Below are 137,209 nucleotides of genomic sequence, written 5' to 3'. Positions count from 1 at the left end.
AAAATAAAAACTATATTATTATATAAAAATGAATAAAACATAAGGAGTTATGAATGAATTTTTTCTAGACCAGACAAAGGGACATTGTCCTTACTTTTCTATAGCCGTTGAATTTAATAAAGGCAAATTAGTATATTTATATGCTATAATTAACTTAAATTACAATAAGTCACACGTGCAACAGTTGAAAAATAGAGAATAATGAGATAAAATTTAACTGAATCTATTAGGCTTCAAACTTTATACAATTGCGATAAGTTTTTGAGTAGCATTCTTTTCAAGTGTAGATATATGCTCAATTAGCCTGCATATATTCCACTTTATTATTTATTTTGTTAACTAGCATGGTATTCCCCTTATATTCAGTTAAGATTTTTTTGGGTATAAATTCTAATGAGTGCCGCATTATAAAATTGTGATGAATATTAAGCAGAATCCATCAATCAAATTATATCCTAATTGGTTGAAAAACATGGGATGATACGAATCAGACAATTTGTTAATGCTGCCATTATCATGGCTTGGACATTGTAACATTAATCTACCTTATTGGCATAACGTTGGGAGTCAATTCTTTGAAAAAAAATATGAGGATATATAATTAAACAATTAACTGACTGGTGTAATCCAGATTCTGACTACTGCATCTTCTGATTTACAAAAATCTTGCCAATGAGAATGAATTCTTAAACAATTATGAAAAAGAGGAGCCGTTTCAAGCTCAAATTAGATTGTGTGGGTATCAATTAAAGTGTATATTCCACTAGGCATGCACCATGAATCTTGTCTTAGTTTGTTATGAATTAATTTGATGATATATATAACTATTTCTATGCACTAACTGAGATTAATGCAATCCGTCTCATACTTCATAAGCTCATTTCAAGGTCAATGGGATGATTAGCTTTAAATTAATTTGCTATATAACGCTAAAGCTGGCATTACGAGCCTAAACTCAATCGTCAATATCGGACTCACCACTATCTTATAGTAATATAATTACTAATCCTGAGTCCTGCTGCCGATTGTTAATTAAGCACAAAAAAAGGGCAAATTCTTGGAATATATATACATATTTTTTGGTAGTTCTTTATCCAATATCTGTGACAATGTTCTTAATTAATTAAATCTTCATGCCATTTCGGGAACTCTCTCCCCTATTAACTAACTTTCTCTATAACGTCATCAATAACTCATTATACAAAGAATCCTTGTGAATCATCCGCACCAAATAAGAACGTTTTTTTTTATATACGTTCTTAAATGTTAAATTAATTATAATATACATATGGATAAGAGAAACAACTCAATCCACTAGCTTAAGTTTATAGATAAAAGCTCAACATAAGTACATATTAAAAGCAAATATTAACAGGCTCCGACATGTGTTTAAAAATGGGTCAACATCTTTGAAAAAAAAAAAGAAAAAGGAAAGGAGTTTACACACGAAGGCTCTGATGGAAACACAAAATATTGACTCGTGACTCATAAATCATTTAAACCGAAAAAGAATTTAAACTAGTCTAAATTAACAACATTAGTATTAAAGATAGTCTCAACGATATGCACGAGATAAAAGTTGTATGAAAGGAATAGAATTTAAGAATATTGGTATTGAAGCTGGATGCAATTATGTTATTATATATATATATAGATTATTTGAGTGTTGTCCAAGTTAAAAGAAGACTCCATGCCATAAAGACCTCATCTCTAGCAACGGAATCATGCTTTCGAGCAAGAAATACGTTAAAGGGGATGCTTGAAAAAAGGCACTTAACTGCACGCATTGCTTTTCTTGCTAAAAACGAAATGCATGTCCGTTAAAGTTCATTCCAGCTCTCTACAGAAACAGATGGTAAGAATGAACAAAATGAAAGCATGCAAATCAATCGATTATATTATTTTATATATCTTAACAATTTGAAGATAAAACGAGAGGACAATGTCCATGGGCAATGTGGAGCTATGTTCTATGTACAACACACGCTCCCCGGCCCAAAAAGAATTCCAAGAAATTAAAGGACTGCTTGAAATTTTACCCGATTTGTACATTTTACGTGTAGGCCCCTATTGTTTATATATTTTTGTTATAACCTATGCACTGTACTGTTTCTTCAGTACCGAATATCGTCCAAGTAATAAATGCCCAAGTTTCTTTTGGATCCCAATTCCAATAAGACTCTCATGTCTGGTTAGCCAATACTGTTCCAAGAAAGAGTACTTATGGTTAGAAGATAAATCTTAAACTGATAATATAACTCTTCCAAAATTCTTATTGTTGAATCACTTGATATTTATATTAATTTCTGAAAAAAAATACTTAGAAAAACTTTTTTTTTCATTTATTTATTGGATTTCACAGAAATAAAATGACCCGTTTACATTTTAAATTTTTTTCTTAAAAATCCTTATTAATTTTTTAAAATGTAATGACTAGAAGAGCCGTGGATAATAATGATCCACATAAAAGAGCTGCATAGCCCAATACCATCATACTTACGTGCATCATTAACCACTGGACTTGGAGAGCGGGTACTAATATTCTGGATTGATGCATTTTGGTTAAAAAACCCGAAGTCAGAGACTCAATGCCTTGGGTGGCCTCCACAATTTAAAGGTTTTTAATTATTGCTCTCTTTTTTTTAATGCTGTATTATTGCTCTTGGTTAAGACAAAGTTAGAATTGTAAAACTTTCTTTTTTCTGTTATTGTGCATTCTTAAGTAATTAATAATATTATAATAAGTAAACAACTACTATCTTGTTTAGGATTGAGGTTGGAAACTATAACTTAAAAAGTTTTAGCACTACAATATTTAGTGAATACTACTTGTTGTAACTTGGAAGATAAATTGATTTGATTTTTTATTTATATGATGAAAAATCTATATGTCTTTACTAATTTTGTCAAAATTATTATTTAAAAATTATATTTATTACATACTATTAATTTTTATTTTATAATTATATCCTTTTTTATAACAACTATTGTTTAAAAGTTACAGCACCTCCTCAATATCACGTAGAGTCTACATCTCTACTTCAATATAGAAGTATAATTGTACTTGTAATATAGATGCCGTTCGAGCATTGATAACTGGCAGACGCAAAAATTACAGAAACCTCAACGTGAGGAACTCAAAATTTTGTAATGCTCGTTGAAGATATCCCTCTCCACGGAATTAGAACCTTGTTTTATAAGTACATAACTTGTGGAGGGATACTTTCTCATCATTTTGTTGCTTCCTTATTTATACATCTTTCTTTCTCAAGAAATAATTGAAAGACAAATTTGAAACTTCCTTCCTTTGTTAATCTAATCTATAAATCATATACTAAGAAACTACTTTTTTTTAAAGAAAATAAATAAATATAAGCAAAGTCTAAATTAATTATTTTTAGTCCCTACCTCAAAAGAAATCGAACATAGGTTATTAAACTTAACCAAAAAAAAAATCTTGAAAGCAAATAAAAATAAAGTAATTACAAACAAACAAGCAAATAAACAATTTAAGGGTTCACAAAATTTTTTAGACTTCAGTGTTCACATAGCGCAGTATAAAAGCATGAATAATAGAGAATGCAAGATATAAACCAATATTTTTATGTTCAATTCTTATTTGGGACAATGACATTTTGGTCCATAATATTTCTCATATTTATTACTCGGACTAGGAAATAGAATTGTGCTTCGCGCAGCTTTAAAAAAAGAATTTTGTATTATCATTTTGTTCCTATTATACTTTTAACTATTTATTCGATTTGATTAAGAGGCAAGACTTCCAAAAAAAACATGAAAAAAATAAAGCAAAGCTAAAATAAAATAATTTTTTTTAATTATTTAAAATTGCATTAACTAAATTAACACTAAGGAAATAGAAGTGTTATAGATGCACATTGTTTGAGACAAAACCTTGGAAACCTGAGGCTGATATATTACCGCGAGGCCACCTGGAGAAGGAGCAGAAGATACATCACAGTAGCCTCTCAGTATGTTCCCTTCTTCGGCAGTAAATCCGATAGAGGTGAGCATTGCAGGCCAGCAATTATATGTGATGATATCAAAAGCGCGGCAACAGTCAGGGCCAATATCAACCTGGCTATTAAGGAAGAATATAACAATCTCATTTGAGCATGATTTTAGTTCCATTAACGCGTTCTAGTACTTCATTAGGCCTCCACTAACTTCAAGTCTTGTTGTAAGATTATAGCCTGATTTCATATTGTTGTTGAGGCGATCATTCATGCTAGTTGCATTTGCAATATTTGCCATGATAGGCAAGTGAGGGCCAAATGAAAAGCACATGTTTTAGAGCCATTGCTATTTTTTGTTCTTTTATGTTGTGTTTATGTTTACGTGAGATATTAGTTTATTTTGTTGCTATTTATAAATTAAGGTAAGGCAGAGGAGAAGAGTGATTAAAAATGTTTATAAATTATTGCTTAATTGTTTAATTTATGATCAAGAATGTTTCAAATAGAGAAGATAGTGGGCATTTTGATGAATTGTTACATATTAATTGTGTAATAACAGTCAAATTAATTATGAGAAGATGGAAAGTCAAATCTGAAAGAAAAATTCTCTATTTATTAGATAATAGAGAATATACAAAAATAAGAAATGGTGATACTATATCACCTCTTGTAGTCTCAACTTTATATAAATATATTAATATTAATATTAAGGGTCTATTTATGGTACCACAGTCGTACCATACCACAGCTGCAGCTAGATCCAGCCCATAGTGGTCACTAGAGCAGGATCTAATGGTTAGATCCAACTGTAGTATGGTACCACTGTGGTACCATAGTTTTGCCCTAATATTAATATTAGGGTAAAAGCTCGTTTAGTCCCTATATTTTTAAAAATACCTCAAATCATCCATACCATTAAATTATTGACACTTTTGCCATTATCTTTTGTTCCTTTTAACTTATTTTTATAATATTGTCCTTTTATAATAATTTTTTAGACATTATTAAAAAGAAAAAAATAAATTACCAGTTTAACACCAAAAAATAAAATAAAATAAAATAAAATAAAATATATATATTAATTTTTGTGGAACACACTCTTGAGTTAAAATATTAATTTTTTAAAAACAATTGATAATGTAATTTTTTACAATATTAATTTTTTAAACATACGTGAGCTTCCACAAAAATTAATATATAACTTTTTTGTTTTTATTTTATTTTTGAGTTTAATTTGATAATTTAATTTTTTATTAATATCCAAAAAAGAAACATTATTGTAAAAGTGTAATATTGTAAAAATAAGTTAAAAATAATAAAAAATAATGGCATGAGTGTCAATATTTAGTAGCAGTGACGTTTTGAGGTGTTTTTAAAAATACAGGGACTAAATGGACACTAACATCATAATATAGGGACTAAAGAAGCTTTTACCCTTAATATTAATTATGAGAAGATGAAAAGTCAAATCTAAAAGAAAATTTCTCTATTTATTAGATAATAGAGAATATACAAAAATGAGAAATGGTGATACTACATCACCTCTTATAGTCCCAACTTTATATAAATATATAGATTCTTAATTTTTTTTAAAGTTCTCATTACATCTCAAACATTAAGATAGTACAAGAGAAAAAATATAGTTTTAAGTTCTTTTACTATTTATTCCTTATAGTTAGTCTAATTTGATGGATTTTTCAAAAGTTTTTATCGGTCCGTATGTTAAAATGTTTAGCAACCTAAATAATAAGGTGAATTCGAGACTAACAAAGTGAATTCGAGACTAAGTGTCATTCTCTTTTATTATTTTTTTTTATAACAAATCAATCTGAAAGCTTGTATTTTTTTTAAACAATGATATACAAAAATAAAATTCACTCTTATTGATTATTGATTCATAAGCACAAAGGCTCAGCTTTTGCAAAGATCAAAACATGAAAAAAAATATATATTACAATTATGATTATGGAAATTTGATTTATTTGTAAAGAGTGGTTCAAAATCAATACTAATGTTGATTGAAAATCAATATTTCAATTCATCAGCTAAAATTGTGATAATCACTCCTCTCACCTTTAGTTTGATTCTTATCACAATCATCACCATTTATGTCTTACCAATTTAAGGGGAAAAAGTGAAAGAGAGAGACAGAGAGAGCCACTTCAAATATTAAAAATAGAAAAAAAAACAGTTAAAAATCTTTTACTAAACACATTTTTCGGAAAAGACAAAAAATTGAAAAAAAAAAAAGGGGACCTTCTGTATCTCTACTTTTCTTCAGCAAAGAGCTGCAGATCACCAGTAATAAACAAATAAACATCTCAGATTTTCAGGGCCCCTATAAGCATGCGCATATATCGATAAATTTTACATTCTCCAAATTCTTTGTAAAATCTTTCAGGTCTCATGTTATTGTTATGTTCCTCTAGTTCTTTGGAGAATTAAAAATATAAGATGTAAGCTAAGAAAACTTAAGAAGTGTAGCGAAAAATTTCATAATTGACACGATTTACGGTGACCCCGTACATTTACTGTTTTGTATCGTGACGAAGAAGGGGAGATGATGACTACGGATACAAAACGATGGACAAATTGGCAAAAATGTATTGCAAACATCAAAATAAATGTGCGGAATAAAGGTTTCAAGAAGAATTCAGACTGCACAGCTTGTTTTATCTGGGTGCAGTCAAAAATCTTCTTATACTGGTCTCAAGGGTTTATTAGACTTCAGAAAGGATTACCAATTGGTTCGGGTTGAATGGCTTTCTGCATTAGCTCAGACTGTTCTTTAACGTGAACCTGATAGAAGCCAGTGGCTGAGGCAGCAGATGGAGCACGGCCAACATATTTGATGTCCTCCATGGTTCCTCTATCCACTGCTTTCATGGCAGTGCAAAGGCGAGGTGCAATGTAGGTATACGCACCCATGTTCATTGGCTCTTCCTGGCTCCAAACAACCTCGGCATCTAAAAGAATCAAAGTAGGACATTAGTCAGCCTCATATTTCAATAGAAATTTGCTTAAAATGAGAGACCCATAAACTACCCAGCAGCAAATATGAGGACTTCAAGAAGTTTATCTAAAAACTTTTCTGCCATTTAATCAGCAGCATAAGACAACAGAATCCAAGGCGGAACTTGGAAAAGATTTGCATTAGTTTCTTGGATTTAAATTATTTGGTTAGATAAGCTTTACTCTGGCATTATAAAAAATACAATTCATGTAACTTTTATCTATCAATATCACTGATATGAATAGCTCAACCAGATAATGCTGTAGAATTTATATTTTGATGTGTAATAAAGAAAGCCGAGATTATTTTGCTCCCAAGTCCAACAGAAACATCAAGTAAAGGAAATAGAAGAAAAATGGGGAAAATATAATGGCTTCAATAATGTGAATGATGCACAATCTCCCCTTTTTGAAAGTTTGGAAAACATACTTGGATATCGTTTAAGCTCCCGCTGGACAAGGTCATATGGGAAAGGACAAAGCTGTTCCACCCTACAAATAGCAATGTCACTTGCACTGTGCTTCTTTCGCTCTTCATTAAGCTCATAATAGACCTGCAAGCAAAGAAGGCAAGAATGTTGCGTCAATAGCAATCTCTACAAAAACTTAATCAAGCCGATCTTGTATCAATTTTCATTGGCCATAATCAAGGTGCCTGCATAGGCAACACATCGAATAGTGATGTCCTGAATGTGTTGGAAGATATGAAGTAACATATGTCTACAAGACCTACCAAATGAAACCCAGAATTAACTCACCAAAATTATAGAAAAAATACAGAGCAACACAAACAGCAGAACTCACTTTTCCAGAACAAAGAATCAGACGTCTGATACCCTCCTCAAGATCAGAGTGCTCATTCTGATCCTTTATAAGCCGTTTAAATCTAGTCCCTTGTTTGTCAAAACCTGGGTGACCTTGTACATCATCAAACTCAGAAAGATTTGATTTGCATTCCTTGTGACGAAGCAGATTTTTGGGTGACATCACAACGAGAGGCTTACGAAATTCTCTGTGGATCTGCAAAGACATAACAGGAAACATATAGACATAAGAAAACGTGAAAAGTGATTAATGATTAAACAAGTTGTACTCACCTGACGCCTCAAAACATGGAAGTAGTTAGCAGGAGTTGTAACATTCACAATCTGCCAGTTGCATTCTTGGATTTGAGTCCGAAGAGTTGAATCCATCTCAGGTATAACATATGGATTGTCATCACTCATCTACCACAATAAACATATATGTTAGTAGGGTTGATCATCCCTGTTCCCCTTATAAAAAGATTCAAACATCACAGTCAAATTAGTAAAATGAAGGATGATAAAAATCCTCTGAAGGAAAATACCTGAAGGAACCGCTCCAATCGTGCACTTGAATGTTCAGGGCCTTGACCATCATAACCATGAGGGAGCATCACAACAAGCCCAGATTGGCGCAACCACTTGGACTCCCCACTATTTACAAACTGATCAAAAATTACTTGTGCTCCATTAGCAAAGTCACCAAATTGAGCTTCCCACATTACCAATGAGTTTGGATTTTCCATAGAGTAACCCAATTCAAAGCCAAGAACACCAAACTCTGAGAGAGAACTGTACCAAAAAGGAAAGGTTCAAATGTAAGTAACAACAATGAGCAAATACCATTTGTCAAAAATTATTAGGCGTTTAAGGAAACGTGATCCACTTTTTGACTGCCAGCAAGCAGAAAGAATTTATTCCACAAAAATACTCTACTCCAAAATCAGAAATAAGAATTTTGTTCAATTTAAAGAAAAAATAAAAAGAATTTTTGTTCAATTTATACCATATTCATCCATCAGTATGGACCTAAAAAAATGCAATAAAGCATCTACATAAGTTGAGCAGTTGGCATTAAAGCATATGTAAAACAGATAAGTTTTGCTAACTTTATGTTGAAATAGATCTTATAACAGAGAATTTATAAATGAAAATTTGAGAGCAGAGCGCAAACTAGACAAAAGACAAAACTTGAAAAAGTATGGTGCATTACCTATTGCTCACAGTGAACATTTCCGCATCCTGATTCATCATCACATGGTCTAGTGGGCAATACTGCTCCCCAGTTTCTTGATCATGCAACACAGAATGCCGGTGACTGAATGTACCTCTCTCCACGTCTTGACCACTCAACCGCACATGGTTACCCTCTACCAGCAAAGTAGCAAATGCAAGGGCCTCCCCAAGTGCCCAGTCAATTCCTTCTCCTGTTTCAATCATTTGTGCACGCAGTTCATAAACCTTCTTTACCCCCCTGTGAGGCTTAAAATTTTCTGGAAGAGTCGTGATTGCTTTGCCAACATTCTTCAAGATCTCTGGTTTTACCCTGCAAAACATCGAAACAAACTAAAGAAGCTGGAGACAGCAAAGAAAACCTATATCTAACGGAACCACCAACATACCCAGTGTTTCGAATGCGTGAAAGCTGTTCAGGTGACTTGAACCCAGACCAATATGCTGAAAGCCAGTCCCTTCTGTTTGGAACATAATCTTTGCTGGCCACAAATTCTTCACTAAGGATTCTATTGACCTTTTCTTGTATCTTATTAATGTCTTCTTGAGTCACATGCTGACATTCTAAGAGTTTATTTTGGTAGATCTCAAGAGATGACGGATGACTCCGAATGATCTGTTAGCATCCATTAAATCATAAATATGAGATTGGCTGGCTCATAAGAATTGACCATAATAAGAGAATAGAAAGATATGCTACAATAGCAGTATAAAACAACAAGGCAAAATTAAAATTATGGAATAAAAATTTACAAGAAGTTGAGCAAGATTGAGCCTCAAATTTATAAAAGAACTAACCTTGTACATTTTGGGCTGGGTGAAAGATGGCTCATCAATCTCATTGTGGCCAAATCTACGATAACACACTAAATCAACCACAACATCTGAATGAAATGTCTGCCGCCATTCTGCTGCAAGTTCACAAACATGAGCAACTGCCTCCATGTCATCCCCATTCACATGGAAAATAGGTGCATCCAAAGCCTTGGCAACATCAGTGCAGTACTGAGAGGATCTCCCCGACATTGGATCAGTGGTGAATGCCACTTGGTTGTTCACCACAATATGTATAGTACCACCAATTGAGTAATTTGGAAGTGCACTCAGATGTAGAGTTTCATAAACTACACCTTGACCAGCAAAGCTACCATCCCCATGAATCAAAACAGCCATATTCTTGGTCCTGTCCATATCATTGGAGTAGTATTGCTTTGCTCTAGTTTTCCCTATAACAACTGGGTCCACAGCTTCCAAGTGACTTGGATTGGCAACTAAAGATAAATGAATTCTCTTACCACCTCTAGTTGGCCGATCATAAGAAGTTCCCAGGTGATACTTAACATCACCGGTTCCAGTGTAGAGCCCAACTTCATCTACAGGCCTTGTACCACCACTAAACTCACTAAATATTTGACGAAGTGGTTTTCGAACAACATTACCTAACACATTAAGTCGTCCTCTGTGAGGCATTCCAATAACTATGCTCTCAACCCCAAGATCAGCTGCCCTATCAAACATCTCCTTCATGCCAGGAATCAAAGTCTCCCCACCTTCAAGCCCAAACCTCTTTGCTGTTGTCCACTTAGTGGCCAAGAAGTTCTCAAATTGTGTACTCCATACGAGCCTATCAAGAATAACCTCACGGCGTTGCCTGTTGTATTGCATTGGTGTTGGGGTTTCAATTTTGTCTCTCAACCAGTTACATTTCTCGCGATCTGAAATATGCATGTATTCAAACCCAATACTACCACAATAAGCCTGCTCAAGCCGGGTTAATATGGATCTAAGCGTCTGCACAGGACGATTCTCTGACAAAAATCCAGCCATACTCCACACCCCCAGAAAAAATTCCCTATCCAGATCAGCTTCTGTAAATCCATAAAAAGCTGGGTCCAAGTCATCAGGGATTTCTCTTTCTTCCAACCCCAATGGGTCCAACTTTGCTTTCATATGACCATTAACCTGGTAAGCCCTCACAAGCAACAACAAACGCATACTCTCCTGAATTGTTTGGCCTGAAATTCCAGGAGAAGTAGCAGCCTGACCCACAAAATTTCTAAAGAAATTTTGCCAGGACTCATCAACACTATTCGGGTCAGCTTCCCAGGACCTCTGGAGCTCCTCTAAATAAACACTACTAGTGCCATCCAAGAAGTTATCAGTCAACCTAGATAAAGGTACAGGGCGCGGCACAGGTGCAGACTGTGCCTTTGATTTTAAAACCGTGCTATGAAAACACCGGGATCGTGAAGGAAAGACCTGCGCCCTTGTTGTATAAGAACAACCCTGAGATAGAGTCCTCCTAATGGCAAGCTTTGCCACGCCTGAACTAGCTCTAAACCACCCCATAACTATCAATCCTCACTCTGTAAAATAAATCCAATTCACCAAACAATAAAAACCCTTAATTAACAATATCAAAAACAGATAACTTTACTGCAAATATCATATTAGATAATAATTAGCATCAAGCACATAGCAAGTTAAATTTATAATGATTCTTGTCATATCTGATTCACAAATAATGTAAACAAACCAGCATTAGCAAGTAATCATAAGATCATCCGAATCAAAAGAATGACTCTTTGATCCACAATGCTTGAACATTCGAAGTAGAAATTTTTAGTGTTCATTTTTGCATCTGACAAACAAAATAGACTGAGAGAGGCGAGATTTCAGTTAGGAGAAAACTAAAATTAATTACAAATTAAATAAAATTAATAGTTTTAATCAATGTCAGATAGTTCATAGAACAATAAGAACTAAAATTAATTTATTTTAATCATAATAAAAAAAATCTTATTCATCACGAAAAAAAAAAAACCGAAGCCATACGAAACAAGTAGCAAGCACAGTAAGTGACAGAGGGGATGACATGACGTACCTGAATGACGTGAAGTGTAAGAGAGAAGACAGAGGCTGCAATACCGGCGACGGCGTCTCAACGAACGATCAACGACGGCACGTCAGTTTAGCTGTAATTTGGACCGAGTGTGGGCTGTGAGAAGAATTTTAACATTGAGCTAATTTTTTCATCCACGTGTTCGAATTTTTTCGTAGTTTTTGAAGTGGTCAAATTTTGAAGTGTTCAAAAGTAATAATTTAATGATTATTTGGAAAAAAAATCATTATTTTGATTTAATTGAAGTTTATAAAGAATCCATTTTTTCAATTACTTTTAAGTCACTAAACGATATATTCTTAGAATTTTTAAAGCCATTTTGAATGATTTACATGAAAAAAAAAATTATTCTAAGTTACAACTTGTAACATACAGCCTCTTCAAAAATATGTAGGTTCCAGTACTTTAAAAAAATTTTACATTATTTTTTAGCCAAAAAAATTATTTTGCTAAGAAAGATGCTAATTACTACTGATTTGTTAAATAAAAAATTATTTAGCTTAATTAAGCTCTTTTTTTTATTTTTAAAATTAAAAAATATCTTTAAGAGCTATTGAGGCGTCAAACCAAAAGTCATTTTTTTAATTCAAAAAGTCTTTGGGGGAGAAGTTAGGAATTTTAACTTTTCCCAAAAAACTTTTTGAGAAACTATTTTCTCATTTATTACACTTTTTATAATTCTTAAATTAACTTTAAATTAACAAAGGAACAAAAAAATATTACATTTATATTCAAACCCTTAAAGCCTATTTCTTAAGTATTTTTCTTGTTTTGCCTCTTCATTGTTCAACAAAAAAAAAAAAAAAGGAGCACAATTGCCACACCAATCTTCTTTCAAATAAGATTTTTTTTTTTCTATCAAAAAAAAAAAAAGATTTGTTTTTGTAATATCATATTTTTATTTACATCTTATTTTTAATTTTTTAATGTGTGTGTACACACATACAGTGGTTCTCCTACACGGACGCCCGCATTAGCTTCAAAATGCGGATATCAATTTAAGGCTATTAGATAAATCTAACGGTTGAAAGCATGTTAGAGGCTATTGATATGGACTCACCTTCAATATTTTTAATTTTTTTTTAAAAAGAGAAAACAAAATCACGTGATAGTACTTTATTTCATTCTCTTTCACTCAATCTCAAACATCCAAGCCAAATCAAATCACTGTATTGAAGCCAAAATGAAAAACTCTAGTGAAGAAAATCAACCAATGCTCCAATAAAGCTCTCAGCCACCTTCCATCTTCTTCGTATATGTCCAAATTTCAATTTTTTTCTTCTTTTCTGCTTATTTGAGCAAAGGCAGCCGCAGCCAATACATTGATGTATTTGAGTGATTTGGTACTCAATTTATTTTTTCTTGTTTGACTCGTCACTGGATTTATTTTTTCTTGTACTTCTCAATCTTGCAAATATGAGAATTTATTTGCAGTTAACAAGTGTATATTCTTATAAAAAAAAAAAAGTGTATATTGATTTTGGAATTATGTTCTTTACAGTTGATATTGACTGAATCCAGAATCTGCAAATGGTCATGATGATCTTAATTTGCACAAACAAAAAAGTGCAACGGTGCACACAAAATTCTGCATCAATTTAGTATCTTTTAAACGTCAACAATCTTCATAATTTGACATCTACTATATAAAGATCCATCATCTTGTAACAATAAGTCAAATAAAAAGATTTAGTTAATCTTATTTTTAACAAGAGACATTAAATTCATACAAATCTAATATAGTAAATTGCAAATTTTAATAAATAGATACTATCTCTGGAAGAATAAGAGTTTCAACAAATTCAAATTTGGTTCCCTATCCACCATATATCTAAATCATATAAAAAAATAACTTATTAGCAAAATGCACAAAGTCAAAAAGAATTATTATCCCAAATAAAAGACATATTTACCTAGTGAGAAGCATTTAACAGTTTCTCTTATGGATTGACCAACTTGTCCACATCCATTGTAACGCCTACCTTTCTCTTTCGCCTTCTCGTTTGCCTTTTCTTTTCTTCCTTTAATTAGTTTGCCACACCCTTTAAACCTGACTTCAAGTGGTTCATTGAATTGTGGTTGTCGAATAAAACTATCGTTTCCTAAAACTTCCCCATTTTTACAACTATTCATTATTGACTTAACTTTTTTTCATAGATTTTCTAAGCTATCAATGAACATTTGACTTGATTCTTCACTTGAAACAACTTGATCAATCACCTCTGAAGCAAAATGAAACAACTTGGTCCTCCGCAAGAGTAACGATTTGTCCTTACAATCTTTTATTTCTTCTCCATCATCATCCACAACCTTCTCTAGTTTGGCTATTTTAGTCCATATCTTCAAAATATAAGCATCAGGTAACAAAGTAACTTGCAATTTCTTCAATAAGGCTATAATGTGTTTACAGGGGATACCTTTATTATTGAAATTCTTGCAAATGCATGAAACAAAATTTATATTTTTGTCGCGAATGACTTTGTGCACGTTATAAACATCTTTTTTTTTCACTCACAACATTATATATCCTATTTTCTTCATCCTCACTCACAACCTCAATCAGATGTGACAAGCTATCCCATAATTCAGATTGAAACTTATAAAAAATATCACGTATATAAATCCCAGCCATTTGCTTCTCCATATTTAGTGGCAATTCCAACAATGGCATTTCATTAATGTCTTTATGGGTAAGTATTAGCTCCTCATGACATTGTCGTGCAAGTGCTCGATTAAATTAAAAAAACAAAGTCAATAAGTGAATTCTTTTTCGAAACATACCTCTTGAAGAATGCATGATTGCTCTCAGCACGTTGGCTACTTGACATTTCAGCTGAAAAATCATGTTTGACATATGCAGGCATCCATTTTGATATGATTTGATACACTCCATGTAGCCAAACATTTTCAATCAAATCTGCTTTCTCAACAACATCCATCCACATTGCATCAAACTCTTTAGTGGTTTTTTATTCCCAAATGCATTTTTGAAAGTGCCGATAATGATCTTGATACACCACTGTATTTAACTTTTCAGAAAACTTTGTTTAAAATGTGCCAACTACAAAATCTATGATAAGTGTTCAGCAAGGCTTGATGAATAGCTTTTGTTATTGCAGGATTTTGATAAGTGATGATCATTTTTGGGTCATCACCTAGCATAGCTTCCTTAAATTGCTCAAATAGCTAAACAAATGACTCTGTAGTCTCATCATTTAGAGATGCACTACCGAAAACAATAGTTTGATCATGGTTATTCACTCCAACTATTGGTGCAAAAATCATACCATAACAATTCATGTTGTACGTGGTATCAAACACAACTACATCTCCGTAAAACTTGTATGCCCGCCGACTTATTGCATCAGCCTAGAAACAATCAGTTATTTGATTATCAGTTCCAAACTTAATTTTGAAAAAAAAATGATGGGTTTTTTTCTTGCTCGGCTAGAAAATGGTCATACAACAAAGATGCATCATGCTCTTTTAATTCATTTCTCTAATTTTTTTTATGACTATAAATATCTTTTTCCATACAACCCATGTTCTGCAAGCCCCCAGCTTGTATTTTAAAAAAACTAATTTGCTGATGTGTTTGAATATTTACTGATGCAAACTGTTGACTCAAGCATTTCTTTACCTCTGAAACAGACCGATGAGACCTCAGTAGATGTCTTCTTTGAGGTGTTGTTAATGAGTGATTATGATTCTCAACAAATACGCTAACCATATATTTACCTGATTTTGACTTCACCACTGCAAGTTTTGCACCGCAACCATCACGTACTATAGGTCGACGCCTTTTCAACCCATTACCCACGCAAGCACTTGATTGCAATGATTTCTTTTTTTTAAAAAAAAGCACACATACTCCTTTAATATTTCGTTACTATCCTTACTTCTTTGACTATAATGAATTCTAATGCTAAAACAACCTCATTGGCATACTTGTTGTAACAAGCAAAAACTTCTTCTGAATTATCAAATTCTTGCCCTTTATGTGACTTATAGTCAGAAGCTACATTAGGTGAGCACAAAGTTTCCCCACCGCTTGATTGATCACCCATATTCTCAGAATCCATTAGCTGAAATAGAAAACAAAAGGCTTCTTATCATTTAAAAAAAATGAAAGAAGAAAAGTAATTAACTTGGTACTGAGTCATCCAAAAACAAATCAACTCATAACAAGAAAACCAAACTCAGCATTAAGTCTACATAAATAACCAAGCCTAACACAACTCGGTACTGAGTTAACCAAAGCAGCTAAAACTCACCACAAGTCAACCAAACAACTCAACTAGGTACCGAGTCAAACAAGAAAAAATAAACTAAGTACTAACTCACCCGAAACAAAAATGTAGTAACTACATTTGCTCAAACAAGCAAAAAAATAAAAAATAAAATGTGGACACCCACGAAGAAGAAATGTGGCTTATAAGAGAAGGAAAATGTTTTAGCTTCGTTCATTAAAACATTTTGTTTTGATGTTTGAGATTGAGTGAAAGAGAAGGAAAAAAAGTAATATCACGTGATTTTTCTTTTCTCTTTTAAAAAAATAATTAAAAATACTGTCAATAACCTCTAAAATGCTTGCAACTGTTAGATTTATCCAACGGCCATAATTTGATATCCGCATTTTAAAGCTAACGCGGCCGTCCATGTAGGAGAACCATTGTGTATATATATACGGAAATATTTTGCTTTGATTCTTTATCCATTCGGTTATGCTTTATTTAAATTTTTTTTAAGTAAATTTATAAAGTTGACTTGGAACGAAAAATAATGTTTTGAGAATTGATGGAATATGGAGTAGAAGTTAAGTTTGCAAATGAAATTTAATTAATTTTGTATTGTTAATTTATAAAGTTTTTGTTTATTTCACATGAGTTTTTATTCATGTCGGCATATAGAAATGTTATTGTTCAGAATGTAAAGTGAGGAATTGCATTTAGTTTGAGTTGTTCAAAATGAAGAATATTGTTTGATCTGCATATTATATGACATGCATGTGCAGTAACAAGTAACTGAAATTAAAATTACAACAATAGATATTTAATATTTTGAAGATATTGGTAGCTGTGGCATTAGTTACTGGAATTATTTTGCCGAATTTTTTTATATTCTTTTGTGTTTATTGATTTTCTATTATTCTTGCTCTGATTTGGTATTGTTGATATGTCTATTGATAAATATCTATTACCTTTAGCTAGAATTATATGACAACTGATGGTGTCTCCCAAGGAAAATCCAAAGCTATTTGGGATCCAAAATCACATGAAATTTGGCTTAATTTGGTTGTGGAGCAAGTGAGAGTTGGTAATAAAAGTGGAACACATTTAAGTAAGCAAAGTTAGAAATATCTTATAGAAAATTTCATAGCGGCAACCAATAAAAATTATGATCGAAAGCAACATAGGAACCGTTGGGATATTGTGAAGAAAGAGTAGCAGATATGGGATGCATTGGTGAGGGGAGAAACATGGCTAGGTTGGAATATGGAGAGACAAACAATAGAAGGTATAAATGAATGGTGGGAGGCAAAGTTACAAGTAGGTTATTTAAATTCAAGTTATTTTAAGTTTAATTCATGTATTAAATTTTTATGTCACTAATTCTAAAATTATAATAACAGAAACACTCAGAAGCTGCAAAATTTGAATTAAGGGACTAGACCATGCTTTTATGTTAGATGAATTATTTCGTGATGTTACAGCAATGGGAGCAAAAGCTTGGGCACCAACTTCTGGTGTAACACCTCGTTTATGCAATCATTCTAGTTTTGAAAATATTATTGAGGATGACATTGCTCCGGTGGATAGTGCAAATTTTGAAGAAGTCAACCATGATAAAATAGGATGTAGTGACCGTTTGGAAAAGATTCCACCTAGAAGAAAGCAATTAAAGAAAGTTAACATGAAAAGATCTATTTCATCTAAGTTGACCAAACAACTTCATGAACTTTGTGAGGCAGTTAAGAATAAGCACGGTTGTAGTGTTTAGGAGGTTCTTGACAAGTTAGCTACACTTCCAGGATGCTAGCCAATGTCTCCTCTATTTAAGTTGGGCATTCGTTTGTTCACAAAAAGGCAAATAGAGAGACTTTTGTTGCTTTGAGTGAGCCGAAGTATCAACTTAAGTGGTTGAGGATCAACAAGATGACATATGAAATTTAGAAACTATTTTGTGCTAGTATTTCTATGTTAGTTCTTTTTTAATTAAGTTTGTACTAGTATTTTTATATTAATTTGGATTAATGTATTATTTCAGGATTTTTTTTTAAATTTGTAACAACTTTTATAAACTCGTCTTTGCTATTATGTTATCATTAGACGATGATTTTTTTTTTTTGTTAGCTCTCTTGTTTTGTCTGATTCAAAGCTAAAGTTGTAAGATTTGTCATTTCCTTTTTAGATTTCATTTTTATGTTTTAAAGAAAAAAAAAGACAAATTAAGTTTGCTATTTTTTCTTTAAATATCAATCATTTTGAAAAGTCTCTTGAGTAAAGCTATTTATCATTTTCTATCTTGTATTTGTTACATAATGTCATCAAGTGATTCAGATGATGACACCAATGAACAATATTTGGAACAAGCAGCTAGAAATGGTAAGATGTTGATGAAATTATCCTAACTGTTACAAGAACAATGGTATACTATCATATTAATTTTTTAGTTAAAGAGTCATGTAGAAATTCTCCTCATACATGATGGAAATTTATTATGGAGGTACTTAATGGCAATGATTGACGTTGCCATGAAATGTTTTGGATGGAAAAGCATGTATTTTGCAAATTATGTAATAGATTAAGAAGTTACGGTTTAACAACTACTAGAGGTGTGAACCTGGAAGAAGTTGTAAGTATGTTTTTTTATGATCTTAGGGCACAATCTTGGAAATCGAATGGTTTAAGAAAAATTTCAACATTCAGGTGAGACTGTGAGCCGTCAATTTGAACATGTTTTAAAAGTAATGATGAAGTTAGCTAGTAAAAAAATTAGAGCACCTGATAATTTTGATGAAACTCCACAATACATTCAACGAAATCCAAAGTATTGGCCATAATTTAAGGTAATTTATACATATTTTTTTAATTCATGACTAATATATTTATAAATCATTTTAGTTTCTTGTATTAATATATTACATTTTAGGATTGTATCGAAGCTATTGATGGGACTCATATTTTTGCCTCGCTTCCGGTGGATGAGCAAATTCCATACATTGGTAGAAAATGTATTCCTACTCACAATATAACGACAACATGTGATTTTGACATGTTATTTACATTTATGTGGCCTAGATGAAAAGGAATTGCACATGATACTCGTATATTTTTGGAGGCATTGAAAAATGATGATGTAAAATGTCCTAAACCACCAAATGGTAAGTTCTTCACTTTGTAAGTGTTATTGTACTTTTTTCTTCTTCTTTTAAAATAAGAATAATTAATTTTTTTTATAATTTGTAGGTAAATATTACTTGGTTGATGGGGGGAATATCCAAATATGAAAAGTTTTCTAACTCCTTTTAAAGGAGATATATATTATCTTCATGAATTTTGCAATAGTGGTCTACCAAGGAATAGTCGAGAGACATTCAATTTTGCACATTCATTATTGCGTAGTGTTATTGAATGTACCTTTGGAGTATGGAAGGCACGGTGGAAAATTTTGCAACATATGCCTAATTTCAAATTTGATAAGCAAGTAGTTGTTGCCACATCAATGACTCTACACAACTTTATAAGGAGAAATACTATTGCAGATTTGGTGTTCGAGTCTTATAAGGGAAAAGAAGATTATATTCCAAATGATAAAGAATCATCAACTAACACTAATGTTGATGAAAATGAAGCAAGTGAAATGGGAGTGGTTCGTGAAAATATTGCTAGGGAACTTATGATTAGATAAACTTAATCTAGTTATTTTTGTTCTTTTTTTATAAAGAAAAACAGCACTTTAATTTGTAAAAGTTTAACTAGATTGATCAAATAATTATTTTGTTTGTCATTGATTTTTAAATTTGATAAATATTTATTAGACTCAAATATTTAAGAGTATTAATGATTTTATAATGATTAAAAAATCTTTTTTAGATGGTCATCCAAACACTTCAAAAAGAGCTTCTCATTAAAAAAAAAGATCTTTTATTATGATCATCCAAACAACAAAAATAAGATAAAACTTTTACTTATCTTTTATTTTTAAGTAGAAGTAAAAACAAAAACTAACACAAACAGACCCTTACATGAAAAAAGAAAAAGAAAAAAAGATTTTGCTAAGTTACAACTTGTAACATACAGCCTCTTCAAAAATATGTGGATTCCACTACTTGAAAAAAAAATTTACATTATTTTTTAGCCAAAACAAAAATATTTTGCAAAGAAAGATGCTAAATTCTAATGATTTATTAAATAAAAAATTATTTTTCATAACCTGATTTACCAGTGTCAACTACTTGTCCGCCACGTTAACAAAACTTATTTATCTAAAACAAAACATTATGGCAATATCAAATCATTTTCCACGTTAACAAAACTTATTTATCATTTTCAATAACAAAACATAGTCAATTGATGAATCAAAACTTCTCAATGACTTTCAAGATTCATACCAGTACAGACACAAGACAGGAGGTATCAATTCTCCATTGTTCTGATAAAACGAAAAACATGGGGCATTTTCTTGCATGAGAAAAGACAGGTTTCAATAATCTATCTACATCAAGAACAGTAATACATAATACGAGATGATTGAGATCAAGCAAGGAAAAAGGATTGTCATATCATAAGTTCCAGAAATTGACTGAAGAAAGTATTGCATTTAACATGCTAATAATGCTGATGATTGCGGAAAAAAATAACAGAGGGATAAATACATGCATCCACCATAATGTCAACAAGATTAGTTCTACGCCCGAATGCTCGCCTCTGGCAGAATCTTCTCCCTCAAGCCACATAATTGGATTTTGTTTATGTACTGCCACAGCAAGCTGACTTCTGGGCAGCTTGAGCGCCACTTGCTCCGGTATCTGGTTGGTTAATTTTAATTGTCTGAGGCTGCAACACCGAGTAAAAACATACGTAAAATATATGTAATGGGATTTGCACTGAAAGGTGGCATGAATCTAATTTTTTGGAAAGAAAGCAGCAGGCGGAAACTAAAAATTCCTCGACAAGTGATCAATACCTCAGATTTAGAATCTGATTCTGCAAGTCTTTGCTTGATATCCTTGGCAATTGAAAAGAAAACCTCCTCCACATTCAAATTAGTTTTTGCACTCTGCATACAAACTTTTTGAATTAGAAAAATAAAAGAAAGGGTGTTTCAACACTCCAAGTAGCCCAAGGGTACATTGATACTTACAGTTTCAAAGAACTTGATACCATACTCATCAGCAAGTGCTTGACCCTTTGAAGTAGGAACAGCCTAAAAGACAAACAAAAAATATCTTTAGTGGTTTAATATCACAAGTGTGCACACATGTAAGAGCTCACTCAAATGCAAAATCACAGAGCATGAAGCCAAATCCAGCATTCTAGTCTCTGATGTAAGCTACGCTAGGTCATAGATCCCTCCACAACTCATCTTTTCCTCACATTTTTAGGGCTATTAAACAGTAGAATTGGACAGCCAGGGTCAGTTATGACTCTCATGAAACTGAAAAGGAGTTGCCCACCAAATTAGTGAATCCACAATGCAACCCAAACTTATCCAACCCATTTGTTGGTATGCAAAGCCTTAAAATAATAGGTGGAGCAAAAATCCTTAGCGGTTTTGCAGTCAAGAATGCCTGGGTAGACAAAAATATACATGTACAATGTCAGTCATAATTACATAAACTATGGAGGCCCAGCCTATAACCTTATCTTTCAGGGGCAAAAACGAGTCATACATCCCTCCACCACTCATCCTCCTTTCACACCTTTAGAATGACCAGATGGACTTGGACAGTGAGAAGTATAGTTTCGTGCAAACAAAAAGGGGCTTCCTGACCAAAAAAAGACTGAGCACCCACCATTACAAAATTATGCATATCCCATGAGTGAATAACTAGAAAAATTACCCTTTTGCTCTCATCCATGTCAGCCTTGTTCCCAACAAGTATCTTGTTGACATTGTCAGAAGCATGCTGTTCAATGTTGCGAATCCAGTTCCTAATATCTGAACAAGATGAAAAGATACTCTATGAGAATTCAAGAGATTTATGGTAAACTGTATAATTATGAAAACAGGCATTGTTATGAAAAATTCAAAGGTGGAAGAACACTTACTGTTGAAAGAAGACTCGTCAGTAACATCATACACCAGCAAAATCCCCATGGCTCCACGGTAGTAAGCTGAGGAAGGATATAAAAGTATATAATAGAACCCCAGTGTATCAAACAACTTGCAAGATATAATTCCATACAAAATGATAATAAGTTGGACCACCTATGCCAGAACATCAACCCAGACCTCTATAAATTTCTAGCAACAAAATACCACTTTGAGCACAGAACCTCCATGATAAAACATCATCTCATGGAATAATCAAAACCATCTAAGCTTCTAAACAATTTGCTTCAAGTTATCTTATGGGGTAAAACCTACATATAATTCCGGTTACAACATTACTAGTAGAGTTAAAAAGTTTTTTTGAGTTTGCATTGGTAAAATATTGAATTTGCACAAAATAGTGATGCAATGTTTCATAACCCTCCCTCTCATGGAAATCTCTCGTGCAGATTAGAGGGCAGCATCAACTGCCACCTACCGATCTTCCAAATAAAAGACCTAACTGCCAGAAGCCCAAACACAAACCTGTTGTGATGGTTCGAAACCGTTCCTGACCAGCTGTATCCCAAATTTGCAATTTAATCCGTTTTCCATCAAGCTCGATGGTTCTTATCTTAAAATCAATGCTGCCAAAAAAGTGCGACAATAAGATTTGGATATACGTTTTACAAAGATTGAAACATTTGCTTTCTTAACTTAATTTCTATCAAAACATGCAAGTTCTTCACCAATATAATAAGTAGAACTAATGGCCAATAATCCACAACCATCCACTGCATGCAGGTCCGTGCAATGGTTACTCTTGATTCCTCTTCTTTATTACAGTATAGAGATAACACCAAAATACATTCAAAATTCAATGTTTGTGAAATACCCTAGGATACAGACCCAATAGTAGTAATAAAACTGGTTGTGAAGGAACCATCTGAAAATCGCAGAAGCAAACAACTCTTCCCCACACCTGCACAAGTTTCAATGACAATTTCAAACAAACAGAAATCAAAACCTAGAGTGTTAGCTACACAATAATGCAGGACTGAAAATGCATTCTCCCAATGTTTTCACCAAAGTTCTGATATAATTTCCTAACACTTAAATTTAAATTAAAAAAAACACACAAAAAGAAACGAGAATTGCTAGCAGCACAAGCTTTTTAAACCAACCAAATGAGCTTAAATGGTTCTGTGGCACACAAGTAAGGTGAATATAAAATAACTGGAGAAACTTTTTAGATTATAGGATACCTTGTCACAACGGAAAAGGAAAAAAGGAAAAGGACTAATTAATAGAGAAGGTTTGCAGTGACAAAGAGAAACATGCCAGATTGCTACAATTTACTTAATTAGGCTTTATAAAATGGAGTCCATGTTTTTAGCAAGCTGACCATGCATATGAAAGTTTCCCAGCCCTTTAGAACATCCCAAACATTCAACGCCTACTTTTGCGTTCAACTATGTAATGCAGCAGTACGAATGCACTTCTCCAAAGACTATTATAAATTTATAAGGACAACTAAACCTACTAACTTCCAAGATTAACCATACAGGCATAACCTGCTCATTCGTGACTCGTCATATCTCACTTTTAATTTGCCGATTTAACTAGAGAACAGGAATTATTGGAAGTTTTCATATTCAGGAAAAGTTATATCTTTCAAACAACCCCACAAAGAGTTAAGCCCCCCAAGAACATTAAGGATTTAAGATCAATAAATGTCCAGAAATCGCTTCCAGGAATTACATAAGATGGAAAATTTGAGAAACAAATGCATCACATCTCGAAAGAATAAGCCACCTAGTTTCATGATACAAACAAATCAAAACTTACACCAACACAAGAATATCAAAACAATCCACACACGCATTCGCTCCCATATCTCAATATCACCGCTCCCATTTCCTAAACAATAACATAAATTTAAAAATAAAAGACTAACCGCTGTCACCGATCAAAAGAAGCTTGATGAGGTAATCATAATCAGCACGTGCCCTCGCTGGTGGTGCAGCCATCTCTTCTCTCTCACAACAAATCAATTACTCTCTTTCTGCATGCCAAAACCATAAACACACACACAAAAACACAAAAAAAGAAAAAAGAACAAGGCAGTATAAAGATCAAAACCCAGAAACGGAAACGGAAATGGAAATGGAAATGGAAATGGAAAGAGAGATTTGCCTGAAACTGTAAGGGTGAGAAGATTTAACAAGTCGCCGGTAACATGGGAGAGATTGCTTGTGAACAGAGAGTCTGTGCGTGCGTGGGGGGGGGGGGGACTCGGTCTCTCTCTCTCTCTTGCTCTCTCTGTCGCCCGCTTTCTTTCGTTCTTTCTGTCTTCCTCGTGTCTCCGTGTATCATTCGTTGGCACGTTTCTCTAGCCGTACCCTATGATTCCATTGGTTAACGGAGGCGTACAACTGTACAAACGGATACAGCTGATAATAGCTCCGTGTTTGGATATTAATTTTATTTTATTAAAATAGTTTATAGAAGAAAAAAAAAATTGATTGTTTATAAGTGAGGTGGTCAGATAAAATCATATGAGCTTTTTAACTTTGTTTTTAAGTTGTAATTAGGATAATACCCAAATCACTTAGAGGGAAGTGGTTCGAGCTCCGCAGATATATTATAGAGATTTAATTTAAATATTTTTTTTTGAAATCATAAAGTTTGAGTGAAAACAGTTTTTCTCTTAAAATAGGAGTTGGGCATCCCTTAAATATTTGAGAGGGTTAAAAATTTGAGCGGTGTCATATCAGAATTGATGTAAGCGTATCTTAGTAATTTGTATAGTATAGGAGTTGGGCGTCCTTTAAATATTTAAGAGTGTTATTTGTATAGTATAAGAGTTGGGCGTCCCTTAAATATTTGAGAGGGTTAAAAATTTGAGCGGTGCCATATCAGAATTAATGTAAACGGGTCTTAATAATTTGTATAGTGTAAATATCATGAGTAATAGTTCTCTTAAAAAAAAAAAAAAAAGAAGAAGAAGATAATACCCCATCGCGCATTTGTATCCAAATTTTGATGGGATAGTTTACTTTTACATTATCCTGACTATCCTTAAAACCAAAAAAAAAAAGTGATTTGCGTAAATTTGTTTTGTACCACTAATAATTTATTAATTAGTTGCCGAACAGTCTTCCGTTAGTTGGACCCTCACAATTCCAAATTTGTGGAGGTAGATTTTCAAATTAGACTCGGATAGATTTAAGGGTTATATTATAAATAAAAATCTCAATAGACATAAAATTATAATATACTCGAAAATTCAAATAGTGTTACATAAATTTAAACATTCATTTAATAAGATAAAAAAGATCTAATGAATATTAGTATCCACGTGACAGAATTATATGACACTGTATAAATATTGTTTAAACTGTGCATTAATTAAATAGTGCCGTGTGACGCTATTACTCACCATGAAGTGGGTATTGTTGCCTACTAAATTGAAAAAATATAGAAAACTGTAATTTCTCAACATTTGATGTGCAGTTTGGGCCTTGACACATAATTGCAATTGGGTTCCACTTCCTCAGCCAACAAGCCCAATCTCTGGCCAGCGGCCTGTCCCGTAAATTTTCTTACTTTTCAACTTCCGAATTCTAATCCAAGTGTCCTACACAACCAAATGTACATCATCATCAACAACGAAAGTGTTTTACACTTACATTATGGTATAGATTAGAATAAGTAAAAGTACTTCTATTTGGGTTAGGGAAGTTTCGTAAGACGACCAATGAAGGAAATTTGATGGGTGTATTATAAGAAGAAGACACTTTAAAAAATATTTCAAAAAACGTTACTTTTGCTATAAACAAAACGGTATTTCCAAAAGCAAATCTTATTTGGCTAATATAGTTACCAGTTATAATCACAGAGTTGATAACAGTGACGATAACAAAACATGTGAAGTGAAAAACCACTAGAGCCAGAATATCTAGGCAGAGTCCACAAGTACCTTAATGTCTTTTGATGAATCATTAAAAAGTCGAGCTTAAAGTGAAAGCAAATGTAAGCATTAAAGCTTGTTGGTTCAAAGCATATGCCAAAGAAGATCCTTCCCCACCATTCGAACAATCCTCCTCAACTCACACTATTTAAGGGCCTCTACATTCTTTATTACATCTCCAAGCTCTGGCTCTTTCAGCTGACCCCGGATCTTCTTCCCATTTTCCGATGGATTCCGAGCTCGACGACGCCGGCCGCGACAATGGGTGGAAAGCCAAGAGCAGCGACGAGGAGGAGTATGAATAAATTTGGTAGGTCATGATGGTTATTGCAGCATTAGGGCAACTATGATCTTTGGCAAATGTACCCTGTGGCTATGATTATGGCTTACAAAATAATTAATCATCTTAAATAATGAATATTACTATGTTTTGTCTAATTCCTCTCTTCTATCTTTACTTGTGTGTTCCGTTCGTTTTTGTTTTTTGTTTTTTTTTTTTTCAAATTCTAGCAATAGTTCAATTGAATGTTATTCTTGCCTATGCTATTTATTTACCTTTATAAGATATCTTTGACCACCAATACTTGTAAAATTTGTGCACTAATAATGGCACGCTAAGGCCTGTTTAAGGCCTAATTGGTATTTGGTAGCCATGCTTTGCTTTGAGAGCACAGGTGTTAAAACTTTGGTGAAAACTTCTATTTAATAGCAGACATCAACATTTGAATAAGTTGATGTCGAAATCTTCAGCGCATTACTTCCACAAAGAGTACTTTTCACCAACATTCCCTTGATAATCTCCAACTCGCAAATAGATAGATTTTAATTTGGACATTAACCTCTCATAAATTAACAAAAAAAAAAAAAAATTGACTGTTACCATCAAGAATAATTTCATTATTTAAAAAAAGTCCAATCATATTTCTTCTTTCAACCAGCAGCATATCTGAAAATTGAATCGAAAATTTGATGAAACGGAGGTGCTGTAAATGGCTTTTGAGTTTTGAAGCAAATTCTATAAATTGGCTGCGATGAATGCAGGTGCTTTTAAATGGCTTAAGCATGAAGAAATTTTTGGAAAATTGGTTGAATTTTTTGTAACGGCCTTTAGCTTCACATAAAATATAAAAAAATCTACCCATATTCCACAATTGTAAAATGACTTATTTCATTAAACAATTTTTTTTTTTTTTTTGGGCTCCAGCCTCCGTTTGCATTACCTTTGCTTGTCGGAAAATAAGCACCAAAAGCTACAACCTGACATTAACATTGATCCGAGAGAAAATTGTGTTTCTTAGCCTTTTTTTTTTTTCCCCCTTTTCTAATTTCATTATATTTCTTAGCTTAGTTTCACAGAAGCATCCTCTATATATATATATATATTGATAAGTCCTCTATATTCATTTTAGGTACTAGGTATTGATCTCTCATTTTTCCTAATTGCTTTCATAATTCGGTGCAGAAAAAACTAGGGTTGTTGAACCGACAATGCAAAGTCATTAGAGAATGGCTCATGCTCAAGACTGTGAGTGAAGTTAAAAGAGTTTTTATGGGCATGTTTTATGTGAAATTTATTCACAATTTTAGCTCTATAACCGTGCCAATTACTGAATGTTTGAAGAAAGGAAAGTTCAATTGAGGAGTCGAGCAAGAGGTTAGCTAGCCTTTATTGTAGGAGAAATTGTCTAATTGTAATTTCCCGACTCCCCAAGGGAGGTCCTGTTATTTTGGATATAAAGTCCATCTCCGTGTGGGTTGAAGATAGTTCAGGGACCTTAGTGAAGATTACATTACTCATCTTATAAAGCACTATTCCTATTCACCACTAAGAAACAAAATAAATAAATAAATAACCAAAAATAAATAAAAATAATAAAACTTATATTCCTCACTTACACAATCAGATGTTAACAGAACTTGGGAAAATTGATCACCAAATCAACTGCTAAGAGATAAATGTGTGTAACACATAATATCATCTTTCTTCAACTAAAAGGTACCAATCCGAGTTTAAAAATGCATAATTAAATCAAGTAAAACAAAGAGAAGCTAATCCATTTGTGAACAAGTTCTTCCAAAGTACACAAACAAAACTCAAGTCCCATTCTCAATATGAACTTTGCCTAGTAGAAAAAACCAAGCACTTTACCACCAACATTCTTCCTTCTCGCCTCTTCGTGGTCCATAATGCCAGCAGAAGTTGTCAGCACAATGTATCCAAACTACAAAATTTTGAAAATTAGTGAAAAAGTGAAGTAGATGTTATATTCTGATTGTACACAATTTTTTCATTACCGTCAAGTATCGGGAAGAAGATTATAATACGGTGCAAAACAAGTTAACGTAGATTGATACTGTCAAGGTCTTGAGCTAACCTGTCTTGAGGGAAGCAACCTAGCAGTCCAACCTTCAATCTCCTTGACGCCAACATCAAAACGGGGACTGATAACCCCACATTTGTTCAATCTTCCGTTCAGTTCAACCACAATCTTACCAGCTCTGTGGTCATCAACATACTCAAACTCACCAATGTACCCTGTAGAGAACAACCAATTGAACAATTATATATTTTTTTTAAAAAGTGCAGCATATAGTATTTTGGTGAGACAATATTGAGTTTCATGCTGGATGCATACCGTGCTTTTGCATCACCAGAAGAAACTTAATGATAACCTTGGAGGATGGTCTGATCATAACCTGACGCTTCCCCCTTTTCTCGGCATTATACATGCTCTTAAGAGCGTCATTCAGAACACTAACTCTCACCATTGTTGCTGCTACACATAATAGAAAACAGCATCAGTGTCTATGCTAAGGTTTAACAAACAACCCAAAAAAAAAAAAAAAAAAAGAAGCTACAAGGTACATTTGCTTCCTGAATGATTCCAATCAACAGGATCTAAAAATTATTATAGAGTTGCATACACAAGCTGAGATCATTACCAAACAACATTTACAATCAATCATTTTTTTGCTTTGAACAAAACAGGAAGGGGATTAACAAGAATCAGTAAACATATAAATTAACAGAGGACTAGTTTTTTCTTCAACACACCCATTATTTGTACCATCACAAGAAATGTGACTACAAAACTATCCCTCACAGTTATTCAAATTAACATTCAGAAACCACAATAGGTGGGAACACAATCATCACAAACTTTTATAAATTATAAGCAAAGAATTACATAGCAAAATGAAACAACGACATAGTCTCAACTTTCAATGGCAGATTGAAGCATATAAGACAATGTTAACGGGTAAGCAAATAATAATTTCATTCACACAACCATCAAACGAAACAAATTAACCAACTCATGTAACCAAGCAAGTCCAAGATTTTCTCAGGCATATTACACGTCAACTACTCAATGCTCATCTATTAACTACAAAAATCAAAATATGTTATACTATTTCGGCTTCCATTAGTCAAAAGAAAATTAACGTTATAATTTAGCAGCCAAAAATCATATTAAATAAGATGAAACCATGAAAAACAAACAGATCATGTGAGAACCTATGAAGATTAGATCCCAAATAAAAAAAAAAATTCAGAAGAAGGCAATACAAGCGAAACCCGTGTTATAAGATGCGAGGTGGAAGCTAGAATCGTACATACCGTAGGCAAATCAAAGCAGGGAGAGGCGCCTCTGAAAGAGTACGTGAGCTGCAAAAGCTAGGGTTTTGGAGAGAGTAAAAGTGAGAGCGAAACCCTCGTCTTTATATATTTCCCTCGCCTACTGTGATATCCATTTACTAAAATACCCTTCAATAGGTTTTCTTTTTTTGTTGTTGGGTTCAATTGTAAAATTGAGCCCAGCCCAGATCCAATCTCACCAATCGTTGCCCGCTTTTTAAGGGCCTTTTTTTTTCTAATAAATGAGTTGATGATTAAGCACATTGCTTTTAGTTTAGAGTTGGACTATTGGCAAACCTCTAAGTTCTTTTTAAACCTCTTTTCTCTACATATTCTTCTCAATTCCTAAAATAACCCTCATTATTATTATTATTATTATTATTATTATTTTATTTGTTGTACTTTCTTAATAAATCCTTGTATTAATACTTAAAAAAAATTATTAGGCGCACTCTCTCGCCCTTCTCTCATTCTAAACCACTTTCAATCTCTTATTAATTATAACATTCATGAATTTATGATTTTTATCTCTATCTGTGTTTATTTTTCCTAGTAGGTAATAACTTTGGTATATACATAAAGACATGTGTGCGAATCTTTAAAAAAAAAAAAGCTTAAGTAAACAAATTTCACACAAAATTATCTTTCCTACAAAAACTTTGTTTATATTTAGATCAAATTCTTATTTTATGACAATTCATTTTTTTTTCAAATTTTATAAATTTAATGAGTTTATAATGGAGAAAAAAAATAAGAAAACATAGGTGGGTTTAATTAGATAAGTTTTATTTTTAATATAATTTAAATATAAAGGGTAAATTTGTAAATAAAGAACAAGAGGGGTTTTATAAGAGATATAGAGGGGTACCAATAGCGTCACTCTTTAGTCTAAAGGATTATTTCATTCCTGATAATTATTTTTTATTTAATTAATTGGTGGATAGCAGCATGCTCTAGATTAGGATTATGATGAGTACTGCTTTATCATTTCTACTGACTTAAAACCCCAATTAATATTCTTTTTATGTTATGCAGAAGGATCCTTTTATATAATTGGCATAATTTGTGTATTTTGATCACATATTTTTAAAAATCTCATTGGTGTTGGATCACGGGTATTACAATTTAGACTCTGTCTTTTATCTTATAATTATTTTTTACATAATTAACTTGTTGCTTTAGATTTTTTATTAATACAGATTATATGAAGTAAAAATTATGAAATAGATAATACGGTTGCCTTATTGTCTCCAACGTACGATGCTGTATTTGAATTTGTTGAATATGATTATTATTGAACAAATTTCCAAATGGCCGTGACTTTGCTCTATTTGCTTAACATAATTAAAATTAATTGTGTCAATGGAACAATTATCTTGTCCCCTTAACTGAAAATAATTCAAGGGTGATATTGCATAAACAACCATGTATTTATATAATCAATAAACTCAACTAGTCAACGCCCAGAGCCCTGCCCTCACAAATGTGAGGACAACGGTTCGAACCCCCGCGGCATATGTGAGAACTTATTTCCTTCTTTAATTATGGTATATAATTAAGTGAATATAGTCCTCTTTTAAGACTCAAATAGTTTTATCTATTAATCAAACCTTATTTTCATATCATAGATAGACAAGAATTAAAGAGAACTAGACATTTTAGTTATTATGCCATACAAATATATGGCCTGCAAATGCATGGTATTTTATGCAAAACAACATCAATATATAGCTAATCATGCAAATTCATATCATTAACTTTAATTGCATGCGCAAGAGTGTATATACATATAATATTCTAATTCAGGATCATAAATTAGTTAAAATCTAAAAATATTATTAAATTATATAATTTAATAGGATAATGATGTAATATTATTAAACTATATGATTTAATAATTTTTTTGAATTTTAATAACTTTTTCGAATTTTAAACCAAATCATTATTCTATGTACATAATCTTAGTATTTGATAATTTTTTGTGCATCATAAGAGCCATCCAATATCAATGATATTAATAAATAAATAAGAATAAAACTTCCTTTCTGAAAAAATAAATAATTAGAATATAAAGAGAATACTCGAGTTTATAAAAGACCTAACTGACAATTCCTTTAACATTAATTTTGACGACAAAGTCTTGAAACACAATTGCTAGATAAAAATTCCCCCTGAATCCCCAACAGCTAATTGCTTGCTTCTTGCTCTGATCACGATTCTCTCTTTTAAATAGTCCAATAACTTATGATTTTGATTCCTAATCAAGTAATCACAATTATATAATCCACGCTAAGAATTAATTTCGTAATCATCGTTGGATCGGTGTAGAATTAACCATTGCTTATTAGCAATTTATCATATGAGCATTTATAATTCATAGAAATCTTGTTTGTATAAAATAAAACATTGGTTGATCATGTATTATTTTCAATAACATATTAAAAAAAGAAAAATAAATAAATGCTTGTTAACAAAATTATATTGCAATTAATTGGTATTTCAATTAATAAAAAAAGAAAAAAAGAAAGGTTAGATTCTACCCGGACTTAAAATAAACTGAATCTACTTCTAATTATTTGAAATATAACCTTTCATAATAAACTTAATTAAAAGAACGATACATTTGGAGTATTTATGATTTCATTTCAACGAGTTTTGCTTAAGTTATATCTACCATGCATGCATCGTTCCCAATGATACATTATACGAGTTTTACTTCACTTGGAACCTCGCGAGTTTAGCTTCGTAACTTTTTTTTTTATCACAAGAACAAAATATTCTAATAAATGGAATATATTCTAATAAATTTCAAATTATTTCTAATGAATGGTTTCAATCAAGAGGAAGAAAACTATTGTACGGATTCCAAATGTCATCACCTCGAACATTGAGTGACTTTTAACCGAATCTAATTAAACACAAGCTGACTTTCAAGATTAGTTCGAGAGGAGATTTAATTAAGAAGATGATTACATAAGAGTTAGGACATGTAGTGCTTTGGAGATAGCAACAGTTCCGATTTTGCTTGGGTTAATTAGACTGATAATTGCAAAGTTACTGGCATTATTACACGTGTTAATCCTTCAATTAATCCTGTATATAAATAAGATGAAGCAAATAATTGGAGAATGCGGATCATAGAAGACAAATAGAAAAACTGGATTGTTGAGTTGACATTTATTTAAGTCACAACTTGGTCAACTCTTTTATATTAATTCATTCAGTTGATCATGACATATATACATATGATCTGAAATAAACTATGATCATTTTATTCCAATTTGATAAATTTAATATTTCAGATCTTGTTCAACATGGTCTAATATGTAATAAGTGGTTACAAATAGGTGATGAAGACAGTTAATATTAAGATTGTGTTAGAGAGTGAATGTATGAGTTATTTATTTAGTTTGTTTCATAGAATTTGTCTCAACAATACTACAGAAATTGTATCATGATTAATTTGAAAAGTTTGCAAGAATCATTATTCTAGCGGCCTCGATTATGGTATCTTAAGAATATTATATCACATTGCTTTAAGCCTATCAAATTATCATAAAGTTAGTAAAAATTTCAATCTTATTTAAGGATAGAGTGATGATACAGTAACAAACTCTTGTATAAACTTATTTTGTACAAATTGATGTGACATTAATTCATTGGTTGAATGAAAATATAAAATAATATAAATAAATCATGTGGGCCAAGAGATTTTTAATTCAACCAATTTTATCGAGTAATGATATAGCCATAAACTCTTGTACAAACTAATGTGGCGTTAATTTATTGGTTGAATTAAATATCTCTTGGCCCACATGATTTATTTCTATTATTTTATATTTTTATTCAACCAATGTATTAATGACACATCAGTTTGTATAAGAGTTTGTGGTTGTATCATCACTCAATTTTATCATGCCGCATCAATTTGTACAAAATAAGTTTGTACAAGAATTTGTGGCTATATCATTACTCTTAAGGAAATGGGTATTTTTTCTTAAATCTTGTACAAGTAATCACTTGTTAAATAAAAAAGAAAATGGGTTAAGTTTTGTTGTGACTACAATACTTTAGATCTTTTCTTCACTTTAGTTGTGGAGTTCTACATTAAATTAAGCTGCTGCTAACAATAACTTATAAAACAGTTGAGAATTCTTTCGAGCTATCAAATGATATTACGACACTGATTTATTTTTTATAGTGTATGGTAAAAATTACAAATTGCATTATTGAATAATAACCATCATCAATCATATGCTTGTATTATCATTATTATTATTTTAAAAAGATTCGTATAATTAATGAGAATCACCATCCCTTATAAAATTTTAAAATGGTTTTCTTTTATAAGAAAAAAATTCAATCATAGTTTATTACTTTTGCATGGATAGAGACGCGGTCGTTATGGAATAGAACTTAGAAGAGGTCAATACATTATACTCAAAAATTAAGCCGTGACACGGGACGGACAAGCAACAACAACAATGGCAAGACAAATTGGAAGAGCTTATTTAACTTATCACTTTGAAATTTTTTTAGAACATATATTAACATAATTCAAAGTCAAAACAGGCATTGGTGGCTGACTTTAGAGATTACTTGTTTTTGAGTTTTGACATTATGAAAAACGTTTCTCAATTCTTGAAAAAATGATATCTTAATTTTATGTACTATTTGGTTATATGTAATCTGACTAGGTGCACGCTGTCATGCACATTATTGCATGCGAGGGGTCACGTGTCACAATTTCATTGCTAGGTCCCACAATCCGGCCAATGAAATCTTGACACATGACCCATCACCCATCGCGTACAATAATATGCACAATGGCGCGTGCCTAATCATAATTTTTTGATTATATATACATAATTTTTATTACCCATCCAATTCTCATTACTATATGATAACCTAAACGAGCTATCCAATTTATACTATTTTTGTATAATTTACAATATCGATCGGGATTCTTTTTTTAATTTAATAAATATAATTTAATTTTTTTAATTTAATTCCTTGTATCATTAAATTTTCAACATTAACTGTGATGATGACTTATAATAAATATCCCTACCCTTTTCTTCTTTGGCCATTTTAATGAAGCTAATTATGCTACATTTAGACATAATTACTATCTCTGCAATTGGGTGTCATTTAAACCATTTTGTTTTGAAGCTAATTATAGTATTTTGTTTTCATATATAGATACATGCAGAAGATGGAAGAAATTCAAAAGAACCAAAACCAAAGAGTTTCTATATTTTATTTTTCTCAATCATGGCTATAAAACTCTATGGTAAACGTGAGTAGGGGGTACTAGTATGGTAGCAGCTATATATCTTGCGGAAAAAAGATTTTCTTCTAAGCAATAAGCCCGAACATCCGAACAAATTACATATTAATGCTATCTACGCAATAGCTAGACAAAATTTGATGATGAATATTAATACATTATTATAATGTAAAGAGGAGAAAAATAAGCCAATACAATTTTGGAATGACGGATGTATATATTCAACTATAATACGCCCTCCTAATTTTAAGCAATATCATTAAAATTGACAACAAACTAGGTCAATTAATGGCATACCAATCATCTCAAATGCCTGGTATATTGTTAGTAAGATTTCTTGGCTTGAGTGTGATTCACTTGTATCTTTGCTTGTTTTCAGCATTCAGCATTCTAGTTACCGTCTTTCCTTGAATCTTTATATCCATTGGTGCTCTCATATATAATTATATGAATGGAGGAGAAAGAGCATTATTTTCTTAAGACTAAGAAGCCTCATTAAAAGGAAATGGAGTGTTCATATAACTAATCAGGAAAATCAAATTTGAAAACCACTTTAAAACCTTAAGTTAATAAGTTAGGGCCCCAAAATTCGTGCGAAAGCAAGGCAAGTCATAGCATTTTCTACTTTGTAACATTTTTATAGTTTCAACACGTTAAGTTTTGACTAGCTAGGTTGGTATTAATTTAATCTCAAGATACAATTTATTACTATACCCAACACTAATTAAAACACAAGTCAAACTTAAATGAAAGTGAAATCAAACAGATAAATTATTAATTAGCTAAATAGCCAAAGAGCCGCCCATAGCTTAGTAATTATATAAAGCAATTGGGTTCCTATCTTTTGATGAGTCACCTGGACGTTTCATATTCATGCAATAAATAGCCACAGTTTCTATAGATGTTAAAAAGCCTTTGCTGCAAGAAACCCCTTCAACTTACAAGTTCCAGTCCCATTATTAACCCTCTTTCCTTTCCTTTTTCCTATAAAAGTTCTTCTCTTTAAAGTTGCTTTTTGCACAAGTGCTTTTTCATTTGCTCTCATCAGAGGTGAGAAACTTTGCTGATGATGCTTCAATGGCTCCAAGTTTCATTATGAAATTATCTCATTTCATTTATTTATTTTCTTTACATTATGTCATCGCAGGCTGCTGGTCGAATAAATTAAAAATGAGAAATTCCTTTTTTTCTTCAGTGCCTTCCCAGCTTTACTACTTTGGCAATGGTACTGTCCATTAGTTTTCTATGAAGCTTGAGTAGAGCCTAACACAAAATATTTTTGCTTGGAGTTAATTTTTTACTGGATTTTTAATTTACTGAACAAACACATTGTGCTTTGTGATGATACTTAATTTTTTTCTTTTTAAATTTTCAGGAAACAATGAAGTTCAGATGCCATATTTGGCCAATTCCATGCAAGTTGATAGCCTAGTGTATGCTTTCTTTCTATCCTTCAAACATTAATACACTATTCTAAGTACTTAAAATGAAGACAAGATATTGAAAGATGCTGCAGAGTGCAGACAAATGGCAAAAGCAAAAAACAAATTTTTTTTTTTTTTGTGGGGGTGATTATGGTGTTTGTTGGAATAATCAAAAGCATTTTTTTTTTAAAAGATCAGAGAAGTACTTGCTCGTTTGATCAAATTCAACCAGCCATTCATCAACGTCAAGACCTAAAAAGAAAAAAAGAAAACTTTTACCGTGCCCTCTACTTTTGTCTTGGCTTTTTATCAACATCACAGCATGTCCTGTTTGCGGGAATCTTGAACTGGTATAAGCATATAAAATCAAGGGTTTAAATTAACAGAACAGAATCAATGAAATTAAATAAAAAATGTGACCCAGTTCTTGAAAACGTTTCTTTTTTTGAACCTTAAAATGAATTTTTATTTCTGTTTTTTTTTTTTTAGTACAAATGTGCACAGAAATGACTTCTTAATGGATTCCAAACTATCCAAAGACGACAACCAGCTCAGAGATGGAGGCTTTGCTATTTCCTATCAGTCCTTAGTTAATTGTCAACAAGGTTTGTAGCTTCCTTTTGTCTGTTTTTTGGCCTAGCTTTATCCATTTTTTGCTTCTGTGTTGCATTTAGCACACAGAAGCTTGATACATATCGGTTTACCTTGTTTGATACATAGCAGGTATCCAATCTATAACCACAAGCTGTGACAATGTTTCTCCGCAGTCATTTTTGCTTAGCCGAATGCGCTCACTGCCGCAATTTGATGTGGTACGTATGCTTTATTCATTCACCCTTCTGGAATTTCTAAGACAATCGAAATAAATTTGATACTAAAGTAATTTGTTCTGCTCAGGATTTCGAATCACAGCAGAATGAAAGGACACATGCAATTGAAGCTACTGACTTATTGCCTCAAGAAGGCGTTTGTGCTAATCTTGCTCTCAACAAGGCAGCTTTAAAAGTGAGCAAGAAGATCAATAATAAGAAGAAGACCAAACTGAACTCATTCTGTGAAGAACAATGGCGCCATCAAGTGAATGACACAACAACACGAATCCAAGAGCATAGAGTATGTGATTCACAAGCTAAATGATATAGCAAATTTCAGCTTTAAATTTGGCAAGTCTTGAAACTTCCTCTGCTTTTTGTTTTTAGGTGCCAGTTAGGAGAAGCCAGAAGCTAAGTGACAAGATCACAGCCCTCCAAAAATTGGTTTCCCCATATGGAAAGGTCAGTGTTTCACTCAATCATTAGACACAAATTTTCTCTTTCGTTAATGATTACTTTAGATCTTTTTCTTTTTATTTTTTTAATGAAAATGCTATAATATATATTGCAGACTGATACTGCTTCAGTTCTTCAAGAGGCCTCTCTGTATATCAAGCTTCTGCAAGAACAAATTCAGGTTCATGAAACTGTAACTAAGCTCACCTAATCAACCAGACTCAAATTAATTTATTATCAACAATTCATATTCTTGAGTGGGTTCCTTAATTTTAATTAACAGAACTTATTTCAGATGCTGAGTGGCTCGTACAACAGTCTTCAAGTTCAAGTTCAAGTTCTTCACTCACTGGTAAATTAAATGTCACAAGACGCAATGCTTCACTTCACATTAACGACTCAATTCTTGCGCCGACTCTATAAATTTTCTTCTGATTAAAATTTGGGATTTGTGAACAGGAAATGGGAGAGGAGCAGCTAGACTTGAGAAGCAGAGGGCTCTGCTTGGTTCCAATATCATTTTCACAGAAAGTAACGCAAGAAGATCTGCTTGAATCTCACTCAACATCAAGAAACACCATGGTGGACACAGAGTTTTAGTACCATTTTATACACATTTTAATACCTTGACACTGAACCCAAAATATCATCTTTCTTCTTCTCTATTATATGTTCTAAACAGTTCATATTATTATTCAATCAGCTAGAAGGAATGACAGTATAGATGGTTAAAGTGTTCATTCACTTCAACTTTGATGGTCTAATTAATATTTTATTCTTTATAATATGGTTGTAATTATCTAATATCTGTTCATGCATTAAGGAAAATTTTGGGTTACTTTGCAATGAGTTGAAAACTTTGGAGGCCTCAAGTCATGCGGCTAGCGACAACCTCACCTTGGAGTGGGCTCATTCATTTGAGTTTAATTTTCCACAAATGAAAAATGTGAGGGGATTTTCCTTTCTTTTTTTTTTGGGTAGATATTGTATTTGTTGGCTTGTTGCGGTAGATAATATAATTAAAAAAAAAATTTGTGTTATCATGAATTATATAGATCAATTATCTTCATTGGGTATGAGATTTAGATTGTTTTCATCAATTTTTTTTTTTTGGAATTTTTAACTAAAATAGCCAAAGTGAAAAATTCAGTCAAAGTATTTTAGAAATTTATTATCTAATAAATTATTCGGGATAAAACTGTGGTGCAACAGTGGTACCGTGCCACAGTTGCACCCAATCGTTAGATTTTCACCCATTCAAGTAGAACCCACTCATTTAAGTGGATTCAACTGCTGGTGCAACTGTGACACGGTACAACAATTATACTGTAGTCTAATATAATTATTCGACGTGCATAATGATTAGGCCTGATAATTGACATGAATGATTGAATGATGCACCCTACGTTTTCAAAAATACCAACAAATGAAAATATAAATCACAATGATCACGTGACCGAGCGGAGCCTACATAAAACGACAGCGTACCGCTTCCAATGTCCCTCATTACGTGACTCACATTCTTTCCTACCTCACCGCCCATGACGTGGCAGTACGCTCGAGTTTGCGTGGCGTAAAGTAATTGGCAACACCTCTTCTCTCAGTCAGATCACCCTTTGGACCGTCACCGTAACATTAACGCGAACACAACACGCACAAAACCAAAAGCGAGAAAAAGCGAAAAAAATAAAAATCTCAAATAAAAATTGAAAAAAAAAAAAAAACTCTATCTTTATCAGCCGCATCTTTCCTCCTCTCTCTTTCTCACTATAGAATCCCTAGATTTTCTCTCAATTTCCCTCATTTTCTCTCCAGAAAATGGTAAGCATTTCCACTAAATTTCTTCACTTTAGTCCACTATTTAATTTTTTATTTCCTATTTTATCTTGTATTTTTTACAATTATTATGAACTATTATTATGTTGTTTTTAGTGTGCGATCTGAGGAACTGATTGGTGATTTGACATAAAAATTTGAGATTTTTTTGTCGTCAAACAATGGTTTGATTATTGATTAGGTTTTAAAATGCTGTTATCTCGTTTGGCTGATCTGGATGATTTTTGATTTGATCATGTGATATTTGTGTTTCATTTCTTGTGTGCTGTTTGTTAGCGTAATCTTTATTTTTGTAGGTATTTTGACAAAAAAAAATTGCATTTGATTTTGTGTTGGTGACAATAAAATAGGCTCTTTTTTTCAGAATTTGTGCCATTTTTTTTTAATTTTTGTTTATATGTGTATATTGTGTATATTGCAGCTAAGTTTGGACTTTACAGTCAGTAATATTTTGAAACTTTTCTTTCATAAATTTTTAATTTTTTTAATTATTAACTTGACGACATGCGTACAACAAATAAAGCAATGACTAAATATATGGTTTGTTAAGAATGGTTTGATATTGGGATTTCTGTGTGTGTTTGAGAAGGTGTTGCATGTTAAGAGGAGAAGAAGTGGAATTAAGAAGTTGTGGCATTTTGTTTCATAGACTTGCTCATTCAGGGAATCTTTTTGGTTTGATTTGTGAAATTGACTAATGATTTGTTGCTTAAGTGGTGGGTTTATGCGGGTGGATTATTTTGATTCAAGCCTGTGTAGTTCTGTGACAATTTCTGTTTTTCGTTTTCTCAATGTAAATGCTCACTTGGCATGGCCTTTTCTAGCAATACATTATACATGTAGGTAAAGAACAACATTAGAATATTTGTTGTAGAAGTTCTAATTTCTTAGGTTAGCTCGGTGATTAATAAATGAGTTATAATGTGGATGAGCATTTGAGTTGCCATTGGTTGGTATTTGATACTGGTCGATGATTTGTCCGATTCACAGGCAAATGCAGCATCTGGAATGGCAGTCGACGATGACTGCAAGCTGAAGTTTTTGGAATTGAAGGCAAAAAGGACTTACCGCTTCATAGTTTTCAAGATTGAAGAGAAGCAGAAGCAGGTTGTTGTGGAGAAGCTTGGTGAACCATCTGATAGTTATGAGAATTTTACTGCTAGCCTCCCAGCGGATGAGTGCCGATACGCTGTCTATGATTTTGACTTTGTGACTGATGAGAACTGCCAGAAGAGCAAGATTATTTTCATTGCATGGTAATTGGTCAATGATAAAGGATTTATTTTCCATTCTTCGATCCTTTTGTTTGTTTCCATCACAATTTTGCCTTAATATATTTCATACTAATAAATTGTTGATTTACATATCAAGGTCCCCCGACACCTCAAAGGTGAGAAGCAAGATGATTTATGCTAGCTCCAAGGACAGGTTCAAGAGAGAATTGGATGGAATTCAGGTAGAGTTGCAGGCTACTGATCCTACTGAGATGGGTCTTGATGTCATGAGAAGCCGTTCGAATTAAATTTTAGACTTGCCTATGGTGCAATGGAAAGCCCATACTATATTGTTCACTTAAATGTAATGTCTATATCTTTTATGACTTATAACTTGCTTTGCTATCGGCTTGTGGTCGGAGTTAAATACTTTTTTAATTTGTCTTCCCATTTGTTATATCTGTGGATTAATAGGGTGAGTATCCCCATATGGTGTGATGATAATTACAGACTAATATATAATGGTTTGTGGGGGGTACATATCTCATTTTAGCTTTGATTGCTTGCAACTGGGTTTTTGGCAGTAGTATCAGTGTAATACATCAGTTACATGATTTGTTATGGATGCAATTTCTTACATGAGTTAGTATTTTTATCTGCCTTCTTGTCCATGTCATCCCAATATCCCATTCCACCCTCACTTTTGCATTCCTAATTCGGAACGAATTCAATTACTAAATACAGTTATATAATGGGTATCAATGGGATATTTTAGTTATCATAATTGATTAGAGAGACATTAGACCGCTAGTAATAAGGGATGGTCGAAAAAAAGAGAGGTTTTAGATGAGAGTACATGGCGGAGAATTGGTTTGATTGAGAAAGGAGGTTTAATAATAACATTCAATCTAAGCCGACTTAAGTGAAAACATTCGATCTAAGCAAACTTACAACACTTTTTGTGTTGCAAAAAACAATTTCATTTGACAGCTTAAGTCAGTTTTGTAATAGCATTGTCTGGATATGCGGCCTAGTGTGGATTCAAAACACTTCTAAATATTTGGAATAAAACTAATTTCTAGTAATGTTCATAGAAGAAGGAACCCATGAGAAGAAAAACGATTTACTATTTATCAATTAGATATTTTGCCAGGTCTTAACTCTTCATTAGTAGTAACTAAGGAGTAAAACTATAGCCCAATATGGAACACGAACCAATCCCACTAATGCTATGGAAGCTAACTCCATATTTGAAACACGGTTCGCTAGGTAGTAAATCACTCAGAATATAATAGCGTTTTTACTGAATTGTATCACCTCTTTAAAAGAAGGGGGTCCGTAGCTCGGTGGTAAGAGCATTTGACTGCAGGTCAAGAGGTCACCGGTTTGAACTCAGTTGGGCCCTTTAACTCATTTTTACAAGCGCGTGCACACACACATATATCGTTTGATCAAATAATATCATTAATACATAGAGTTTGTGGTACTATTTTCATGAAATTATATATTTGAACTGGATTTTTAGTGAGGATGGAAATTTAATCCGGACCCAAACAAACTCGAATAATCCAAGCCGAGTTCAACATGTATCGGATTAAAATAAATTTGGTATCTAAATGTAATTTTATCAACCCTACACATATTTGGTTCAGGTTCAAGTGAACCCGCATATCTGAAACTCGGACCCGAATATTTTTATTTTAATATTATTTTTTAAATTACATTTTAATATAAATAGAAAAAAATAGTCGATGCCCTAAATTGCAATTCACACTTTCATAGCCTTGGCCGCCTAAGTCTTCTTTTCCCTCTCTCTTCAGCTCTTCTCTTCATCAAATCATCGTTGTCATTGCTTCACCAAGTTTGTTGTGCTCATGTTCATCATCATCATCAGCCTCCGTTTGGCCGTCGTTTGTCCACCTTTGCAAATTGTGATCGCGATTATGACGTTGTGTTCATCATCATTATCATATCATCAGCAGTCGCCATTTGTTGCTTCGTTGAACACTGATCCTTTAAGTTCGTGAACTAAATCCATGAATCGTGAGCTTGAGTTGCAGACATAGATTTGTATTTTGTGGATGTTATGTTATGGATTTGTATTTGTGAATGGTTTATTGCTTTGAAACATTGAAATTTGAAACTTGTATTTGTATTTGATTTTTGTAGAATATGATTTGTACTTGATTTTTAAAAATATTTTTTATTTGTATGTGATCCAGGTTTAAAACTCACAATCTAGGAATCCGAATTTTTTCGTGTGTTTAACCCATAATAGACTTGGAGTCATAAAAATCAATTTTAAATCCAGATCCGATACAACATTTTGGTATTCAGGTTCGGAATTATGAAGGCTAGACCTAGACCCAAACTCGAACTCGAATTTTGTCATCCCTAATTCCTACTAATTATTCCATTCTAAACAAACATGAATATCATGTGATTACCTATGAGAGGCATAAAAACAATACCTATGAGTGACATAAATTTGCTTTGTTTGATCAAGCAATATCATTAATACAAGAAGTTTGTGGTACTACTTTCATGAAATTATATATTTGAACTAGATTATTACTAAATTATTCCATTCTAAGCAAACATGAAAATCAAGTGGGGGGAGGGAATTACCATATATAATATCATGTAATTACCCATGAGAGGAATAAAAACAATACAAATTTGCTGCTTAGGCCAGGCATGGTAGGTTTTCAGATGCAGTGCCAATTTCAATTTTCAAGACAAATTAAAAATGTGTACACAGTTGCTAAAAGAAGAAATCATAAAACCTTAGTTAGCGAATTTCTTGTTCCAACTAAGCTACATATAAATCAAGCAGCCAATACAACATCTATATATATATAATCTGCTACTTTGACAGAACCACTCCATGCATCTGGCCATTAAAAAAAAAAAAAACTTTAGTCAGCAAGAGTCATTGCTGCAATGCAAACAACAATGCAATATTGAATTAAGTTGTCAATATGAAACAATTTTGAACAGGTCTAAATCTATCTTTATACAATATGCAAGATGAAAAAGTGGTTTCATACTCAGACGCAAGCTAAGAACTCACACTATGATCATCAACAGAGACAAATGGTTTGCTTCGAAACTGACCATGACTTACGTTCAATAAAGGATTACTCAAACTTACCTCTTAAGGTGAAGGGAATGCTTTAGATCGCCAAGAATAGGCCTCTGAATTTTGGGATTCCCCTTTTATTATTTGTATGTAATGTTCCATATTATGTGCATCTTCATTTACGATATCAATGGACATTGTATCTTTAGTAATAATTATATCAGTGGACATATAATGCTCCATATTATGGTATGGTCTCAAATGCGTTTTTTATGAAGTTTCCATTCCCATCAAATAAGAAAAACTTATTTGTTCTAAATTCACTGATTAAATCAAATTTCTTCAACAACTATTCATGACCTAAACCTTTTAGCTAATTTATCAACTCAACAAAAATACCTATGCATTCACCGCCATATTTATCCACAAAACCTTGCAAATAACAAAATTATAAGGTTATATAATGCTAGTTTATAAGTGCCAATGGGCAGAAAAACAATGAATGTTTTCTAAACACCTATTTAGAGTTACCTTAACGTAACTATTTCTTTTCAAAGCATATAGATTATTCCTTATGCTAGGTAGACTTTTTTTTAAACTGGCAGCCCTCTGATCTAGAGTTAACTATTTCTCCACTTAGAGAGTAGGTATTCTCATTAACATGGACTATAGTTCCTTTATGCCCACGATATGAATGTTCCAAAGCTCTCGCTCTGGCTTCATCTTCTTATTCTCTAACAACAAGCATCTCAGATTCTGGATAATAGCTCTAGGGTTGTATCTAAGAATGAACGTGAAACATCCACCCGTTATTTCTCTACAACCATTAACCAAAACTACTGGTATGATTGGCATGTATCTATAACACAAAGAATTTATTAGTTAAGCTTAATTAGTTTTAAGAAATCCTCAATTAATGGTATGCTAAAAGTTTTTTAGCTAACGTATTTTACATCTAAGCCATAATCATATGCATATAAAAGAAACTCATCATTCGCCATGCAGAAAATAGTTATGGCCATAGGGGAAAGCTTGACTGATATGTATCTGGCTTTATCTTTGTGTTCCTTATGAAGAAATGTAAAACAAATTGAAAGATGAGGTATAAAACAAATCCAGTAGCGAATAAATTAATTCTTTAGCACGCTAGCATGTTATTGCTGGCTCAAAAAAATAATAAAGGGTTAATTATTCCATTAATCTCACCTATCATGACCAGAGCAAAGGAATATTATTTCTAATACAACCTTGAACCATGCCAACTACCGTTTTCATAAGGCTCTATGAATCAGGTAATTTATATGCTCTGAGGCATAACCAGAAAATATATAAACTGGTTGTGATTGGATGAGAGGCTTTTCAAAAGCAACAAACAAAACTTTTTTTTTTTTTTTGGCATCATCTTCAAGCCATCAAACAATGATGGCATGGTCCTTTTAGTAGAAAAAGGAGAATAGCTGGTTTCGATGAAGGCACTGTAAGCGTAAAAAACACCTTTTCTCTATCATGGTCCCTGTAAGCTCCGGGCTGCAAAACATAAAATACGAAAATTTTCAGTAAGTTTTCTACTTGACAAAATTCAAACAAATATTTAATACACTCAATCCTTTGTCTTATAGTAAATGACCCATTGGATATAATCGCACGGCTGAAGATGCGACACAGAGCTTATTTTATTTAATTTTTTTTGGAGAACGGTACAAGTATTATATTTAACTACGCACCAAAGCTCACTTTATTTCTTCTCCCCATTAAAATCTTAACACGCAAAAGCAACTCCCGTCCCGCCCCATTGATCATACATATACTAAAGCTCTTATTTCTCCTCATCCAACAAGAACCACAACTTTTTGAAAAGCAGCTCAGGATTCAAAATCAATCTTCAAAACGAGAAATATAAAAATAATCAATTCTAAGTTTTTTCCCGAGTCTTTAGCTGACTCTTACTAGTAACCAGGAAGTAACTATAATGCAATATGACACATGAACCAAACTCCATATCTGAAATTCTTTAGCGGACAAGTTGAATGACCAATTGGATGCTGAGCGCTAAAGAAAACAATCGAATCCATATCTCGGTAAGGATTTAGTAAATCAGTGAGGAGCTTAATGTAAAGATCAAATTTGTGACTTTTTGAGTCTGGAGCTCCCCGGTAGAGCATTTGACTGCAGGTCAAGAGGTCACCGGTTTAACCCGGCTGGGACTTTAATTAAATTTGTGACTTCTTTTATTATATATATTTTTTTGGTCTAATCTTACGATATCATTAATATGTGAAGTTTGTGGTTACTACTTTTCATGAAATTATACATTTGATACTAAACATTTTTCGGTACGTTATGTGGTTTTCATGAAGGTAAAAAGAGTAATAAAAACTGAATTTCGACTAATTTTTTACATTCTAAATAAACATGAAGATGAAGATCAAGGATTGGAGAGAATGACCGTCTATAATATCGTGTGATTACCTATGAAAGGCATAAAAACGGCACACATTTGCTGCTTAGGCTTTCAAAGACACTGCAATTTTTCAATTTCCAACACAAATGAAAAATTGTGTGCCCACATGTGCTAAAAGAAGTAATCTCAAAACCTTTGTAAGCGAATTTCTTGTTCCAACTAAGCTACATATAAATCAAGCAGCCAATACAAAATCTAATAAATGATATTTTTTTAAAAAAAATTCGAGTTTCAATCTGCTGCTCTGACAGGATCACTCCATGCATCTCGCCATTCAAACAATATCTTCAATCAACAAGAGTCATCACTGCAATGCAAGCAACAGTAACAACAGTGAATTATGTTCTCAATTAAAAACAATTTTGAACAGGTCCAAACCTATCTTTATACAATATGCACAGATGAAAAAGTGGCTTCATACTCTTGACACAAACCAAAACCGAGAACTCACACTACGATCATCAAGAGAGAACAATGGTTTCTTTCAAAACTGACCGTGATTTACATTCAGTAAAGGATTACTCAAACTTACCTCTCAAGGAGAAAGAAATACTTTAGATCGCCAAGAAAAGGCCTCTGAATTTTGGGATTCCAATTTTACTATTTGCACGTAACGCTCCATATTATGTGCATGCTCATTTATGATATCAATAGACATTGTATCTTCAGCTAGTTTGATTGCAGCCATTTGAGACAGCTGAAAAGTCTCTCCTGTGTCTTGCAGCTTCCTTGCAGTATCCACCTCACCAAGCATCACAAGGAAAACCACCAATGATTTAAGCTCTTGCTTTGCTCCAACGGTTAGAGACATGCCCTTCAAATGATCCACCAGAGCCATCTCTTCCCCAGGGCTACAACACCAGTGAACAATTTTACCCTTTAGATTGTGAATGAAATAGTAAAAAACAAGGAAAATTGGACACCGAATGCCTGAATCACCAAAAATACCTGCCAGGACGAATCTTCCCTCTATTTCTCTGGCGCTTCGATTCTCTTGCCTTACTAGCTGCAGTTGACTTGGTGGAAGCAGCAGAACTCTTCCTTGTACTGCTCCTGGAACAATAAAACCACTTGAAGCAACTCAGATTGATACAAAACAAACATTTGAAAAGTGAAAAACTGAAAGGGGATATTTATCATTTGGCAATTTGTCCGGATAGGGCAGTGGAAGACAATTATTTTGAAAGGAAGCCAAAAAGATCTAGATATGGTGGGGCTGTGGTGCGTATTGGAGAGGGAGGAAGAGTAATGGAAATGGCTCCATAAAACACCAGGGAAAAATGGTTCTGAGCAAAAACGAGAAAACGTGGGCACATACACACAACATATTTAGGGCATTCAATTGCATTACAGCTATGTGAGAAGCGTGATAACAGGGTACAAGGAGAAGGGTTGGCATTGGGTGTACAGAGGAGTAGTGTCTAAGCAAATTAGGCTGCAAGAAAGATGAAGGAGAAATCCCCATGACCTATAAAAAATGCTCAAACATGGATTGATATATAGAAACATAAAAGTAAGGATGCGGTTTAAGCAGCTCAACCTGATTGAGAAACAGATGACCGGGATTAGACTAAATAAATAGCTACAACATATCCAGAATAGAATGTTCTTCAATAAAGTTCAAGTCATCATTCACCAAGATATTATTGAAAATATGAATCAGATAAGGAGTTGCAGGTATAAGGACTGATGCAAATAACAGAAAATTTAATGTGTGATGAACGAGGATAATAGCACTATATCACCACTTCTATGATTCCATTAATTATAGAAATCACCACTTATTACTTTATACTCCTGTTATGATATTTATTGTCATGAAAATGCAACAACAGCCTTATTATAGAACCCTAATGTTTGATAATAGTAGATTGACAATATCAAATGCAACTTTCCTAAGAGAGGAAAATCAAGAGATCTAGTAAAGCAAGATGTAACTATGGAAGCTAATGAAAAGAAATAGAGGTGTAATTGACATACCCAGTGGTGTACACACTCATTCCACTGAAAGTACTGCTTGTTTCTGAAACAGTATCATCATCGAGATCATTCATTGACCGATCCTCTGACTGAAGCTTAGCCGCAAGTAGCAATCTTCTTTGTCTAACAGCTAAATAGCGAGTCAAGTACTTCCCTACTTTCTCCAAACCTTCCTTGTATTCACCAATTAGGCTGCTTGCACATTCCAAAGATGCATGCTTCACTTTTGTGATTAAATCTTCTCTCCTGTGCATGAAAGCAACCCTCAAAGCCTCCTCCCAGTCCCTTGCATCAATTAACAAACTTATACCATTGGTAACATCCCCACAATAATCCAGAGCAATTTTGGCAGCTTCCCCTGGTTTACCAAGGGCTTGGAGTTCTTCACAGAGCTCCTGAGCCAGTTTCATAACTTCATCTTTTCCCAATTTAAGAAGTCCAGCAACTGTCAGCACCCCACTCCAATTACCAGAAGCACGGTACGCCTTCATAGCCTTTTCCAAACTGGAACAACAAAAATAGGTAGTAGCAGCATCTTCAAAGCATTTTTCATCACTAAGATGATCTGCCCAAGCCTCAAGGACCTGCTCCATCTTGGCAGGATCAGTTATCAGTTTAAGTCCAAGTGGAAAAAGTTGAGGATATTTCTTCATGAGGTTCAAACAATCTGCAGAGTAGGAATCACCCATGGAAACAATGTGTTTGAGAGCATTCTCAAACCTCTGCAGCCTAAGGTCTATTGTATAGCGCATCAAGAGAGGTGGCATACTTTCCAATTCTTGAAGGTAAGGCAGAAACTCCTTTGGGTCCTGTTGGGAGTTCAATGCCACAATAGCAGCAAGGTTCAAATCATAAAGCCCTAAAGCTGCTTCATAAACAGCCTCTGAATCTGCTAGCCACAAGAGATGCTTCAGTGCTTCTTCAGCAGAAGGGTAAGACATTCTCCTTGGGTCATCAGAACCCAATAATTCAGTTTCACGGATAACTTTTATCCTCTCCAACGCTTCTTCAAGAGCTGGGGGATCACTACGAGCTAGAGTAGTCAAGATGCAAAGTTCCCTGGAAGGACTTTCTGGTACCTTCTCCTCAAGAGCCTTTCTTATGGCCAGCAGGACTGAGGATACCTTGTTACATTCAGAAGCCTTGAAATCTTTGGCCGGCAAATCTTTAAACTCCTCGCAGCAAGGTAGAGAGAGAAATTGAAATTTCTTATATAGAGTTTCTGTTATATTTTCATTATTTATTGCACAAACAAACTCAGTTATGTAGCTCAAATTGTTAACCTGCCTAACAAACTCCGAAGCTGATTGGAGAAATGCTTGCCAGCCACAATGATCAACAATAACATTAAAATTGATCCTATGCCGCCTTACCATTACTAGAGCATCTCTGAAACGACCTTGGATCAAAGCATTGACAATTGAGGTCAGAACCAATTTTCTTGGGTACATGCATTCTAGGTTTCCACGGTTCGTTTGTAATATGACTGCAGCTTCATCTCCATGGAGGACACCAATAACTTTGGCTCCTCTTTCCCAAATATTTATGTAGCTTATGTTTTCTTCTTTCCTTCTATTACCAACATGGGTGAAGTTCTCGTACTTCAATGCTAATTCTCCATGCAATATATCACTAATGTCAACAATAAAGAGCAAATTCTGTTTAGTTGCAAGAATCAAATGAGACATCGCCTGGCCAGCTGACTTAGAGTAGAAAGAGAAACTGCTGCAGTTGTTGCATACTATTTTTCCACTAACATGCAACCTACCACCATCATCAAGTCCAAAAAGTAAAGGCTTCAATGGCCCATTGGTACCAACTGAAACAACACTCATCCAAGGGCAAGATAATGGAAAACTTGCATCATCATGTGTCAAAGCACCTCCAGTCAGTCCCACCCTTGACATGTACTCGGAGATTTTTCCACCATCAAACTGAAGAAACGCTGAATATGTTTTAGCATTATTAGGAGCAATAGCAATTACCAACCCTTCCAGAGGAATTTGAGTGGAAACTTTTGCGTGCCATCCTGCACACGTCAATAAACCTTGGACATGATCCTCAGAGCATGCAAGCTCAATCTCCTGTGCATAAAAACCAAGCAGCCCATCCTCATTTAATGTGGCTCCTCGAAAGTAATTGCTATGACGGGGCCCATGATGAGAAACAGAAAGAAGTAGATGTGAGCCTAACCATATTAGATGTATAACTGATCCAAATGCAGTTTCAGAAATACAAGCTTCAACAACAAATTCTGTGCCTTCTAGATCTTCCAACATATCGGGTGCAGGAAGGTCCACGACACACAAACATCCATCTGATAAAATTGCAGCCAAACAATTCTTAGAACTTTTGCTATAGAAAGCCATCTCCGTGACAGCAGTTGGAAATTTCAGGCTAAATAAATACATAGGAGGTGGCATTAATGATAAAGAAAGGGGGGTCACTAGAATCTTGGAGCCATCAATGACTAAAGCAGTTGAGTTCTCCATAACAGCTGTAGTCCAGATGAAGTCGTATGTTGTAATTTGCCCATCAAGAGTCCAACATATCAACTGCAGCGGCTTTGTGGGATGCCACATGAACCTTATGCCATCCCGCCGCAAGTATCTAATTTCATATTTCAAGTACCAATGGTTGTTGCTGAAAAAACAGATCTTAACAGAATCATACTCTTCAAATCTGACAACAGCTGCAAGAAGATCTGACATACAATTCCACTTCAAAAGTTCTACTGTTGAATCGATTTGTTCATTTATGTCAAAGGAACTCCTTTCTAACCCATTCCTCTCATAGAAGACTATAGAGGGACACTTGTTCTCTGATTTTCTATCATAAACAGCAGCAATGTTTGCTCCACTGGGCATCCATTCCAAAACTGCCCCCATGAATGCCTTTAATTCTGAAGAAGCTTGCAATGTTCCAGAATCTCGTTCCCAAACCTTAAGTCTCTTATGCAATTTGGAAGAATTGCAGAACTCACTTAGTGTGGCAAAGTATTTGCCATCACCGCGCCAAGAAATGGGACTCTTGAAAGAAAATGAGGAAGATAATTCTGGTTCATCTGAAAGGAAAACAAAGTTCAATAAACAAAATTTCAAAATACACTCAAAGTGAAAAAGAAAAAGAAAAAATACACACACACAGAGATATATATAGATATATAGATAAATGCATATATCCTATCGCCATCAACAACAGATTCTAAACCATCTGGTACATGATATGCAGACATTTAATTACACCTCCAATCCCTCAAACGGCCGATATGAACTAGGCAAACAGATATTTCAGCTAAAGAAATTTTCTTGTTAGGACCCAATTGGGCCCCAAATGTCTATATTCGTGCCATGCATCACACACAACAGAATGTGTGCACCCTCCGGTGAGCGTGTAAGAAATTACTTATCTTCACTGGCAAGCAATTAAGGCGAACAAAAAATTTTTGCAAAAGAATCTGTGAAGAACGGAAATAGGTTTAGGTCCTTACGTACGTCAAAACCTTCGGCAAGCTCCTCCAGTGGATTTTCATACAATAAATCCCAATCATGAGTCATCACTAAAATCTGACCAAAACCAGTTGTTACACCCAGCAGATCTCCATCTGGACTAGGGGAGACGCACCTGACACCACCCTCAACCCTACCAACAACTTCTGTTGCATTACCATCCACACTATGCAGCAGTAGAAGCCCACTAGAAGTTCCCACTATCAACGCTTCTTTCTCCATGAGATAATCAAAAGCAGTAATGGAGTCCCCAGGCTCCAAATCGATGTGCTCAATTTCAGCAGATATTGCAGTCTTGATCGATGCCCTCTCATTCTGGCACAAGCATTAGGTTCCATTATTAGTCACAATTTTTTTATGCATATAATCTAACAAACTGCTTATTCAAAAAGCACTTGAAATAAGTTTTCAAATTTCCAAAATAACACTGCAAACTGTTTCCTTCTTAATAGACCAAACAAACGCAGAATAAATGAATTAAGCTTGTCGATAACGAAACACGGGACCAAGAGAGAGCTTGAGCTTACTTGGAAAGAAGAAATTTCAGCAGAGTAAATGTTATTAGCAGAAGAAGCGAAGAACAGACGGTTTTGCTCGATATCGAGAGCCGAGAACAGTAAAATTTCGTCCTTCGATTGTAGCTCGAGATTCAGAGGAACTTCTGCGCACAGTTTTAGATTGTTCATCTTTTAATTCTCGAAAATTAATTTTAAAAAATAAAAATAATAATGGTAAGGGTTTTGAGGGTTTTAGGCCTTAATAGAGGAGGCTTTGTAAACTGTGAGCGGAAGAAGAAAAAGCGTACTTGAAAGTTACTAACCTATATAGACTGTAGCTTATTTTTTCCATCATGGGAGGCGCACGTTAGATGAGCACGTGTGTTTTTGCTATTGCGCGCTGCAGACTATTGGCCTATTTTATACTCTAACCCGTACACTTTTGGAAGTCCAATATGACCCATTATTGAGTTTGGCTTAATAACATTTAGCCCCCTCTCTCTTTGGCTGAACGGGACGAGCCAACTCTCGAATAGCAATAGATTAATATATACTACACCCCTCACGGAAAATTTGTGTTTTATACCCATCAAATACAGTACTCGACGTTTTCACTTTTTTTTTTTTTTTTGGTTGAAAATCAATTTAATTTTTAAATTTATAAGGTATGATTTAACTCAATCTGGCATCACATTAGTACAAAAAATAAAAAAATTTACTTCATAGATCAAGCCTTTTTTTTTTTAATTTTTATTTGTGAAAAGAGTCAAGAAAACACAAATCCTCAATTTTTCTCCCAATTTATCAAACTCCAGTGACTCCTCTGAATTTGGCATACATACAAAATGCCCTTGTCATGTTCATACACATCTTCCTACACCGGAGAGCAAACTCTTGATATTCACTAGAGAAAACTATCTCCTCCATGTTTTGGAAAATACAGTTCAATGCAGCCTCCGACAATCCTCTATGTCTACAACGAAATGCTAACTCCAAAACCTGAAGAGCATTTGATGGGGTCAACGACAAAAGGATATGGCGCGCGCAAAACTCCCACAGGTACAGGATTTCATAGGAATAAGCCAGAGAGAATAGTGTATGTATATGTTTCTCCATCTTCTCCCAAGGCAAGCTCCCAGTGTAAAGAAAATCTAGAAGAGGCTCAAGCTCTTCGTGTCTCAAACCGAGTTCCACAGTCTCACTCTCACATGGCACAGCCTCGCATAGCCTAGCCTTGCGTTCATTCGGCTGGTCCAAGATATTTGATCTTGCGGCCTACATAACACATAATAGCGATATCATTTAAAAAATACATATAGATTTAACACAATTTGTAAATATACGTACAAGTTTGGGAATTTGAAGAGAAAAAAAAGTGTCATTCTCTCCTGCTGGCGTCGTTAAAATTGATGATTGCAAAGTCTAGATTTCCACTGGGATACAGAAATCCATAATGTGGTCTTATAATCATGTTAAGTGTATATATGCCGTGAATATTTGAAAATCAAACCATGAAACTTGAATTAACAAACTAGATTAAAAACGACACCTGGAAAATTGTATCTAGAGCAAGTGAAGCAATTGAGGAAATCGCCGCCGCCTGTCTTTGTGGTGGCGAACAGGACCCATCGTCGCGGTGATTGCTGGCGGCTTGGCGTGGTGAGTCGGTCGATGACGATGGCGTGTGTCTAGGGACGCAATCAGGATTTTAATCGAGCTGGAGCATATTTAAAATCAAACATGAGTCGAATGCGCAATTGCTCATATGGTAAGTCCTCATTTGGGAAATTGTGTTGTGGGCCCCACAAACTCCGAATGGGAGCTTGCCACATGCACAATCGTGCTCTTTATAGAGTGTGTCTACATGCATCTAATTAAAACGCTATTTAAAATATAATACATTTCTAAAAATTTAGATGATAATATATAACATTACAGTTATAATATTCATTGATAATAAATTTACTTATTATAATTGTTCTCAGTGAAAACTCCTCAATGAGATTTTATGAGTTGAAAATAATGCATTATCAATATAAGCAAAAATATATTTTTCAATATATAAGACTAGGTTGTTACTTAATTTGCTCTTAAAATCTATTAATAATAACAAAAATATTTATATATTGCAACTCACAGAACAAACATGAATGCATGGTAAAATTCTAGATTTTAAAACTAGACAAAAGATTAATCAGAAAATTAAAAATTAGAATTAGATAGACTTACAACTTATGATTCAATATCGAAAGACCAACTATTTGATTTTGCTTGAATAGAAAACAAAAAGATTAAAGATTGGTCCATTAACCATTATACTAACATTTTGTTATAATTTTTTTATTTTAATATTTGTTCTTGTGTCTTTAATCGATTTTATGAAATGTTAATAACTAATTAAATTATTTATAATTAGAAATTTAAACTAGGGACGATATGAAATATTTTAAAATTATTAGAGTTCATTTTAAATTTTACAATTCAGCCGGGGCATTGTTCATAAATAACAAATAAAATACAATTTTTTAGTATAATTATAAAAAAAAAATTAAAAGCCAGCAGGGGCCTGTGCCCCAGTTCGTCCCATGCTGGCTCCGTCCATGCGTGCGTCGATGGGATTGGTGGGCGTTTGAGCGTGCGTCCATGGGTTGGCCGTGGACGATAAACAATAGGTTTGTAAGTACAACGTTGTACTTTAGTTGCCTTTTATACGTATTTCTATTTTCTTCTGCCCCATACATTTTTTTTTGTAATCCAATTTGACCCAGGAAGTTTGACTTTGTGACGTTTAGGCCCCCCTCTTTTGATGCGTTAGTAGTTATTTCATAAACCACTTACCGATGCTGCCCTCTAATCACCAGCTGCAGCATCGGTGGCAGTGACTGCCAAATTTCAAGGTCTCGAGTTCAAGCAAGCAAGTGCCTCTTTGACATTGTAGTTAATTGGTTATTTATTAAATTGAATTCAAATCCAAATAACAAATCAAATTATATATTAATAAATAGATATAATAAATATGGAAATTAATAAATAATATCTAAAGAATTAGATAAATAAAAAACTTTAAGAATACTTTACAATATTTGATTGATGACAATTCTGTATATTCCGTTTACTATAGAAGTTCCCAAAGAATTCATTAGAGGAATGTTTCCAATAAAAATAGTTTGTTCCTGCATGTCCCCTCGGCTTTTCCAAATTAATCATGCGGATACATATAATTCAGAAGAATACGTGAATGATTAATATACAGCATCTCTTTCTTTTAGCAAGGGTTCTACCAATTGATTTGTGGAAACATATCAGTGACAAAAGAAACAAAGAAGGCGATACCTGTTCTTTCCTTCATAACATCAGTGACAACAATAGAGGTTTATGTAGAGAAGGGACATATAAAATCACAATCTCTGTATTCATTTCAACTATATGACCAGTACAGGAGACCTGGGTCATTACAAGTACTCAAAATAATTGTGTAAAAGGAGTAGCTGTCATCTGGTATCATCCTAAGTAGGACAAAATAGAAACAACAGCAAAAACAAAAGAACCAACCTAAAGGGAAAAAGAAATGAATGAGCTTCACCTAAGACGGTCACCTATTTGATGGATGCTAAAACCTAATTGACTATATTCCTATGCTTTGTATCTCTCCTATACATTCACAACAACAAAACTTATCAATCTGGTGTCACATCATGCTGTCATCAATTTAATCTGAGGCCTCTTCAATAGGAATCAGCAAATCTAAGTTTTCCTCCACAGAATGTTGTTTCTGCCAAATATCTAAGACTAAATTTTAAGAAAAGTCTTCAATCGAGTTCTATGCCCTTCTCTCTTGCTGCTTTGACAATAGTGTTCGAGTCCCCTTTAGTTTTAGACAGATCGTAATAGCATTTCCATAACTTGATGGAGAATGGATACACAGATAAGGCTCTCTTGAAAAACCTCTCAGAAATTTCTTCAATGCTTGATATATTGCCTAAAATACCTGCAGTTTCTACCCATACATATTCTGGAGCTACTGGGACAGCATGAAAAATTGCACTCACCAAGGATGAGCTTGCCCAGAACAGAACACTTTCCGGAACAGCATCTGTAATGTTGGGATTGTGGTCTTTGTTTAGCAGCTTGAAGACAGAAAATGCCAACTGGTAGTTGGATGGCACAATCTCCATGATGCCTTCGACAAAATCAACTAGATCCTTTAGTTTACTAAAATTTCGGGGTAAGAGAGATGGGCCATAGCATACTTCAAGAACCAAATTCACCAGAGAAAAATCAGATGAAACCGGACTCAGCAGGTTCTCAATTAGCTGCTGCAATCTGGGCCTCTCAATGTTGTTAATGAATTGTCTAGGCAATAGTTTTAGGTAAGGGAGAGACCGGGCTCTATCCAAGTAACTATTCAAAAGCTTCAGCTGCCAGCCGATAGGTGCACCTTCCTTTGGTTCTGACTCATTGATAAGCAAAAACATGGCATGCTCTCTCACACAATGCTTAAAATGCTCAGAAGCTGCAGCTTTCAATGCCGCGTCAATGGCTAAGCGGGCCTCATTACAATCATTCTGCAATAGCCTGTGCAGAGAAAGGTTAAGATATCCAAACATCACATCCATCTGATTCCTGTTAGAAACTGAAAACTCTGGATCTGATGTTGAAGTTGATTCAGGAGAGCTGTGTGACATATCAGCCACTAAAGGGTCTGATATCTCAACTTGATCATACTGAACTTTCCAAACAGAATGAAACCAACGGTCCATGAGTTCTGCTGCAAAATCATGCCTGCCATTTTGAAGGGCATACTCCACATATTGATTCCAGATACATTGAATTCCAGGGACTCCTTTGGGCCACTTAATAAGGGCTTCCTCAAAACCAACAGAACTCAAATCGCCAAAATCATGTTTCTGCAAGCGTGCTTTCATCAAAACAAGTTCTAGGCATGAAGGGTATGACTTTATGTATTTTTCCAACAAGTTCATACTGCATTCTAGCCCATTAAGAACTGCCATACACCTGATATGGTTAACTGCAAAACAATGTGCTGATCTGAGATTGGTCTCCTTCTCAAGTGATTCACCATTACTGTACAGTTCAACAGAATTTACTGCCATTTCTATCAGCTTTATAGCCCTCTGCTTCTCATCATCTTCTAATTGAACAGGAGGCCAATCAATTGCAAAGAGTTCTTTCTCACATTCAAGCAATTGTAATACAGCATCAGGCAGTTTCCTGTAAATAACCAAGTACACACAACATACCCAGAATATAAGTTTGTCAGAAATTGTTAGGCATGTGAGGATATCAGAGAGAAACAAGGAATGACGGTCATTAGAACCGGTTGCCGGAATGAGAAGTCTGGAAATTCTCTGGATGGCCTTCTCAGTATTTCCAGACATGCAAAAACACTGCAGCATCTGCAAAAATAGGTCTAAGATGCATGCACTAGCATGCATTTCATCTCCATCAGAAGCAGAAGCACAGCGGCAAAGCACAGAAAGTGCAGCATCATATGCATCCAACCGATGATTAAGTGGAGTCCTACTGTTGATGTACATCAGCCAAAGTGCATAAGATCCTTCATTGTGTTTCACCTGGAGACCAAGAGAAGTGTTTCCATACAAAAAATTGAACGACTCCTAATTTTGAAAAGGAAACAAATGCTGAAGGGCCACAATTAAAAAACCCCATAGACTAGGATAATTATGTACATTGGAATTATTACATGTCAGGTATAGTGTCAGCAATGCGAACTACATTAGCTTGATGTTTACAAGTTATCTGGTAATTTGTTTAATAAAAGAGCGGCTGCTGATTCTAAACCATTCACACAAAGATGGATACTAAAAGCCATTTCAAAATTTCCCTGTTTTCCAAAGTCAGATCTAGATGTATCTCTCTCCTCAAACCTTAGATTATTTTACTATTATTACTATTTATATGGAAAAAATTATATTTTTCACCAGTATTAGAGAGCCAAGTGTAGAAAGAAAGCTATTGAACACCATTTTAGATTCCCTCCTTCCAAGTTCAAGCAATTTATCTTCTCCCGGGATTCTATATCTGGCCAAAGCTTTTCTAATTTCTAAACAGAAAAATGAAGTCTTAAGACTTCTATTTTCTTTCTCCGCCCTTCAGGATCCACTCGGCATCACGTTATTACACACTCTATACTGAACTGAAACAGTGTTAGTAATTTGATGGCTTTGGGTTCCCATGGACTATTTTTGTTGAGCAACTAGATAGCTACTACATATGGTAATGCAATCGGTTTTCCTAGTGTGTTTATTCGTAAAATAGTGTACCAAGATTGACAAAAAAGGATAGCAAGAAACTTTCAATAGAAAAATTCCATAAATAATTGTCACAACGGCATCACGCAAAGTTTTTCTTTTCCTTTTCGTTATTTCTTTGAGAAATTACTAGCTAGACTTGGTTGTGCAATTCAATTATGGCAAAAACTAAGCATAGGAGCATTTCAGTTGGTGGCACCTACAAATTCACCTTAATAATTACATTGTATCACTAAACTTTTTGCAAGTAATATGTAGACAGCAAGTTCAGTCACCAACAACTACTGTAGTGAATCTCTTTCTCATCACACCTCAAACTAAATCTAATCATAAATGTTATTTGGTTGCTTAAGTATGAGGATGATTGACAAACGGTGCAAAGTGTATCAAGAAGACAGACCTCACAACAACCTGTTTGGATTATAACCAAAATTAGAAGTTTGCAAGACTTAAAATTTAATATCATATTTTTAAAATCTGTTCAATCTGGTTTGACTATCAGGAACACCAAAGAATTGTCAAACTGAAAAAATAATGTACGCATAAGCCACCATGAGGAAACTAACATGCAATTATTAACTATAACTAGCTTGAAAACATAGAGCTGAGCTAAGGAAAATTAGGGAAATTGCTAAAGATGTCTGTTATGCCTCCATATAGAACAACATTCCACATTATGACCATCCCAAAAAAGAAAGTGGCGACTTGAAATCCTGAGTAACCACAAAATCAACTGCAGCTATAGACAGTCACTGACATGCAGAATGTGACTTACTTTCATAACATCAGCCCTCAAAACGTTGGAATTCATAGAATAACGTACCGAGTAAGAGAACATGTCATCCTTCCCAACTGAATTTGTATTGCTATAGAAAATAAGCAGATAAGTGATCCAAAGAATTTCAGATGTTGGATCAGCCTCGAGCGCACGCGAAAGCAAAGAGAGAGCCTGCAAAACTCAATAATTTGAGGAAAACAAACTAAAAAACAATAAACATGATCAGGATACTGCATGTAAAAAATGTTAGCAGATGAAATTACCTTTTTCATACCCTCAAGTTTGTTAGCATCTTGATTCAGTATAAGAAGAGCCATTTCCACACATTGTTCATTACTAAGCTCAACTTGTTTAAGTTTGTTCTAGGTAAATATCATGCACAGAGAAAACCATAAATAAGAGTTTGGATCAAACAACTCAAGAAAACAGCTCTCCTCCACAAATTTCAAAAGGAATACATGCGCAAGCAAAAAGACTCGAAATAAATATATGCTGAAACCAATAGCTAAAAAGAAGTTGGCATAAACAAGTCTTTTTTTTTTTTTTTCCTTATTAATAGTTTAGAGTTTGTTAGTATATGCTTCTGAGGGGAGCGGGAGTTAGGAGAAAGGATGAGCGAAAGAATTATACCATTAAAAAGGTTTGCTGAAGAGCACCCAAACCAATATATAGATAAATAAACATATAAAAATCGGAATTTTCTAGAGCTCTCATTTTCGTTTAAAAGTAAATAAATAAAACAGACAAACACACACACCATGCTTACTTGCATGGTCTACTCCCTAATTAGAAGATCAAAATAAATAATATGTTGATAATAAACTAGTTAGTCATGCCTCAAGGTACTTAATGCTATGGCAGATGAAATGCACCAAAAATATAACGTTTGCAATAAAAAAGAAGAGATATCATAAACAAACCAGCACGCCATTTCTACTCCGAAAAAATGATGACTGTCTATTCCAACTCCCAATGCATTCAATACGACCATCACCGATAAGCGATAAATCTGCGGGTAAATCCTTCGGATAAATACTTGATATAGCTAAGGAAATACTTAAACACTTTTGCCAGCACAGTCCATGTCTCCTAGCTACAACAGATTGGTATTGATATGAATCAGCTTTCAGGATATCTAAGCCAACTATATATGTTGGGGGAGTCAAAATATCGTGACCCTTGGAAAGTTTTGTCCCAACATTACAATGTTCTTGAGGAATTGTTGATCCAATCTGACAACCTGCACAAGCATTATGTTAAGAATGCCACCACAAAAAAAAAAAAAAAAAAAGGCACAGAGAGAGAGAGGAAAGAAAAGCGCAAGAGAAGATAACAGAATATGTTAAAATACCAGCACTATCAGAATCGTCATGCAGATTCTTATTTCTGTCAGCAAAGTACTTAACATGTTGCCAAGGACATTCGTCATTGTTGCATTTTCCTCGAAGCTCATACATACAGAGTGGCCAAAGTGGGTCGATTGCAAGATTGCAGGTGTATGAGCCCATTTCTTTCCCTACATAACCCTTAACAATATCTGGCTTCGAGTTAGCTATCAAATAGCAAGCCTGAGTTTTATCAGAATTGACACAAGCAACCCCTTCAATTTCAAAGTTACGTCCATGATTGTGTTGATTTCCACTCTGGTTTGACAAAGCAATGCATAATTCACTTTTCAGATGACCAAATGCACCCCTCAAAATTGGTGGTGATAATAATACAGATGTTGAATGGTTCATTCTGGTGGGAAATTTGTTTCCCTTAGAATGGTAAGTAGAGTGAAATTCTAATAGACCCTTTTCAACAAGGCACTTATCCTGGATCTGGAAAGGAGCCTCTTGGATTCTTCTTTCAGGCTTATCAGTGCCTAAACCAGGAAAAAAAAATATTAAACATCTTCAAATTGAAAGATAAAAAAAAAATTAAAACAAAAATAAATGGTCTTGAAAAATAAAAAGGTACAATGTTAAATGTATTTAAGTCAACAGTAGCTAGTCGATCCTTATAGTTCACAACAATAAAAAAAATAAAAAACAAAAACTGAATTCTATTCACAAGTCTGAAAAGGAATTTCTGTAAATTATATTATTTTGTGTTGATTAATTGGAGATCTAGTAGTCTGCTACATTAAATTCATGATAATGAACACCAGCTACTATGATGCAAATTATTAGCCGCGGAAACTTTAGATCATTACTAAATGTCAGAGCTATGTTGCACATGACCAATCCAATGCATACAATGAGCACGAAAGCAATTAAGGTGGAGAAAGCACAACTATTATGTTTACAGGAACCAACAAATGAATCATTGACAATGATCATGATAGACTAGCAAATATTTTAACCAGATGACAGCAGCACGATGAATGGAAATATTTTCAAGTAAAAGCTGCAGGATGACACACTTGCTAAATAACAACACCAGAAGGATGAGAAGTTAAGCAACAAGAATAGCAGCAACCAGACACGAAAGAGTATTCTATAGACCAAATTACTCCCTCAAAACAATGTCCTACTCTGACAAAATTACCTCCAATATCATGCTGCTGGCTTTGTTCCCCTGAAGATGGGACACTGCCATTACTCATCTGCATTTTGTCACTTCCAATGTCATTGTCAGCCCTTTGTTCAACTGAAGGCTCGACATTGAAACATGAACCACTATCCTTCGAAAAAGTTCTCATTCCTAACCGTGCAAACAGTTCCGACCTTAGTGTTGCTTCCAGAAGCAAAGGATCTTGAGAGCTAACAGCAGATAATTTGTTGTTGTGCCTGTAATCAGTGCTAATTTGCCTCCCTTCAGCAATTTGATCCTTCTGTTGGTATTCAAAGTTCAGTTGAACAGACTCGAGGTCCAATTGGCATGCCTCTTCATCTTCATCTGCCGAAACCATTAACTCATTGGACTGAGGGCTTATTCTATTCAGAGCATTTTTGCTTTTTCGAGGCAACAGCTCTGATGTACTAGCATCTGGCTCACTGCAAGGTTCAGACCCCAAATTTTGTCCATTTTCATGCTCATGAGAAAAATTCTGCAGATCACCATTGATACATTGCATGCTTGAATCATACCCTCCTTGATTATAACCAACATAACCAGACTGCATCTGATGAGTTGATGTGGGTGCTAAATGCATATTTCCAGATACGTGTTTTGATAAATCAAATTCATTCCCCAGAGTTTCATGTTGTCCGGATGACCACAGTAAGTTGGAATCGTCCATTACAAAAGAACGAAACCGGGCTGAACACAGTTCTCTTTGACGATAAAGTTTAGTGCAACTAGCATTAGCCTCAATCAGAGCTCTCTGCGCTTTCCGATAAGCTTTGAGAGCTTTTCTTTCTTCAATTTCACAAATCCTCCGGTGTTCTTGTGCTTCCTCCAGCTCCTTGTCCAGCAATTCCTCCATGTCAAGTAGTGATTGTATGTCCACATTGCTATTTCTCGAAACATTTCCATTGCCTGAAAAATTCCCTAAGCTGGCAGTATTCACCTGCAACAAATTTTATACATGCTTCGGATTAAAATAGACCCATAATAATATATACAAACAGACAGACATTCTAGAGCTCTGGCCTGCATCTAAACTCTGGAAATATACCTGATGAACGTTATTGAAGGAGGGCCCATCTATCTTATCACCAGATATGGCTTTCGTGTACTCACTGTTTTCCATTACATTCTGTTCTCTTGTAGCATTGCTTAAGAAAGAACTAGGATGACATCCAGCAGCTGTGCTTGCAGGATCTGATTCTATTCGTTCCTGCTAAGTAACAGAATATTAATAATTAAACACAAAGATCAAGCAATTCTGATACATTCAATTGTTTAGAAAATGACACTTGTCAGACTATTTGAACTTTCATTAAAATCCCAGAAAGATGGCTTCATTTTTCTACTTGCAGCCCTGTAACAGAACCTTACAGTTGCCATCCAATTTGTACTACTACTATGCTGGATAATGCCAAGCACAAATGAAGCAAGCCTAACATACAAACCGAGGCTGCAAAATGTAGCTGAAAATGAACATAGAAGAAGTGTAGTGAAAATGATGTGTGTGATAAGATCTCAGTGGGCTGGACAGCAAATGTAATAAGCCCAAACATACCAAAAGAGAATTAAAAAAAAATGCAACTTTAAAACCTTAACTACTGTACATCTTAACACATTAGCTTACAGCATTCTTTGGAAAATTACTGGACGTCATATTTGCTAGTTGTGAAGTGTTGTGTAAAACAGGACCACTATTCACTTGCCTACTATCCCTGTCAGATTGATTACAGCTAGTATTGGGATTGGCAACTGCCAAAAAGAAAAAAACAACAAACATTTTGTTAGGAATCTCAAATGCAGTCTAAATTTGGATTTTAAAACAACAAACAAATAGCTTACCATCCTTCACCACGCTAAGTACATTTTCTGGTGGAACATGAACCTGCTTACCATTCTGCTTGTCCCATTTTACAATTTCAGACTCAATTCTGCTTCTGGGAATGTCTTTCTGGCTTCGATCAACCTTATTTCCATCCTGCAAACTACTTCTCTCTGGTGTTGGCTCTTTCACTGGCACGGTAGATTTTGTAGCAGGTATATCCTGCCGTCCATCTGTAGTTAGCCGATGAGAATAAGATCCACTGACTTTTAAGCGTTTCTTGTCTGGTTCTTTTTGGTCCAGCCGTCCTAAATGATAATTCTCACATGAATCTATAACCAAATCTTTATTCTGCTGGGCAGCTTTAAGCTTAAGTTCACTTTCCCGAAGTGCTATCTGCTGCCGCAAGTCCTGAAGTTTACTGTTTCTAAGACCCACCTGGTCACCACACTCTAGGCTTCCTAATTTTTTTTTAATACTAAAATTTCTCACCTGAGATCGTTGGTCGACTGATGGGGGCCTAGAAACCCAGGAATTTGCTCCCCCATGATTTCGAGTCGTTGTCAATGTTTGACTTGGAGATAATTTTTTGGGAATTGCTTTGCTTACATTTCTGGCAGTTTGTTGTAAATTTTTCACTTTTACTGCCGATGAAGTAGGTGGTCGTCCGCTGCCATCCACCCTAGTTGTATTGGATTTATTTTCAAATGCTGTTTTATGCCTGTGATCTTCAGTGTCACTGCCACTGTCATCATCTGAGAAGCTTATCACAAGGTTATCATTCTTCCCTGAAGAGGGAAACCATCCAGGAGTATTAGATTTAAATGTCACTCGATTCTGCTCAAAACTCTTAAGGCTGTTTGATTGAGTGGTATTTCGGGGCTGAATATCAACAGTGCACGAAAGATTATTGCCTGATGCATTCTTCACTGTAAAGTAGACAGAAATCCATCAATTGAAACTTCTAGGAGAAACAAAATGTTGATATGAAGCTAATAAAGAAAGTAGAAGAAAAATATTATGGCGTGGTCCACATCAACCCCATTATTACTAGGCAATTGACTACATGTCTAGATCTTGATGTCAGAGGAAAAGCGAATTTGCAAAGCAGAAGATAGGACTGCAAATAGAGAGCATGCCAAAGTATGCTTCCATGTATGGAAGAGCAAAAAACTGATTAACTCCATTTAAGGTAACGACACTCTTACCACTTTAGCACATATGTACACACATCGCTCATGCTATATACACGACTACAAGAAAAATGCAACTGACATATTTGCTTGAAGATTGAACTGGAAATAGAAGCCATACTAGCACTTTATATAAGAGATACAAACACTAATTGTAAAAAGAGTATTTTACGAGCACAGATAAATAAAAATTCCAAAGTCTTGTGAGCTAGTTTCTGTGGCTCACCCATTTGAGTGCCTTGGGAGTATTTACTTGCTGGAACAGTCACAGCAGGATGGCCAACAGCAGCAGTGGCATGTGCAGAACAGCTACCAGGATTTTCCTATGAGACAGAAATTACTTATTTAGAAACTAAATCAAAAATATTTAACAATATTTTTCTTATGAGAAAAATAAGGTAGGAAAATAATTAAAAAAATTCCATAAACAGTATGAATATAGACTTTACAACAACAGAATAATTAATACTAAAACTGAATCTTGCATGCTAAATCTGGTTTTAAACTAGCAACGCGAATTCAGAAGATAAAAAAAAAAATCAAGTTGAAAACACAACTGTATAAGCATCTAATGGTACACACACAACAAAGGAAATCCCATATCATGAAATACAACTGACAATAAAAAAAACATACTAATGCTATATAGAAATTCAAAATCACATGACAACATTTTAAGCCCTGAATTTCTCTTCATCAAATAAATGAGAGATTCAAGAACAATTCTGATCCTAGGTCAGAGATTCCGAAAGAGAGTACATATTAACTGATAATTAGCTAACCACAACTAACATCCATGTTCATGAAATCATTACAACACAGAAAAAAGAGATTGAATCGAGCTAGTTCCTATCATTTCCCGTATTTTCTCAGCAACATAAACAGCAACCAAGATAATTTAAAAAAAAAACTAATAAAGATAAACAGTACACACATCACAAAACGGTGTTGTTTAAGATTAAGCTAAAAAAAGATGACAAAATGCAAATCATTTAGGTTTGTGGATGAAGAGCACAATACTTCGTCGTCTGAAGAGGAGACTTCGCCTTCTTCTCTATTCTTGTTTGTTAATTCTTGGTTGGGTATTTGATTCGCTGAACCGGCCTCATTATTATTCATCGTCTTCATTTTGTTTGTTTTGTTTATTGACTTTTTTACTGTTTGTTTTGTTTCTCTCTCTCTGTAGAAAATTGTTTTTTTTTTTTTTTTAATAATATTCGTTCTCTCTCTGTCAAGAAAAACGAAACGTTTTGAGTTACTCCCAGAATTTTCAACGATAAAGAGAGAGGTCCCCAAAAAACGAACTTCAGCGGCACTACTCGCTGTCGCTGCTCAACAATAAAAGTACGATTATGCCCTTGGTTCGCTCGTGAAATTAAGGATCGTGTCCAGATATTTCTTCTCTCGTGCTGACGCCCGCCACCTCGACAAGAATGTACCTCACGCGCTAACCTAATGTTTAACAGGCCACTTTTTGCCTTGAATATCTCTCCATACGCCATTAATTATTATTATTATTATTATTATTATTATTATAATGAGAGCTGATCACCTGCATGACTGTATGTGTCAAGCTCTTATTAAAAATTATGGACTCTACAACTCAATCTTTCTGAATCGGACCTTAATAAATATGCAGTTACTTACCATAAGATGTATTAATGCATACACCTAATCATACTTCTACTATTATAAATGTTAAATACAACTCAAACTTTCTCACTGTTAATATTCACTCAACAAATTTTATCAATTAAACGAACTGACAAATTTTATTTTCACTCAACAAATTTTATCAATTAAACGAACTGACACTCATATAATTATAATATGTATATAATTATATATTTATACTCTGAGTGACTCTTTGATTTAATGTATTTATATTTATTAATATAAAGTATAATTGTGTGCACATTTAAAGAATCTAACAATACATTGTATTTCAATGTACCGATTTTTCTCTTAGTACGTACCTCAAGAGGGTATCAATCAATGAATATAAAAGTTTTTTTTTTTTTTGGATAAAGAAAATAATCAGTAAAATAAATTAAAAACAAAAAGCAAACGGTGGAAAAAATCATCGTGAGCTGCAAGCAACCAATGGACAGGAACACGACAAAATTGAGAAACAAACAAAGGTCGAGGTGCGGGCTCATCACAGACACGGCATGCAACACCAAACCAAACGATTCCACGTGTCGAAATTCAGTACGTCAGAGCAATTTCCCATAATATACTACTATTCATTTTCGTCCCCACCCTCACTCTCGCACTAGTCACTGCTGAACACCGCTAGCTCTCTTATAAAACCTCTATAAACTCTCACAAAAATCTCACCGTGAAAATCTCTCTCTCTCTCCCCTTTCTGCTTACCGAAAATGTCCAACCCTCTGGACATGACTCTGGACGAGATCATCCGCAATAAGAAGAGATCTCCAGGACAAAACAGTCATTTCCGTGGCAACAACACGGGCTCGGGTGGTACTGGCCCCCAGCGTCGGGCACCGCCAAACCGCGACCGGACAGGAACGGCACCGTATCGACCGGTGAAACAAGTGAGGCACCTGTTTTCATTTTTTTAACTCTTCTTATTAGTTGCATTTTAGTTATTATTTTGTTTTTTTTGAAATATTATTGCTTGTTTGTTTTAGTGACTGAAGAGTGAAGTTGTAGCCTGAAAGTAAAAGAGAAAAACGGAAATTGCTTTTTGCTAACCAAACATGGTCTTAAGGCTTACATTCAATTATCATTCCAAGTTTTAGCTGTTGCAGTTTATTTTAATTTTCTTCTGATTTTATTTTTTACAGAAAAAAATTAAAAGTTTCAAAAAAAAAAATAATAAAAGAACAAAAAGGAAAAAGATGGAAAAAGCTATCTGTGCCAAAAACGGCATTAGGTTCCTTTTTTTTTCCCTTTTTTGGAAGTTTCCGTATAACAAAGACTGTGTGTACTCTTTTAGCCTTTATATCGCTCATAAATATACTATTATTTTTATTTAAAATATATTGTTATTACTATCTATTATTCAGAATGCAATGAAGGCGCCAGTGCAAGTGAGCACAGAAGTTATAAAGACGCAGCCGAGTAAGATGGCAGCACGCGGAGGGATTAGCACCTATGGCGGGACAAGACTTTACATATCAAACTTGCATTATGGTGTTTCTGATGAGGACATTGAGGTGCCTTAGCTTCATTTTATAACTAGTATTGTTACTGCCATTTGCATGCGTTTCTCAATACTAGCTTAATTAGAAGCTCTTACTTATATGCATGTTCACATTCTGCTTTATTTGTGATTGCTTTTGAAATATTAAAAGCAAGTTTATTCGGAAGCTTTTAAAATAGTGTATTGCAAAATCTCAACAAGTCGGCTTTTAGAAAAAACAGGTTGGTTGTGTTCACTTTTTAGACATTGCATCATATATTTTATAAATTCCACTTTGTGCATTTGGATTCTCTCCACTCTCAATTGATCATAACATTTTGTGAGCCAGAGCAATACCAAGATTGCATGCAGTAGTGACAAGATTGTTAGTAACAAATATGTTACTAGCTTATTTGTTTGCAGATGCTGTTCTCCAGTGTTGGTGAGTTGAAAACCCACGCGATCCATTATGACAGAAGTGGAAGATCAAAGGTTATCTTATAGGTTTAGGATTTGGTTCGAGTTCTTTTGGATGAAATATTTTGGTCTTGCATTTGGCTTGAACAATTGTTTTCAGGGAACTGCGGAAGTTTCGTATTTTCGCCAGGTAGATGCTCATGCAGCTATGAAAAGATTCAACAATGCCCATCTTGATGGGAAGCCATTGAAGATCGAGTTTGTGGGTGTGCAGTTGGTTGCTCCTGGTCCTGTGCCTCCAATTAAAAATAGCATTGTGGGAAGTCCGAATGTTCTCTTTACAAGGTTCGAATTTTAATGTGTTTTTCTCTGTCCCTCTCATATTTTGAGCGTGCAGCCAGTGTATTCATTTTTTCTTGCTTCGTTCAATGATGAAAGCAGTTTCAACCCCTTTATATATACTCAGTACTAAATCTACATGATCTGCCTATATTAGCATGCCTGGTTGCCGACACATGAATACATGTTGGTTCAAAATTTGAAGTCTGGGATAGTGTAGCCATTTTGATTGGTAAGATGCTTAATTAGGATTCATAATGCAATATTTCTTATTGACTAACAGAAGCAATAAAGCTTGAAACTATATGTTAAAAGGAACTCGATCTACCTGTAGTGATTCCTCTCGGTTTTCCTGGTACTCCACAAGCAGTTGCTGTTTAATTTTTCTTAGAGAAGGAAGTAAAATGCAGGAGTTGCATATAATAATTTCATTACACTGCATTGTAAATAGGCTTATTATGTGCTATCTCTTGTATCATTCAGCATTAACTACAGTTTCCATTACTGTAATTGACAGTGGTGCAAGCAGAGTTGGTGCTGGGGAAAGGCTTCGTGGTGATGCTTTTAGTGCTGGTGGTGGTCGTGGATTAGCTAGTGGTGGAGGGAACGGGAACCACCATGAGAAGAAGCTAGCGGCAGAAGATCTTGATGCTGACCTCGGCCAATACCTCTTAGAAGCCAGGCGTAAAAAATGATGTCACCTGTTCTTGCTTATCGAACCAGCAATTAGTGTCATATTAAGCTACGAGTAAGCATACTGAAATAGGATACTATTAAGAACTATGAGACACTGAAGATTCCACGAACACGGTGCCGTCTGCCTTGGGAGACAATTGTTTAGCACCTTTCTTTTGACCAATTTATTATTTGTCTTGTCAGTCAATTAATTTAGAGAGTCAACTCTGACCTGGATGAATTGGTCTTTGTCTCTAGCATGCTTTAAGCTAAGTCGAATAGGTGGGTTTCAACTTTCAGCTCAAGTTAATACGAATATTTTGCTAAATTGTTATGTGCATGAAAATAGTAATCAGTCGTCAGTTACTGCACAAATGCAGTTCAGTTCAGATTCTGAATGCCATGGGTAGTAATCCGAAGCAGGAAAAATAAGGCGGGGGCCAGAGAGAGAGAGAGAGAGAGAGAGAGAATTACTTTTGTACATCTCATATATAACTAGAAAAAAAAAAATTGAATCTGTTGTTTTGTTTTCGTTTATATGGCCAGTAATATGAGGTATGTATACCAGTAAAACCACCATATTTTGACAAACCAGAACATGTTTACTACATTTGCGGCACTAAATTATCTTGAGTGAGCATCAAATTTGGCAATCAAATCTAGAAATCTCCGTTACCGCAAGTCATAGATTGAACCGTATCAAGATTTTCATAGCATATTTTTCCAAGAAAAAAATTCACCGATTTGCGGACCGCGGTTAATTTCTGCCATGGCTTGTGAACTAAATTTCAAATTGCCAATATCAGTTCATAAACATCATTGGGATTATAGTAATATATTCAAACAAGTTGAAAGTGACCATAGGTAAGAAAATAAATCCCAACCATTGATCAATGACAGTGCTTTAGCTGATACATATAGAGCCAAATGAATTACTTTGTCTTCCCCATAAAGAAAACAAATAGGTGATTTAACAAAATATATATAGATAAAACGAGAAAAGAAAAACTAAGAAAGAATCAAACTCAGCGTTCACTATCTGAGTAGGAAGAAATAAGCATATTTCTTAACAGTAATTGTACAATACAAATTTTGCTACTGGGAGAGAGGACAAAACACGTTACACATTTACAAGGTGAAGACATCAAATATTAAACAACACATAGACCAAAAAACACATACCAGGCAAAACTTCGAAGATGTCACTCAAAAAAAGACACCTTGTGCCATTGATCATGATTAAATTGGCGAGTCTTGTAACTAATCCACCCCTTCAGCATCTTGTTATCCTATCAACCAAATACAAAATTGAATCTCTCCTCATTGCAAACAAGAAACTAAACCTCTTCTGATTTCCAAAAAAGAATTAATAATAATAATAGTAATAAAAAGAAGATAAGAAAATTATAGGTTTTCATTGTTAAAGGATGGCCATTCAGCAAGAAAGAGCTGGTATTGATTTCACCATCAGGAGTCAGTGAGTAACAATATTGAAAGGCTATGAGCAAATCTGATTCGGTACAAGGGATTCAGTGGTAGCTCAGGAATTCTTCTATCAACATAATGCTAATGCCTGCCCAATCGCTGCTTTGACATGAAGTAAAAAAGAAGAAAAGAACTTTAGTAACGATAGTGTCATATATATATATAACATCCTTTACATAATGACAATAAAAAAATTACTGCCCTTACATACATGACAATTAAAAGTGTTATGAATATTACTAAATAATCCTTTAACTTCGAATATTTACCAACAATCTGAGAATCAAAGATAAAATGGCAGTCATATACCAAGATGAAGAAGAGAGAAGTCAGTACCTTAAGATACATTAACTGCCTTGATCTACAACCTTTAACAGCATAAAGATAGGTCCTCCAACTTCAAAAAGTATTTAAGGCATCTTCTATTCTGGACGAACAAACAAGCCTTCTATCCAAAACATGCCTTCTATCCAAAACATCAGATGAAACAATGAGCTTCTTCACTTTTAACAAATGGAAGTACGCCCCAATAATCTAATTTGACTGCAGAGGCAATTTAGAACTTCCATTATCTCTGTGCAGATTGGCGAGGCACTGTAGCTGATTTAGAACATCTATGCACACATAACATTGGCTTCCTCAGGAGGGAGAGGCTGAAACCTCGTACTTTCGGCATTAATATAACATTCTTGTTTCTTTGAAGTCAAGAGTCCACGCTTTCAAACACATGCTTACAAAAATTAAGCATATATTCCCACAAAAGATTTTCAAAACTTTGCCAAATGTTGCCAGGAAGTTATAGCTCAACGGTTAAAGAGTTATAACAACCCATTACACACACTGCATTGTCCCCGGAACAAGAGCATGAAACTTGTACAAAATGTCTCATCAGATTAACACCCAGTTCAAATATCATTCGAAATGTGAAGTAGGCCACGCATCTGAAGATATAGATTCTCCAGCAATTTTTCATTGTTGCTCTGCAGAAAAAATTAATGAAAGAGCACAGGATTAACAGAAAAGCCTCAAAATTTTAAAATTAAAAAAAAAAATCAGATTGGATAACGGGACATCTATGAAGAGAAAAATTCAATCTGATTTGTGTAGTTCATGCATAGGCCTCCTCATTCAATGGTCACCTCTCGGAAAGCTAACCAATAAAATAGCCAACCACATATCACATGTATCATAATAGACTAAACCCAATTACACAGATAGCGATGCACAAATAGACATGTCAGATAGAGATGCTGACCAAGTCATTCACTGTTTACAATGCCACATCATCTTTGTTTTTTGCATCTCTATTTTAACATGAGAGCCTAATGAAAGCAATGACTGTAACCTCTTGCCGTTTATCAAACTGCACATGTCTATATGGAAATGCTGAATCTAGAACCCCAGGCCAAAGTCAAGATCTTACCAAGACTTGCATAATTGTTTTACACACTATGCTATATACACACATAAGACATACATTTACATTTGAAGGGTGTTAGAACTTGCTTCATATTTCAATGTTCCTCAAAATTGGTGTAACATCACATAATATATTAGATAGTACTGCACCTGCTGAGCCTTAAAAACAAGATTCTGGAGCATGTGCTGGTACTTTTCGGGTTTCTCAGTCATCATTCTCTGCAACATCCATAGTACAATGGATTAGAATTAAAATGGAACCACATACTCAACAAATAATCCTTGGTGAGGAAACAAATGCAAAGCATTCTTGCCTTTAGAAGAAAAGCTGAAGAATAGTAAGCCACCCTCGAATCAGTATCATCTAAAAGCTCCCTGCCAAAGCCAAACATATCAATGTCCAATATGTAAGGCAATTCATATAAAGGAGTAAGAAGTCAATAAACTCACCTAAAGAATTCTTCACCACCAACTTCTTCTTGGAATGCAGCAGGATCTGCAGTGCATTTACCAATTAAAAGCAACAGCAGGGTAGCTCGAATGTCTGATGTGGCACCAGGAAGGTTTCCTCTTCCTTTGCTTCCAACAGCGACACCCAATGAGATATTATCTGTTGCTGCTCCAGCAAGTTGAATCAATGGCCAATAAAACAAAGCAGCAGGAACACGTGCAACTAATTGCATTGGAACAACAGCCTGCCCTCCAAGAAGCTGTGCTGCCATCGATGCTGTTTCACAAATTGGAGGGCAATTCATATTATTTCCAGATCTACCACCAGTCTCCTCAAATAATTCATCCCGACGACAGCTCTCTTGTTGAAAACCACGCTCAGCAGCATCAACTTTCTTAGTTTCATCTACAGAACCGAGCACTTTACTCTGGTGCGCTCCATCTCCAAATGGCATTGCCGTTGCAGGGCAAACTTTGAGGCATAGTTGGGAAAATAGAATGTCACACATCTGGTTAGAAACAGCAAAAAGACAAGAGTTAGCAAGGCTTTTCATTACCTATACATCATAAACTATGCATGAGATAGCCTTAAATAAATCAGAACAATGTCACAAGGTTGTTCAAGGGAAACAAATTTACTAGTAAATATGATATCAAAAGTTAAATAACTCATCATATTGGTATCTCAAATTCAAGGGCCAAAAAGGATCTTGTCAGTACCACTATCTGATCAAGCAAATTTAATATAGAATTTGTCTAAAAAGAACAGGAAAAAGGATTCAAATTTTGAGATTTACCATATGTCAGTTATGTTGTGATAGAGACAATATCGTTGACATTTACTCAAATTGTTGAATAAGTTATACAAGCATATACCTTCAAGATGTTGATGCGATCAGTTTCATTTATCTGAACAACCAATAACAAAGCACTACTCATAATATCTATCACAGCATTTGCTTTCTCAAGTCGGCTATCACCATGTTCATGACCAACATCACTGCCGCTTAAGTGTTGCATTTCATTCTCATCCAGTAGAAACTTGCACCGCATGAGAAGCCTCTCAAGAACAAATAGGAATCCCCATCTAATGGTGCTGTCTTTGGACTTTAAAAGCCCACACATAAGCCAAATAGATAAAGGAACATTTGAAGAAGCTGAATAATCATGAACACCAGCATAAGCAATTTGATGTTGCAAATTTTTAATATTTGACCACACACTTGCTTCCCTTTCTTCACTAATTTCGGCAATAAGCAAATCACCTAACCATATATACCCATTCTGACGATAAGGAATTCTTTCTGAATGAAGAAGAGAATGTAAAGTCGTCCATGAGAACTTGGCTTTCATGACACCACCATTTTTGGATGTTGCACCCTCAATGCTTTCCAGAAACTTGTAAGATTTTGTTGTCTGTTTCAAATTGGAAAACTCTTTGTCTAAATGAGTGAATGAACTTATAATCATATCAAATTTTTCTATCATATTCTCCAAGAGCTGCAAAGGAGAGGGGAAAAAAAAGTGAAAAAAGGCAATTAAGAAAGCAGTCACACTCATTAAATAAATCTATTGGAGTACTACAAAACTTATGGGAGTGAACGGTCAATGAAACTGTGAAACATTTTAAAATGCCAAAGCTTGAGAAAAATAACCATAATTGTAAATCTTTCTGAGAGCTTCCATGCTCCCCCTACCAACCAACCAGAAGGAAAATAACACCCCCCCCCCCCAAAAAAAAGAAAAAAGAGCCCAGCCAATGTTCTAATTTTTCCAAATTTTTAGTCATTTTAGCAAAATTAGTGAACAGAGAAGGTCGACAGTGAAATTGCACCATACAAATATTTAAAACCTAGAAAACCTCAACTCAAGTCTTGATAGCATAATATTATGTAAATATTAAAGAAAATGAAGATCCAAGGCAGCAACTGGTTCAAAATCTATTTTAAGAATATCCATTCATTCTGAAACCTGTTTCTAGTAGAAATCTCTGCTCGTTAATAGGTTGATTGTCAAACTCAAGAAGTAAAAAGGTTACCATGCAGCTTTGCATTAGGATGTGAACTCAGAACTTTTAAGAAACCATAAATAACCATGTCATAAAAAAACAAAAATTCAACTATTATATCAGTTCAAATTGAACCTCAAGCAAAGCCAAGATAAATATAGACAGTTAAGAAGAACAATTTCTCATGCAAGTTTGTTTCTTTAAAAAAAAAAAAAGTTGAAAATCAAGCGAGAATCAGAAAATATCACATATTTGTGCAAGAAATAATCATGTAATTGTGTAAGTGTTAACATCAATGCATAAACATGGACAGTCAAACACACAAGTAATTCTCAATAAATACCCTTCCTAGTGGAAACCAAAAACACAACATAGATGCCCAAAGTTTTGGACACACATCTCGGAGACATTACCATATTTAGCCGTTCTCTATTAGGATATCTAGATAATGCAACAGAAATAGATCTTCTTAAGAACTCCCCAAAGCCTTCCAGCCCCAGCATAACAGATATATAAAAAGCTTCAGGTGCATCTGCAAGAGCAAGCAGGGCAGCAATAGGTTGAACCTCATCATCATTGTATTCAGAAACTCCGGTAGAAATGCATGTTTCATTTATTTGGTATAACACATAGTCGAACAGCACCAAATATAAATTCCGCCTTGCTTCCCTTGATTTAGCCAGTCCATACTGCATTGAGAAGACCAAGACACAGAAATAAGGTTAATACAGCTAGAATTTTAAATGGATTTAGGCTGATTTAGGTAATAAATGTATAACCAACCTTCCAACATTGAAAATGGACAAAACCTGCTAGTATTCATTCAGGATAACATGGAACTAACTATGTTTTAATGTATTTCAAAGATACACAAAAGTAAAGTAAATTTAATAACTTATCACAGGCATACAAACCCCACAAACCACTCGGAGCATATGACCATGTTAACCTCTATTCACAACAAAGAAACCACATTAGCATTTTACCATATTAACTCCTACGTAGAATAAACCCCATCAAGCGACATCTATTTCTGCTGCCTAGGATTGCTGCTGGCCTTCAGTTGGGTACTCATTCTGCATCTGAAACTAATGATTTATTGATTTTACTCCTTGTCCACCATAAGGAAAGTTAATAAAGCAAACTGAGTCGTCTGAAGAGCCCGCAGCTTATGCAAGTGCTCAAAGTAGATACTCTTCTGGTTGAATAGATTCCACACATTCAACATATTCAAGTTATTATGATGGTGTCTGAAATTACTAAGTCTCTGCAATAAAGGAACCAAACAAAGAAAAGTGGTAAGCTGAGAAGGAAATAAGACAAGCATTCTTGCGTAACACAGCAGCTGCTGGTTCAGGGATAGACTAGACTACGAGGGAACTTCACAGTTTTCCTTTTGGGCAGCTGTTCACAACTTGATCCTGCCAATAGAACCTTCTTCCAATTACTCAGACCTCAGTTGTTTCCTCAGTTCAATTTGAATTTTCCTGTCCTTCTGAAAGAGAAGATCAAACTTCCTTCATGGATACCTATTGCTCTGGTCTAGTCACCCTTGTTTCATGCTCCAGTAAACTACTTAACTTTTCAAAACTACCAAACACATTTGTTTATTTAGGCACTGATCCATAGGCTAACATGTTAGTGTACTATTGTTTAACTAATCTCATTATTACCTCCTTACTTTTATCCAAAATTGTTCAAGCTTACTGTCTTATAATTCAATTCTCATTCTGTCATACAATGCATACCTCAATGAATATAGATTCAATTCCTCCAATCAGGTCAAGCTGGTCTACAAGAAAACTTGAAGCAGCATTGGAATGTCCACTGGGGACTTCATAAAGCATGTTTATTAACATGCATATAAGCTTGCAATGAACTACTTCTGCCCAAGAATTCTTCCTGCTAGTCTCCAGAAATGCTTTGATGACCTGAGGGCAGACACGGTGAAAAAATAAATAAAAAATGAAACTAATAGTTATATTGCCATAAAGATAGCAACAAGATAAGCAAACCACACCCGCACATCCCCTCTTAGCAAAGATACATGACTCTAATGCAAGCATTCTCTCTAGAAGTACAATAAGAATATTTTAAGATAGGCTAACATTCCAGTTTACCCGATTGATCCATGTTTCAGCTCTCGATAATGCAACACAATGTGGTAAGAATCATAAAAGATAATTGCCAGTTCCTTAAGTTAAAGTTGATTTTGGAAACTCTAGAAGCAGAAAACTGAAAATTTTCTTTAAATTTCTGTCCCTCATAATGTTAGCTCCTGGCAAGAACTCTTAGATGAATACATACATCCTTGGAAGTTTCTTTATGAATATTTGTCTATTCCTCTTTAACATGGAAGCACAAGGACAGCAGCAACAGAAACACAAGTTAATAAAGGATTCAAAATTATTAATTGACAGAAACTAAGATATTAGATAGAATCAATGTACATTTTATAAATTAGCAAAACATAGATATACGATTACATCTATTCCTAAGGGCTAGCTTCTTTATAGCAAATTCTCTCACGGTACTTTTCACGATGATAGACCTTTCTTTTTGTAATGAAATGACTACAGGTCTCACACATAATCACATTTGCTAAATTGAAGCATGGAAATTCTGATCATTAATCAGAGTCCCTTTCATCTTGAGTCTTTTCAAAAACCTCCAAGTCATCATCGCCTAACCTTTCTTTATTAAATTCTTACTAAATATTTATTTTCTTTTTTCTTCAGATAAGATGTCTTTTACTTGGATCCTCTTTGTTTGCTCAGATTAAGTGAGCAAGAGAGAAATGAAGGCAGAAAACAAAAAGGCAGATAGAACTTTTTCCAAATATCACCCTATAATATAACAAGATGTTGAATTTCCATGATGGTATAACAGATCAGGATGTCTGGGAAAAAAACCAAACTCACCCTTATGTCAAGACCATTCAATCGACTTCTACGAATTTTGCCCCGGTCACAGACAAAATAAAGCAAACAGCTCAGAGAAGAAGCCCAAACAGACTCCTCCTTTTCTTCAATCTGCAAAAGATTAAAAGTAAGAGCCATGAGAACAACATTTTATTAAGAAACAAAATTGTATTGAGTTAAGCAGATTGACAAAAGGTGGCCAGAATGTCCACAGGGGCCAAAGAACATCACGTAGATAGTACATTACCAACAAAAGAAGAAAATAGAAGTGAAATGAGATTATGGATAACAGTACTTTTAACATAAATTAGTTGATTAAAAGACATTATTTTCCTGACTACATATCTAAATCTTCACACATGTCACCAACTCAGATTTTTCTTTCTAGTTAAGATGCTCATTACAAGTTCTATAACAGAATCTTCAATTCAGTTCCTCTATAACTGAATAATGATTCAGAATATAAGAAAGTTTAAAGTCACAAATAATATTACAATTCATAAAATATCAACAGCAAAAGACTACTTTCAATTGATAAATCTGGGACAATTACCCTTTTTATCTAAATTATTGTATTTGAGAGACAGAGAGGGAGGGAGAGGTGGAACTGTGCTTAATAATTACAAAATTGAAATTCCTTAGAACCATTCATAGACATTTACATTGACGAATCTGACTTTTCAGAAACAAGAAGAATGAAAGAAATGTGTGAGCAACATTGTCTTCAATAAAAACAAAGTATAAAAATTTCCACCCTTTATTGGATGCCATCACAAAGCCATTGTCAAATTGCTTACCCTTTAAAACCTCAGGCGCAATTCTATCTTTGCAAGGCTTCTCATAACTAAAGCTAAGAATTAAATTTCAACAAAAATTGATGTAATATAATTTTCTGACACACATATTCATATGATTGAGCAACCAGTGAGAAACTTTCATGCTATTAATTTCTTCAAATGCATATTCTCAGTTAAAGAATAGAGAATGAGGCAAAAATATATTGATACAAGTAGAAGTTGTTTAATCAAGCAGGGAAAGGAAAAGGCTCATTTCTTGGAACAGAGGTTAGCTATATATATATATAGAGAGAGAGAGAGAGCGAGAGGCTATACCTGCACAAGGAGGAGGAGTATCTCATACAAAATATTTAGAATCCAGGACTCAAATTTATCAATAGCTGTAGAAGCGCCCAACTTCTTAGCAGAATCCACTTTCTTCTTCCCTTCTGTCGTAAGTTGGTCTTCATCATCAAAAAATGATTCTTGAGGATACTCTTCTTCAATTGTAGAAGCATCATCAGTCATCATCGGCTCCAACAAATGAGCATGGACCCCAAGGTTCAGGATTAAATCAAAAGCTCGTACTCTACAAGCTATCCTAGGAGAACTAAGCATCTCCTGAAATATAAACGGATAAGGTAAGAATCTATCAATATTTCTCATCATAAAGAAGCCAACATTTAATTGATGCAATACCTCAAGCATAGACAAAGTGAGAGGAGCAGCAGTCCCAGAATCCAGCACATACCTGTATAATAACATTTTCATTAACGTTTTATAATTAAATGAAGACATCTCAAACAAATAACAAGAAATGAATTACATGAACCAATGAAAAAGAAATTAAAGGAGGATTTAACATCCAGGTTCTTTTAGGCACCCGTTGCCAATGAGAACCCAAACCATCCTAATCTTCAGAATATCGGCTCTCAGTAACAGTAAAAAGAAATTGAAATTCATTTTATAATAAATCAGTATCATTTAACGCACATGGGAATGGTATTAAATTTGGAAAGGCTTTCTAATGAAGGAAGGTCATCTAAAGACTGAAGTACCCGACATGTCTATCATAAACAACAAAAAGCATAGGAAGTTTCAAATATTCCAACAGAAACATTATATCATAAAGCCAGCTTTGATGAATTGGAAATATAACCATCTTTGAAAACAGATAACATTTTACACCTTTTCTACATATATAACTGGCTGCCTCAAGAAATCAATGCATTAATTAACAAGGTATGATCGTACTTATTTGTGTGTTCATGAAGGGGGTGGGTTTTATATAAATATATATATATATGAAATGGGTTGGATTGGTATTAGTTTGGATGCAGCAAAAGAATTCTATTAGGTCTAATGTACTTATTCGATTTAAGAAGTACCTTGTGTCAAAATTGAGAAATTCTATGGCTCAAATCTTTAGTATTCTCTTATTTATTACATGTATCTACTATTTAGGCAGAATACCCTCACCCATTTTTACTAAGAAACTGAAAGTGAAAGAAACCTTAGAAACGGAAGAAAGAGATGTAGAAATAGAAAAAACTTTCGAAAGGGAGAGGACTAAACAGGGATATATATATATCAGAAATGTTCCAATCCGGAATTTTAAAGTGCGCAAACGTCCAGGAAAACGCATAAACCGTGCGGTTTTAAAGTTTTCCCGGATGTTTCCCGCACTTTATGATCCCGGACCAGAAAACTACTAATATATGTATGTGTATATATATATATATATATATATATTGTTTGTTTGTTCATGAAGAGAGTGGGTTAGGGTGGGGGTGGTGTGAGAGAGATGGTTCTGTAAATTAAACATAAACAATAAAGGAACAGACAAAAATAATACCAGCAAGTAAATGCATTGATACATACATGTCAATAACCAGCTTAATAAGGACGCTAACAGCGACATCCATTGTTGGCTTTCCACTATTATTGCTTAATCTAGATGATACCGTCATCACATTGACATTTGGTGAAGATGTCTCCGAGCAAACGGCAGCAATAACCTCACATACCTCAGCAGGATTCAGTCGCAAAGGTTGTTGTTCACTGGTTCACATAAGAACATTTCAATGAAATAAGAAACTATTCAAATGAGGAATTAAACATTTTGATGAAATAGATATATCATGACTGAACTATCCAAACTATGCAAGTGAAAATTAAACTAACCATAGAGAATATAGGGAATATAAGACGGTACTTCAAGATATAAGCATAGGTATGAAATAGCGTCAATAATACCAATAATCGAATAAATGATTGACATGAGAAGCATAAAAGATTCAGATGGCTAATTATAATATATAAAAAGCTGATAGACCTGTAAAAAAGCTATCAAGAGAATTATTTGGAAAAGAATTGGATCTCTCGTTTTGTACCTGTAGTGACGATATTGGAAGAGTGGTCGAGCACGTGGACGGAATGTGTTCACAGGAGCATTCTCCCTGCAAAACAGGCAGTACAATGGTTAGAACAAGTATCTGATAAGCTTGTTGACAACAAAGTTGGTATCAATAGTGTAGTTCTTTGTCAATTTGAAATTTCAGCAATCATTTTAAACAAGACTCCACAAAATAGCTTAACCTCCAAAATAAGCAGAGTATAACTTTGAAGTTCATAGCCATATATTAAGACGATCGTAGAAAGACAAAAGTAAAATTTTGGTTTTCCTTTGGATGAAGCTTTATGATAACATAGGCAACAGAAGGGAGAATCCAGATGCCTTTTCACTTTTTCAAGAAACATTGAAAAAATAAGAACTCATATTTATAAAGTTGCAAAACTATAAAGATCTAGGACAAATACGAAGTTATGTATTCGGTTGTAATTCACTAGGGCCTAGGGTTGCAAGTAGAAAGTGTTTCAAGATTTCAAGCAATAATAATTTTATTTTGGAAAATAGATTCCTGTAATAAATAGAAAAAACTTTAAAGTAAATAGTTTAAGGGATGGTAATTGATGAGAAAAATATGTTAGATTATTGGACGCACAAAGTGTCAGGAGAGGGATGTAACTTTTTGTGGTCCAGAAAAGTACGAAAATGAAACCCTTCTAATGTCGTGTAGAAATGAAGAGAATAAATCACATCCTAGCAAATTGATAAACTCCCATACTCCCTCCAGGGTCAAAGACATACATTTTAAACTATTAAATTAATGCACTCTCAATGGCTGTTTTCTCAAAATTCTTTACCGGCAGACATCTCACATGCCACATACCAGCAAATGTCAAACATACCTCAGCCAATTTATTAATAATAAGTGATGAACGGAGCAAATGATAATTTGAAAAACGGAAAAGACAGAAGAAACATGCCAAATTTGACGAGGCCCAGCTTTAGTGCGCTTAGATGCAGTTACGGCTGTCAAGTGAGAACGAGCAGAGGCTGAATTAGTGATTGTTGTAGCTGAAGAAGGCTGCAGCAGTTGATCAAGGTAAGGCATATCATTAGTTCCAATATATTTCCAGGGCTGGCCTTTCATTTTAGCTTCCATGTCTCCCAGAAGGAGAGCAGCAGCACCTACTTCCAAGAAATTAAGTGAACTCATTTCTTGAATAGTCGCAACACGATCACTGCATTAAACACAATACAATACAGGAAAAACATGAAGAAAAGAAACACCATAGATAGTGCGTATTGAAAATTCCAGTGTAAAAGAACCCAAACTCAAAAGAATAATATTTCATATCCCAAAAGATTTAGCCCAAATGAGGTGGCATATGAGATGCCACTTCATTTGGGATGAATCTTTCGGGACAACTTTCGGGATATGTAGCATTTCTCACTCAAAGAATACATGCAAAAATCAATTACCCTTCAGTTGACATGGATGATGGCTGACTTTCATCTAGCCATCGCCATTTAAGGACATCAAGGGCAATGTAATCAAGATCTTCCATTCCATCGGCTTCTTCAATATTGGATAAGGTTGAAACAGATAAAGTTGCAGAATCTTTATTCTCTGCAGATTCTACAACATTTGCAGGAATAATCTGAGAATTGAAGGATCTGCTCAACAAGGATGATAACGTAGGAAGTGCCTGCCTTGATGCAGAGGGTGATCCAGCAAAAGATGCTGGTTGGAATGACCTCCTTGGGATATGCTGAGCCACTAAGGAACGAACGTAATTCAATGACTTTACAAGCGTTCCAGAAGTAAAACTAGATACGGGTAAAGAAGGAGAAGCATTCACAGAAGCCGTTGATGCCCCAGATTGTTGATTCAGAGATCGTGACCACGGCGACACTTTCCGGTTAGGGGTAATGGCACACTCAGAAATTGTGTTCAGACAAAATCGATCAATCTGCAGCAAAGTCTCCTCACTAGGCTTATATCTGCAACAAGTGACAGAATGATAAACATAAAATCATTAAAGAAATAAACTCATAAAGTAGCAACTTAGTTGACAGAATTTCCTGTACTAAATGCCATCAGGTTATTCCATGTATGTTAGAAATGTGTCCAACCACTGAGAATTGACTAACCTATAAATTCATATTAACCATTCTTCTTTTCAAGAATGACAAAACAGGCGAAAAGTTAAAAGACAACTGTAATAAATGTGTAATGCTAGAATGTCAATTCCGGCTTACCAATGAAATAAAGCTATCATTGATTCTCAGACAATCCACAATATCTCACACTCAGATAAAAAAAGGTAATTTAGAAAACAGGTTTGTAGTCAGAACAACATACCGTAGAAGGTAACGTTTCAAAAGGGCCACGCACCTTGCAACCACTGCTGGGCTGTTGCAAAATTAAGCAAAATTATCAGGAAAAGAGTTGCCCATTGTGACAAAAATAATGTACTAATAATGCTTTGAGGTAAACCAACAACTAATACTACCTGCGCTCCCTCTCTGCAATTGTATGTTCTATGATCACACTATACGCCATGTCAGTTGTAGCAGGACTAGCCAGATAATCCTGTCATATATATACAAATTTTTAGGTTCAACTTCAGATTCTCTTTTGCAACGAAATTATGTAAACAAATAGAGTTATTAATAGCCCAGAGTATAAAGTACGTTCAAGACATCGTTTGGTTCTCAATAATAACAAAAGCAAATAAATTTTTAAAACTCAAAATTAAGCTTTTCCAATTTGTTACTCAAGAAACTATAACTATGAAAGTCTACAAGTATTATGCATTACGACAATAAAACAATCTAACGCAACAATTTGGATGCAGTAGCAGGTATGTTTCCATCTCTGAGAAATTATACAGAATCAACCAAAACAATACTCAAAATATGGATGCAAAAAATTGCCAAATTCAAAACTAGCTAGTATGACAAATGAAATGCCACGCACTTAATTTTTTTTTCACATTGACAAAATCAAATGTTAGCAAAAGTGCGCCATATCGAAGCCAAGATTCGCATTAGTCCAACACTAGAAAAACAAAATATCACGATAAATTCAAATCCGCAATCACAAGATCCAAACAAAACTCAACTACAAAACGACTCACACGAAGAGTCCTCGAAGCCTCAAAAACGACGCCGGAGGGACTGCCAGGGTGAAGCAAACTAGGAGAGGAAGATGCAGCCGAGGAGGAGAGACAATCAGCGACGGCTCGGCGCAGCGGCTCTGGCGGCTTCTTCATAGACGAAGATCTCAATCTGGAGACTCCACTAACGCCACCGCCGACGCCTAACCTCAAGCTCCCCGGGCTCCGGCCGGGGCTGTAAATAGACGACATGAGCAAAGCGAGTGAGAGTGCACGAAAGTTTCTGTGCAACTAAAGGTGAAATTAAATAATATAATTATCTTTATTAGGTTTGATAGTCGAGTGCTGTTTGTTGTTTGTTACAGTGGATTTGATTTTAATTCTACATTTGGAGAAATGAAATTTAGAGAAGAAGAGACAGTGTTGGAGATTTGGAATTGGGGGAATTTTTCTTTGTTCTTCGCCGTTTGTTTCTTTAATTCCGGTAACGTGCTATGCGGTGTCATTATTAGCTGGCAAGCGCTAAATCTTGTCACTTTGAGTGTGTGACGGAATCGAATTTTTTTGAAAATTACGTACTGTATTCAGTTTTTCTAAAGACTTGATGTGATTAAAGGGTAATTTTGGAATTGTGGTTTAAATTTTTTTACAAAATGACGAAAATTCCTGTTTCGATCATCAATTTGGCTATTTGCGCCTATCGCTATGAAGGGCAATCCATCGGGTCGGGCTCGGGCTTTAAATTAAAAGCCCGACCCTAAGAAAAGTCCTATCATTTGTATTATTTGGGCCATAGTTGGGTCAGGGTTGGGCCCGACTCGACCATAAATTTCTTTTTACACTATTTTGCCAACAACATCTAATTTTATGACTACATCTTAATTTTATTTATGTTACTTTATAATTTTTATTCTCTTTTTAGTTACAATACCATGAATATAAAATAAAAGAAACAATTTTTCTAATTTAAAATAATTCACCACACAATATGCTAAATATACAATATAATTAATTACAAAATAATTCAGAAAACAACCAAATTAATAGGAATGATTTTTTTATAATTCAATTCCACAATCCAATATTAAAACACACAATGCAATTAAATTTAGAACACATGATTCAATTCTACAACCATTTATTCTATACACAATTCAATTTCACAAGGACCACAACCATTTGTATTTTTTTTTAAATATAGAGTCGGGTTGGCTTAAGCTCGGCCATGACCCGAAATTTGATCATGCCTACAAATTTTGGCCTAATCCCGACTCGAAACCCGAATATTCGGGTCAAAATCCGAAAAATTAGGGTTGGATCAGTCATGTCAATTTGCCGTCCCTACCTATCGCTTCTCAACTGATCATCATCAACTCTCTCAAGCAATTCGTTTACGTAATTCCAATTATTTCCAACAATGTGTTTACCATTTTTTCAAAAATCAAAATAAAAAATGTGTGCACTTGATATATATTCAAGAATTAATTTATTATTAGTCAGAAACATGTTTCGGCCATGTTTGTCAAAATTTATCAGAAGTCATCATGAATACTATTTAAGTTTATTGAGTCATGTTTTTATATGTTTATTTTCTTAGCAAAACTATTATATTGTTTTAAGAACTGCTTTCTAACAGTAAAGCTCTAGATCTTTAGCCAAATTTGGTGATCCATTATCATTTTATTTGAGCATTTGAAGTATACACTCATGTAAATAATGTAATTTAATTTTAATTTTTACTTAAAATTTTGACATAAATTTTGAGTCATTGATTTTAAGCAACTAATGATAGATATTGAAAATTAAATTAGCATTTAATAATGGTTGTTCATCCACTATTGGGTTGATTAAAATCAATAACTTAAAATTTATGTTAAAAATTTTCGTTAAAATAGCCAAACTCCCTAAATAAACAATCTATCTCATCTTTCACACTAAATGAATAGCAACCTCATTTAGAAAATATCTAGTTAAATTTGTGTATGTGTGTATAAATAATTGTAATAATATTTTCTCAAAAAATAATAATACAATTTTAAAAAATAAATTTAGAGTGGTGGTTCAAAACTCCTTATGAGACCTCTTTCATAAGATAAATCTCATTAAGAAATTAAAATTGTAAAACCCCCAAATTTCATTTAAAAAATAACCCCTTCATTACTTTGTGTTTAAGAGCATGCAGCTTCCTCCAAGAGCATGCATGATTTATAAAAGATTATTTCAGGGTTATTTTTTGTAAGTCCCCATATGTTTTAACAAACTTTGGTGTCAACCCTAATGTTTTAACAAGTATCACCGCACACTCTAATTAGTAAAGTTTGCCATTAACTTTGATGGAATTGTCAGTTATTTAAGCAAAAGACTTGTTTGCCCTTCATTTCAAATGTTGTTACTGAAATATGAAGATGCCGCCGAGAAGTATGTGTCTTCTACAAGGTTTTCTTCTTACATAATTTCACATACAACAATACAAAAATGATGAAGTTTATGGATTTCATTTTTATAATATTATTCTATGTATATTTATATGACAAAAGTTTATTATATTTTATAATTTTAAATGTAATTAATAATTGTAGTTATAATTGAAATTGTTTTTATAATTACTATCAAGATTGAGTAATTAATCTATTAGATGATAAAAAAGTAATAATTTTATAAATTATAAAATTAATTGTCTAATAAATGAGTGACCCATAGTAGCTGCAACTTAAATTAAAAAATATATGAGTTAATTTAAATTAAAAATATATATCACGATATGCATCATTGTATGCGGACTTGTGGTGCTTCCATAATTTTATTTGTAGATTTGTGGATGTGTTAGACTTTGAATTTGTGTTATTCTTGATTTTTTATTTATGTTGTGTTATTTTATTTGTCAATTTATAGTGTTGTTGGATGTTATTCTAGTATTAAAGTGTTGATAATTGAATTATGGTTGTATTTTATTTGATTTTATTAGAAAATTTTGTTAAATTTTAAATTTAACATTATGTGAATCAGAATATCAAAAAGATCTGCCACCAATCTGTACGAGTATTACCTGTATCCAATCCACATATTCTTTTTCTGGACGCGGATGCAGATCTTAAAATATTAATACAGACATGATCCGAATTTTGCCATTTCGAAGCCCTGTCGCATTGCACCTCGTTTTTTTTTTTAAGTCAAAGATGTCGAAAATCGATTTATTTGGTCTGTGATCGAGCTTTCTCATACAGCATTTCTATCGAACTGAGAGACTGCGCAAAAAGATGTGTACGTTAGAGAAGCAGGGCAGCCTCTACATTCTAACAATAACGGGTCCTGGCGAGCACCGGCTGAACCCGACATTAATCGACGCAATCCAGTCGACTCTGGACCGGATTAAGTCCGAACCGATCACTTCATCGACAGCTCTAATCACCACCGCCGAGGGCAAATTCTTCTCCAACGGGTACGATATCGAGTGGGCCAAATCCATCCAATCAAATTTCCAGCTCATGTCGCGAAAACTCCGGTCTCTCATCTCGGATTTGATTTTACTTCCCATGCCAACAATAGCAGCTGTCACCGGCCACGCCTCGGCAGCGGGTTTGATTTTGGCTTTGAGCCACGACTACGTTTTAATGAGAAACGACAGAGGATTTTTGTACATGAGTGAGCTTGATATCCGGCTCACGGTTTCCGCATGGTTTATGGCTTTGATTGAGTGCAAGGTTGGTAACCCGACGGCTCGGCGCGAGATGGTGTTGAAAGCTGCAAAGCTCACGGCTAAGGAGGCGGTGGAGAGGGGAATTATCGACGCGGCGTACGACAGCGCCGAGGAAACAGTGAAGGCTGCAGTTAAATTGGGGGAGGAATTGGTGAACAGGAAGTGGGATGGACACGTGTACGCTCAGAATCGGGTGGTGGTTTTAAGAGAGGTGTTGGATCATTTGGATTATGACGAGACTGTAGATCAGCCGAAAAACACTGGATCAAAACTCTAGCTGAAGGTTAAAAAATAATAATTAAGATATGTTTAGCTCTGAACTGTGATTTTGCTTTCCTATTGGTAATAATATAAAATTAACAAACGGCTGTTGCTTTTTTCTTAATTGATTTAATTTCAATCACTTAAGTACTATTTTAGGAATGTAATAACTTTTAAAATAATTTATATTAGCTGTGTTGAAGAAATAATCAGCTGTTAAGAGAATTAGTTAAGTATTTGGTAAATTTTATTTTTAGAAGTACTGTGAGTTTTGAAAGTAGTCATAGACATTTGATATATTTCACTTTTAAACTGTTGAGAGAAAATAAATGACTAAAATATACATAATGTAAGATAAAATTTACTTATACATATAAAAACATGTATATATAATATTTTTAATTGCGTATTATAATAATATTTACTAAAAATAAAATTTATAATTTATTGATTTTATTTTTTATTTTTTATCTTAAAACAATTGAGAATTAAATTTATAATATAGTGAAACAAATTTAATAATAATTCGACTAATAAATTGATATTAATACATTTATATTGATGAATTATAATAAAAATTTATTAAAATATTGATTTTGTTTCCGATTCAAATAAGGATAATTTTGGGTTTAGATAATAATTTTAAGAATAATTATAAAATTGTATTAAAGGATAAAATCGATTCTCAAAATCAGAATCTAAAAACTACTCATTTATTGCTTTTCAAAATAAGTTGTAAGAGGGGTTGATTTTGACAAAAATAATTTTGATTTTTTTTTACCAAACACTAAAATTGGTTTTTTAATTTTCAAAATCACTTAAAAACCTCTCAAAAGCAATCCCAAACAGGCCCTAAATCCCTTTTTTTTTCAATTTAATGCAAATTTTTTGTTTTTTAAATCATTATGCTAATTTTTTTTAACTTTTTGTTTAATTTAAAAAGTATGAATGATATAACTAAAAAATATTCTCCAAAATAATCATATCTGATTAATTAATTTTTATTCTTAACTAAATAAAATTTAATAACTAGCATTATTACCTATCTTTATAATTTGTGATAATATAGTGGCAGTCTATTATTATTTTTTTTTCTATTTTCTTCAAATTAGCATTGTTTATCGTTCTAATTTTTTATGAATATTTTGCATATAAAAACATCATAAATTATAATGAAATTAATTAATAGATACTAATTTAGAATATTAAAAGGATATATTCAATTGAAAATGATTTATATTATAATAATATATCATTTTATTTATGTTCTTTGATATATTTGTTATTTATTTAACATTTATAATTTATAAGGACAAAAATATGAAAATATTAGTTTTCGGTTTTTTAAGTTAACATTTATTTTTAGTAATTCAAACAAAAAGAAAAAATATATCACTTACATTCAAACATTGATTTCTATTCAAAATTCAAAGTAATTTAAGTCTATTCAAATTTTATATTAAAAAAAAAAAAGTCACCTAGATTGTCAATAACAATAATAATTCTTTCTCATCACATATTCCAAATTAATTAATCCTAGGATCCAACTTGCATGCGGTAATATCTATGACAATGCATACACAGTCACTGCTAAAATGACCTGGCTGGCGACAATTGCGGCAAGTAGTGTTCAGACAGGCTTGTTTAGGCACTCACGAGCAAGGTTACCAGGTTTACGGCAGTGATTTCAAGCCTTCTCGTTGGTGCAGTCAGCAGTAAGCAATTGTTGCAGAGCCTCGCATAATGAGCTGGTAGTCTAGGTTTCGTGCAATCGCAAGCGAGATGGCCCATCTTTAGTTCTTTAGCACCCAAATGACAGACTGGATTATTGTACCATTGGCGGGCAAGATGTCCCCGACTCCTTAAAAACAAATAATTGGGAGAATGATGGGTAACGTGTTCAATTTTAGCGATCGAACTGTGCCTATTATTTTTAAGATCATTTGTAAAACATGCTTACGATTATAACACAATGTAAACATATTTTAAATTCTTAAATTTCTTTTAACAATTTTCACTTGGCATTTGTCAATTTCTAAGAAAGTAATGGAAGAAAGACTGCATCTGGGACAATTATTACCAAGTATGCGGAAAGATGAAAAATAATGGAACCACTGTGTTTTAATTGACGTTACAAATGATGTATAAGTGATGATGACATACATCGAGTGAATGGTAAGAGACTTGTTCCCTGCACACCACCAATCTGAAACATCCTTTGTAGGTAGAGTTGAGCTATTAACGGCAAGTCAGCAAGAGTGATGAGAGGTGCCGGCAAGTCAGACGAGAATTGAGAGGCATGTCAGCTATGTCAGCTGCAAGTTAACATACAGTATATAAATCAGCTCACCAGCCCATCAATGTCTTTTTCACTTTTTCCACTATCCGATTCCTGGCTTGGCTGCTTGCCAATGGGAACTCTAGACTTTCATCCAGAAGGAACCTGTAAACTTCCCACTGTCGGTGGGAAGTGGAATGCCTTCCAATTTCAGCCTATAAACCAAGGATAAAACTGCTGAGTCACAGAAAAAGTTGGGTAAAAGCACAGCATATGCCAAAACATAAATGAGATCATCAATTCTTACCGAGAAAATGCATATTCCCAACGCTTTTAGAGCCAAAGTAACATCATAGAATACACGGGGTCTTCCTTTTCCGCATAATTCAACAGGATTAGCGACCAAGAGCTCAGTATCTGGGCCTCGGTTGGTAACCATAACACGCAAGGGGTGAAGCATCTCCTCTTTTAGATGAAAGCATAGAGCAGTCTGTTGCTTAGGATCCACGACCTTCTTCCCATCTGTTTGCCGAATGAATAGATCCATGTTCCGGTAGCCTTTCACGCTTGAAGAGATTCTACCATAAGCAATCTAATTGCAAAAGAACAACAGCCATGTATTGGTAAACTAGTAGTTGCAAAAACGGATTGGTCTTATACCTATTAACATATGCATACAGATGCACATCCAAAGAAAAAAGAAAACACAACTTTCCCGTGAAATTGGTACTCTCTTTAAGATTTTCTCATAAATAATTATTAGAGGAGAAACAGAAATCTATATCTATTGTTCCCCTAGACCAAAAGAACATATAAATGCAAAAAGTTCAGTTGAAATCAGAAGAAGAGACATTTAGTTTTGAATCCCTTTATATGCAAGCAATTCAAAAGAAAAGCATGGCCATCAGACCAGGTACAGTAAGAACAAGAATTGTAAATAACAGAAGCTCAAAACCAAGTACCTGAATATTTAAGTCCTTTGAAGTCCTCAGAATGTCATAAAAGAGGCCCTTTTGATCAGCACACTTTATTTGAAGCAAGGTATGAGCTGGACTTAATAGATTATCCACTGTAATACTGGCCTTGTTCTGTGTGACCTCTGTGCTGAGTACTCTAGAGAAATCCTCTTTATCTAGCAGCTCAGAGCCAAATAACTCTTCTGCCACTGCTGGAGGGAGGGAAGTGAACGCTTGCAGACTTTCATATTCAGGCCCAGCCAACTGAATTTCACAACTTATGGAATACTCTCCTAAAACAGCAATCATATGTTCACACGTCTCCTCACGTCTCTGTTTCGTGTGTAAAAGCTCCCTGAAAAATGATAGCAGAAGATAGTAACTAAAATACTGCTTAATGGCGTTCAACATGAAGCATACGTTTTGAATCCACTATTTACTCTGTCAGCCGAAATGATACCCCTGAACCTCAATTTAGGTGATAATATCAAAATAATGAGGAAAGTGGTAAAGAATACTCCTTCAGAATCAGGCTTTACAAAGCAAAATCTTCTTCAAGCGTATCCAGTTACCAGGCAAATGAACAAAAAACTTCTGCAGCCAGACGTTCAACAATGAAAACAGACCGTCTCTAAACCAGCACTTATCATTCTTTTGAGCATCAGTTACTCCCTAATTACTTTTAAGACACTGTACTGAAGAGATGCCATTGAATTGAAGCCAACATTAAATACACACACGCACATGCGCACACACACACACAGACATACATACAAACATACAGAGATGTGTATATATATATATACACACACATACAGATATAGATATAATATAAGGTATAATTCGGATAAAATGACAAGAACTTACAATCCATCGGTTATAAAGAACAAGTCCAAAACTCTGCCATCTGGGGTTGTCATCACTTTAACTCTTTGAATTGTAAATTCAAGTTCCGTGAGAACTTTAGTAGCGTCTAGTAAGAATTCAAAAAAGAAATGAATCAGTCCAAATGCCCAGTTTCATCCCAAATAAATGAATAAATGAATAAGCATATTAAAGAACCTGACACAATGATACCATCAAGTTACCATGAAGAAGCCCTTTTCGGTCAACGCAACAGTACTTCAATAAATACAGTGAAGGCTTTGAAGAGTTACTCGATGGCTGGTTAAAGTAATACGAGACCAAAATAGACGGGCACACTGATAAAAGCCGATTCTTCAAGCTTTCCCAATCAACTTTATCTGAACTTGCATCTGGCACTACCCACAACACTATGTAACACCATCTTCCATCCGTAGAGAAATCTACATTAAATAAATAAAATATATTCAATCACAATTATAATTTGAATACAAAAATTTAGGATGCCACTAGAATCACCTTGTCTAAATGTCCATCAACTATAGTGTATCTGTGGCCCAAAAAAAAAAAGAAAAAAAAAAAGCACTTTCTACAGAACAAGTTACAAAGTCCTTTTAACTTTGTAAAATTACAAGCTACTGTAGACATCCTCAAAAAATCAAAATGTTATCAAACAAACGTTCTTTTACATTCGTATGTTTGTATTTTATACGTACCCCCTCGTACAATAAAAAGACCAAACTCGAGAATTATGCGGCAGAGATCGCAGCCGAGGCCATTCTTGTCCGGGCAATTGACGGTGACGACGCTGGGCTCGGTCGGGGTACTGCCTAGCTGGACCAATACGATGTCGTCGCAGGGGATGCCCATTATCCTCTTTAGCCAATAGAGCAGCGGCTATCAAGTCAAGATGTATCGGCTAATAATATAAATATGTCGTCGAACGAGAGGGCAGTTTGGATTTTAATGCTGCTGCAACCGGAGTCTGGAGATTGGCTTCAAAGAGCTGGGTGGTGGCGGTTGTAGTGTCGTACAGCAATGAGATCAGACATATCTTCTTCGGTTGTAAGAGAGGCGAGGGGAAATGCGCCTTTTTTTTTTTTTCTTTTTTTCTTTTTTTATGTTCGGTCGTTTAGCTTGGGCCACTGGCTTCGTCAAGTCCACGTCACAAGATATGAAGTGGGGACACGTACTGGTTGCGAGCAAGATTGTTTACCGTAATCTGCTGCCATGATAAGCCTCGGCAACAGCACTCGTGTAATCATTGTATTTTTGTACTGAGCATGAATGGATTTGTATAATATTGAAATTCGAACAGATCTAATGTATATATGTAAATGATAAATTTATTTTTTTTATTTTCTAAAGCGTAACTATAAATAATAAGTTATTTATTTTGCTAGATGGAGAATATCTGAAACATCAGTATTTTATATTTCTATCATTATAAAAGTTGTACATACTTGTTATTTATTTTATAAGCTAAGTACTGATAAAAGTTGTACATACTTGTTATTTATTTTATAAGCTAAGTACTAAAACCACACGTGTCGTGTGCTTGGGGGGCGAGTGTGCTGCCGTTTTGGGTCTCTACCCTCATGTCATCATGCCTAGCATTTGCTAAAATATTAAAAAAAAAATATTATCATTTTAATATTAAATTTATTTTGACATATCATGTCAGTACCATGATTTGTCAAAAAATGTATCTTACTATCAAACATTTGTACCGTTGTCAATTCACTATTATTTCGTTAAGAACGTTAAAACTTTCCTAATGTCTTACTGATGTCACAATGATATCAAAGACATTCTCAGTTGTAAGAGAAAAATTATTTATTAATTTGATAGATAAACTATCATTTTACTAAAAAATTTTTAGAAAAATTATCATTTTATTACTAAAGTTATTCTAACATATAATACTTAAATTACAACGGGTAAAATTATCTTTTAAAACTCTTAGAGATGAAATCAATTTTTAACTCAATTTTTATTAAATATTTATTTTTTAACAGAATAATAATAAATTAATAATGACACAAATATTTAGCAGTAAAATATATTTTTTTAGTAAATTATAATTAATTTTGGTAGTAAAATAATTTCCGAAAAAAAAAAAAGACATCACGAGGAAAGCAGCACTCTTTCAGATGTGCAGCCGCGCTTTTTCCTAACATTGGGGGAAAAAGTTAAGTTAACTTTTCACACGCGCTTCACATGCATAACTTACTCGCCTTCCAGTCGCCATTCATATACTTGTTGCTCATCACAAGTATCTAATTTCAGAAAATTTTTCAGAATCTTTCTCTCAACTCCAATAGTCCGATCTGGAGAGGGAGAGAGGGAGAGGAGTGCTTATTGTCTATAGGAGATCTGCAGCAGCTCGTCACTTTTTTATTTTCTTTTTCTTTTTATAGCAGGGCTTTTATTTATTTATTTATTTTTGTCTAGAAGGGTGCGAGCTACTGGGGAGAGAAACTGCATTCTCTCGCAGTTCACTCACCCTTCTAGACAATAAGCAGCACTCAAAACGAGAACAAGTTATGGGATCCCAAATGACCCAAAATCCTATGAGTATTGACACATCAGATGGCAAAAATATGAATGGTCAGCAAGGAGAGGAGAATTTTCAAAACAAAGCCCATATAGAAGCACCGACAGAAACAACGAAATAACAACTCATCCATTGGCAGCAAGCCTGAAATATAGAGCTGGCCCTGCAAGTGACCGAAGTGGTGGATACAAGGATACTGAAATTTGACGTGGGTAGCGCTTGAGTACCACTCAAATTTGGTTTCAAATTGACATATTATCTGTCGCGTTCACCAATTTTTTAGTCTTAAAATTAAAAAAGAAAAAGAAAAGACCTAGACAAAAGTAATTACTCTGATTGCGAGTCTCCTAGCATACATTAAGTGCAACTTGTCATGTCAATTTACTTGATAATGATGTTTCATTTTAATTAAAGAAATGCAACTTGGCACAATGATTATCTAATTATTCCAATGTTCTAATTTCTTACTCTATTGTCTTCATTTTGTGCTTCTTTTTTTTAGTGTATTACGTGTATGTAGTCCACTATGCTATTTGGTTGGCGGCCTTTAGTTTAAGCTCAAAGTGCAAGGTCTCACCAATGACAAGTCAAACATGGCAAGCAAGCAACAACCAATGGGACTTTGGTCCAGTGGGAGAGTCCTTACACTTAGAATAATGAGTGCAAGGGTTCGAGCTAAAGCTACCTATTTGAATGCTCAAGCATGAAAACGTAATTACTTATTTCCTTTTCTTTTTCTTTTGATAGGGCAATTACTTATTTCTCGATATCCAATCAGAAAGGAGATCATAGTGATCTTGTAGTTAGAGGTCTAAATCAAGCAAAATGGATACATTTGTAACTTTTTCTTTTCTTTTTTTTTTTTATAAATTTTTGTTTAAACTGATCCAAGTACGAACCCAAGTTTGGATATATGTTGAGGTTTAAAGATGGAATCCATCGATTTAAACTTGAGAAAATAATAAATAAACAAGATTTAGATTAAGATTTAGACCAAAATTATGTTCGCACCATGATTTAGACCGAAATTAATTTAAATTAAATAGGAAGAAAAGAACAGTTGATCCCTTGAGTCTTGTTTGAATAGATATCTAAACTCCATCATTTAAAAAATGAATAGCTAAACTGCTAATAATTTAAAATTAGATATTTAATTTTTTTTTCATATTAAATTTGGTCTTTTTGGATGGAAAAGAAGAACATTAACATGAAAGGACATTAACATTAACATTGGTTAACATTATACTATCTACATCAAAATAGATAAAAGTTGTCTAGAAATAACTGCCTATTTAAAATTTTGAACAGGAGTAGCCCTTTTGACACCGTCTAAATTTCTTGCAAAACATTTTCTAATTGAAATTACCTAAATAACCAAAGATAAAAGACTCTTTTTTTTGTTTTGAATAAAAATTTAATAAAACATTTAAATAAATTATTCTTTTAACACAATTTGTTATACCCACCCTATTTCATAATTTATATTTATATTTTAAATTTTAATTGGAAATATTTTTTGAGAAATTTTTAAGAATTTATAAATTTGGAGGTATAAATCATGTAATAAGAAAAAAATAATTTAAGATTTTAGGATTTACATATATTTATATATTTTTTAGGGTGAAATTTAATTACAATATGATTGATTTTAATTTATGGTTAGTATTTTATAAATTAAGCTGGAGTATTTCAGGGAATAGAATTAAGCTGGGGTATTTAGTAGGATTTTCAAAAAGCTCCACTCTTTGAACAAACATTAGGAGGAGTCCAGCACTCAACAAAAGCAATGTAATGAAGGCTGCCCCGTCTTCGACCAAAGCCCGACGGCCCCATCTGGCCCAATTGTTGTGCGTGGTGATTCCTGTCCGGCCCGGCCCACTAATTGCAGCAGCTGCGTGTGGTTAAGAGTCAGAGGCTGAGTGCTGGTAAACAAAATCAATTAAAGTCTGCAAAGTTTCGTTTTGAGTTGCTCGAAATCACAAATTTAATCGGACGCAAAAATGAGAAAATTCGACCCGTGGCCGATCTTCTTCAGGAGAGAATGGAATCGGAACTGGCCATTCCTGGTGGGATTCGCCATCACCGGCACCATCATCACTAAGTTCTCTCTTGGTTTAACTGGTAACCCCTCATATCTTCTCTCACATATAAGAGCAAAGTATATGCGTCTCTATGCGCAAATTACGGAAATTTGTGAAATTAATCCCGATTTATTTTTATTTGATTTGAATTTTTATTTTTAAAATTATGTGCAGAGGAGGACGCAAAGAATTCTCCATTCGTACAGAGGCACAAGAAGTAATCATCTAGCCCTAGATTTTATTAACGTTGTTTATTATTATTGTCGAATCTATAGATTATGATGATGCTATAGCTGATGAAATAAGTGAGTAAGACTGGTTAGTGTAATGGAATTTCGCTGGAGATAATATTTAGGTTAGATTTGGAAGCATGTAATTTGGCTGTAGAATTGGAATGGATGGAACTTGAAGTTGTTTTTTTGGCAGAACATTTAGGGACTCAATACTCTTGTTCTACTTAATTTTACTGAAGTTGTAATTTCCTACTCACATGGATTACTTTGTGACTCTGTTTTCATTTTGGGGATTTTGCTTTGGTTCAATGGTAAAAGTTTTGGATCATTTGCAATTTTTTGGTTGGCATATGAGGGAGAAGATTCATTTACTTGCGTGGGATTATAATTTGCAGAGTAATTGTTTTTCGTCTTTGGCTCATTGCTGCAGATCTGCAATCCCTCTCAAGGGATCTTGTTTATAACAACAGATTTGATTTTAAAATCTTCTAGGATATTGAGTTTTGGTGCACTGGAATACATATGCTTTCGCTAACATTGAAGGAAAATGCTTTCTGACATAGAGGGATTATTGGTTTGAAGGGAAAATTTGGTTGTGGTGTGGTTGGTAATTTGTTTTGCTTTTGCCATTTTGCCTTGCAAATCGCGTAACTATTGCTTTTGGATGTTACATCCGTGGTTAACATGTCAGTAGTTCTTTTGGTTGAAACTTGTCTCTCTTCCCCTCTCCCCTTTCATATATATTTTTTCCCCCTCCTTATCATAGAGCATTATCCATGCTTCTAGCTGGATAATTGTAGGTGTTGCCCAAAGTCACTTATAATTCTTTCATTAGTAGAAAGTAGTCACTCATCAGATTCGTGCTAGCTCATCCTGAAGGTCCCTGAGAATTCCATGGAATGTAATTGGCAGCTAATGCATTCTCATTTTGTGGTGAAATGAAAACAGTTGGTTACCCTAGTAGCTAAGTAGAGTAAAAAATTTTCACTTGGTGAATCATTTTAAGGATTAAATATTATAGTGTGTAAAGAAGAAATTCATGATTGATTAATTCTCCTTGCACTTGATGCTCTGTCATTGTTTCTTGATTCAACTTTCTTCTAATTTCTATGTATTTTAACAGGTGAATTTGCATATGCTTGGTGGACATGCTGTTAAATGATCTTCGAATTGGCAGCAGAAGGCTTCTTTCTTTGTTTTAACATTCACTTTCTGTTTTTTTCCTGAACTCAAGGGATGTTTTAGGTTTAAGTTAGCCTATGAAGGTCCTGTAATCGTGTTGAAATAAAGAGATACTCAGTTTATGCATCATTTGTTCCAGCTTAAGGATGAATACATTTCTAGAGTCTGATTATTGTCCCCCAATTCCCTTGATCCTTGCTTTCCAGTTTCCACCTTTTGCTGAGGAGCCTGCGCATTTTCTTAAAATGGCTTGTAAGTTTCTGATATATTGAGAAGCAATTCACAGGGATGGCAAATTCGTGGAACCATCTGGGCCATGGTTATCCTTGTGAGGCTGTGAGCTTCGACAATGCTGATGCTGGATTTGTTTCACCCATGCAGAAGCGCAGACCAAAATGCATTTTGTCCTTGTTAATCATGATGCCGTTAATGAACTAAAAGAGTATACTATTAGAAGATAATTAGTTCATATGAACTTCTAAACAGATCATTTCTGTAGTTGAACTCAAAACGAATTAGAATATTTGGTAGACGTTGTGTGAAAGAGCAAATCGAATGAATTAGGGTCAAAATCATACACACTGAAATTTGTAATAACATATAGGATATAAAATTTTTAATAACGTGTAGGATTTGAAACATTAAAAATTAAGGAAAAAAATTGTAAGTTGAATGTTATTTTAACGTTTCAATATCCATCTGGGGAAAAGTACTTCCAAACAATTCAGTGGATCCAAAAAAGACTCACATTTGAATGTCTCTTTTTAATGAAGTAAGAAATAATACCAGTTTTATCAGTTATTTGTCTAAAATCTTATGATTCTATTAATGTTAATAACATGTATTTGAGAACCATCTAATAGTTGGATGAAAAGTCATTAATGAGCGAATATTTCATGTGCATTAACAACGATTGATTTTTTTCTTTTCTTAAATTATTTCCAAGTAAATTCGGTTTATTCGGATAGTGGAACCATGCCATAGATATAGGAGAATTTGCTAGATTAGTGGCGAATGCAACAAATATCTAAACGACTAGTCGTCTTATAATATTTTTTTAAACGTTTTGTCGTTCAATCTTGACAAATTCCAACGACAATCGTTTTCTCTTAAACTAAAACCCATTTATCACTTCCCAGTTCTCAAACCGAGGGACAGCGTTCTTGCTGACAGATAATTAAAACCGGCGAGCAAGCCACGCCAGTGAAACACAGTGAAGAGCAAACCCTATCACTTCAAAAGGAATTTGAAGAAATGGCAGCAAGAATAAACTACTCGATACAAAATAGTCTCTGGTTATTAAACCCCCTACATTCTAAAGCCACCACCCATTTCAGGAATCGTCTCAAATTTCGACAAAACTTGTTTTCTTTATCAAAAGGAGCTGTCTTTTGCTCTTATGCGACCAATACTGATAAGAGTGGCACTGAACCTGCTGACCCTTTTGTCCTCACCACTCCACTTTATTACGTGAATGCCCCTCCTCACATGGGCAGTGCTTACACGACTATTGCTGCTGATGCCATTGCTCGGTTTCAGGTAAGCTCAATATTGGACTTCTCTTTTGTTCTTAAAAACTTCATTTTAAGTGTGAGAGTAGAAAATGGTTTGTGTTATTGCTTTTGCTCCATCATGAGGTTGTTTCGATAATAGGTTCTTTGTCTATCTGTACTTTTTTCTTAAAAATTTTTGTTTATAGTTTTGATTTTTAATTAGAATTAATAGTACTAAGTAGCTGGCTTTAACAATAAGTGGAAACTTTTTCTGTATTCCTAGTGTGTATGCAGAGTTGTTCTAATTGAAGCATGTAATTTAATTTTAATTTAGGAGGGCTATTTTTTTTTTTTGGTTTACATTTTGTGGCAGAGGCTATTAGGAAAGAAAGTTATATTCATTACTGGCACGGATGAGCATGGAGAGAAGATAGCTGCAGCAGCTGCTGATGGTGGTTCTAGTCCTAGTGAACACTGTGATGTTGTATCTCAAGCGTACAAGACACTCTGGAAAGATGTAATTTTCGTTTTCTCCCATAAGATTTCACTCTTTAATAAAAGTTTTTGAGTGTTTTGATGGCAGTACTTGTTTACATTTCTGATTGCAGTTAGACATTGCTTACGACAAGTTCATTCGGACAACTGAACCGAAACATGAAGCAATTGTGAAGGAATTTTATTCTAGTGTTCTTGCCAATGGTGATATTTACAAGGCTGACTATGAGGGTCTTTATTGTGTTAACTGTGAGGAGTATAAGGTAGTATTTCTCATGTCTATCTACTTTGTGTTTTTTGTACTCTGGATGTTTGGTTGAACGTATTAATGTTAATTATGTATTTAAATTATTCAAATTAATTTCCTTGCACTAATTTTGTAATTAGTTTCCATTTTCTGAATAAAGTAGATTTAATAGAGAAAGAACTCATGATTTGACATTATTTTTAATTTCAATTAATATTTCAATGCACAAGCGCGCGCGCACACACATACACCCACACGTTTAGAGTATGTTATTTTCTTGTCTGTCAGTTGTGCATATCATTTTCCCTGTATATTCTGCAGGATGAGAAGGAGCTGCTGGAAAATCAATGTTGTCCTATACACCTAAAGCCATGTGTTGCACGCAAGGAGGATAATTACTTCTTTGCTTTGTCAAAGTATCAAAAACTATTGGAAGATACTTTGACAGAAAATCCAGATTTTGTGCAGCCTTCATTCCGTTTAAACGAGGTGAGACAGTGTGGATAATTCGTTCTCTGTTATTGTACCCAAGCTTTATCATGTATTTTGGGTGTTTCTTTTTATATGATCCAAATCCCTTTAGCGTTCAGCTATAAATTCCTTTTGATGTCGGTTCTTTCAGAAAGCTTAATTCTGCTCTAAATCTCCTCCAGGTGCAAGGTTGGATCAAAAGTGGCTTGAGGGATTTTTCTATCTCACGAGCATCTGTTGACTGGGGCATTCCTGTTCCTAATGACAATAAACAAACTATTTATGTTTGGTTTGATGCTTTACTGGGGTATATTTTCTTCAACCCTATCATTCTGAGTTATATTATTATGTTAGTTTAATTATTGATTAATGTGGTTGACGTATATTCAATTTTTCTTCATCACTGGAAAAATGAAAATAAAGAGAGAAAAACAGGTATTGTCTCGATTAGACAATTAACAACCTTTCTACAGCTACTTGTTGGAAAAGAAAATTGGTGAATTATAATTACAGCGTAACTTGAACACCAGACAGTCTTTGATCTAGCATAGTTATGTCTAAAGCACATCTTCTATATTAAGGTTTTGACAAATATCTGTGTTTGTTAAGCAGTTACATATCTGCGCTATCAGAGGACAGGGATCAACCTAGTTTGCGAACTGCTGTTTCTTCAGGTTGGCCTGCATCACTTCACTTGATTGGCAAGGTATAACATTTTTAATGCTTTTACACTGGATTTTTTGATTTACAACTAACCCAATCCAATCCACAAATAAAACTAATGTGGAAGAAGGAACGATAAGTCATATTATCCCCTATTCAGGCCTTGCTAGCTTCCACCTCTCTCAAGTATGGTTTTGTTTGTCCCATGCATTTTGAATCTTGTATGAAAGCTGGATTTGATCCTGCAACCTGTGGGTTATGGGCCCATCACACAGTGCAACAGAGTTGTGATATTTCTCTTATGTAGAAGATATAGTAACTTTTTTTTTTTTTTTTCCTGAAAGCAGATATATTAAAGTTAAATTGGGAGCGGTTTACTTCCTCTACACAATGCTACAGAGTTATGATATTTGTCTTATGATTTGTGGATCTTTCTGCAGGACATTTTACGTTTTCATGCGGTTTACTGGCCAGCTATGCTAATGTCTGCTGGGATTGGCCTTCCTAAGAAGGTGTTTGGCCATGGCTTCTTGACAAAGGTGTGTAATATCAAGCTGAATATATTATATTATTGTTGCCGACCAATATGGAGTCACATTATCTATGTCTTGTTAATCATTTCGTCCTAGAATCCTAACGTAAAAGTTTTTGTGTCACCAGGGAGCATTTTGGTTGTATTTCAGAAATTGCTACTTCATATTAAACTAGAACTTAGAAGGGTGAAATCTTGGGAGAGATTACTGATCTGTTGTAGGTATGGGGATTCAAAAAACGAGAGGTTGAGCCGGTTGTTTTAGGGTAGGCTCTTTGTGATTAGATAGTGGATGCTTATAGATTTCAAAAAATCTGTGGTTGGGATGTCAATGGGTGACTAATTTGAGACCTTCTGGGTGTTGGTATTACAATGAAATTAAATGAACGAGTCTTGGATGACATATTCAGTTTGTGTAAATAGGTGTGGTGGGGATGGGATGTGTCTTTGTATCAAAGTTTTCCTATATTAATTGTGTGAGTTGGTCTTCTAACAATTTTTTCTCTCATGCCATCATTTTATTTCATGCAGCATTGCTTTTTATTTTGAAAATTATAGGATGGCATGAAGATGGGGAAGTCACTAGGGAATACACTTGAACCAAATGAATTAGTCCATAATTTTGGTTCTGATGCAGTAAGGTACTTCTTCCTCAAGGAGGTGGAATTTGGTAATGATGGGGACTATTCAGAGGACCGTTTCATTAAAATTGTCAATGCTCATCTTGCCAATACTATAGGTATATTTGAAGTTATTACAAGTAGATCTTTTTCCTTTATTGTAAATTATCAGGTTTCCTTTGCTATTTGTTTTCAATCTCAATCCAAGAAGAATAAATGTGACCTTACCCAATGTAGGTAATCTGCTTAACCGGACCCTTGGGCTGCTTAAAAAGAATTGCCAATCAACTTTGGTGGTTGATTCAGCTGTTGCAGCTGAAGGAACAGCATTCAAGGATACTGTAGAAAAACTGGTAAATTTGCATAAGTTTTTTAATATCATGTGTCATCGATTTATGCCATGAAAAATTGTGCATTCCACTGAGTATTGCGGCTGAACCTATCATGTTTCTTCTTTTACAGGTTCAAACTGCTCGGGGTCATTATGAGAACCTATCATTGTCATCAGCATGTGAGGCTGTGCTGGACATCAGTAATGCAGGGAACTCCTATATGGATGAGCATGCGCCATGGTCTCGTTTTAAGCAAGGGGGTGCTGCTTCTGAAGCCGCAGCAAAGGTTTATCCTATCAGATCTTGTTTCTTTTCCAAAATCTTTGTCCATGACACACATAAAATCTCTTTCATACTGTCTCGTGATTATTTTATGCTTACAATTAAGAAATGAGCAAACCTGCTGTTGCCCATGACGCATAGTAATGTCATTTATTAACATCATTTAGCCATGTTATTTTTTTACAAGGTACTGAGGCTTTCCTGTTTTTTGTTCATGCAGGATCTTGTTATAATATTGGAAGCAATGAGGATAATTGCTATTGCTTTATCCCCAGTCACACCGAACTTATGTTGGAGAATATATGAACAGCTTGGCTACTCAAATGAACAGTTTGGCAATGCGGCCTGGGTCAATCTCAATACCCTTTCTCTTAGATTAATATCTCATTAACTTGCAACAATCTTTTTCTTGTTAACGTGACAGGTTGTGATTTTGTGTTGCAGAGTGATACCAAGTGGGGTGGCCTGAAGGGTGGTCAGGTCATGGCTCAACCTAAACCGGTCTTTGGTAGGATTGAACTGAAAACCGGAACAGAAGATGGGGGTGAACCAGCAGCAGCAAAACAGGTAGCGAAAAAGAAAGAGAAGAAAGCCAAAGCTCAAGCAGTAGCTGAAGCTTAATTCATCAAATATATCAATCGCATTTTTTTTTTTTTCAAATTTTGTTTTAGCTCGACAGAATAACCGTTGTGTAGCAATAGATTTTACCACATAGCAAATTTCCTTTTGCAATTGTGTAGAAATTGCGGACTGATGATTGTATTGATAAATGCTAATTGGGGCAAAATTATGGTATTATAGTGATACAGTACCACAATTGGATTTAGCCATTGAATTCAGCCCACAGTGGTCACTAAAATTGGATCCAATAGCTGGATCCAGATGTGGTATGGTCCCACTGTAGTACCATAGCTGGACCCAATTCTGCTAATTGGGGCAAAATTGATGTGAAACAATCATCCATCACTAACAGTATAAAGGAAAAAATCAATTCTTAAAATTTAAATTAAAAAAAAAGTTTGCGGGTATTGGTCAATTCAGTTGTTTCCATGCTTTGTCAAGCAACGTGATGTTTCAAACGCACGACCGACATGACGTCTAATGGTTTAAAAGAGGACGAGTAAACTATTTGACGGGCATCGTTCATGATGTTTTCAAAAACCGCCTTGTCATTATCTTGCTATAAATACAGACAACTATGTGGTCTAATGGCTTAAGGAAACGACGAACCTAAAATTTGTAAAATCTGGTAAGAGTCAGTCGGAGCCAAAACAATCGACCTCTCAAACACAAGATGTCAAACGCGGACATGGCGACATGACTCATGGGCAAAGTCTTGAAATTGAACCGACTTGAAACATCTGAAAAAATGCAAGTCACGTGCAAAGCAAACTGGGGCTTTGCTTTGAATCTGGTTCTTTTTGTATGGGTTTCAATTGTCTTCAATGATAAAGACGTTATCATATAAAATCATCATTACTAACCCTACTGATAATTGATGTACCCAACAGAATCATATAAAGAAAGAAAAGAGAGCTAAAAAGCTCAAGCATAATTAAACAATGTCACTTGCACCTACCCATTGGCCATTGCAATTTTCCTCTGGCACCTGTGTAGAAATTGTGGACTTATGATTGTATTGATAATTGAATTGACAAGAAAATAGGCAAATGGAGCATTTGGGGAGAACTTCGTTGGAAAACAGCAAAACGCTTCTTTCTTATATATGAAACAAAATACCATTCAATCTTCCATATATGAATAACCATGCATGATTTGTAAAATATGAAACCATTGATACCATAACATAATGGAGCAAAAATCGAAGAGATCAAGCTCAAATTTGCTGATTTATAAGCCTCTCTGCAAGATTTTCTAGTATATAGATAGTGAAGTTCAGTTCAGTTCAGTTCAGTTCTTTCTGGGGACAGCAAGTCTGAGCCTGAAATCGTCCTCCATGAGGGGAAGGCCATCACGAAGCTTGATCTTCGGTTCCCATCCAAGCAACTCCGTTGCTTTTGTGATGTCAGGCTTCCTTTGGCGAGGATCATCTGGGGTGTTTTCCACCATTGTGATCTCCACATTAGGATTGATTAGCTGCAGCAGATCAGATGATGAACTATTTCAGGTAGCCATAACTAGGCGTAAAAGAAAAGAATGCTTCGCTAGGAAAGAATTCTAGATTTCATTTACAGACAAGGAGACGACCCAAATAAAAGTTTACCTCTTTAACATTCTCTGCAAGTTCAAGCATGGTAAATTCACCTGGGTTCCCAATATTGATTGGACCAGTGTTCTCTCCTTCCATAAGCCGAATAAGGCCATCAACCTTCAACATTTGAAATAAAATTTTGAGATGCCATACACCTATTAAATGGAATAAATCAATATGCAAGAAAGCAACTCTTGCATACCATGTCTGAGACATAACAGAAACTACGAGTTTGTGTTCCAGGAGCTTGAACAGTCAAGGGTTCGCCACTGCATAGATGAACAGCATAAAAGATTGCTTAAGCAGAAAATTGCTTGAAAAGTAACAGCGTCTGATTCCACGCCACAATCAAGGAATGATGATGGGATAACAAGGTACATGAATTAATGGGGAAAAGATGAACATGAAAATATCACTCTGGCAAGGTTTTAGTGGAATTACCGGATTGCTTGAGCAATAAAATTGCTGACAACACGACCATCATCAATATTCATGCGGGGTCCATAGGTGTTGAAAATCCTAGCAATCCTTATCTCTGTACAACATAAATATTTTCAGCAAGGTAAGAATTTAGCAATGAAGACACACAGCAAGACCATTATACAAAGAATTTTTCATGGAAACCAAGTGGTTCAAAGAAATTTTCATGGAAACTAAATGGTTGGGGGTTACCAATCCCATGCTGCCGATGGTAGTCAAACATCAAAGTTTCTGCAACTCTTTTTCCCTCATCATAGCAACTCCTGACTCCTGGTGACCAAAAAAAAGGAATAATTATAAGAAATTACAAGTTGATTTAATTGGTAAGTTGAACATATTGCCACCAAGAACTGCAAAAGTGTCACGTTTCAAAGAGTTTGATTCTCGAAAAAGTAATGAAGCAATGGAATGAGCTGCAACATTTTGCACATGATACAAAATGATACTTACTTTAAAAGGCAGTGGAAGAAGAAGGATTTTCGTCCTCTAAATTAGTTTCATATAGACATATAGGAGAAGCAAATGGGAAAAATCGTCAGTGGTTCACATAAATCTTTAACATTCAAATATTCCCCAAAATTTGTCACATTATTGCAAACAAGTTATCCTCCAAGTTCACCAATTAATTTCATTATGCCATCCTTCAGCACAAAAGAAAACATACCAATTGGGTTCACATTTCCCCAATAGCTCTCATCCTGGGGATGCACAAGAGGATCTCCGTAAACCTCTGAAGTTGATGTAAGCAAAATCCTGTTGCCAGTCACCATAAATAAGCAAGCAAGATTATACTGTGATGTTTTATCACATCATATAAATTGAGGAACAATCTCAAACCTAGCTCCGACTCGCTTGGCAAGTCCCAGCATGTTCAATGTACCAATCACATTTGTCTTTATAGTCTGTCAAGTTTGATATGCATTCAAGTTAAACACAATTCAACAGGGTCATAGAAACAAGTGGTTTCCATAAAATAATATATACCAGAAAGAAAAGGAGGGTGAGAATGAGTAGGAACTGGTTATAAAAGCTATATCTGCAGATGAATCATACATGGAATTCATATATACACACCTTTACAGGGTTGTATTTGTAGAAGATTGGGGAGGCAGGACAAGCAAGGTGATAAATTTGATCAACCTCGATCAACAATGGCTCAGTCACATCTAAAGTGAAAACAACACATTATTTTATGAACACAAAGAAACTACAATCTTAGAAAACAAAAATGGAAAACATGGAATAATAAGTTAAATAACACGTCCGTAGATTTCAGATGTCAACTTGAGTATTACAAGCATCAAGGTACCATGTATTTTTCCCTTATTTATAAATTGTCCACTTTGGTGAAAAGCCATGATGAGCCTCCTGCATTACTGTCAATGGTCTCAATTTTTTAATTACAATGAATGATTCACAAACTGCTTTATGTATATTCACATGAAACTAAAATTTCTAAAGATGCCTCTTCGTCACAGCAGCGCAATACGATGAGTAGGTGAAAAACATATGATGTCTGAAGTTGCAAGATAGCTTTTATAAGCCCCAACGTTATCGATAAGCATTCATCAATCTCAACTATGAAACACTTAACATATTACAAATGAAAATAGGACATACCATGACGAATAAGCTCAAATCTTGGGTGACCGATCCATTTCCTTAGGTTGTCCTTTGAGCCAGTGAAGTAGTTATCAACTACAATCACCTAAATTGAAAAACCATAACTTCAGGGTGAGAGAGACAAGCACATTTCTGTTTGTTTCTGATCATTCTAGCAATTCTTCATTCTTTTACCACAAAGAAAAAGGAAGCAAAATGTGTTTACCTCGTTCTTTTCATTTTCCATCAACTTGTCCACAAGGTGAGATCCGATAAATCCAGCTCCTCCAGTAACCAGAATCCTCATGTTGGACTGTCAAACATATGAGAGAACATATTAAAATCATAATTTGAGAGAAACAACTGTGGCTATAACTACCAAAAACAATCACATCACAACAAGAACGAGATGATTATCTGCTCAGGCACAAAGCTATTAAACCCATAATTTGGAGATATTCTGCTAAGGATATAAAGATCAGGGCATTAGAATTCCTGGCCTCAAAGACCTCAAATCCAAAAACTAAATATAACTGACTGGGGCGATGCCAAATACTGCCCTGTAAGTAATCCCAAACTGGAACTAAATAAGGGTATCATTGATAATTCTTAAAGAAGGGATCTAACATCTTATGCAACTTTTCTCTCACCTACAACAAAAACAACTTTTCAGTCACATACTTTGCATGTATTGATTTACAACTAGCTAATAAGAAATGCATTTTGCTCACTCCTCTTGCATTGGATCAAATTTTTAATCAATAATGGAGCTTCTCAGGATAAAACAACAAGGCCACCAAGTGGAAATCAGTTTGGAGTGCCAGTTGCAGTAGCATATTATCCAATCAAATTGAGTGATAAATTATCAGATCAATTAAAAAACAACATAGCCATAAACAGATTCACCAGAAAATAAGCAAACAAATGCAAATGCTGCTAAAAAAAAAAAAAAGGCATAAAATCACCTGAAAAAATTTGGAGAATCTCAAAGGGGACGGAGTTGGAGGTGGTTTAGAAGCAGAGTTGTGATTTCCATTTGAAATTTCCTGAGCCATTCGTCGAAATTCTTAAATCACTGAACCAAAACAACCAAACAACTCGATCAATCATCAAATCACTCAAAAGCCACGCACAAAACACTCGCATAACTTGAACTCAAACACACAAACAGATCAAGAAGACACACGCCAAAACTCAAATCACCTGAAAGTTTACACACAATACTCAAAAGCCCAGATTTTCTTATGACATATACAACTCAAACGTTGAAGCTTTATATAGAAAACTAACCACAATCACACCAGATTATGGGGAAAAAAAATTAGATTTAAAATCGTACCACCAAACTGCACCAAACTCGAGTTGTAAATTGAATCAAATCTTCAAAAACAAGGAAAGTGTAAAGCAATCAACTGAATGTAGACCCCACAACCAAACTTCTCAGATCTGAATTTAAACCAGTAGCAATAGCCACACTCACATTGCTTAAACAAACCAAAAAAAAAAAAAAATACAGTAAAAATATGAAATCATAATTACCTCCAGGTAACTGATAAAATAATTGAAAGTGACGATTTTAAGGTTGTAATATTGGATGGCAGTAGGAAGACAGAGACCCAGACACATATATATAGTTAAAAAGAGTTGTATTTGTAACGTCACTGATACGATATAGCGGGTAAAGCTGCTGACTGATTTATTCGATTTTTCCATTCATGGTATGAGACACGTCATGTGTCGTCTGCTAGTCGTCGCCAATCGTCGTACAGGCAATGATTACGTGTCTGCTTTATCTATTGCTGGATTTGGTACGGTGATTTGGTGTTTAAAGTGTAGGAATGGTATTCCATCGAATGAGATACTGACACATCAGCACATTTATCATAACTTATTTAATTTCGAATTTACTTATAGTTACATCTTATTATTATTTAATAAAAAATTTCTTTTCACAGTTCTTCAAGTGGTTTCGTCAAGTTTGTAAATAATCAGTAATTTAATCTATCATAAACGAAATCACTCGATTGGTTAAGTAGAGTATTACCCGTGGTCCGGGGAGCATCTGATTATTATGGTCATTGGAGATACAACAAAATTGTGCTGATGTAAAATATCTGCCACGTCGGGTACAGCTAATATTTAACTAATGACAGAACTGAAAACTAGACAATTCTTCTTCCCTCTTCACGCAGCAGCATTATCCGCTGCGTCAGATCCTACCCAAAACGTTTGACTTGGTGTTGATTGGGAAAGAATTATTCGCATACACAACGTGATAATGAGACTTCAAGTTTCCAGTTCAATTTGGTAACAATTTTAAACGTAATCTAACTTTAATTTGGTTTCCCTTCCATTTTCTCCCTTCAGAAGTTATGGGATTATATGATTTAATAAAATTTTTGTAACCAAGGTCCTCGGTTCGAGACTTGGGAATGCAACTGTATTAAATATTTGTTGGAAGGATTTTACCGCCCTAGTAGTTTTACCTGCCTCGAATCTAAATTAGTTGGGGCTCAATGTGATCTTCAATACTAGATGATTTAATACATCAAAAAATAAAATTTTCTTAATAAAAGAGTAGAATGGAATTTTTTTTAAAAGGTATGTAAGAGGGGACCATTTAGCGTGTTTGTGTCAAACTATATGAATATAACTCGAATATTAATTAGTTGTGTCAAGAATTTCAAATACTAATTTAATCGTGTCAATTGTCAAAGTGGCCTTGAGTGTCAAGATCTTGTTGACTCAAACCCAACTCATGAACAAAACGAATCAAATTTTACGGGCCCATTTTCATACTCGGACAGCTCGTAAAACAAAACGAATCATTCGGCTAGTTGGGCCTGAAATTTAAAAAAGTCCAAAACGTAAAGACGACGTCGTTTACCTTGGAATTTTTTCGTAACTGCTACAGAACAAAAACTCGTACTCGTTGAACGACTTGGCAGTCGTTTTATTTTTTGTTTTGTTGTCGTTCAGATCTAGTCGTCAATTCTCTCCCACTGCTCTGCCGTTTTCGCATTTGATCAAAACCTAAAGGTACGTTAAACCCTTCTCGCGCCTCTCTCTCGATCTCTGTTTCTCCTGTTGTCTGTAAAAAATCAAGATTCAAACTTACAAATCTCCAACAAAAAAAAAAACTTATTTTCATTTTTCGTATTTCAAAATCACGATAAAGGTATTGAATAAAAATCTTTTTTTTTTTTTGGGATTGTTGTAGTTTTCCTTGTTCGAATTCCCATTAGGGTTTACTTTTGTTGACACGTAGAGGTTCGGCATTTCGTCTGTTTGTTGATTCATGCGATCAGTGCTGGACGTCTAGTTTTTTTTTTGATACGTAGAGAATGCAAATCAATAACGATCGCATAGCGGAGTGGATATCGCGTTAGACTCCGGATCTAAAGGTCGTGGGTTCGAATCCCACTGCGATCGCAATTTTTTAAACCAACAAATTGTGTCTTATGCAATATTTTCAGCTATCAGCTAGACGGTTACATTGCCTGCTAAGAATTTAGTATAGGTTAGTACTTTTATTGGTAATGTTGCTTCGTGAAAGCTGTTTAATTGACCATATAGTGTGGAACCTTTAGGGGAGATGAACCTTATGCTGGGTATGTGCTAGCATCTTGAATTTGTTTGTACCTAGAGATGTTGGATTGTTGATATGCAGGGTGTTTTGCTTTCTGTTTGTTTGGGTATGTGTCTAGCAACAATTTTTTAGTTTGGATAATTATTGGATGAGTAATGTGTCATGACATTCTTTTTTGTGCCGCTATCATGTGGCGGATATCTCATTTGCATCAGCTTTTCTGAGTCGATGGGTATCTAGAATTATAGTCTGGATTCATTTAATTCTGTATTACAAATGTGTGTATTAAGGTTCTTCAGTATGAGCTTCAATAAAAACTTGAAGCTAGAGTTGAAATCCCAGGCATCATTGGTCTTGCTCCCTGTTCTTTTCTTCTGCAGAATTGTATATTATATATGAGTGTCAAGCTTGTGAATGACATTGCCACTCTAATATTTCTCCTGAAAAACACCCATGAAATTAAACTGACTGTGGAGCTTTTAGACGGCAGGGGATTTTGCCAAATTGCTTTTAGTGAATTGATGTTACGATTCATGCCCTTTTACTAATAAGTTTGGATTTGATTTATTCTTCTGCAGATGATTGACGATCAAGACCTGGGTTTCTTCGCCAACATGCTTGGCATATTTTTATTTGTTCTGGTTATTGCTTACCATTATGTGGTTGCTGATGCTAAATATGAAGGCAACTAGAATCTGCTATTTTGTATGCCATTTCAAGATAAAGTATGTACGCATTAGATAAGAGCCTTGGAATGATTCTTATTCCATTTTTGCTTCAATAGCCTAACTCAGGATGAAAGTTTAAGTTATATTATTATTAGATGGCAATCATCTTATAATGGGTTAACTATCATCATTATTATCATCTGAACCTTTTAAGTTACTTTTGCTATTATCGTCACTATTCTTGATAACATTATGCTTTTATATTCCCAACTGCAATAAGTAGTAATGTTCTTATGCACTAGTTGTGATGGAAACATCAACCGAACCCTTTGACTATTGACTTTATCTATGAGAAATTGACAATCATCATGATTACTAATTTGTGTTTTAGTGTTTATCACTCATGATGCACTCTTCTTATATATTGATTTGGATAGTTTCAATGTCTCAACTCGACACCACTTAAGAGCCTCTGAAGTCCACTTTGATTCTTGCTTAATGCCTATCCATACAACACCCACATCATCTCTCATATTGCATCATCTGTAGGAGTGGTCATAAATTGTTCATTATAAGTTCATCGATTTTAACTGAATTTTGTGACTTGTGATATGATTATTTAACAATTGCTAACGATGGTTGATGGATATCACGATACAAAGAAGGTATTCGTCGTTTTAATTGATTCGTAGGTTGATAAAATTAAAAATATTATTGTAATATAAATTCAAAATTAGTCAGCAATTGCACAAAAGAATACACAGCTCTCAATGTACAACAGTCGGTCCAGTACACAACAACAGCTACAAAACCCACAAGGCACAACACAACGGACGAGTCCAAATCAATCAACGTACGGTACACAGTCCAAATCCTGCGCCTTCACGCATCCCAAACATTCCCTTATTAAAGATGAAAACGAGAGCCGTTGATTATAAAACAGGCCACTCGAAACCCCGACAACAAAGACGAAACCCCGATAAACAAAAACCCGGCGAATCCCAACGCCACTGATATATCGGACTGTAGGCAAAACGCATTTGCGGCCGTACACGTGTCCGTTCCCTTCAGTGTCCTCGCCAGCTCTGTCCCCGCCGAGTCCGCCGACAGCAACAGGTATGCGAAAACCTGCAATTAACCCCAACCAAACAAACCCACTTTGGTTCAAAATTTTACGCTAAAACATTCCAAAATTTAAAAATTTAAATTAAAAAGGTTTAATTTCCGTCAAATTTTGGACCTGATCGTGGCCAAAATCGAACCAAACTTGCAAAACTTCGGGGAAAAACGTGGCTCCTCTGGAGATTTCCCAAACGGAGACGCCCATTTCGAAAAGAGAGTAAATGGCCACTATTGCATTTGCAGCGAAAACAAATCTGCAGCGACGTTAAACAAATGGGCATCGCTTAGGTTGCGAGAAAAGCATAGAAAACATAGTAAAAATTTGAACTTATTCTTTTTTAATTTTCTTCTCGTTCCAGTTTCTGGCGAATCAAACAGAGCTAGACCCAGAAAAAAAAGAAAAGAGACTTGGCGTTACCTGAAAGCATCATAATCGTACCAACGAGGGGAGTTGGAGCCACGGGAGTTAGTTAGCATGAAAATGGAAGAAGCAAGAGAGAAGCAAAAGGCGGCGAGACGGAAGACTAGAATCAGTGAGTTGAATCGTCTGAGTTTCTGTACGGACAGAGTGGACTGAAAGTGAGGGATTCGTGGGAGCGGGGACGGGGTGTCGCCGTTGTGAAGGGACTGTGGCGAGCGCATGATGAGTGTTGATGATTGGTGATGGCGATGGTGGACGGTGGTGATTTAGAGATGAGTGTGAAGAGGAAGTTGCTGGGCTGGTGAGGGGGAGTCATGAGATGTGTCTGAAAGAGAGGGAGGCGAGAGAGTCATGTGAAACATGGGATGGGATAAGACTTGAGAGAGGAAATGAGAGGGAAAGTGTGAAGCGAAGAGCCAAAAAAATGGGGGAAAAAAAAAAAGAAAGTGAAAAGAGAAAGAGAAGAAAAGTGCGAAAAGGAAGAAGGGAAAGGAAAAAGAAGGTAAAAGAAAAATTTTTAGGGATTTGTTATTATTAATTATCAGAAAGGAGTTGGTTTATTGTTGGGAGCTTGTTTAAAGAAAAAATGAAAATTTTAATAGTTTTTTTATAATATTTAAAGAGAGATTAGAGGGTGTGTTCTAGTCTACTCTAAAAGAGGAGGATGTGAGGGGAAAAGTGTGAAAAGAAATAAGATGATGTACCGGCCGTTATTGATTCAAATTTATGATTTTAGTTGGAATGACTCATTAGTCGACGGATTATGATTCTCTTCTAATATAAATTTCTCTTTACTAAAAATTTATTTATTGATTGATGGTTAATAAATTTAAAATACAAAGAAATTAAATTCTATTTATATATTATTATTATGTGATATATGGTATAAAATTATTAAAAGCTCGTATCATGAGAGAATTATATTTATTAATTATCAAATAAGAGTTTTAGATACGATAAATTCCGATTCTAGATATTCATGTTGCAGCTATAATAAAATTGTCTGTCTAAGTCGGATTTTGAAGTTTTTTTTTTTACTTTAAATATCAATTTAAAACTCATAAATGAATGCATCATTTTTTCTCTCTCATTTTTTATTTTTAAATAATCACACGAAGAGATTTTAACCTTTTTGGTGGGAGGAAAAATAATTTGCAACCTTATTAATAGATTGATCGGGATTTTAAGAATTTCTATTATCTTATTGTAACCTTATAAATATGTACAATGGCCTCCTCTTTCTTCAATAAGTTTCTCGGAAAACAATATCATTCTTAAACATTATTCAACAAAAAATGGTTTCTGTCCATTTGTAATTTGTTAATTTAACATTGAATGTTATTCATATAACATTAAACACTACAAAGCATATAACATTGAATGAATTACTAAATAAATATGCTCTGCTGATATAAATGACTAACTGAGGAGAGTGTCAGATTACCATCATGGTACAAAGATGAGAACTTAATATATATATATGATATCAATAACTTTTGCATTTGGACAATATTAGAAAAAAATAAAGGAAAATTATCATTTGTATACCCTGTATTTACTCTGTTATCAAAAATACTACAACACTTTGAGAGTGTATCAATCGTCCACCCTTAGTTGACAAAATATATCAGTTGACCACCAAACCGTTAGTTGCCGTTTGAAAGTTAACGGAATTACAGTGAATTGACGATTATGCCCTTAAAAATTATCACTTGTATACTCTTAAATTCTCTTTTTATCACTTGTATACCCTTAAATTATCACTTGTATCATATGAAAAGACCAAATTACCATTCTGACGTCATCATACTTAAACGGCAACAAACGGTTTTGTGGTCAGCTGATACATTTTGTCAATTTAGGGTGGACGATTGATACACCCTTAAAATGTTGTAGTATTTTTAATAATTTAGTAAACTAAAGGTATACAAATGATAATTTTCCAAAAATAAATAAATGTTTTTAGATCTCGAAGCCATACAATTTTGCATTTCTTATGGGGAGTGAATTAATTATCACAAAAAGGTGAAAAGTAGTGAGGCTTCGGCTTTTGTTCAATTCATAGTCTCTTTTTCCTTCTTTCCGTAAACCATCTTTTCATTTCAAAGCTCCTCACTTTTCCTGGGTTCCCTTTACTTTCAAGCCTTCAATAATACCAATTTGCTGCTACTCACCTTTTTCACTTTCGTTTTGTTGTGAATTCTCAGTTGTATCTTCAAGTCATAGCTCCCTTTTTTTTTTTTTCTCTCCATAGGAGAACTTCTCGTCAACTGGAGAAATAAACCAATTTATGTGCCCTAATTCTTGACTTTTGGTAGCACACAAATGATCGTTCTGCTTAGATATCTTTGTCGTTGAATGTATTAATGGGTGTGTCCCTTTCGCTGGTCCTCTAACAAAAAGTTTATATTTTCGGCACACCAATTATTGATTTTGAATTTTTTGGCGCAAAATGTCAAATGATTCAATAATGGAGGCTTTTCTTCTTACAAATTTGTAAAATGATATGTAAGCATTTAACCAATAAGATATAAAACAATTCACTACTATTTACAAAGTCTCAACTTTTTTTTTTTTTTTGAAAAGACAAAGTCTCAACTTTAGTGTCGAATCGAAGGTTCCAAATCGTAAACATAACCTATATTCTCGATACCATGAAATAGCAAATATAACAAAATTAGAGATTTAGAGCTATCCAATCAATCTTGAAAGAGGAGATTAGACAGCTCCATGCTTGAATCAGCAGGCTAAGGTTGGGGCAAGACAGAAGAAAGAATTGCAAAGAAATCATCAACAATCAAACTAGCACAAGTTTTAAGAATTGCAAAAAGAAAAGTCGAGGTTATAAAGGATTGAGAAACAAGAAAAAAAAAAAAAAACTTAATTTTAGTTCTACAAGCTGCAATTTATTGTCCGATGACCACCAATCCCTTTTTCCAATGAAGAAAGGCGTGATGCTCCTAGACAGAGATGCATTGCAGCACGCAATTGGAAAATCAACTCAACATTTCTAGTGATTTTCTAACACAGCGACTAACTTTCTTCTTAAATTCATCCTTTCTTTCTCTCCATTCTTTCTGCAGTTACAGAATTCACATAATGCAACAGGAACCATCAATGGGGTCAGACTGAATAAAGAAAAATCAATATTAAACTAAAAAAAGGATATTGGTGACCTACCGCAGCATCAATGTTTGCAGGAGATTCGTCATTTGGGCTGGAAAGCATTGAGATAATACTTAAAACTATGCTCTCAACCTGCAAGTAAGATTCATCAGTATGCAGCATAGATCCAAATCTAATCACAAAGGTAGATGATCAACAGCAAGTGAAGGGCAAAAATTATAAAGCAGAAAGAATTATAAGGCTTGTAATAATCAAGGCGCGAAGTTCTTGTGCATCTCTAACGGAGAGGGAAGAAACCACAGGCCATATATTCATTATAATAAACAGTAAACAAAATCAGGCAGAACGGTATTGAACCTGGAGGTGGTTCTATTCTTAGAAGTCCCAATCTATAGTTGCTAACAAACATGGCAAATTAGCTGAAATAGCCTTAAAATTCTATAAATGTATATCCATGGCAGCTCTCTTTCTTTCTCAGAATCCTTCTTGCAGCAACAACAAGAATGAAACAGGTGCATTTCTTCAGCCACTTTTTCCTCAGATCAATGGTTTTTAGTAGTTCCTCAATAAGTCAAATTTTCTGCCAGGATTCCTTCTCATCCTTTCTCTTTGTGTTTTTAATGTCTCAATGTTTAACCAAAATCTTTAGTAAATGAGGGTGATTGACTCCCATGGTGTTGGGTTACTTTCATTACAGAGGTGCTAAAAGCCACCGCTGGCATACAAAGGATTTTAAGCTAAACATAATTAATATAGTGGCCTGGTCATAGCGTTCTTACATACTTAATTGACTGCTTTTGTTTCCCCAGCATTAAAGGAACCATCTAATTTGTACTATACAAAGTTATAGTCAAACCCAACCAACTCAAATCTCTTCTAAACTAGAGTTGTCATTGGGTTTAGGAACAACACCTCAATCTGGGCCAGAGTTGTGCCCGTCAGATCTGCAGTGATCTCAAGTTTCTGTTACAGTTGGTCACCACCAAGATTCACTGCCAATCACAACTGCCATCAGATGGCAAGCCACAGAGTGGACTGATAAAAAGCATGAATGCAAGGTGTTACCATATTCATATCCAGCATTCATCAAGAACCATGCGTAATTCAGAACTCCAGGAGACAAACTCCTCCACACACTTGCAGCCTTCAAATGGTTAGATATCATATATATCAAACAGCAAAGAAAATAATAATAGTTCATACAAGTCAAGAGAGACAATTTCATGCCCTGATCAAACAGTACTTGAAAATCACCTGGATAGTTACAGGGATAATTTAATGTTCACATGAACTCAAACTAAGAATAAAGACAATCACAAACCATTTGAATGTCTACAAATAGATTCAAGCAAACATCAATATACGCTACATATCTGCAATGACAAGCATAAGAAATAAATGACGAACAAAGCAAAGGGGTCAAAAAGCTTGCTATTCAATAACTATACCGTATGTACGGGAGTCCACCGTTCGGTTGCAAGCTCATAGCCATTTGGATCATCACCCGGGGGATGAAGAATTGAAATGCAAACCTTTCCGTCAGGGTAAACTGTAATTTGGATGGCAGCCAATCAGGAGTTTGCACAACTTAAAACAAAATCAAACATAATTCAAACTTTTGATTGTAGAAGATAGATACTCACCATTAGGATGCCACATCTCTGATGTAAACCTCACAGTTGGAGGACTCACAGGGTAATTATCAGGAAAAGTCATTATGGCATTGAAGAATCCCCCCTCACTGCAACAAAATAATAGTCAATTAACATTAGAGGCTCACATTTCAGTGCCTATAAAAGATTCAGATTTAAATCCATTAGCGTGTGATGAAAAAGATGGCATCCAATATCATGTCCTTAACAAAAGAGAAAACAATAACACATCACTTAATGAATAATGGTACTTCCTATGCTATGTGCTAGGTAATATTTTTCTCATCTAGAAGTCCAATATATACAGAAACTGGGGCCTTGATAATAGTGTCCCTTGTGGAATTTCCTAGTTCTTTAATCATTTTAAGGGAACCAGAAGATCCAGTTGCTCCTGGTTAAAATTTAACAAGCAAGCTGGATTAAAAACAAGGACCAGCCTGGACCCCTAACTGTGCAAAAATATCTTCCTCCAGAAAAGAGTAAGATCAAAACCATGATTCAGAAAAGACAGCACCGATGTACGTTTCAGGCCAAAGAAAATGCAGCCATGAATCACAAAATAATTGGGAACGATTGCCTATCAAAACCTATACCCTGGAATATCAAGCTACCAAGCAAAATTTACGAGTATATTGATATCAATAGCATTCAATAAATCAAAACAAAAAGCACTACACCAAGAAGGAAAGAACATGATAAATTTATCAAAAAAATAAATCAAAACCGCATCATCAAACTCGGAAATCATGTCATCTCCTTCACATAGACACACGCCTTAACCAAATGATGAAGACAATGGTTAAATAATCAAGATTAAATTGTTCCACAAATTACATCAGTCTTTGTTTCTTTAAAAACAAAACAAAACCTAGCAAAACTCCGAAAATCCAAAACATAACATCATCAAAAACCAAAAACCAAACATAAAATCCAATTTTAACAACAAAACAAATCAATAATAAGAAATTCACTCACTATAAAGTATCAGGGGGTCCAATAATGGACACACTCCATTCAAAGACATTGCTCTCATCCACCAACCCAGCAGAGAATCCATCAACTGGGTTCTTACAAAGATCTGCGCAAAACCAAAAAAAAAAAAAAAAACACCAAATTCAATAACCTAATCATCGATTTTTTGCATAAAAATCAACACTTTATAATTTCTACCAACAAAAGATTTAATTTTATCATATGGGTTATAAACCTTTGAGCTGCTTCTGAAGGAGGAGACTAGCCTGAGACTTCGCCATAGAAAAATATTAGAGAGAACAGAGAAGTCTAGAAGCCGCGAGGGAATTTATAAAAGAAGAGACGAGCTGAGGCTGAGCAATTTTGGTTTTTGGTTCATTATATAGATGACGGTTAATTTAGAATTTAAAGAGGAAATTGATTTTCGAGTTTTATTAATTGCCAACTTATAATTAGTATTTTTTTTAAAAAAATAACTTAATGAAAAAAATAGTTTTGTGTTTGACACGTCGGATCGTTTTATAAAAGATTGTTTTTCATTTTTTAAAGGTTTGTAAAAGATTGTTTGATATGTAGATTCTACTCTCTTTTTTTTTTTTTTTTAATTCAATACAATTTTACTAATATTATAATTTAAAACTACGCTTTAAACTTTAATAAATTTATAAGAGATTCTACAGTATATGCATTTGTACAAATACGAACGATTCTAACCTAAAATATGAAAATTCTGCCTTCATCTGTGCACTAAATATTTTCTTTGCTAACAATATAAAAATAATCAACATTTACATACTAATAATAAAATAAAAAATTAAAGATAATTGAATATTTTTAAGATAAAAAAACCTTTATTATTGTTGTTGTTGTTGTTATTATTATTTAGTCCAAGGGCATACTAATCCTATTTCTATTTAGTGTATTTATATCTTCTTCTGTAAATAGTTAAAAAGACTTTTTTCCATATTTTCTTGAAGGCCATTTGTTGTGTTCCTCCATTGGTGAAGATGAGTCATAAAGACTCAAAATTCTAACCTTGTAAAGTCATAATAATTCACTACTAAGTCTTGGCCTAATTGTGGAGTTGTTCCTCAACAAAAGTTGAGGACCAAGTTATAGTCCTACCAAACTTAAACATTTTTCTTTTTATGAAATAGATATCTTGTAAAATATTAGCGTAAGTATATTTTCGAATTAGTCTTGGTGGACTTTAGGTGTACTGCATTAGATTCTCAATAGATTTTAAATTATAATATTTGTGGATTGTAACAAAAATCAAACCTTGAGAATATTAACAAGCTTTAGATAGATGTTATCTTTATTTAATGTAAAATTTTAGCTGTTATTCTAAGTAGACCAAGAGATCTTTTGATAGACTCTCGGTTGTAATATCAACATATATGCTTCTAGAGATATGGAAATATTTTATAATGTTTTATTGAAGAAAATATATATATTTTTTAAAGATTCAATAAATATTAGGAAAATTTTAATGTTCCTCGGACATTTATTATTTGAAGGCAATGGCATAACTTATATTTTTTGTTAAATTGAGATACTTATTTACCTTTTTATTTGATTCTTTAGTTATGTACCACACAATGAGCAAAGCAATGTGCCCATGCCTAAGCATGATGAGCTTTGAAATAGTTTTTTTATTATTTGCCTTTGAATAGTTTTTTTTTTTAAAATTAAAAAAAAAATTGATAGGAAGTTTTAATTCTCAACGGAGATTTTGGCATGGAATGTGATAACTTTCTTTCGATAGAGTGAGTCTATAACGAAGGCCAAAGGCTACGAAATCATCAACTTTTATTTATTCCTTTCAATCTTTTATGATATAAAGTCATGCTTGGTTTTGCTCATTTTCACATGGGAGCCAACAAGATCATTGCAATTACTTCCCATAGTAGACTGGCATTTCCTTTTATGCCCTCTTTTTTTTATTTTATTTTTTTGAAAACATAACTGAGAATCAGACATAAAGTAACCAACTATCTTTTCTCCCTCATTTCTTGCAAAATCAACGACGACTCAGCATTCTAATTCTGTAAATATTTATACATACGAGATAGATTTTGCAATTATTTGGTGCTTATTTCTAAATTATGATAAGTAAACTTTCAAATTGTACCATAATTATAATATTTTAGACTCCTGATGGACCCCTAATTTTAGTAATAGCATATTCTCATCATAATATTTCAGAAAAAAAAAAAGTACTAGTGGTAATGTATATAGAAATGAAGTTGAATAACGCCCAATTAATTATTTGCTTGTTTTAAGCTACTAAATTTGCTTCTGTAGAGACCATTTAAGATGTCATTTTCTTTTATTTCCAATGGTTGAATTGACTTAGGTGTAAGTTGCCAACTTGCCGCCAACTACGTTGAGATTTAGGCAGGGGGGGGGTTAAATCAAGATGAAAATTTGGTTTGAAAGGCCAAAAAAAGAAAATGCTTCAAAGTGAGCAAATCCTTTATGTCATCATGTTTGACCAATGCGAGAAAAGTAGTCAGTCAACCAATTGAGTTGAGCCAATCCCACTTGAGTTGTTCGGCTAATATTCAACATCAAAAGCCCTCCAAGCAAAACTTGCCATCATGAAAGCCACATTCTGTGAACTGCAAAATGGTGGTCCAATGTCAATGGCCAAGAAGAGCAAAGCACTTACTTAGGCCAATGGTAGAAGCGTAATATATAAGCCAAGGGGGGGCATTCCGAGAATTGAACTCGGGACCTCTCGCACCCTAAGCGAGAATCATACCACTAGACCAAATGCCCTTTTTGATTTCAGGCACTCAAAACTACAATCCAAAACCAAATATTGGAAGAGTAGCCACCAGGCTAAATAAAGGCTGATGCAAGATGAAGTAGTGCTAATTGGGTAACTGCTCAACCACAAGCATAACAGGAATGCAAAGCAGAGAGGGTAACTTTTTAAAACCACGGCCTCAAATGGGAATGCAATCAATTTTGCTCGATAAAACAACCAACAACCAGCAGACACAAAATCTGCTGCTACAGTTGGAAAATATGTATATGATTCCAAACTGTCATGTTTGAAGGTCAAGGAGGCATGCACCATTATTGCTATACAGCAAGAGTCTTCTCCCTCAAAAGTGGTGTCCCTCTTTTAAGCACACCTTTTTTTTTTCCTCCTTTGACTAATTAGTGAATCAAAAAATACATCCAAAATCTTGCTATTATCCGTCGCTGCAAAGTAGTTACCAGTTACCACCAGAGTAAACCAGCAGTGCATATTGCCAATGGCAATAACGTGAACAAAAATTTACATAAGAACTACAATTTGTAGCATTTTTTTTTTTCGCCTTTTTGGTCAGCATTTTATCATTGATTGATTTTAGAAAATCCAAATGTCCAATGCATGGTTGACAAATGGCACGATCTCGATCTGACAGCGTTGTCCTTTAATTTGAGCAACTTTAGCTTAGGTTGGGAAGTGTGTATACATATAGGTGGACAATGTAATTGATGATGGCCATTTGGTCAAATGATATGATAGCCCCCCCCCCCACAAAAAAAAAAAAAAAAAAAAAAAAAAAGAGAAAGTCAAACATATCAAGACAATAACTCAAAGTTGCTAGTCGTTTTTAACTCCAATCTGTAAAGCATAGGATTCCCAGACAGCTTTAGCATGTAATTACAAACTCATCAGACTAGGCAATGATTAATTGAATAATTCTCACAACTATATTATAGGCTAATGTTTTTCCTGCTTAATCATGAATGCAAAAGGTTTATGTCACGATGAAGAATAAAGCATACGTTAGTCTCTTCTTGGCATTCCTTATGGTTTCTTATTGCAGTTTCGCCGCGGCCATCATAATTCAAGCTGCAGAATCAGGCGAGTACTTGTACTTCCAGCCTTTGCAACTGATGAGTTTGTTAAAAAATAATAATTATTATTAGCATTACTTCTAGTTGTGATCGTTGTTCATGCAGTTGATTTTAAGCTTGAAACTGGAAAATCAAGAATGAGCTCAGCCAGCCGGTACATATTAGCTACTTGGGTAAACAAGGTAATTTAATTTAATATGCTACCGCCTGATATCTTCTATGCGCGCGATTCTCTACTAACACAAATTTTAATTGTTGTTTATGCGAAAAGATTAAATCAAGGAGGTTGGCTAAAGTTACGGTTCATAAGGTGCCTTCCGGGCCAAACCCTATTGGAAATTGGCATCACTCACTGAAGCCTTGAGGAGGAGGATGAGAGGAACCTTCGCTCTGCATGTGATTATCAACTTTTTAGTTACTTATATATTTTGCTTTATGCAAATATTTGTCAAGAACTGGAATATCTTAACTAAAGCTGTTAGGTTATAAATCTGCGGGTTTATCTACATCTTGTACTTTCAGCGAGAAGGGCTAAGCTTAGCCTAGCTGCATGGAGTATGTAAGTAATGTCTTAATGACTTGTTTCCTTTTAAGAGATTGGAATTAGAGTGAAGCTATTGGCAACCCTCTAAAATTCTCACCAAGCATCACTTTTGCATTAATAAATCTATCTTTATTCATAAGTAGATAAATGGATAGATGGATAGAGCTACATTAAACTCAGCAATTATCTTTGTACACCCTACTTATCATAATATTTTCTAAAGTTTTCTTTTATTTGAAACGCTCAATATATAGATTACTAGGTAATATTAACAAATATATTATAGATTTGATGATTTTTTTTTTTTTGGTGGATTTATATCCTCAATTTTCTGATTCAGCCTCTTTCTTTATCACGTTTTTCTTCCACTCACTAACAGTCCAATTCGTTGGTTGAGTATTCAATAAAGTTTTTTTTTTTTTACAAAGATTTTCAAAATACTTGTGCAAAGCTGGTAAATCTTTATTCCTGTCTCCAACTTTGGGGAAATTAAATAACAATGACAAAAGAATTTTTAAGTTAAAATCTATAAAAACATGATACTAACAAAATAATAATAATTGTAAGCACACATGCTGCTATACTTTGTTGTTTTAAATTATTTAGAATTTACCAAAAGTTAAACTAATTAAAATTCAAATGAGAAATAGAGGTTTAAATGTTTGGTTGTACGATGTTTTAGTTTTTTAAAAGAATGTGATCGGATTTAATTAGACTTATATATGTCCTTAACTGTAATTTGATTTAGCCATTAACTTCAAAGTACAAAACATGAGGTTTTATAAGGACAATGACGGGGTGCGAATAGCTCTACTCTTAGAAATTATTTATTGAAGATCTAGTTGGCAAGAGAATAATCGGCGAAGTTTAATAAACGAAACACACAGGATAAATAATATTTATCTTTTTTATCTTTTTTTTTTTATCTAACCTTCTATTTGATGATCTATTTCTCAAATCTCAATTTCTATTACAAAGGGTAATTTTGTACACTGATTCAGTAACATGGAACTTAATGGTAAAGTCTCTTCTACAAAAGTACAATAGGTGATAATTAATTCAACAGATCAAAATGTCTAACGGTGTAACTTTGAGCTTCATCAAGCTTAATTTAATATATTATTTTAAAATATGAATTTTAACAAAAATCTTTCCTTATTATATGCGAGCGTAGATTTTTTAACTAATGTTCGATAAACACTTGACGTGTGAGCTAATTTATTTTTTTCAATCTAAAATCTTAGCAAATTTTAAATTAGATATGTAGAATTTTAAGGTAGAAGAACTGTAATTTAATATAAAGAAATTAGCTTTAATTTTCAAAAAATGTGAAGGACACGTGCGTTCTATAATATTTTAGTGCGAAAATAATTAATTTTTAATATTATTCCCTAACGCGACGCATGTCAAACTAACAAACCCAAATAAGAAATGACAGACGTGTGGGCATCACGACCTAACTAATTCCGAGAAACTGGGAGTCGTCTTGCATCCGAAGACTGATCACACGATCCGATCCAACGGCGGAGATTTAACTCATAGAAGTTTCTGGAAACCAGAACCAAACAGTATATAAAACCCTGCTATTTCCCCATAACTCATTCACTCAATACGCGGAATACCGTAACCAGCTCTCAACGAAAACTCACAAACCGAGGAGCCTCTCTTTGATCGAATCCCAGCCGTTTGTTTTTTTCACTTTCACAAGAAGCAAGAGCTAAATACAATGGCCGGAAAAGGAGAGGGACCGGCGATAGGCATTGATCTTGGGACCACGTACTCGTGCGTTGGCGTGTGGCAACACGATCGCGTTGAGATCATTGCCAACGACCAAGGCAACCGCACGACGCCGTCTTATGTCGCGTTCACTGATACGGAGCGTTTGATTGGCGACGCTGCCAAAAATCAGGTCGCCATGAACCCTCTCAACACCGTCTTCGGTAATGCTCTTCTCTTTCTCTGTGTGTGTGTGTGTGTGTGTCAATTAGTTTATACTAATTTTCATTGAGGTTTATATAAAAACTTGTTTTTCATCGTGTTAGATATCGTAAGAAACAACAAACTTAAAAAAGTAAATAATAATGAAAAACCTACAAATGTCAGGGGCCAGAAATTAATTTACCTAGATTCAGGATAAATATCACTCAATACCCTTATCTTTTCTGAAATTATTTACGCGCGTCATGGTTACTGAATTATTTATGTGGGTTTATAGATGCTAAGCGTTTGATTGGGAGAAGATTCAGTGATTCGTCAGTTCAAGGCGACATCAAGCACTGGCCATTTAAGGTGATTCCCGGTGCTGGCGACAAGCCCACCATTGTTGTCGTCTACAAGGGAGAGGAGAAGCAGTTTTCTGCGGAGGAGATTTCTTCGATGGTGCTGACCAAGATGCGTGAGATTGCTGAGGCGTACCTTGGTTCAAATGTGAAGAATGCAGTGGTCACGGTTCCAGCTTACTTCAATGACTCTCAGCGTCAGGCCACCAAGGATGCCGGTGTCATTGCTGGGCTTAATGTGATGCGTATCATCAACGAGCCCACTGCTGCTGCCATTGCTTATGGCCTTGACAAGAAGGCTACTAGTGTGGGTGAGAAGAATGTGTTGATCTTTGATCTGGGTGGCGGGACTTTTGATGTGTCGTTGCTCACTATTGAGGAGGGAATCTTTGAAGTGAAGGCTACTGCTGGAGACACTCATCTTGGTGGTGAGGATTTTGATAACAGAATGGTGAATCATTTTGTTCAGGAGTTTAAGAGGAAGAACAAGAAGGATATTAGCGGCAACCCTAGAGCTCTTAGGAGATTGAGGACTGCTTGTGAGCGAGCGAAGAGGACTCTCTCCTCTACTGCCCAGACTACAATTGAGATTGATTCTTTGTATGAGGGTATTGACTTCTACTCAACCATAACTCGTGCCAGATTTGAGGAATTGAACATGGATCTCTTCAGGAAGTGTATGGAGCCCGTTGAGAAATGTTTGAGGGATGCTAAGATGGACAAGAGCACTGTCCACGATGTTGTGCTTGTTGGTGGTTCCACTAGGATTCCCAAGGTGCAACAGCTTTTGCAAGACTTCTTCAATGGCAAGGAGCTCTGCAAGAACATTAATCCAGATGAGGCTGTTGCTTATGGTGCCGCTGTTCAGGCTGCCATCCTGAGCGGTGAGGGTAACGAGAAGGTGCAGGATCTTTTGCTGTTGGATGTTACCCCTCTGTCTCTTGGATTGGAAACAGCTGGTGGCGTCATGACTGTTTTGATCCCAAGAAACACAACCATACCCACCAAGAAGGAACAAGTTTTCTCCACATACTCAGATAACCAACCCGGGGTCTTGATCCAGGTTTATGAGGGTGAGAGAGCAAGAACAAGGGACAATAACTTGCTGGGAAAATTCGAGCTTTCAGGCATTCCTCCAGCACCAAGGGGCGTTCCTCAAATTACTGTCTGCTTTGACATTGATGCCAATGGAATTTTGAATGTCTCGGCCGAAGACAAAACAACTGGCCAGAAGAATAAGATTACAATCACCAATGACAAAGGAAGGCTGTCCAAGGAAGAGATTGAGAAGATGGTTCAGGAGGCAGAGAAGTACAAGTCTGAAGATGAGGAACACAAGAAGAAGGTTGAGGCGAAGAACGCTTTGGAGAACTACGCCTACAACATGAGGAACACCATCAAGGATGATCAAATTGGTTCTAAACTTTCAGCGGCTGACAAGAAGAGAATTGAGGATACTATTGAGGAGGCTATGCAGTGGTTGGACAGCAACCAGCTTGCCGAAGCAGATGAGTTCGAGGATAAGATGAAGGAGCTTGAGAGCATTTGCAATCCTATCATAGCTAAGATGTATCAAGGCGGTGTCGCTCCTGGTGCAGGTCCTGCTCCCGGTCCCGGCATGGACGAAAGTGCTCCTCCATCTGGTGGCAGCAGTGCTGGCCCTAAAATTGAAGAAGTTGATTAAGTTGTTTTTTTTTAATAATTTTTTTCAAGCTTAAATTTACTGGTAGGGCTATAACTTTCAGAGTTTTTTATCAGTTTTAATGAATTTGTTTCATCAGAATAGTAGAGTTCTTTCGAGACTCCCAAAGGCCAAATTAGTTTCTATTAAGTGATGCTGCCCGTCATTTATGTCATCTTAATATTTTCAATGTCAATGTCACAACTCTTTAGAATATTTTAGTTTTATTTGCAGTAACATAGTGTAAGTGTTCACAAAAAAGTTGCTTCTTTGATTAAGATTATGTCACACGACAAGAGGTGTGTGTGAGGATTATAATCGATTTCTGGAATGATTTCCGAGATATTGATGTTGGTAGAATTATTGCACTTCCTGAACTAATCATATGAATTTATTCTTTTAGTCTTTTTGCTCATCCTGAATGAACTTTGTTATATTTTTAGTCATGCTAGTATTTTTACTTTTTTTTTTTTTTAATGAAAACCATGTGAGTTACTTAAACAAGAGTATTGTTTCGACTTTTGATTACGGAAACTTTTTGGAGGTGTTAAAAGCAAATTTTTCTTGCAGAACTGGCCTGAATATTTCAAATTTCAGCCATCTTAGAGAGGCACCACTTTCGGAGCTCAGGTTGATTTTAGTAGGAATTTATAAATACTGTTTTGTTTCTGTTTCCACTACATATATGATATACTCGTAGAAGTTTGTTGAGTTTAAATAATAGATCAACGAACGGCAATTCCAACCCATGCAAGTTGAATGAACAAGGTTCTTAGGCCGTGACTGAAAAAGTTTGCAGGATCCATCAGTTGAGCCCATCAAGGATTGTTTTGACAATTAGCAGTTGTTGTAAATTTTTACAGAGTTCAAAACAAATTTAGATAATCCAACGGTGATGAATTGGAAGCTAGATCCCACAACTCAACGATTATGATAAATGCAAGATGAAGTCTATGAAGAAATATGGCCATTAAAACCGACAATAACTAGTATAACACACAACCGGAATTAAGAAAATCCAATTTTTATGGACCCAAAAAGAAAAAAAATTCAATTTCATTTCACAGATTTCCTTGATGGAACAATAAGGTTAGTAAACAATGAAGCAACAACCATCCTTACATCTAACACACAATTGCCTCTTCCAAGTCAACAAATGGCCGCTCACTCCAAGGAGAGGGGCGCAGACATACACGGACCTCATGTTCTTCTGGTCCTACACGATGTTTGGGAACAATAATTTCAAGCATAGCTCCTGTTTCATCGCGGTATGCCTCTAATTTAGCATCTTCTGGAATGCGGTTTGGAAGGGGAATCTCCCTTATAAATTCCCCTGGAGGGCAGTGCTCTGGTGTTGGATCAGTTAGCTTAAATGTCCTATCTTGTCTCTTAATCAATGGCATGCGGGCTGTGCTCACACAAGATACCTTCACAATCCCATGTGTAGGAGTATTCCTCCAAGTAACTTTCACCCTTTGAAGATCAGCAAAAGGCAAACTGATGATGATCAAGAACCCTTCATCGTCTTCATAAATTGTTTTTGCTGCCGTGACAGGCCCAAAGACGTTCTTCATTACTCCGCTAAACTCATAAATCCATGGTGGCTCAACTATCTGGAGTTTCATGTCCAATACCCTTTCAGAATGTGAATTATGAGGCAAACAAGAATCACCATCAATCGCCCGTAGGAAATTATCCTTCTTCCGTTTGTGACACACAGGTGAAATGTCCATTTTGTTCCCATTGCTATGTTCTAATGGTTGTGTAGACAGATTCAAGCTGGTGCCATTAAGCAATCTTTTCGGGTGGGGATTTACGCCATTCTTCAGTAGAGGATGAGGGCGTTCAAGCTCGAATTCCGTGTTTGGACTATTCCTCCATGAACAAAACTCACTAGCTTCAGTAGGGATGGAGAAGTTTAAATCCCTGCCCGTAAGCTCCACCCACCTCTTCCTCTCTTCCTCATCAAGATTCATGAGGTTGGGTGACGGAACAACTTCAATCCCATGAACACACTGGGGGTTAGACAGACCCCTGTAATGTTTTCTTTGCATCCTGTGAGATCGGACAAAACCCTTATCCACGCTGAATGGAAAAGGGCGCTCCCCTTGCCTAGAGTGGCCATTCATGAAGCTCCTCAGCTGCATCTTGCCCAGTGCATTTTCAGGCTTTTCCTTGAAAACCCACATATACATGTTCTCCATATCATGCTGGACCAAGAAAGAATCTAGCTGCAAGTCTGATTTCTCATATCCAGACACACCTTCAGCATCCCAAACAATCTTACTCTTCGATTTCTCATTCAAAACAGGTTTGAAGTAGAAACTGAAGAAGAACCAAGCACCCCATACACTATCAAGACGCTTAGCAAATTTTTTTGCAACTTTTGGAATATTAACAACTGTCTCAGCCTCATGAACCTGAGGCCCAAGACCAACATCTAAGATGTCACAAGGATCATTCCATGCTAGAAGAGGTAGGCTGGACTCAGATGACAAAGGTAGATTGATGTCTGGTGGCCGAGAAAGCATGGCTGACCGATTCATCTCTTTCTCCAATTCATCATGTGACAGAAAACCCGAATCCATTGACAAAAGAGTGGACGGGTGATAATTATCGATTGACAAGGCTGTTAGTAAAGCTTCCCCCATTATATTTTTCTTATTTTTCTCTTCTCTTGCTTCTGGGGTGTAAGTAATTTCGTCAGACAACAGTCAACAAAAGCAAATCACACACTTCTTCATCTGCCATATTGCCATATATCATATAAACTTATCTATCAATCCACAAAACCACAAAGAGAGCTCATATTTATCTCCATGATCAGAACACTCACAAATCCCCACCACAAAAACTCAGAAAGATTCATCAAGCAATTCAGAGAACACCAAACAATTAGGATTTAACATTGTAAGGTCAACACCAACCTGAAACAAAAACGAAAATCAAATCCATCAAAATCAAAGAACCCAACCTACTGCTTTGTTGCAGAGAAAACGCAAAAGTAATGAAATTTAAATAACCCAAATAATTTGGATTAAACTCAATTTACAAAAAGTATCGATCTTTTTTAGGGTTACAACATCTACTAATTAAAGATTAAAGATTTATTATTTCTTATCTTTTCTCTACGCTTTCTCATCAACCAAACATACCATAGACAAGATGGGGAAAAAAAAAACCAATATTCTATGATCCATAGAATCTCATAAGACTGATAGAATATAGCAAATAAAGTACAGATTCCAGGCAATCTAGTTCTAATGAAAACACAAAAGGGCCAATGAATGATAACGCAAAAAATAAAGAGAGATTGAAAAAATTCACCTAAAAAGAGAGGCTTTAGAATTGAGAAGAAATCAGAGAGCCGACAATGGATCCCCAATTTGAGAGAGAGAGAGAGATAGGGAGACTAACGGAGCCTGTTTAAGTTTTAAAGAGACGGGGCTGTGTGGGAATCACCTGCACCAGTAAACGATGCCGTGGGTGGGGTGTGTGATGAAACGGACGCCGTTACTTAACGGTGACAGCAACAGAGATAAAAGACAACAACAGTCAAAAGTGGCGTCTGGTGTAAATGTGTTTGTTGTAGACTCGTGTAGTTGTGCTAGTGGCAATGTAACAGTAACGGTACATGATGTACCGTCAAAAGCCTCTATGTTTTTTTAACTGTATAAACTACCAAGCCACCCTTTCACTTCCATCTTCTCAATGATGCCAAGTCATTTACGGCTCTTATTTTTTATGGTCAAATCGTTATGAATAACTTGAAATAAACTTAATAATCTTGATATGATTTATCTTATTAGTAATAAGTTTCTATTTAATTTTATAATTTTTTATTAAAATATTTATTTATTTTTTAATAGAACCCTAAACCCTATTAGAAAAAACTCAAATTTTGAGTTTTTAGAAGTGGAGCTTGAAAATTTTTTTTTTTCACAACGTTAAAATATTTATAATATCTTTTACTTATTTGATAATATTATTTTATTTTTTCATAATATAACTTTAAAAACCTTACCTACTAAACTAATTTTGTAATTTTCAATTAAAGTTCTTATTCACAATCAAATAAATATTTCTTTTTTTTTTTGGGTACAAATTCTACTTGTAAAAGTTTTACTAACATAAGCTCGACTTAAATAAGTTCAACTTGAAAAACTATACTAAACAAAGCCTTAATAACTTTAGTTTGGAAAAAATAATTTTTTTATAATTAACCTTAATTTAAATAGATTTCCCAATCTATATTACATCATGGGTGATTGGGCAGAGGTGGAATTTTTATGGCAATTTTTAGTTATTATATTTTGTTCAAAGTAGTTAATTTATGCATGTATAATAGAGGATCTATTGGATAAAATAACAAAATTAAAGATCATAAAATTTTATATTTATATTAGTAATATATTTTGTTAATATTAAAATTACTGTACGGACCCTTTTTTTATATACAAAACACATGCAATACGAAGTTGATGAGCTTATGCGTACTTGAATCGATATAATATATCTCTTACCAATTTCCCTTCTCACAACTCCTAAGTGATTGCATCATAACTTGAATCATATTATACACAAATTTAATATCCACTTAGTGGTTAAGAAGAGAACAAACATTGAAGTTATGCAATCTTAGAAAGAACACACAACAAATTAATCAAACTGTGTTCTTCTTTTTTTAAAAATAAAACTGTGTTCTTCTTTTTTTTTTTTATCTAACACTTACTTTCCCTCGTTTTCTTCCCAACCACACACACAGAGACTGATATGGTGGAAAATATTTGCAATTAATCACGTGTAAAAAAAAAAAAAAAACCAGAACGTATGATTCAATAATGCCCTGGCCGGATAGAGCCTGCTCTGCACGTTCAGGTCTTTTTGTTTGTTTCTTTGTATATGAGCTTTTTCAGTCCATGAAAGTCATAAGCGATTGGCAATTGGTGAATAATTGAACAATAATGCAAGGAGACATTATCAAAGTTCCCACTTTTCTACTTATAATTGGTGAAGCCAAAGTTGAGAAGTGATGATTTTTTTTTAATTTTTAAATTGATTGAAAAGTGATCATTAACAGGGGGACTTAGCCCCCCCCGCCACCCCCCCCCCAAAAAAAAGAAAAAAAATTGAGATTGTAGTACAGTTACCACTTATCACAAAAATGTTATTTTATCAAATACTATAGCGATCGTGCTTTTGAAGGTACAGTTTTTCTTTTTATTATAAATGCTTCGTTGAAATCGATTCAGTGCAATATTTTTGTTCGTCGCATTGATGCTACAGCTGTATTACTCAGTCCATTATATAAGAAGCATAGCCTGCTTTCATCATTTGTTTAAAGAGTTAATTAATAATTACCAATTAATTATGATAGTAGACTTCGAGTATTGGTTATATATATTAGAATTGTTCTAATATGTAATTATAAAGTACGAGAACATCCGGGAAAAAAATACATAAATTATGCGACTTAAGTGTTTTAAATTTTAAGTCTTTAAAACTCCACAGTTTTGAAGATTTTTCGAACATTTCTCATATTTTAAGATTCCGAGTTAGAAAACTATATATTGGGCCCCAGATACCATCTTAATGCATCCATGTTGACCAAATTTCACAAAATTCTCCATGATAGATCTAACCATACATAAGTAATAGTGAGTACAACTTATCACTTTGACCTAAATTAAATTTTTTTCAATTTTTATTATTTCCTACATTGTTAATATTGTATAACACCCTATATTAACAAGACAAAACACTTCTTAACAGTCTCAAAAGGAGGAGAATAGAAAATAATAAAATTCATGGTATGCAGTTAATAGTTTTCTCCCCCCAAAAAAAAAGAAAACTATTTCAATCAATAACAACGTCACAAATTCAGTTTAATATTCTTAAAAAATACCTCTTTTAGATGTTTTTTAAGTGCTTTTTTTTTCCTTTTTGTTTATTCTCAATTATATATTTTGATTTATCTCAATCAAATACTAAAAAAAATTAAAAAATATATATTTTTATAAATTTTTTGTTAGTTCGTGTTTTTGAAAAAATTAACTCCCAAACGTAACCATCATATAGCTAAGCTTTCAAAATAATATATTATAAGATAAAAATTACACAATGCTCATCTTGCAATCCCCGTCACAGCCATATAATTTTCACCAGCCTTTCCGATGTGACTTAACAAATAACAATTGCTGCTGATTAAATCTCTACAATGGGAGACAACAGCAATAATAGCTACATTGATGACAACAAAATTGCAGTACTTCTTATAGGGGTCGGATCAGCAGCATTTGTGATCGCAATCTACCATTGCACCTCCGTCGGTTGGTGCAGCCGCGGCCTCCGGTCAGGCCCAAGGCGGCGGCCGGCCGGGCCTCTCGTGCACGAGATTGATGCGACGCCGAGCAGCATCGAGAACTCGATGGCCCAGCTCATCCCGGCCCATAAATACCACAAGGGTACGGGCCCGGTGGGCGATGAGGATGGCATGTGTGCGGTTTGCTTGAGTGAATTCGAGGAAGGTGAGGAGCTACGCACATTGCCCGAGTGCTTGCATTCTTATCATGCACCTTGCATTGATATGTGGCTTTACTCTCATTCTAATTGCCCCATGTGTCGCTCCGATGCCACGCCGTCGCTGCAGATTCTTCGACCAAGGGACTCCGCCGGTCCCGAGGCCATGGCGGCCGGTATGGTACAAAATGTTGATGTGCAATCCAGGACGATGTGATGATGCACGGTGGCGATAGAAGTTTCTTCAATTGTATGTCAATAGTGTCTTGTATGTTCCTCCTTCGATGTTTTCATGTACTGGAGTTACTCAATACTCATAGTGGAAAATGGCATTGATATCATGAATTCACAGACCAATTAAATTGATACAGTGTAGAGCATTTAGAAAGTTGAGACTTGGAAATTATTTCTCTTTTATGAGAATGATAGATTTAGGTAATCCTAATTTTTTAATCTGAAATTTGAATAGTTTTGAATTTGGCTAAAACGTAAATGGGTCCGAATACAAATATCTGTATGATATATTTATTTTTTATTTTTTGAGTAAAAGCTTGTTTAGTCTCTATATTATGAGGTTAGTACCCATTTAGTCTCTATATTTTTAAAAACACCTCAAAACGTCTCTGCTGCTAAATATTGACACTCATGCCATTATTTTTTATTATTTTTAACTTGCTTTTACAATATTACACTCCTACAATAATGTTTCTTTTTTGGATATTAATAAAAAATTAGATTATCAAATTAAACTCAAAAATAAAATAAAAACAAAAAAGGTATATATTTATTTTTGTGAAAGCTCACGTATGTCTAAAAAATTAATATTGTAAAAAATTAAATTATCAATTTTTTTAGAAAAAAATAATATTTTAACTCAAGAGCGTGTTCCACAAAAATTAATATATATTTTTTATTTTATTTTATTTTTTGGTGTTAAACTGGTAATTTATTTTTTTTCTTTTTAATAATGTCTAAAAAAATTATAATAAGACAATATTATAAAAATAAGTTAAAAGGAACAAAAGATAATGGCAAGAGTGTCAATAATTTAATGGTAGGGATGGTTTGAGGTATTTTTATAAATATAAGGGCTAAACGAACACTAACTTCAAAATATAGGGACTAAACGAGCTTTTATCCTTATTTTTTTAATATCTAAATGTAAGTGGTAGCATCTTCTTGATTCTTATAAATAAAAAATCTTAAACAAGATTATTTAATATTTATATCCTTGTAAATCATGAACAAAAGGATTATGTTTTATAGTTTGTGAAAAAAAGTATATTTAATGGAGATATTTTTAGAATAATATTTTCTTTCCATTCAAACCCTTCCCATGCAGATAAAAAAATTACTTTTTCTATTAAGATATAAATTTCTAAAAATTAAACATAAGTTAAAAAATATATATAATTATATTTTAAAAAAATATAAAATTCATAAAATTTCATATTTCATACCATTAACAAACAAGCTCACATGGGATGGTTCCAATAAAAATTACCCAATAAAATCACGCCAATATGCTAAATAGTTTTCTCTCACTATTGATGATAATTAACCAATTAAAAAAACCAAAATAATTGCTCTACCCAACCCATTACCGAAAAAATAAATAAATCAATCAATTCAAAAATAGTTGTATATCTGCTAATTTTTTATCAGTATGCTAGTCCCAACTAAGACTACCTTCTACTTAATTCAAATAAAAATTTGAGTTATAAACATATAGTACAAGATCACAACGATGGACAAAATCAAAGTAGAAGATCCGAATTTTATAAGAACTAACTGTACGCACATAACCTGTAAGTCTGATACATCAAAACTACTTATAAAGGTTGACGGGAAAATAAGGGTTAGTAAAATAGCTTTACTCAGTTTTTTAATAATCTTCTGACATATATGTGCGTATTTTTATTTACATATTGGTCAAGATTTATTTTTTTCATATAAATTAACTATCAATAACAAAATGTACATTTACTTTTACTGAAATAAAACTATACATTTACTTTTACTCAGATAAAAGCTTGGATCTTAAAAATATATGTTCAAGATGCAAGTGGTCAATGAAATCAGCAACTAACAACTTATTCTATCATCAATAATTAATTTAGAGTCTATAAAAATCTAAAATCTTTTTTTTTCAGCAAAAATAAATAAATGAGTCGAGAAAGGGCAAATCTTTTTTTTTTTTTCCTTTACTTCCTCTAGGATACTCGGATGGCCGAGTCACTGTGCAATTTTAAACTACTTCAGAAACCTCTACGTACAGTAATTGAACCTAATCTTTTCGGTGACAAATAAAATCATCGGTGATATAAAAAGATTTGGCAATTTGAGATCGATGATCCCAATCGAGTTCTTGTCTTGTAATAAAACATATGATCATGCAAATTGCAGCCATGAATGTTCATAACTTGACAGGCTTCCAAAGTTAAAATATACCCAATCAGGATTTTTTTTTTTTTTTTCAGATTCCAATTAAAATATTTTTATTATATTCTTACAGTTGATTCATTTAGATAAAAACATTTTGTGTTTACGAACGATACACAATTAAATAAAGTTAAGATTTCATACATGACAGTCTTAATCGCTGCAAAGATAAAAAGAATAAATAAATATTTATACACACATATCCCGGGTTCTAAAATTCAATTCATTTTTTTAGATTCAATAACTTTTTTTTTTTTTTTTAATTTTTCAATCATGACACTTCCCAGTTTCTTCGCACTTTCAATGGACACCGTTGTCATTGCCTCAATGGCTGTATTGCTTGTAATTTACCATTTCATCCTCATCCGGTGGTGCAATAACACAAGGCAAATCAATGTTACCGATCAAGCAATAATGCCGGAAAATTCCGGTGCCATAATTCAAGAATTTCCGAGCATCTTTAGAGATTCAATCAATGAGCTTATTCCCCAGGGCAAATTCTCAAAAGAGCATTAATATAATTGGCTTGGGATCAAAATCTTATGATCAATATGTTTACGTGAGTTTCTGAATGCTTACACTTGTTTCATCTCGGTTGTATTGATAAGTGGCTCTGCTCTCATTCGAGTTGCCCGCTTTACCGGGCCGATACGCCGGTTTGTGAAATTGCAGTCGGCTTGTAGCAGAGGCAACCATG

General features: G+C 34.4%; 21 protein-coding genes and 2 non-coding genes across 42 annotated transcripts; 10 read left to right on the top strand and 13 right to left on the bottom strand.

Moving 5' to 3' along the window:
- Positions 1-6,453: 6,453 nt before the first annotated feature.
- LOC102608742 (uncharacterized) lies at positions 6,454-12,080 on the bottom strand. Its single transcript, XM_006485999.4, has 9 exons — positions 11,907-12,080; positions 9,821-11,388; positions 9,412-9,638; positions 9,003-9,335; positions 8,335-8,581; positions 8,084-8,212; positions 7,791-8,006; positions 7,417-7,540; positions 6,454-6,940 (listed from the first exon to the last, which is right to left on the bottom strand). Exons 2-9 carry the CDS (start codon positions 11,369-11,371, stop codon positions 6,702-6,704), a joined length of 3,066 nt encoding a protein of 1,021 aa, XP_006486062.1. The 5' UTR covers positions 11,372-11,388; positions 11,907-12,080; the 3' UTR covers positions 6,454-6,701.
- Positions 12,081-20,677: 8,597 nt separating this feature from the next.
- LOC102609032 (ras-related protein RABE1a-like) lies at positions 20,678-24,544 on the bottom strand. The gene is made up of 9 exons (XM_052440163.1): positions 24,378-24,544; positions 24,139-24,246; positions 23,091-23,163; positions 22,728-22,828; positions 22,199-22,264; positions 21,991-22,088; positions 21,291-21,353; positions 21,114-21,206; positions 20,678-20,983 (listed from the first exon to the last, which is right to left on the bottom strand). Exons 2-9 carry the CDS (start codon positions 24,209-24,211, stop codon positions 20,897-20,899), a joined length of 654 nt encoding a protein of 217 aa, XP_052296123.1. The 5' UTR covers positions 24,212-24,246; positions 24,378-24,544; the 3' UTR covers positions 20,678-20,896.
- Positions 24,545-28,014: 3,470 nt separating this feature from the next.
- LOC102609319 (40S ribosomal protein S15a-1) lies at positions 28,015-29,917 on the bottom strand. Of its 2 annotated transcripts, none has more exons than XM_006486001.4 (4): positions 29,774-29,917; positions 28,791-28,928; positions 28,530-28,690; positions 28,015-28,376 (listed from the first exon to the last, which is right to left on the bottom strand). In XM_006486001.4, the coding sequence occupies exons 2-4, from the start codon at positions 28,921-28,923 to the stop codon at positions 28,278-28,280; spliced, it is 393 nt and encodes a 130-aa protein (XP_006486064.1). In that variant the 5' UTR covers positions 28,924-28,928; positions 29,774-29,917; the 3' UTR covers positions 28,015-28,277. The 2 variants fall into 2 exon arrangements, with proteins under 2 accessions (XP_006486064.1, XP_006486065.1); XM_006486002.4 differs by having other exon boundaries at positions 28,791-28,931; positions 29,774-29,895.
- Positions 29,918-35,963: 6,046 nt separating this feature from the next.
- LOC102631399 (transcription factor bHLH133-like) lies at positions 35,964-38,527 on the top strand. 4 transcript variants are annotated; one of them, XM_025101362.2, is made up of 10 exons: positions 35,966-36,131; positions 36,229-36,306; positions 36,457-36,514; positions 36,995-37,110; positions 37,229-37,317; positions 37,403-37,618; positions 37,705-37,779; positions 37,889-37,954; positions 38,057-38,125; positions 38,233-38,527. In XM_025101362.2, exons 2-10 carry the CDS (start codon positions 36,252-36,254, stop codon positions 38,371-38,373), a joined length of 885 nt encoding a protein of 294 aa, XP_024957130.1. In that variant the 5' UTR covers positions 35,966-36,131; positions 36,229-36,251; the 3' UTR covers positions 38,374-38,527. The 4 variants fall into 4 exon arrangements, with proteins under 4 accessions (XP_024957131.1, XP_024957130.1, XP_024957129.1 ...); XM_025101361.2 differs by having other exon boundaries at positions 37,889-37,966; positions 38,069-38,125; XM_006486436.4 differs by having other exon boundaries at positions 35,970-36,131; positions 38,069-38,125.
- An 899-nt stretch (positions 38,528-39,426) lies between these two features.
- Positions 39,427-41,462, top strand: LOC102609791 (actin-depolymerizing factor 2). The gene is made up of 3 exons (XM_006486003.4): positions 39,427-39,594; positions 40,600-40,865; positions 40,981-41,462. Exons 1-3 carry the CDS (start codon positions 39,592-39,594, stop codon positions 41,129-41,131), a joined length of 420 nt encoding a protein of 139 aa, XP_006486066.1. The 5' UTR covers positions 39,427-39,591; the 3' UTR covers positions 41,132-41,462.
- A 5,123-nt stretch (positions 41,463-46,585) lies between these two features.
- Positions 46,586-52,541, bottom strand: LOC102610103 (elongator complex protein 1). Of its 3 annotated transcripts, none has more exons than XM_006486004.4 (6): positions 52,383-52,541; positions 51,837-52,170; positions 48,347-51,410; positions 47,315-47,419; positions 46,899-47,217; positions 46,586-46,673 (listed from the first exon to the last, which is right to left on the bottom strand). In XM_006486004.4, exons 1-5 carry the CDS (start codon positions 52,539-52,541, stop codon positions 46,902-46,904), a joined length of 3,978 nt encoding a protein of 1,325 aa, XP_006486067.1. In that variant the 3' UTR covers positions 46,586-46,673; positions 46,899-46,901. The 3 variants fall into 3 exon arrangements, with proteins under 3 accessions (XP_006486067.1, XP_006486068.1, XP_024956658.1); XM_006486005.4 differs by having other exon boundaries at positions 47,315-47,413; XM_025100890.2 differs by lacking the exon at positions 52,383-52,541 and having other exon boundaries at positions 51,841-51,987.
- A 615-nt stretch (positions 52,542-53,156) lies between these two features.
- LOC102606801 (BTB/POZ domain-containing protein At3g56230-like) lies at positions 53,157-54,060 on the bottom strand (the record flags this gene model as incomplete). The annotated part of the gene is made up of 2 exons (XM_052439332.1): positions 53,157-53,627; positions 53,902-54,060. Coding segments are annotated over 2 exons (630 nt in total), but the record flags the coding sequence as incomplete, so codon positions are not given.
- Positions 54,061-55,743: 1,683 nt separating this feature from the next.
- Positions 55,744-66,275, bottom strand: LOC102610806 (uncharacterized). Of its 3 annotated transcripts, none has more exons than XM_006486007.4 (11): positions 66,012-66,275; positions 65,218-65,314; positions 63,819-64,727; positions 63,604-63,728; positions 63,028-63,192; positions 61,956-62,919; positions 60,775-61,290; positions 60,344-60,663; positions 59,687-59,785; positions 59,469-59,594; positions 55,744-57,946 (listed from the first exon to the last, which is right to left on the bottom strand). In XM_006486007.4, exons 1-11 carry the CDS (start codon positions 66,117-66,119, stop codon positions 56,162-56,164), a joined length of 5,214 nt encoding a protein of 1,737 aa, XP_006486070.1. In that variant the 5' UTR covers positions 66,120-66,275; the 3' UTR covers positions 55,744-56,161. The 3 variants fall into 3 exon arrangements, with proteins under 3 accessions (XP_006486070.1, XP_006486071.1, XP_015388160.1); XM_006486008.4 differs by having other exon boundaries at positions 63,028-63,189; XM_015532674.3 differs by lacking the exon at positions 59,687-59,785.
- An 868-nt stretch (positions 66,276-67,143) lies between these two features.
- Positions 67,144-70,107, top strand: LOC102611313 (THO complex subunit 4B-like). Of its 2 annotated transcripts, none has more exons than XM_006486009.4 (5): positions 67,144-67,549; positions 68,024-68,173; positions 68,548-68,631; positions 68,717-68,901; positions 69,413-70,107. In XM_006486009.4, the coding sequence occupies exons 1-5, from the start codon at positions 67,373-67,375 to the stop codon at positions 69,588-69,590; spliced, it is 774 nt and encodes a 257-aa protein (XP_006486072.1). In that variant the 5' UTR covers positions 67,144-67,372; the 3' UTR covers positions 69,591-70,107. The 2 variants fall into 2 exon arrangements, with proteins under 2 accessions (XP_006486072.1, XP_006486073.1); XM_006486010.4 differs by having other exon boundaries at positions 67,162-67,549; positions 68,563-68,631.
- A 472-nt stretch (positions 70,108-70,579) lies between these two features.
- Positions 70,580-84,656, bottom strand: LOC102611798 (uncharacterized). Of its 5 annotated transcripts, none has more exons than XM_052439305.1 (18): positions 84,105-84,656; positions 83,493-83,572; positions 83,342-83,392; positions 82,459-82,980; positions 81,956-82,217; positions 81,023-81,084; positions 80,511-80,690; positions 79,329-79,380; positions 78,966-79,250; positions 77,854-77,964; positions 76,681-76,863; positions 75,346-75,621; positions 73,801-74,424; positions 72,925-73,433; positions 72,789-72,849; positions 72,625-72,693; positions 71,392-72,035; positions 70,580-71,157 (listed from the first exon to the last, which is right to left on the bottom strand). In XM_052439305.1, the coding sequence occupies exons 1-17, from the start codon at positions 84,348-84,350 to the stop codon at positions 71,961-71,963; spliced, it is 3,648 nt and encodes a 1,215-aa protein (XP_052295265.1). In that variant the 5' UTR covers positions 84,351-84,656; the 3' UTR covers positions 70,580-71,157; positions 71,392-71,960. The 5 variants fall into 5 exon arrangements, with proteins under 5 accessions (XP_052295265.1, XP_052295264.1, XP_052295266.1 ...); XM_052439304.1 differs by having other exon boundaries at positions 70,580-71,154; XM_052439306.1 differs by having other exon boundaries at positions 70,580-70,859.
- Positions 84,657-87,135: 2,479 nt separating this feature from the next.
- Positions 87,136-88,175, top strand: LOC102612501 (enoyl-CoA delta isomerase 1, peroxisomal-like). Its single transcript, XM_006486014.4, has one exon. It carries the CDS (start codon positions 87,356-87,358, stop codon positions 88,070-88,072), a length of 717 nt encoding a protein of 238 aa, XP_006486077.1. The 5' UTR covers positions 87,136-87,355; the 3' UTR covers positions 88,073-88,175.
- A 1,349-nt stretch (positions 88,176-89,524) lies between these two features.
- On the bottom strand, positions 89,525-93,273 carry LOC102612803 (ACT domain-containing protein ACR9). 2 transcript variants are annotated; one of them, XR_008054261.1, is made up of 7 exons: positions 92,871-93,273; positions 92,379-92,597; positions 92,158-92,263; positions 91,297-91,645; positions 90,642-90,926; positions 90,220-90,549; positions 89,525-89,917 (listed from the first exon to the last, which is right to left on the bottom strand). XR_008054261.1 is itself a non-coding variant. In XM_006486015.4 (6 exons), exons 1-6 carry the CDS (start codon positions 93,022-93,024, stop codon positions 90,403-90,405), a joined length of 1,260 nt encoding a protein of 419 aa, XP_006486078.1. In that variant the 5' UTR covers positions 93,025-93,273; the 3' UTR covers positions 90,104-90,402. The 2 variants fall into 2 exon arrangements, 1 of the variants encoding a protein (XP_006486078.1); XM_006486015.4 differs by lacking the exon at positions 89,525-89,917 and having other exon boundaries at positions 90,104-90,549.
- A 3,361-nt stretch (positions 93,274-96,634) lies between these two features.
- On the top strand, positions 96,635-97,013 carry LOC102613102 (hypothetical protein). The gene is made up of 2 exons (XM_006486016.4): positions 96,635-96,832; positions 96,967-97,013. Exons 1-2 carry the CDS (start codon positions 96,712-96,714, stop codon positions 97,011-97,013), a joined length of 168 nt encoding a protein of 55 aa, XP_006486079.1. The 5' UTR covers positions 96,635-96,711.
- Positions 97,014-99,252: 2,239 nt separating this feature from the next.
- On the top strand, positions 99,253-104,094 carry LOC102613489 (methionine--tRNA ligase, chloroplastic/mitochondrial). Its single transcript, XM_025101549.2, has 12 exons — positions 99,253-99,746; positions 100,074-100,217; positions 100,309-100,458; positions 100,764-100,931; positions 101,096-101,220; positions 101,526-101,619; positions 102,017-102,115; positions 102,667-102,847; positions 102,966-103,081; positions 103,191-103,346; positions 103,563-103,691; positions 103,787-104,094. Exons 1-12 carry the CDS (start codon positions 99,462-99,464, stop codon positions 103,961-103,963), a joined length of 1,824 nt encoding a protein of 607 aa, XP_024957317.1. The 5' UTR covers positions 99,253-99,461; the 3' UTR covers positions 103,964-104,094.
- Positions 104,095-105,036: 942 nt separating this feature from the next.
- On the bottom strand, positions 105,037-109,343 carry LOC102613782 (UDP-glucuronic acid decarboxylase 6-like). 3 transcript variants are annotated; one of them, XM_006486019.4, is made up of 12 exons: positions 109,176-109,343; positions 108,602-108,711; positions 107,863-107,949; positions 107,655-107,742; positions 107,109-107,200; positions 106,872-106,936; positions 106,699-106,787; positions 106,227-106,304; positions 105,996-106,089; positions 105,757-105,823; positions 105,567-105,671; positions 105,037-105,439 (listed from the first exon to the last, which is right to left on the bottom strand). In XM_006486019.4, the coding sequence occupies exons 2-12, from the start codon at positions 108,689-108,691 to the stop codon at positions 105,254-105,256; spliced, it is 1,041 nt and encodes a 346-aa protein (XP_006486082.1). In that variant the 5' UTR covers positions 108,692-108,711; positions 109,176-109,343; the 3' UTR covers positions 105,037-105,253. The 3 variants fall into 3 exon arrangements, with proteins under 3 accessions (XP_006486082.1, XP_015388218.1, XP_006486083.1); XM_015532732.2 differs by lacking the exon at positions 109,176-109,343 and adding an exon at positions 108,976-109,088; XM_006486020.4 differs by lacking the exon at positions 109,176-109,343 and adding an exon at positions 108,840-108,972.
- A 1,255-nt stretch (positions 109,344-110,598) lies between these two features.
- On the top strand, positions 110,599-112,092 carry LOC102614466 (dolichyl-diphosphooligosaccharide--protein glycosyltransferase subunit 4A). Of its 2 annotated transcripts, none has more exons than XM_006486021.4 (2): positions 110,599-110,675; positions 111,804-112,092. In XM_006486021.4, exon 2 carries the CDS (start codon positions 111,804-111,806, stop codon positions 111,915-111,917), a length of 114 nt encoding a protein of 37 aa, XP_006486084.1. In that variant the 5' UTR covers positions 110,599-110,675; the 3' UTR covers positions 111,918-112,092. The 2 variants fall into 2 exon arrangements, 1 of the variants encoding a protein (XP_006486084.1); XR_008054310.1 differs by having other exon boundaries at positions 110,664-110,814; positions 111,804-111,969.
- On the top strand, positions 110,996-111,068 carry TRNAR-CCG (transfer RNA arginine (anticodon CCG)). The gene has a single exon. It is a non-coding gene; the product is annotated as a tRNA-Arg (tRNA).
- A 494-nt stretch (positions 112,093-112,586) lies between the features above and the next one.
- Positions 112,587-114,095, bottom strand: LOC102614753 (CASP-like protein 4C1). The gene is made up of 3 exons (XM_006486022.4): positions 113,434-114,095; positions 113,134-113,269; positions 112,587-113,021 (listed from the first exon to the last, which is right to left on the bottom strand). Exons 1-3 carry the CDS (start codon positions 113,655-113,657, stop codon positions 112,800-112,802), a joined length of 582 nt encoding a protein of 193 aa, XP_006486085.1. The 5' UTR covers positions 113,658-114,095; the 3' UTR covers positions 112,587-112,799.
- Positions 114,096-116,226: 2,131 nt separating this feature from the next.
- On the bottom strand, positions 116,227-119,587 carry LOC102615059 (ubiquitin-conjugating enzyme E2 7). 3 transcript variants are annotated; one of them, XR_371463.4, is made up of 7 exons: positions 119,422-119,587; positions 119,190-119,292; positions 118,206-118,303; positions 118,011-118,111; positions 117,628-117,706; positions 117,475-117,554; positions 116,617-116,694 (listed from the first exon to the last, which is right to left on the bottom strand). XR_371463.4 is itself a non-coding variant. In XM_006486023.4 (6 exons), exons 1-6 carry the CDS (start codon positions 119,465-119,467, stop codon positions 116,433-116,435), a joined length of 507 nt encoding a protein of 168 aa, XP_006486086.1. In that variant the 5' UTR covers positions 119,468-119,586; the 3' UTR covers positions 116,227-116,432. The 3 variants fall into 3 exon arrangements, 1 of the variants encoding a protein (XP_006486086.1); XM_006486023.4 differs by lacking the exons at positions 117,475-117,554; positions 117,628-117,706 and adding an exon at positions 116,227-116,513 and having other exon boundaries at positions 119,422-119,586; XR_008054272.1 differs by having other exon boundaries at positions 117,475-117,706.
- Positions 119,588-121,898: 2,311 nt separating this feature from the next.
- On the bottom strand, positions 121,899-121,970 carry TRNAP-AGG (transfer RNA proline (anticodon AGG)). Its single transcript has one exon. It is a non-coding gene; the product is annotated as a tRNA-Pro (tRNA).
- Positions 121,971-125,203: 3,233 nt separating this feature from the next.
- LOC102615530 (heat shock cognate 70 kDa protein) lies at positions 125,204-127,767 on the top strand. Its single transcript, XM_006486024.4, has 2 exons — positions 125,204-125,531; positions 125,807-127,767. Exons 1-2 carry the CDS (start codon positions 125,318-125,320, stop codon positions 127,552-127,554), a joined length of 1,962 nt encoding a protein of 653 aa, XP_006486087.1. The 5' UTR covers positions 125,204-125,317; the 3' UTR covers positions 127,555-127,767.
- An 824-nt stretch (positions 127,768-128,591) lies between these two features.
- On the bottom strand, positions 128,592-131,046 carry LOC102615832 (hypothetical protein). The gene is made up of 2 exons (XM_006486025.4): positions 130,879-131,046; positions 128,592-130,478 (listed from the first exon to the last, which is right to left on the bottom strand). Exon 2 carries the CDS (start codon positions 130,200-130,202, stop codon positions 128,676-128,678), a length of 1,527 nt encoding a protein of 508 aa, XP_006486088.1. The 5' UTR covers positions 130,203-130,478; positions 130,879-131,046; the 3' UTR covers positions 128,592-128,675.
- A 2,722-nt stretch (positions 131,047-133,768) lies between these two features.
- On the top strand, positions 133,769-134,287 carry LOC112498926 (RING-H2 finger protein ATL52-like). The gene has a single exon (XM_025100801.1). It carries the CDS (start codon positions 133,769-133,771, stop codon positions 134,285-134,287), a length of 519 nt encoding a protein of 172 aa, XP_024956569.1.
- Positions 134,288-137,209: the final 2,922 nt, after the last annotated feature.

Source organism: Citrus sinensis, chromosome 4 (genome assembly GCF_022201045.2).
Source record: "Citrus sinensis cultivar Valencia sweet orange chromosome 4, DVS_A1.0, whole genome shotgun sequence".
Taxonomy (NCBI): Eukaryota; Viridiplantae; Streptophyta; class Magnoliopsida; order Sapindales; family Rutaceae; genus Citrus; species Citrus sinensis.
The sequence above is the reverse complement of the archived record's forward strand: the minus strand, read 5'-3'. Positions and strand labels throughout refer to the sequence as shown.

What these genes read in the sequence shown, in the direction of transcription:
- LOC102612803 (XM_006486015.4), bottom strand. Translation starts at nt 93,024, where the DNA reads ATGGGCATCCCCTGCGACGACATCGTATTGGTCCAGCTAGGCAGTACC. An exon ending in CCGAAAAGGGCTTCTTCATG is followed by an intron (nt 92,264 to 92,378) that starts GTAACTTGATGG and finishes AATTCTTACTAG; the next exon opens with ACGCTACTAAAGTTCTCACG. An exon ending in TGGGAATATGCATTTTCTCG is followed by an intron (nt 90,550 to 90,641) that starts GTAAGAATTGAT and finishes CTTGGTTTATAG; the next exon opens with GCTGAAATTGGAAGGCATTC.
- LOC102609319 (XM_006486001.4), bottom strand. Translation starts at nt 28,923, where the DNA reads ATGGTGAGAGTTAGTGTTCTGAATGACGCTCTTAAGAGCATGTATAAT. An exon ending in TCTGGTGATGCAAAAGCACG is followed by an intron (nt 28,691 to 28,790) that starts GTATGCATCCAG and finishes TGTTCTCTACAG; the next exon opens with GGTACATTGGTGAGTTTGAG. An exon ending in GGTTGCTTCCCTCAAGACAG is followed by an intron (nt 28,377 to 28,529) that starts GTTAGCTCAAGA and finishes AAAATTTTGTAG; the next exon opens with TTTGGATACATTGTGCTGAC.
- LOC102615059 (XM_006486023.4), bottom strand. Translation starts at nt 119,467, where the DNA reads ATGGCGAAGTCTCAGGCTAGTCTCCTCCTTCAGAAGCAGCTCAAAG. An exon ending in CCTTCAGAAGCAGCTCAAAG is followed by an intron (nt 119,293 to 119,421) that starts GTTTATAACCCA and finishes GGTTTTGCGCAG; the next exon opens with ATCTTTGTAAGAACCCAGTT. An exon ending in GGACCCCCTGATACTTTATA is followed by an intron (nt 118,304 to 119,189) that starts GTGAGTGAATTT and finishes ATTTTGTTGCAG; the next exon opens with TGAGGGGGGATTCTTCAATG.
- LOC102615530 (XM_006486024.4), top strand. Translation starts at nt 125,318, where the DNA reads ATGGCCGGAAAAGGAGAGGGACCGGCGATAGGCATTGATCTTGGGACC. An exon ending in CCCTCTCAACACCGTCTTCG is followed by an intron (nt 125,532 to 125,806) that starts GTAATGCTCTTC and finishes GTGGGTTTATAG; the next exon opens with ATGCTAAGCGTTTGATTGGG.
- LOC102613102 (XM_006486016.4), top strand. Translation starts at nt 96,712, where the DNA reads ATGAGAAAATTCGACCCGTGGCCGATCTTCTTCAGGAGAGAATGGAAT. An exon ending in GTTCTCTCTTGGTTTAACTG is followed by an intron (nt 96,833 to 96,966) that starts GTAACCCCTCAT and finishes AATTATGTGCAG; the next exon opens with AGGAGGACGCAAAGAATTCT.
- LOC102611798 (XM_052439305.1), bottom strand. Translation starts at nt 84,350, where the DNA reads ATGTCGTCTATTTACAGCCCCGGCCGGAGCCCGGGGAGCTTGAGGTTA. An exon ending in GGCCTCGTCAAATTTGGCAT is followed by an intron (nt 81,085 to 81,955) that starts GTTTCTTCTGTC and finishes TTTTGCAGGGAG; the next exon opens with AATGCTCCTGTGAACACATT. An exon ending in TTGAATCTATATTCATTGAG is followed by an intron (nt 75,622 to 76,680) that starts GTATGCATTGTA and finishes TTCTCAATGCAG; the next exon opens with TATGGACTGGCTAAATCAAG.
- LOC102614753 (XM_006486022.4), bottom strand. Translation starts at nt 113,657, where the DNA reads ATGCGCTCGCCACAGTCCCTTCACAACGGCGACACCCCGTCCCCGCTC. An exon ending in TACGATTATGATGCTTTCAG is followed by an intron (nt 113,270 to 113,433) that starts GTAACGCCAAGT and finishes ACGTCGCTGCAG; the next exon opens with ATTTGTTTTCGCTGCAAATG. An exon ending in TCGATTTTGGCCACGATCAG is followed by an intron (nt 113,022 to 113,133) that starts GTCCAAAATTTG and finishes GGTTAATTGCAG; the next exon opens with GTTTTCGCATACCTGTTGCT.
- LOC102608742 (XM_006485999.4), bottom strand. Translation starts at nt 11,371, where the DNA reads ATGGGGTGGTTTAGAGCTAGTTCAGGCGTGGCAAAGCTTGCCATTAGG. An exon ending in CCCAGCCCAAAATGTACAAG is followed by an intron (nt 9,639 to 9,820) that starts GTTAGTTCTTTT and finishes GGATGCTAACAG; the next exon opens with ATCATTCGGAGTCATCCGTC. An exon ending in TCCATGTTTTGAGGCGTCAG is followed by an intron (nt 8,007 to 8,083) that starts GTGAGTACAACT and finishes ATGTCTTTGCAG; the next exon opens with ATCCACAGAGAATTTCGTAA.
- LOC102613489 (XM_025101549.2), top strand. Translation starts at nt 99,462, where the DNA reads ATGGCAGCAAGAATAAACTACTCGATACAAAATAGTCTCTGGTTATTA. An exon ending in ATGCCATTGCTCGGTTTCAG is followed by an intron (nt 99,747 to 100,073) that starts GTAAGCTCAATA and finishes ATTTTGTGGCAG; the next exon opens with AGGCTATTAGGAAAGAAAGT. An exon ending in TTAACTGTGAGGAGTATAAG is followed by an intron (nt 100,459 to 100,763) that starts GTAGTATTTCTC and finishes TATATTCTGCAG; the next exon opens with GATGAGAAGGAGCTGCTGGA.
- LOC102612501 (XM_006486014.4), top strand. Translation starts at nt 87,356, where the DNA reads ATGTGTACGTTAGAGAAGCAGGGCAGCCTCTACATTCTAACAATAACG.
- LOC112498926 (XM_025100801.1), top strand. Translation starts at nt 133,769, where the DNA reads ATGGGAGACAACAGCAATAATAGCTACATTGATGACAACAAAATTGCA.
- LOC102615832 (XM_006486025.4), bottom strand. Translation starts at nt 130,202, where the DNA reads ATGGGGGAAGCTTTACTAACAGCCTTGTCAATCGATAATTATCACCCG.
- LOC102611313 (XM_006486009.4), top strand. Translation starts at nt 67,373, where the DNA reads ATGTCCAACCCTCTGGACATGACTCTGGACGAGATCATCCGCAATAAG. An exon ending in CGTATCGACCGGTGAAACAA is followed by an intron (nt 67,550 to 68,023) that starts GTGAGGCACCTG and finishes TCTATTATTCAG; the next exon opens with AATGCAATGAAGGCGCCAGT. An exon ending in TTTCTGATGAGGACATTGAG is followed by an intron (nt 68,174 to 68,547) that starts GTGCCTTAGCTT and finishes ATATGTTACTAG; the next exon opens with CTTATTTGTTTGCAGATGCT.
- LOC102609791 (XM_006486003.4), top strand. An exon ending in AAGATTATTTTCATTGCATG is followed by an intron (nt 40,866 to 40,980) that starts GTAATTGGTCAA and finishes TTACATATCAAG; the next exon opens with GTCCCCCGACACCTCAAAGG.
- LOC102610103 (XM_006486004.4), bottom strand. Translation starts at nt 52,541, where the DNA reads ATGAACAATCTAAAACTGTGCGCAGAAGTTCCTCTGAATCTCGAGCTA. An exon ending in CTGAAATTTCTTCTTTCCAA is followed by an intron (nt 52,171 to 52,382) that starts GTAAGCTCAAGC and finishes TGCTTGTGCCAG; the next exon opens with AATGAGAGGGCATCGATCAA. An exon ending in TGCCGAAGGTTTTGACGTAC is followed by an intron (nt 51,411 to 51,836) that starts GTAAGGACCTAA and finishes TTTTCCTTTCAG; the next exon opens with ATGAACCAGAATTATCTTCC.
- LOC102610806 (XM_006486007.4), bottom strand. Translation starts at nt 66,119, where the DNA reads ATGAAGACGATGAATAATAATGAGGCCGGTTCAGCGAATCAAATACCC. An exon ending in TCTCCTCTTCAGACGACGAA is followed by an intron (nt 65,315 to 66,011) that starts GTATTGTGCTCT and finishes TCTGTCTCATAG; the next exon opens with GAAAATCCTGGTAGCTGTTC. An exon ending in CCTTCAATAACGTTCATCAG is followed by an intron (nt 62,920 to 63,027) that starts GTATATTTCCAG and finishes AATTTGTTGCAG; the next exon opens with GTGAATACTGCCAGCTTAGG.
- LOC102609032 (XM_052440163.1), bottom strand. Translation starts at nt 24,211, where the DNA reads ATGGCTGCACCACCAGCGAGGGCACGTGCTGATTATGATTACCTCATC. An exon ending in AGTTTTATTACTACTATTGG is followed by an intron (nt 22,829 to 23,090) that starts GTCTGTATCCTA and finishes CTTTTTTGGCAG; the next exon opens with CATTGATTTTAAGATAAGAA. An exon ending in GTATCAAGTTCTTTGAAACT is followed by an intron (nt 21,207 to 21,290) that starts GTAAGTATCAAT and finishes GTTTGTATGCAG; the next exon opens with AGTGCAAAAACTAATTTGAA.
- LOC102613782 (XM_006486019.4), bottom strand. Translation starts at nt 108,691, where the DNA reads ATGGCTCAGGAAATTTCAAATGGAAATCACAACTCTGCTTCTAAACCA. An exon ending in ATTTGAGCTTATTCGTCATG is followed by an intron (nt 107,201 to 107,654) that starts GTATGTCCTATT and finishes TTTTCACTTTAG; the next exon opens with ATGTGACTGAGCCATTGTTG. An exon ending in TTTATTGCTCAAGCAATCCG is followed by an intron (nt 105,824 to 105,995) that starts GTAATTCCACTA and finishes TCATCTATGCAG; the next exon opens with TGGCGAACCCTTGACTGTTC.
- LOC102631399 (XM_025101362.2), top strand. Translation starts at nt 36,252, where the DNA reads ATGAGAAATTCCTTTTTTTCTTCAGTGCCTTCCCAGCTTTACTACTTT. An exon ending in GCTTTACTACTTTGGCAATG is followed by an intron (nt 36,307 to 36,456) that starts GTACTGTCCATT and finishes TTAAATTTTCAG; the next exon opens with GAAACAATGAAGTTCAGATG. An exon ending in CACGAATCCAAGAGCATAGA is followed by an intron (nt 37,619 to 37,704) that starts GTATGTGATTCA and finishes TTTTGTTTTTAG; the next exon opens with GTGCCAGTTAGGAGAAGCCA.
- LOC102614466 (XM_006486021.4), top strand. Translation starts at nt 111,804, where the DNA reads ATGATTGACGATCAAGACCTGGGTTTCTTCGCCAACATGCTTGGCATA.